Source organism: Lactuca serriola, chromosome 6 (genome assembly GCF_051521515.1).
Source record: "Lactuca serriola cultivar US96UC23 chromosome 6, Lser_US96UC23_V15, whole genome shotgun sequence".
Classification (NCBI taxonomy): Eukaryota; Viridiplantae; Streptophyta; class Magnoliopsida; order Asterales; family Asteraceae; genus Lactuca; species Lactuca serriola.
Window position 1 is genome coordinate 4315329 of NC_136413.1, and position 144179 is coordinate 4459507.

General features: G+C 37.4%; 3 protein-coding genes and 1 non-coding gene across 4 annotated transcripts in view; 2 read left to right on the forward strand and 2 right to left on the reverse strand.

Moving 5' to 3' along the window:
• LOC145059468 (uncharacterized) overlaps nucleotides 1–3341 on the forward strand; it is a 16591-nt gene extending 13250 nt beyond the window's left edge. The window contains exons 2-3 of the mRNA XM_079007318.1: nucleotides 789–855; nucleotides 965–3341. Of these exons, the coding sequence (XP_078863444.1) occupies nucleotides 789–855; nucleotides 965–3341 (2444 nt within the window). The remainder of the gene's footprint in view (nucleotides 1–788; nucleotides 856–964) is intronic.
• A 53161-nt stretch (nucleotides 3342–56502) lies between these two features.
• On the reverse strand, nucleotides 56503–56609 carry LOC145060635 (small nucleolar RNA R71). The gene has a single exon (XR_013686852.1). It is a non-coding gene; the product is annotated as a small nucleolar RNA R71 (small nucleolar RNA).
• Nucleotides 56610–81788: 25179 nt separating this feature from the next.
• LOC145056622 (scarecrow-like protein 6) lies at nucleotides 81789–84794 on the reverse strand. Its single transcript, XM_079004320.1, has 2 exons — nucleotides 84590–84794; nucleotides 81789–84036 (listed from the first exon to the last, which is right to left on the reverse strand). The coding sequence occupies exon 2, from the start codon at nucleotides 84034–84036 to the stop codon at nucleotides 81997–81999; it is 2040 nt and encodes a 679-aa protein (XP_078860446.1). The 5' UTR covers nucleotides 84590–84794; the 3' UTR covers nucleotides 81789–81996.
• A 38790-nt stretch (nucleotides 84795–123584) lies between these two features.
• LOC145059469 (uncharacterized) lies at nucleotides 123585–124151 on the forward strand. The gene has a single exon (XM_079007319.1). The coding sequence runs from the start codon at nucleotides 123585–123587 to the stop codon at nucleotides 124149–124151; it is 567 nt and encodes a 188-aa protein (XP_078863445.1).
• Nucleotides 124152–144179: the final 20028 nt, after the last annotated feature.

The following is a 144179-nucleotide window of genomic DNA, read 5'->3' on the forward strand; positions in this document are numbered from 1 at the left end:
CTTTATATGTTATTGCATGGTATGTGGTAGATTGGGGGAGCTCACTAAGCTTCGTGCTTACGGTTTTCAGTTTTGGTTTCAGGTACTCATTTTTCAAAAGAGGAGCTCGGAAAGATTGCAGTGCACACACCATAGTCAGTTAGCCTGGGAATGTTTGACTCTGATAATGAGATTATGTTTTGAATTAATACTCTAAAAATTATGTTATGACTTATGATACAGTTTTGTAAATATGGTTTTAGTAATGTTTTAAAAGAAATTTTTAGTCGTGATTTTTGGGTCGTTACAATATGTTGTTCCGGCACATCGTTTCTCAAGAAGTATTTTCATTTCATTCAGATTTTGAGATAGTGACTGTGCCAAGTAGAAATATATTTTAGTCGCCAACTCATGTTCTATTTTGTTTAATGATATTAATTTTTTTAGGTTACTTTATCATTTTTTTTATTGTGTCGACTTTTTATAATTTTATATGATTTTTTATACGTTCTTCCGCATTTAACGCGGGTCATAATCTAGTTTTAAAGTCTATATTTAAACTATATTTGGCCTGAAATTGCTAAAATAGTAGAGTTTTGTGGTCCCCACAAGTGTAATCAAAGATAAACAAGAAAATAGACGACTTTAACATCCAAGGACAATGACAACCACATAATATCCAAAAATATTATAATCTGATAATGTTACTTAAAATGTATCAACAAATAATCATGATACAAACGAATCAATAAGAATAAATGTATAATTAAGATTTAATGAATTGAATCCAGATCATATTGGTGTTTAAGTAAGTAAACGTCAGCATGTAACCTGCTCTGGTCAAAGCAAAGAGAAGGCTCCTGAATCTTGGAGTACGTAAGTTCTGACGTTTTCACTTTGAATGGAGTGAAGAAATTTTATCGATCAGTCCAAAAACCCTTGAATGATAATAAATAGAATAATCTAGTTGTCAGTTTTTCCACAGTTTGGAAAGAATAACCGGTGATGAAGGAAAAAAGAAGTCGACCACTTTATTGGAACACAAACCTAGAGTGAACAAGAACAGATTCAATCAAGAAAGAGGGGAAATCAAACTAAACAAGATGTTGAACAGCGGCTGCACGGCGGAGGGTTCCCTGAACAGCTCAAAATTCAATGATCCGATGCCGTGGATAGGCATATATGTAGCAGCAGCATCATTAATATGCGCCGTAGCCATGGCCATGGATGCCCTGCATGGTTTCAGGTACAAAAAATTCTGGTTTCCTTGCAAATTCTTCACCCTCAATGCCACGACTCTTACTGTTATAGCGATCGCCATCAAGTTTTCTGTCGATCTGAATGCCGCCATGCCCCGCCGCCAAGATCAGCTAGCAAAAGTCAGCAGCTCGGCCTTCATATGTATGGTGATGGGTAACTTACTGCCTTCTTTAGGAATCATGGAAGATACTGAACTCATGATGAACATTATAGCTTTGGGGATTCTTGTCATCACTGCGATCACCAACATCTGTATACAAATGGGTACCGGAGTTATCTTTGAATTTTGGATAGAACATGCTGTGATCATGCTTCTTATGCTTATTTTACTTGCAATCTTGTGTTCTTTATCAATAGCCATCCCAACTAAAAAGTATTATTTGGATATAACATACGAAAAGAAAGCCAAAAAAGCCAAAAAAGTTTGTTTCACTCGAAGAAATCTATCAATAGCCGAGAGGCTACCACAAGATTTAGCCAAGTATTGGATGATGGCATATACCTCTAGTCCGCAGTTTGTAATAGGACGTTCTGCACCATGTTCAGCTTCAGGAGCTTTTTGTCTTTTCAACATGGTGATCTTAGTAGAATCCATACTCAGAACTCGCCTCATGCCTTGGTCTTTTACATTTTGCAATGGAGATTCTGACTACAAATGGTCGACTACCCTTGTGCTCATCAGCCAAACAGTCGCAGTTGCAGTAGGAACAATTTCACCAGCTTTTAGATGGTTCATGACTATCAACTTCAGGTGTCCAAAAAAGGCAGAAAAGGCTTGTGTAAGTGAGTTTGTTGTGGAAAGGTATTGGATAAAGAGGCTGGTGATGTGGCAGGTTCAGCCATTGAATTTCAGAATCTGTAATCGGCGTTTAAGAAAACAGCTTCATGGTGCAAAATTTCAAATCTTCGGTTTGTTTATACGTGGTCAAAAGGCACTGGTTTTTTCATGCAAGATGATCAGGTTTATTTCAATTTTCTTTGTCGGGAGGTTCTTGAGGTTATACAAGTTCATTACAAGAGATAATAGTGTGTCTTGTAGTGACTCGGAGATTGAGTTCAGGCATAATGACAATATGGATCTAAGTCATTATGTGATTTATCTTGATGGAGAAGAAGGATTGGTGGATTTGATGACGGAAAACAATAGTGATGCCACTGCTCACTGGATCAGAATGGGAGAGAAGCAGCAGCCAAGAAATCTTATAAAACTTTTAGAGCAGTCAAAATGTTCAAGTCATGTATTCAAAGGAGTCCAAGAGTTTGATAGTGATAAAGTTCCATCGTTGGGCTGTGGAGAACCTCCAAATTGTTGGGCTCTCCCAATTGTGACATTGACAAGCATCGCAATTGCAATCCCAAATATTGATCAACAACAAATCGAGCAATTAGTTTGTGGTGTAGATGAAGGCCTCAAGTATGTCTGCAAGATAGAAAATTACATGGACAACAAAACCGAACTGAAACATGTCAGGAAAACAGCAGAAATAGTCTGGGCGGAAGTTGAACTCTATAACAAGTGGTTAGACGTTGATCTTTGTAAGCTTGCAAATCAAGGAGCGACAGGGGGAGAAACTGAAGTTATCAAATTACTTGCTGATATCGGAAAGGGAAAATTCATGGAATTTGCTGATAAAGGCATGATGTTTATGAACGAGTGTTTAAAGGAGGTCCCATCACGATGGCCCATGAAGGTGTTGGCAGCAAATTCCATGTATAGAATATGTGAAACGCTCTTGTTGGAGAAACATGAAACCAATGAAAGACTATTTGAGAAGATATCTCTCACGATCTGTAATATTTTAACAGCAGCTTTGACTAATCTCCAACATGTTATTATCAGCAAATGCCATCAGAGTCCGATTGAGGAAAGGGAGAAGAGTATCAGAAGTGCAGTTCTCCTTTTCGGGAAAACGAAAAGGATATTACAAGTTATTGATGGAAATAGGCTTGAAGATTCGGATCATGGAAAACTTATACACATCGATGACTGGCATCTAGCGAGCAAGCAGATGGATACACTGTACTCAATGTCTTCTTCTTCAACAGATCAGGATACAGCTGTCTCTAGTCCATCTGATCACATGTATATATTAGTTGAGTAATATAGAAAGATCTATATATGTTTATAAATGTTTGGCTATTAAGTAAACATGATGCTCCAAGAATTTATTTACATGCTTATAGTTAACGGCTTTTCTTGAAGATAACTATAATCTTAGCTTCTTGAAGCACTTCAAGTTATATGTTGCAAAATCATGTTGAACCTTTGTGGGCTTTTTTGGACTATATATAATCTCATGTTGTACAATCAAAATACATGAAGAATTTTGTGTTCCACCCTTGCTTCAGCATATCCATGGAAGTTCCCTCGATAGAAAGTTTGAATTAGAGAACTCCTTAACTAGGTATTTTATGGTTACAGGAAGATTGCAATGACAAAGTGTTAGGATCAAGGACTTTGATAAGCATACTAACACACGATCACACGACAATTAAAAATGTGAAGAAAAAAAAATAAAGAACATAAGAAATTAACTTGTTTTATTAGATTGGAGAAATCGAGGTATGTTCACGAACGAACTAAAGAGAGATTTTATTAATGATAGTCGTTACATGCTTTCTGCATTAGGGTTACACTCATACAAGAGGGAGTCTATATATAAGGACAAGTTGACCTAAAATATATTTGGTATAGGCCTAAGAAAAAGTTGCCAACTAGCAGGCCAAGTATCTAGCACCACACTGCAGTGCCCCTACAGCCATACATGGTAACCACCCTGCAGGCTTACTCTCCACCCTTCCCCTGTGGTCTCACTATGAAGCTTCCGATTTTAGTTAGAGCGAATATATGAGACCAAAGGGAAGATCATATTCCACAAGGTGTTGACTTAATGGAAGCATTTAGTTTGCAACCGTAGCACTATAAAGATTTAGGTAACTCTCTGTGGATGATGTTATATGGTACAATAAAAACCATGAAGGTTATAATGATGAGTAAAAGCACTAGCCCATTGACCTTTCATATTAAACATTTTGTATGTAAAGGTGTAACATGTTGGCGAATTTAGCATAATCAAGCATTTCATTTTGCATTTTGGGTAATTGGACTTTATACAAGTGCCAAGTGGAGTTTAGACTACGATCTTATGTGAGCTAAGTGGTGCATAATGTTAGGTGACAACAAAAACAAGGTAATTAAACGTTTCATATAAATATCAAACATACACACACACACACAGAGAGTTTGTTGACGGTTTCGTTCCAATTGAAGCATTCTTTGGGTCGTATCCCAGTTAGGTAGCGTCTAGTTGATAGATGTAGGCGACTATGGTATCGTATTCAGATGACAATCCACAACCAAGGTGGAGGAACAAGCGATTTTCAGAGACCGGGTCTCTCCACATCTGATAGTTAATCAGCAAGATCTTTTAACTTCGGTAGTCTTCAAGAGAGTTCATGGATTGGAGAGTAAGATTGGTAAACTCATGTTCGAGGGTGGCGGCACGTGATCCCTTATTGTTGAGGAAGATTTTCTTCATGCTTGGTGAGCGGTGTCATCGTCGAGGATGCGTGTGAAAAGGTCATCAGAGATCGACCCATAGATCCATTGAAGAGCTATGGCGTCAATTTCGTTCCACTAGATGTAATCGGCACTGGTTTTCAGAGGCGGAAGAGTGACATCAATGTGCTCAAGAAACTTATAGCCACGAACATGGAGTTTGAAAAGTTTAACCCATTGGCCACTATGAATAGGTAACTTTGGTGCCATCTAGAACACGGACTTTATTTTGAATGTTGCTGACGGTATAAACCAGATGAAGGAATGGCTTTGAGGGGTTTGGAGGACCGGCTTCATCTCCAGCCATGGGGAAGAAGACAAACCGCAGCCGTGACTGTTGAAGAATAGGGCTACGATTAGGCGAATTTTTGCTCTGATACCATAAAGGTTTCCGTAGAATTCTTTGATTCTCATTAATGAAATAAACATATTTATAGTTACAGAGAAGCTAACTTCCAAAAATACAGAAGACTAACAGTAAATAGTAAATAAGATATACAAGAATATACAATAATAATATCGGCTGATAATTACTTGCCAGACAGCTAACATTTATTGCGAAATGCCCGAATTAATCAAATATACAAGTCGGATAGACTAGAGCCGTGTGTTTCCTGATCTACCAAAGAAGACATGGAGCTCAGTGGATCTGTGGATGAATCCGCTTGTTAACCAGTCATCTATTATGTGTATAAGCTTTCCATAATCTGAATCTTCAACTCTTTTTCCTTCAATAACTTCCAAAATCTTTTTGGTTTTCTCAAAGAGGAGAACTGCACTGCGGATACTTTTCTCTCTTTCCTCAATCTTACATTCATGGCATTGAATTTGCTCGTGATAAGACATTACAGGATAATAGTCAAAGATACTGTTAATATATTACAGATGATGAGATGAGATATATCTTTTCAAACACTAGTCTCTCACAGTTTTTTTTTTTTTTTCTGTACATGGAATTGGCTGATGGGCCAACGTGATGGAACCTCCTTCCAATAATCATGTCTGTATCGGAAAATTCCTTTGAGATATCAAATAGTAATTTGATAATTTGACTCCTTTCCTCAATCTTACATTCATGGCATTTATGTCTTTTAACAAATAGGTAATTTAGGGAACTCAAATTTTGCAGCTTGTAATGGAATGGAAGGAAAACAAAATCAAAACAAAAACATGCGATGCACCCAATCACAAGAAATTATCAATAACTTCGAATTTTGATATGCATCAATAACATCCAATGCAATGAATGATGGCATATCATAAAAAAAACAACATTCTTCCTTGACATAAAGCCAAATCCATAAAGATATGTGGAAATTAATTAGCATTGCATGTTTCAGATTTAGAATCAAATAAAAATGGCGAACAAGTGATGAAAGCACAAAAATCACCCGCATTGTCAACGCCATTGATTATCAATGAAAAAGAATGCAATACATCAAAATCAAACATAGTAATAACAATTTGCATTTCATCTTCTCATTATGTAGTTATAATCGAAACAAAAGGTAAAAGGCATACATTCAAATTCCCAAAACTTACAATGAATTAACCCTAAAACAGGCTACCATCATCCCCGCTAACAATCGAGCCCCAAGCTCTGTTAAAAATTAAAGATTTTCGGAGAGAAACCCGGATATTGACGCAATCTTTTTCTTCTTCGTACAAAAATCATCTTCGCCCGGGTTCTAATTAGATTTACGATAACGTTCCTCGACTTGCTTGGCCCTCGTTAGGGTTTGATTTACGAGATTTTTAATATCTGGGACATAGTAATTTTGAGCAACATAGATTCCGAACAAGGTTCCGAACATGAATGAGAAATTTCTTACGATTAAACCCATCTTTAAGCAGTTGATTGGGTCGTTTGGAAGTCAAAAGAAATTGTAAACGTTGTGGGTAGATTCAGAAATCAGAACCTGAAAACAAATTCATGAATAAAGAAATTGAAATTGACGATATTTTACTTTGACTTTTTCCTTTGTCGTCGTGGAAGAAATTTGAAGCTTAAAAATCAAATATCTATTTATCGTAGACAATACGAAGAAAAAGGATGGGGATAATGTTCCTAGCAATTCGTTTTTGGTTTAAAATGTTTTTAATTGTTATATGATTATATCAAGTTTATATAACAATTAAGAAAAAGGACAAAGATTTTTACTTGGTGCAAACTGATTTGAGGTTCCAAACCAAATAAAAAAAAGGCTTTTACAGTAAAAACATATTAATAAATGTAACATCTTCAAAATACTGAGGCAAAATTCAATTTTATTATATACAAAACATTCATTCATCTTTAATTAAAACATTTAAAAATATAAGGGTAAAACAATTATCAGAGTATATTTCCAAAACCACGAATTGTGGAAAACATGGGTGTATGCGACGTGATCAAGTCGAATTCTTTCTTTTGAAAACAGAAATACCTGAAACATAAGCTGAAAACCGTAAGCACAAAACTTAGTGAGTTCCTAAAAAATTCACAAAGCATACAACCACAAATATCATTCATAGAATATCATCCATAGAATACCATGCACAAAATATCATGCAATATATATATATATATATATATATATATATATATATATATATATATATATATATATATATATAGTTGTCATGAGCTTCCCCATGGTCTTTACCAGGATTGTCATGACCATGGTCTTATATCCAAATGTCATACACCCCTATGGTTTTGGTTCCCCCCATGGTCTTATATCCAAATGCTATGGGCTCCCCCCAAGGTCTTTCATGCAAGTATCACAGAGACAACTAGCATTCCACATAACAAGTAATGAGCTGACATTGGTGCCTTTGACCCATGGATATAGTGAGAATACTCACCTCGCATTGTTGAATCATATAGAAAACCCTTAGCTGATGGCTGACAGATCCCTGAACTATCAACATCAAAACAAATTCCAATTAACAATTGGGTTCCAATGCATAACCAAAAATTCATACTTTGGGTAAAAAAAGATTATTTTACCCCTAACCTAGCTTGGTCCAAGACTAAGGCCTAAACTCACACTTTGGAGGCCCAAAAACCAAATGGTCAACCAAAGCCCAATTATGGAAAATTGGGCCCAAACCCCTTACATAGGCCTTACCCTAAATCCCATCCAATTTTTCCTAATCCATACACTTGTTCTCAGATGGGCCAACAAGAACCCAAACAAATCAGCCCAAAAGAAAGGCCCAAGTCAAAGCCCAAACATGATTAGGGTTTTGACATAAAATGACGATTGGGGTTAAGTAAGAACACTTAACCCATTAAGGACTTAATCCATTAAGCCCCAAAATGCATTAAGTTAATTGTAAGGGCATTATTAAGTATTATTTAGAATTTAATTAACGACTTTAACACGGGTCCCGACCAACTCCTAAAAACTAGGGTTTCTTACATTAGGGTTTTCTAAACCCTAATTAGGGTTTCCAACCCCAAACTCGTGCCACTTGGTGTAACACCGTAAAAATTAAAACAATTTTTTTCACATTTTCAAACACATTTTTCATTCACAATTATTAATAAAATCTCATTGTATCATATCTCTGTTCCACAAATCATTTCCCAAGTCGAAATACATAAAACTCCATGTGTGTGTACGAATCATGTCGGCGCCTTCCCGCGCTCCTCACCAGTACCTGAGATACATAACACAAAACACTGTAAGCACGAAGCTTAGTGAGTTCCCCAAAATACCACTCTAACACATATTAGCCACTCAAGGCTATAACTCTGCTGACCCTCGGGTCAGTGTGTCTCAGTGGGACCCTCCAGTCCCAACTCTCTGTGGGCCCTCTAGCCCTAACTCTATGGACCCACTGGTCCTATCTCTGGAAAATCTGAATCATGCATATCACATATCACAATAACACATAAATAGCATACAAATACATTGGCACATAACTCTATTACCACTCTAGGTAAAGTATAGGGAGAATACACACCTCAGATGTCTCGGTAAATCTCTGACTAAGTAGAAATATGGTCTAGCCTCCGCCTAATCACATAAAGAAAATACTCTCATAAATATAACTCTCGAGACTAGACTCAACCCTCTCTTAGCACCCTCTGAAGGATAAAAGACCATTTTACCCCTCACTTGACACAAATACCCCATTGTTGACCAAACCCTCTAAGTCAACGGTCAAACTTTGACCCGACTCGCCGAGTGCACTTAGGCGACTCGGCGAGTCTACGCGTGTCCATTATCCCTCTAGTCTCGCATGACACGTCGAGTCTTTCCCCTGCTCGACGGGTTACACCTGGCATGAATCACGGGGCCACCCCTACTCAACCCGTCGAGTCCCATTATGAACTCGACGAGTTCCGCCTTGAACTCCAGTCCTCTATTTCCCTCTGAATCATCGAGTCATTCCCCCAACTCGGCAAGTTACTCACTGAGTGAACTATGTGAAAACCCTAGCCATACTCGTCGAGTCTATTCTTGGGACTCGGCGAGTTCATGCCATGCTCAAGCTCAAATGACCTCCTGAGGTCAGATCCGTTCCTCTAACCCATGCAAAGACCCAATGGCTCTATTTGAAGAAATGGCCTCAATATGTCACCCTAAGCTCATATTACCCAATGTCACCCCATAAAGATCAAGGATTTATGGTCTCTGGACCTCTTTGGATCCAGATCCAAAGCCTCAACACAAGAAGGGACCAATTGCACCATCATTCACACTCTAAATGGGCTAGAAATCCTAACTCTCAAGTATTAACACCCAAAACTGAAGAAGGATCGAATATATATACCTCAATATGAAGTCCTTAGGATCTGAAATCCACAGAATAACACCCTCTTCAGCTCCCTCTTGCCTTGGTCACCTTCTTTGTAACACCCAAAGTTTTGAAGGCCAAGAAAGGAAAGAAGACCCTAACTTTAAGGGGAGACTCGGCGAGTCCAAGGAGGAACTCGGCGAGTCCGAGCGGGATCCGGGTCGAGGAGTAAGTGACCGACTCGGCGAGTCGACCAAGGAGACTCGGCGAGTCAGGTATGTTCGAGGAAAACCCTAAATTCGGGGCTTAGAGCCTATTTAAGCACCTCATTCTCTTCCCTAGGGTTCCTTTGCTGCCTCTTTAACCCAGAATGCCAAACCCTAGCCGCCATATCCATTGATTGAGCCAATTGTTGCCTTGAAGAGTGCATTAAAGCTTGGAGAAGGAAGAAGGATCTTGAAGGTGCAAGGAGGGGGCTATAGATTTGGGATTGGGAAGATACTTCTGAGCATTTGAAGGTATTAAGTCGTTTCCCTTCCTTTAGATCTATTTTGATTGTGAGTTTTGGGGATTTTTAGCCATGAATAAGTTGTTCATTTGAGTTAGAAGCCGGATCTGGAGTTGCTACTTCAGATCTAAGCATATTTTGGTCTTGGAAAGCATAAAGTATCAGCCCTTGAGTTGATTATGGAGCCTCTTTGCCTTAAACCCTAGTTTATGGTGTATTTTGTCTAGATCTCCTTCCCTACACGTAAAGTTTGCAACTTTACGTGAGGAATAGGCTTGGGAAGGGTAGATCTACAGTTTGGAGCCCATGCATGACTCAAAAGTCCTTTGCATGTATGGAGAGCTGAATGGACTCGGCGAGTCCTTTGAGTGGACTCGGCGAGTGGCATAAAGATTTGGAGGAACTCAACGAGTGGGATGAACAGCTCGACGAGTCAGATGAAGTTGGGCAGGAACTCGGCGAGTTGGATGAACCACTCGGCGAGTCTGTTCTTGGACTCGGCGAGTCAGGTCGTGAAACCCCCAAACCCTTCGAGTTGAGACTCGAATCAGTGGGTCGAATGGAGACTCGGTGAGTTGGACAGGTCAGGACTCGGAAATTGGTAGACTTGGCGAGTCATGGACTGACTCGGCGAGTCGAGTCGCGAATAGAAGAACTCTGAACATATGAACTCGGCGAGTCAATAGGGTGACTTGGCGAGTAGGGTTGACCTGGAAGGTTGACTTTGACCAGGACTTTGACTTTGACCGGAGTTGACTTGGTTGTCTTTCGGGGGTCAGTTAGACTCAGTGTTGCTTTGATATTGGTAGCTCGGGGAGCGAGTGGTGCAGGAGTTCAGAGAGTTGTCGGGCAGCGGCTAGTGGGTTCATCAGCCAGTTCAACCAGTGCAGGTGAGTTTCCCTTTATATGAATGGGTCTACGGCCACAATGTCGGCCCATATAGTTATGAGTAGAAGACCCGGGGGTTAGCCCTAGGCACAGTATGCTAATATGATATTCGGGACGAGGTCCAATGATAGAGGGCGGGTGCCCAAGGAATGGTTTGTGTGATAGTTTATACGTGTTGTCTGTGTGATACTTGTATGTGCCTGGTAAGGAGGTGAGTGTGGGCGAGGTCCCGTATCTCACCAATAGCAGAGTGTGTGTGACAACCCGAAATTTCCATTTGTACGAACAATATCTATTCAATAGAAGTCAGTCCAATTTCAGTGATTTTCAGACTTTTCCGAGCAAGTTAGTGTACCTTAGGGTTTACACTTTAGGAGATATCAGGAGAGTGGATGCTCCTGAGTTTGTGAAATTTGGACATTCCAAGTTTCATAATGTTACAGTCTAAGTTCAAGAATAAAAATATTTTCTGTCAAAATATTTCAGGACTATAAATAGTTTTCTGAATTTATTTAATTCATTATTCACAATTCCAACTAGAGAAAAGCCATTTCCTCTCTGACAGATCTTCGGGTTTTTATCCCAGATTGTGAGTAACTCTTTCTAGTAGTGTTAGATTACATATTTGATGCTTATAACATGATTTAGTGGGCTAAATCATGAGATCTAGGAGTTTACTCCCCAAGGTGTTCTTGGGCGGTAAACTCCCGAAACAAGGCCAAAACCGACATTGATGCTAGAATAAGGCCTTAGGACATTAGGTAAACACATGAGGGACATGAAATCACACACAAAACCACCCAAGATTGGGAGTTTACGGCCCAGAACTCTCTTAGGCCGTAAACTCCATTTCAAAGGGCTAAATGGTGGTTTTTGGACTAAAGGACTTTAAGGCTTGCATCTAGATTAATTCCCCAAGTAGCTTAAGGTCTTAAACACTTCAAATGACACAAAAGAAAGTGAGTTTACGGCCCAGAACTCTCCTAGGCCGTAAACTCCATGAAAATGGTCCCAAAGGGTGTTTTCATGACACCTAATGCCCTAGCCCTTTACAAGAAATTGTACCCACTAAATGGAAGGACCAAACCACTTCAAAATCACAAGTTTATAGGAGTTTACGGCCAAGAACCTCTCTTGGGCCGTAAACCCCTTTTCTAAGGGTAAAATGCACAACAATCACACCATAGGCCTTAAGACAATTTGCCTTGAACACATGGGACTTGAATGGAGAACAAAAGTCATCATAATCACTCCTTAAAAGGAGTTTACGGCCAAGGAACATATCTTGGGCCGTAAACTCCAAGTAATGTCACAAATGTGTGCATCTTGTCCCTATTAGCCTTAGATAAAAATTTGGAAGCTATCCTACACATGCAAGGGCTTCAAAACAATTAAAAGCCATCACCCATAGGAGTTTACGGCCGTAAACTCTAGGGTAAATGGACTTTAGGCCGTAAACTCCCCTATGGAGTACTTCTAGGCCTTAAACCCTTCCAAGAACATAGCCACTAGGTTAGAATAAGTCTAGAAAGCATATTGGACTTCAAAACACACCAAACACACATGTTTGGGAGTTTACGGCCGTAAACTCAAGAGTTTACAACAGTAAACTCCATGTGTGATGGTTTATGGAGAGTAAACTCTCATATGCGGTCCTTTGGAAACCCTAAACTCAAGTACCCTGTCCCACAATAGCTTAGATGAAGTCCTTACCATTTAAAACACTTACATAAAGTGTTATCTATATCTAAGATGTCTTAAACATTATCAATTAGTCTTTGTGTCTAATTGAGTGCATATATGTGTGATTATATGTTCATTAGGATCGTAGTGTGTGCATAAGTCCTCGCTTGACACCTAGCCATCCGATACAGTTCAGTTCATTCCAATCACCAACTACAGGTGAGTTCATACCCGGTAATCAATGTTTTAAAGGATTTTAAATGCTTTAATGGGGGGGGGAATACAAGTAGGAACAAACATGTTATTAAATCAGTTTCATGTATTTTATAACTATGTTTTCACTCAGTAGATTTCACATATTTCAAAGGAAGTCACGTGAAATGGTTTTCTATCTTAAAATACTTAGACAACAGAAGTATTAGTTTTGAATTGTATAATGACTTCAAGTCACTTTATATTATTGTTTCAAAGCTCCTAGATACCTTGCATAAACCTACTTGAACAACAACATACTTTCCAGTTAGCTATCATAAGGATAGTCAGAAGATATCAAACATGAGTCAGTTCATTCATGAGTCTATACTAGCACATTGCCTGATACATGAGTACTTATAGATGTTTACCTGATACATGAGTACCTTTACATATACTTGCTTGATACATGAACACGATTACGTAAACGCATTACCTGAGTACCTTTCCATAGATACACTTATCTGTATACTTTGATAGGATTACTTTTATCTCGCATTACAGGGATGATTTATCAGTACCTTCTGAGTAAATCTTCCTACCTATTCCACTGTACCTCGGAATATTTAAGAAAGGACCCTATCCCACAGTACCTCGGGATACCTAGATGGGCCTATATCCCACAGTACCTCGGGATATACGTACGGGACTAACCATTCCGGAACCCATCTGTTAGCAACAGTGGGTAATGAACATCTACGGATGCCTACGGTTAATACTTATACTAGGAATACCTTTACAGGGACTAACCATTCCTTCCACCTGCTGCTGCTACAGAGGAAGAATTGGACTATCTTCGGATGCCCATTAGGTTATATGTAATATGTTAGCCCCAGTACCTCCGGTCAACATTTACATTCATTTTGTTAGCACCAGTACCTCAGGCTAACACTTATCTGATTATATTTTTCCTGTTTACTTTATTTTGTGATATCTTTCACATAAACGATGAGTTAGACTAAGCACTTTTAGTACTAGTCTACGCAAAGGAAAAATACTTCATACATACAAAACATTCGGGTCTTGGTAGAAGACTACATTTCATACATACAAAACATTTGGGTCTTGGTAGAAGACTACACTTCATACTTATAGAAAATAAGGGTTTTTCTAGGGATTTCATACTTACCTCAACATTTTCACTTAAAGGTTTTCATGGCATTCATAGCAGGTTTTCACAAACAAAGAAATGACACCTATATACTTATGAACTCACCAGCTTTAAAGCTGATACTCTCTTTCAAAATAACTTGTATTCTCTGGTCGCCGGTAGACAGGTACGGAGGACAGGTTTTGAGAAGACGCTGCAGACAAGCCTCGTCTTTTATTTTGATTATATATTTTTGGTGTCTATAACTGTAAAGAACACACATGTATAAAACTTTACTTATAATGCAATTGATGATGTTGTTGCTTGTTTATTATATTACACTGTTGTGATACTGTACATGACGTCCTACGCCCCTGAACATTTCCGCCGTTTGTGGTTTTGGGGTGTGACAGTGTGGATGGTGTTCTACATCTTAGTTGCAGCAGATCAGGGGCGAGGCCCAAGTTTGGGAAAGAGTGAGTGTGGGCTGGGCCCGTATCTCACTACCAGTAGGAGCATGGACGGGGTTCCATGACTCATCAGTAGCAGGTCAGGGGCGGGGCCCAGAGATAGGCGAGGCCTTAGGACAAGATCAGTTAGTATGTGTTTAGCTTATGTGATATGTTTATGTGCTATTATATGTTAGTGGGCGAGGCCCTGTGACAGGCGAGGCCTAAGTGAAACAGATCTGTATCAGAGCGGGGATCGAAGCCAAGCAGGGCCTGGAGTGGCGGGGCCGTTGTAGCGGGTGTGGCCCCAGTATGTGCAGTATGTGGTTATGCATGGTATGTGGTAGGGTGGGGAACTCACTAAGCTTCGTGCTTACGGTTTTCAGTTTTGGTTTCAGGTACTTCCGGTAGCGGAGGGAAGAGCTCGGGGTGATCGCATGGCACACACCATAGATTAGACAGCCTGGGAATGTTTTACTCTGATAATGAACATGTGTTTTGGAATTTAATACTCTGATTATAATTGGATTGATGAATTTGCTTTAAGTAATGTTTTATTAAAAGAAAAATTTTAGTCTTGAATTTTGGGGTGTTACATTCTTCTTGCAAAAACACCTACACAAGGATCAAAAATGGCCTCTTCTTCCTCACAAACGCTCTAGATCGCTTAGGGTTTCACTCAGGGGTCTGGTAGCCGCAATTGGTGGATATAAGCCCCTTTAAATAGGTCTCAATCTCTGGGAATTAGGGCTTCATTAAACAGCGCGGACTTGTTGAGTCCACTACTTGACTCGTCGAGTCCGGTCATTAACCCGGATGGAATTCGCGACTCTACTCGGCGAGTCTAAGCATCAACTCGCCGAGTCCCTCCAAAATCTCCAAAAAAAAGAATAAATAATGTACCTGGGAATCCGGATGTTACACTTGGATTAGGATTAGGTATTTAGATAATTAGTGCTTAATAGGTCGGGCACCACCCACTGCCACCTCAGTCAGTGGTGGTCGGTGATGGTCCATGGTGGCAGGAGGCAATAACCACCATTTTTAATGGTAGTGGTGGTGGGTTTCCATCAATTATTCAGCTAAGAAATGCTCATACAATCTCATTCCATTAAACACACACATAAACACCATAACACACACAACCACCTCTCACGGTGGTTGCTGGCAGTAAAAAATGGCAATAAGGGCGGCAGCCACCATGGTTGGCTGCCATGGTGGTCCGTCACGCTTTCCTGGCAAACAAACACCCACACACGGCTTGCAACAGCCACACACAAACACGAACATGAGATGCAATGTTGAAATAGATTTTTCAATTAGAAGTTCGAGTGGATCCGAAATAGATTTTTCAATTAGAACATGATGGCCTTTCTTTGATTGCTTTCTACATTCACACGCAACGCATAAATGATCGTTTTCAAATTTTAGGAGTGGTAGACCCCGGACCATTTCACCAGACAATAGATCATTCATGCATTGGAAGTTAAGATGAGTAACCCTCCGATGCCATAGCCAAGTTACATCAAGACTGAATTTTGGTAAAAGACAGAGTTGAGGCTTTCTGATGATCATGTTGATATCCAAAGGATACATGTTTTTAACGCGATTTGACATGATGAGACATTCTTTCCGGTCTTCTGTCACAACATAGTTATGCTTCTTGCAGAATTCAACTCTCCAAGTTGCATCATTAAGTTAAGTTATATTGATCAAATTATGCTTAAGATCGGATATGTAGACCACATTGGAGACAGAAAAATTGTCATTGGTCAGGATGCCATAACCTTGAATTTGAGAGTTTGAATTGTTACCATAAGTAACATAACCAACATTTGGAGTAAGTTTGAGATCACGCAGAAAATCTCTCTACCCAATCATGTGCATTGAACAAGCACTACTAATATAGCATATTGTATCTTGTTCCAAAGCACAAAAGCCTGCAAAATTAGTGAGTTTTAGAATTTTTAGACTCCAAGTTAGATTTAGGGACTTTAGCAAGGGCTTTGGACTTGGTTTGAAATTTCTGAACAACTGGTACTCATAATGCTTTTTCGGAGATTCTTTTGGAAATATGCAGAATGTCAGAGTCGTTTCGTTTATCCAAAAGTCATATTAAACCATTGGTTGTTTGGGGACAACTTTCTTCGAAAGAACATTTTTCGAAGATGTTGCTGGAAGAACTATGTTCAGAGGTGTTTCAATTGAGTTTTCAGACTTTTTCACTTTCCATTCAAAATTTTGTTTTGAACCTTTAGAAGGTTTTTGAACATCAGTGTTCCGAACATCTTTTCATTTGTTCATTGCATTCATAAGCACATTTGACTTTGGAAATGGTTTTGGTTTAAAATATTTTCCATCCGAGGCAGCAATAAAAATAGAAGAAGATATTTTTCGAGGAGAGTCGGTTTTCTTAGATAAGGTCCCAATAGTAACATTCTTCACATTATTGACAGATGTATTACGAATGTCCAAGCTAACATGAACAAATGGTCTATTAAGAATCTTAACATTCATGAAGATATTGTGATATCTAGTCATTGTACTAATTGTTTGAGTTTGTTTCTTCTCGGATTTTTCAATGAACCTTGAGTATTGCCTAGACCTAGTTTCTTTTTCAAGAGCTTTCCTAGCTCCGGTTTTTGGATGAACAATGTCCTTCATATTCAACCAAGGTTTCTTTTGAGAGTCAGATGATGTCTTGGAAGTTTATCCAACCGATGGATTTTTTAAATGAGGTTTAATTGGAACTAAAGTCGATTTTGAAATCACATTAGAGTTGGAAACATGGGAATCGGATGAGGTGTCGTTATCACTCTTAAGTTATGCATAACTGTCAAGGGAAGCCCAAAACTAGTTGAATTGGTACGAGTCATGTCCATTTGTCTCAAGAATAATTTCCTGGATAACATAATTGTTCGGTGGACCGAAGTTCGGAACACAAGCTCTAGTACTGCATGTGTTGTGTAAGGGTTCTGAAGACTGATTCAGGTCCAGGGATATCAGAGGTAGAAATTTTGTGGAATCAGGACATGTAATAGTGATTGGTTTGAAATCAGGGATCCATGATTGATATTTTTTTGAGGTCTCATGAAGCGGTACAATGGTGAGATAGGGGTATCCGAATAAGTGTGTTTCAGGATATCTCCCATAAACGTTAAGTTTTACAGTTCCTTTAGGGGACAAACAACTATCTTCGGAAACTCGCTTCCAAGACCAGGTGCTTTGGACCAGGGTTGACAAAAATTATGAGTCATTATTTCATTAGCTTCAAGAAATATCAATCAAATTATGCAAAGCATCAACTTTAGCATTAAGACGTTTATTATCAATAACCAAGATATTACTTTCACTAATCAAAATTTCATATCTGTCATTAAAATAATACCTTCATCCTTAGCCATTAGAAGTTCATTCTCTCTCTCTCTCTCTCTCTCTCTAGCGATTCAATCTAAAGCTTTCGGTCTTGAAAACGTAATATAAGTTTAGTCAAATCACTATCCAACTTCTCACTAACATCTATGGCAGATTCATAGGCTTTACGGATAATTTTCATATATGATTGAAGTTGAGTTAGATAAGGTTCACAAACAGATAGATCAAAATTATTACCAGTAATCATAGATTTTACCTGTTGGATGATGCTTCATCCAGGTGGATCATTTATTGCCACGTAGCAATAGTTTGGCTCAGCATCGTCATCATCAACTTCTGAATCGGAGGACCAGTAACCTTCATCACACTCAATTGATTGTCTAGCCACAAGACACAATTTCCCTATACACTTTCTTCACCTTCATCACCAGATGACCAATACCCATCAACATTTCTTGAAACCGTAGTAACAAATGTTTGTTCACTTTCTGCAAGTTCTTGTGCTTGACGAGCATAATAAGTAGATTCTTTCACCTTTGATTTTTAAGGAACTTCAGCCAAGAAATCCTTAGCATAGTGGTTTTCGAGACCAAATTTGTGACATATAACCTTAGGCTTTACTGAGTTGGAACTTCCTGAGGTTCCGAAGAGCGATTCGGAATGTTGGGTCGATATGTAGGTGGATTTTCAATGGGTTTAGGGTAGGGTTGAGGATTGCTTTGGTGAGGAGCTTGAAATCGGTTTTGAAATGGTTTTTGAGTGGGATTCCATGTGCATATGTACTTCATAGATAAAAGTGCAAACTCTTGTTGGAAACAAAGTTCAGAATCAGCAGAAGGTTTTCTTCAAATAGGTAGTTTGGAACTGGAGAAATTGGTGCAACACGCGGTGTAGGTTGAACAGGTGGAATACTATTGTGATATTTATGGTATTGTGTCAATATTGATCATGCATGTATTTAGTCTTTATTATTATCGGGTTGGGCATGTCCATCCGTCATTATGGTGCTAGGGTTAGACTATAAATATAACATGGATGTATCGTTTTAGGGTCAATCTTTTTGTAGCCCTACGTATCTTTACAGAGAAGTTCTAATCGAACTCTTCTAAGATACTGATAATAAAGCATTCGACACTCTTTCAATCACATTCAATCTTTGATCTTATTGTTTGATTCAACTAAACTGTTTTGAATCTATCGATCATTATTTTATTGTTTCAACAATTGGTATTAGCAAAGGAGATTATGTATTACATACACATATCTTTTGTCGAGCTTACTAGGGGTTTGAGTTTTTATCAGATTTGTTCTAGCCGTCTTCATCGTTTTCATCAATTGTAGACGTTAGATATGGATCACTGTTTTACCCTAAACTTGATTAGTATCTTACACATCTGATTCTTTACAGTTTCAGTTATCTTGTCAAAGATGAATCTAGAAGATCCGCACACCCTTTCTTTCAATCTTGCCAGCAGCATTGGATCGACTACCAAGATCCCAATCCTTTTCCCTCAAGAATATGAAGTTTGGGCTTTACACTTTAAATACTATGTTCTTGGTCTTGAAGAACATGGAACCCTAATATGGGAGGCTATCACAACGCAAACTTTCTCTCACACGGCTATAAGGAAGGTTGTTAAAAAAACGAGCAGATTACAACGCTATTATGATCGATCATAAAGATACTCCTAATGATGAAAAAGGCAAGCTTTTAAGCAATGTTAAGGCAATGAGAATCATCAGGTTCGCTCTTCCTCAAGAATTTTTTTCACATGGTAAGTGCATGTGACACAGCCAAGGAAATATAGGATAGGTTGAAGGAAATTTACTCAAGCGATGCAGATCTAGAATAGTCTATACAAACCTTGCTTTTGTAAGAGTTCGGTGCTTTTGTTCAGAAGCCTGAAGAGAAACTTGATTAGAATTTTAATCACTTCAATCATCTATTAAGCAAGATGCTTAAGCAGAATCTTAAGCGTGAGAAGAATGAGCATAAAGTTACGTTTATGAATGGTTTGAGGTTTGAATGGAAAGCAGTTGTATCAACTGTGAAAGCTCATGAAAAGTTCAAGAACTTTTCTTTGGCACAGCTAGTGGGTATTCTTAGATCTCATGAAGACAAAGTGATGAAGTAGGCGAAAGTTATGTCTAGCATGGGATCCTCGGCCCTAGTTGTGAAGGGAAAAAAGGTTTCAGAAGAAGATTTGGAATCTGACCTCTCAGATTTTGAACTTACCAAGGAAGAACAAGTTGATGGTTTCTAATCTTAAAAGGTTCATCAAAAAGAACTTTAGACGATTCAAAAATAGAAACAAGTCAGGAAACTTTAATTCGGAGAAATCAAGGGATGAAGGCTTTAGAAGCTCCTAAAAGGATGAAGAAAAGCAAGAGACAAAGCTGCTTGGTGATTCGGGTTACGATTGTAACTATGGCCCTGGTAAAAACCATTTTGCCAAAGAATGCATGTTGGAAAGGTTGAATGAGAAGAAGGAAGAAGAGAAGAATGAAACTTACTATATTCAAAAGATAGAAGAACTGAGGAAGAAAAAGAATGTAGAGAATGTGAAACCTGCTTTGATCATGCAGGAGGATGGAGATGAGTTTGGATGAGTTGAGGTATGGTCAACTGATTCAGAAGATGAAGAGATCTGAAAGTCGATGTGTGGTGAATGCTTTGTTGTGAAGGTTGTTGCGCAAGAGTATACTAGGAAATGTCTTATGGAGGAAAGCGAAGTCTCGGAGCAGAAGGAATTCGCAACTGATACATGTTGTCCTATTGAAAGCTATTTCACAGCGAGGCATGTTTCAGAGCAGGTGAAGGAGTGTGAAAATATCATCAACAAGGTACACTCCATACTTCAATCTCTTAATATTCCTGCTACACGCTATGAATCTAAATTAGATGATTTGAATTATACTTTCTCTAGTTTTAGTGATAGTTTAAAGAGAACTTGTTTAAACAATTCTAACCTAACTGATCAAATCAGCATCATAACAAGTAAAAGTGAAGATAGATGTATGTGGAGAGAGAAGTTGGAGATTGAGTTGACTAGGTCTAGGGATAATGTCATTTATTTGAAACGAGACAATTTAGCGCTTTTATAACAACAAAATATTATTGTTTAATTGCGAAGCGGTTGTATTTTAACATTACTCAACTGCATCTTGATTGTGAAATAGGCAAAAAGATTCACAAAATGATTTTACCAGTTGTCGAACTGAAAGAGGATGAAATCAATGAAGAGTGTTATAAATGTGAATACATAGTCTCTTCCGAAGAGGTTTCAGACGCATATATAGTTAGTCTTGACAAAATTGAAGCCTACATACAATCCAAAGACCATAACAACATGTTAAAACAAGTTTTGGATGAAAAAGATCTAGAGAAAATTAAATTTGATACTGTGCAAAATTTTAACTCATTATGCATGAAATTGAGTTCAGAAAACACCTTTGATGCTAACAATGTTTTGCCAATATTGGATCTCTTCCAAAGGCTATGCTCAACTATGCTCCGACTAACAACGAGCTTATCAACGAGTACAGGAAGAAACCTACATCAGGTCCTCGCCCTTTAACACCTGAGATGCAAAAGGCTTCGGAGGAAGCGAACAAGCCTAAAAAGGGAGGTAAGCGAAAGGTGAAGGCTGGTCCTTCTGAACCAGTTCAAACTCTGACAAAGAAAGTTAAGAAGGTCGCTCGTAAGCTGCGATCACCCTCTCCGGTCATTGAAGAGGATTCAAAGTCTCACACCGTTTCAGATGTTCAGAGAACAGAGCAAGTCCAGCACGATACTAAAGATACAGCCGCGAATGTGCAACCCATAGTCTCGGAGCCCACTCCCACTCAGTTCACTGCAAAGGTATCATCTCTTGTTCATACTTTTGTTCCCTTACCGAATGAAACTTTTGATGTTCCTTCTCCTCCACCTTCTCCTACTACAACTTCCATGTAACATCCCAACTCCTAGGTATAATATTTATATATATTTTTATGAGTTGATTAAGCAACTCGACGAGTGGATGCCCCAACTCATTGTGTAGAGACGGATTTGGCCACGTGGGTTTTACGACCAACTCAACGAGTCGGAGGGACCAACTCGACGAGTTGGTGCTGTGAGAGGAAACCCTAATTCTCTGGGGTTGGGTCCTATTTAAAGGACATTAAGCCCTCATTTCCACCTCACCATCCACCTTACTCCCTTGTGTGAAACCCTAATAGTCTATATTGATCTAAGGGAGAAAGAGAGCTAATCTTTGGGCATTTTAGTGCACTATTGGAAGAGAAGAGAAGAGTATCAAAGCAAGGAAAGACAAGGGACTATTGGATCCAATGTTCATCCACTCTTTAGCTTCTGTTGGAAGGTAAAAGTCACCACCTTGCTCATCATTTTGATTAGATCTCGTTTCTAGGGAGTTTTTAGGGCTTTTTCCATCTTCCCTTGAGGCTTTGAGCATTTTGAGCTTGCCAAGAGATTGAGACTTCAGATTTGGACCTTGTGAGGTCCATTAAGCCCAAAGGTCCAAGATTTATGAAGCTAGAGGAGAGTTTTATTGCTTAGCACCCTAAATGGAAGCTGTTTTGGCATTTCAAGCCCTAATTGCCAAGTACGGACGTAAAGCTTGCAGCTTTACGTGGTATCTCAACCTTGGGAGGCTAGATCTTGAGTTCGGGGTTGTAGATCTGCCTTAAAACGTCTAAATGAGAAAAGGGTATGAAGGGACTCGACAAGTCGATGAGCTGACTCGACGAGTTGGATAGGGTTTTTCCCGTCGAGTCTGGACATGAGTAACTCGACGACTTGATGAGACAACTCGACAAGTTAAGTAGGGGTTTTGCGACATTTCTTAAGGAATGAGGGGACTCGATGAGTCACACAGTTGTACTCGATGATTCGGGTCAACATGGACAGTTGACTCGAGTTTTAACTTATATTGACTTTAGGGTTTGGTCAATACAGGGATTATGGAGACCATGGAGAGGTAGAATACTCTTTTACCCGTTCCAAGAGATTAGAGAGAGAAAATAACTTGGTTTATTTGGAGTTAGAGATAATTATCGTATGTGTTAGGCGGAGGCTAGATCGGTGATTCGTGTACGAGGTCTATTTGCTTACTTACTAGGTGAGTCTTCTCACTATACTTACCTTGAGTGGTAATTTTGTGTGACCGGAGGGTCTTTTGTGCTTATATTTAGTATTGTGGTATCCTGCATTATGTCTTTGTGATTTATGTTGTGTATTATGCTGAGCTTCACTGAGTTCGAACCAGAGGGTCCACCCGAATTGTGGGACCGGAGGGTTCCATTGAGACACATCGACCAGAGGATCTTATTTGAGATATAGCCACGAGAGGCTAATGAGTTATGTGTGGTATTTTGGGGAATTCACTAAGTTTCATTCTTACCGCGTTATGTGTTATGTGTTTCAGGTACTTCTCAGGATCATGGGAAGACGCCGGCTTGATTGTACACACGAGATGGAGCTTATGATTATGAGGATCCTGGATTTTATCAAGCAATTTATGAATTTGTGTTTTTGACAATTTAACAATTGTGGTTTTTGGAATGTGATATTGGGAATTATGTGGTTTGAAAATTTACGGTGTTACATTCTACACCTATTTCTACACACATTACCATTGCACCATGTCCGAATATATATATATATATATATATATATATATATATATGTTGGTACTTCGCTACCATAGATCTCCATTGCTCAAACCACTCCTCTCTACACTGAATCCTCCACAACAACCACCACAACCACGAGTTCACCTCTAGTAACTGCCAACGTATATGATATGGGGGCAGGTGCTTCTGGTGTTACGATCGGTCCTGGTTCTCCCCCAATCTCACTTTTACGTAATGATGATCCTGAAATGATTTTTGGTGACGATCGGGATGACTTCCACTACAGCCCATTCAACGTTCAACCATCAAGTGATGACGAAGAAGCACCTACGACGAAAGGGCAATTCAAAGCCCTCAATGGAAAATTGGATACTCTACTTGAGTCTTCCAAAACTTCGTCAAGCACTTAATACTCATACGAGTCTGTTAAAGCATTAATTGAGACTTTCACCAAGGAGCATGCCAAAAGTCTTGATGCCTCTACCAAAGCTGTGGAAAAATCAGAAAACACTGTTCATGAGGAAACCGAAAAAGTCAAAAAACTAGTGAATGATGTAACTGAGTTTATGGTGTACTTTTGTCGTTCGTCGGACAAAAATATTGATGTTGCGAATAAGGTCATTACGAGACTTAGCACGACTCTTCAAACCGAGAAAGCTGCTCTTTCGAAGGTTTGCACTGAAATTCAGGCTGATAATGTTGAGCTGCAAACTTCTATTACTTCTCGGCTTGATAAGCTTCAAGAGGACCTTGTTGATGATAATCCGCTTATGGATAAACTCGCGGTGAAAACCGAGAAGATACAAGTTCTTTCTGTGCAAAACAACAGATTGATGAGCTCCAGTCTGAAAAGGTTGTGATAAAACGCTATGTTAGAGATGTTATTCAATACTTGCTAAATCTCATCGAGACTCGTGATTCTTTACTCACGATCTCCGTTCGCAAACATCTGGCTAATAAACTTAAACCCTTATTCTCAATGCTCAATCGTTTAGAGGGTGTTTCGAAGTCTAGCTCCGAAACACGAGGGAGAATTGAAGAAACCAGCTGATGGTTCTGGTGAACATGAACAGAAACCGAATCCAAATGATCTGAAGGGTAATGAAGCTTCAGGATTGAAAGGCAAAGGAAAGTTGATCGATGGTGATGAAGAAGAAGAAGAGGATGAAAGAGAAAAGCTCAAACGAATGTCTCGTGATAAAGAGCTTGATGAAAATCTGCGAATTGCGAAAGAAGCTAATGCTCATGAAAAAGAGCTTCGTGATGCACAGACTACGACGTCAACCATTCTCTTTTCTATTTCTACCTCAAGCATGGGAAGCCTCGGTATCAAACTTGGAGTTCAATGAAAATTACAACTGTGAAAGTCATCGGTCCGATTGAAATAGAAAGCTTTATCAATGCTCGATTCAAAGTTGTCCGTGGAGCAAAGAGTTCAGTTTTTGAATTTACACTCGTGGACTTGCCGTGCCTTAGCCCATATGATTGGATTTCCTTGTTCCATCACTTATTAAAGGATGAACATAAATTCTAACCCATCGTGGAACATCTAAAAAGGATGTTGATCTCCTACATTCAAGAAGTCGGTAAAATTGACGTGGAGATTGCGACTGTGCTCTGAAAGAAACCCATTGTGCTGCTTAAACAAGCTCTGAATGACATCAGCAAGATGAGGCTGGGAAAATTGAGAAAGATAATTGGAGTGTGGGGTTTCAACAAAGCTCTAGAGGTGGTACGAACGTTCAGAGGTGTTTATTCTGCTTACCAGACAAGCATCTTTATTCCACATCATATCTAAACTATTTATTGGGAATAACTGAACAGTACAAAACGAACGATGTTGCCGCCAAGAAATACATGATAAAGTGGTACATCTCAGTTCGCAACACCTTGCTTAGTTTAATGTCGAAACTTTTCAAGGTTCAGAAGCGTGTTCAACAGTGAAGAATCTTCCTTCATTCTTGACACAAAGGGGGAGATTGTTGGGATATTTATGGTGTTGTTTCAATACTTATTATGCATGTATTTAGTCTTTATTGTTATCGGGTTGGGCTTGTCTATCATTCATTATGGTGCTAGGGTTAGACTATAAATAAAGCATGCATGTATCGTTTTAGGGTCAATGTTTTTGTAGCCCTGCGTATCTTTACAGAGAAGTTCTAATCGAACTCTTCTAAGATACTGATAATAAAGCATTTGGCACTCTTTCAGTCACATTCAATCTTTGTTCTTATTGTTTGATTTAACTAAATTGTTTTGAATCTATCGATCATTATTTTATTGTTTTAACAAATATGTGGGATGACTCCAAAAGGATCTAAAGCAGATAGGTTCGTAATCAGTGGATTGACCGAGATGACTAAAGCGAGAGGACCTTCTGAAAGTTGTCTCAACGTTTAAGCAACGTTGGATTCATGAACTTACAGTTCGTCAAACAAATGATAGAGATTAAGTTTCTTCAAAGATCCATTACTCTGAAGACATGAGTTGACATTTCCCTATCCTTTTCCAAGGCTGTTCATGAACTTGAGTTTGTACTTGAGTGGAATTCAGACTACTCCATGTGTCGTCATGTTGTTCACCACGATCCTATACCGAGGCTACAGTTTCATTAGGATTTGTAGTGAAGGTGTCGAAGTCATTTACAACGGATGTCAAATTCTTATCCTTCATGTTCTCTAAACCTTCAAACAAATCTTATAGTGTATCCCAAATCTGCTTGGCAGATTTGCAACTCTTAATGTGCTCAAAGAGAGATAGAGGTACACCAAAAACCATTTTAGTGAAGGTGATTCGATCCGCATGAAGCTTCTCGGTGTTTGTTGCAGTCAGTGGTGTTGGTTGAGTCTCCTCTTAACCCATGAGAGTGGAAACATCATCTCTAACCACATGTCTTACTGGAGCATGATGACCTTCTTTCATTGACCTCCATATTTCTTCATCTTTTTCTTTACCAAGTGAAAAATTCTCCATTCTAACTTTCCAGTGATCATACTCTTTAACAACTAGCAATGGGGTACGAGTTGGGCAACCCACGCTATTTGATATTTGCATTGGGTACATTCTTTGATATTTATTAGAAACAACCATTGAAGTTTAGATATTAGATTTGAAGTGGTATATATAAGAACTTTTATCTTGAACACGGAAATGATTGAGATACCAAGGTAATCTTCAACCAACTATAATATGTTCTTATGAATTCAAAGGACAACCACTTAGACTTTGATACTAATTGTAAATGCTAAAATGGGTGTGCGGACAAGGTTTGAGAACTCAAACCATTAATTAACTTAATATCAATGTCTCTCCAGTCAAGTCTGGCAAACCAGTCTTGTCTCAGAATTAAGATAATCAATAAAGTGCTCAAAAGTATAAATGGTTAGGTATGAATAATTGTAAAGTGATTCAAGAACAAGAAGAATATGAGAGAGGGTGATTGACTGAATAATTCTTGATAGATGTGAAAAATGTGCACATTCCACACTTAATACAATGATGACTGCTCCTTGAATAGTCAAGGAGTAACAAAAAAACAAAATGGGAAAAACTAAGCATGGACTGCTAGACATCTGAAGATCAGCAGACTGGCACAGTTGTTTCTATTGATCTTTTCTCATGTACTATACTATCAAACAATAGGAACAGAAAAAAAAATATTACTTGGTACAATACATGCACATTAGAGACTTAAAAATACTTTAACACTAAGATGCATCTCGGATTGATCTTTTACTTCAGAATAGTCTGGGTTTCGGAATTCATCACCTTGGACATGCTCCACTTTGGATCGCTTAAGGGTCACTTTTCATTTTCTAACACATTCCTCCTTGAGTGATCTTGATGTGTTATTGGTGTTCTTGAAGTTTCAATCCTTGGATTTCATCTTGGGAAGAAGAAGAAGGTGTGTTTGCTAGTTGGAAGAGTGTATGTACTTGAGATATTGCATCTCCTACATCTTGTAGAACTTTGGAAGGTATAATTATCGTCGTCTTCTCTTATTTCATGCTTTGAAGTTCCTTGAAGGAGTGTTCTTGGATTGTGGGCAGTTCTAGAACCTTAAGCTTGTTTGCTAACCATCTTTTGGTCGTATGTGATGGAAAAAAAAGTGTTAAATCTTGGTCCCTATTGCTCCACACACAAGTTTTGGTAATATTAAGGACTTAATATACTTAGGGTTTACTATCTTGTCTTGTGGTGAGGTCCTAATGGATAAAGTTTGAAACTTTATCCATTAGTTCATTAAAAAGAAATCAGATCTCGATGTACAAGCTTTGATTTGTAAGGATTAAGCTCTTAATGAAAGAATAAGCGATTTGTCAGCAACTACCAATGGCAGAGCCAGTATGGGGTGTTGGGTCAAAATATAGTTTATACTTTGCTTTTCTGGGCAATTATATTTTTCTGTAATATTTTTGGAGTTTACGGCCGTAAACACCTTACGGCCGTAAACCCATTTACGGCCCATGTTATTCGGCCCATGTTCTCCAAGTATAAATATAGGTGTTAGGGTGAGGAGTAGAGATTGATGAACCCTAGAGAATTTACGGCCAAAGAAACAGAAGAACTATTGCATTTTGTGTGTGTGAATCTTTTGTATCTGGAACTTTAATTCTAATCAATTCATACAGAGATTCATATTATTCTTCTTCTCCTTCTCTTCTATTTGATCTGACATCATCCGTTTGATTGGGATTCCGCACCATCAAACGGATCTGATTGACACACATGCAGATTAGGGACTTACAATTGGTATCAGAGCCAAGTTGTATCAGTCGATTTTGTCAGATTTGGGGCATAATTTGATCTTATTTTCGAAATATTCTTGCGTTTTGGGATAGATCTCTGAAAAATAAGGGGGATATTGTTGGGTCAAAATATGGTTTATACTTTGCTTTTCTGGGCAATTATATTTTTCTGTAATATTTTTGGAGTTGAGTTTACGGCCGTAAACCCATTTACGGCCCATGTTATCCGGCCCATGTTCTACAAGTATAAATATAGTTTTTAGGGTGAGGAGTAGAGATTGATGAACCCTAGAGAATTTACGGCCAGAGAGACAGAAGAACTATTGCATTCTGTGTGCACTACTAGAAAAATAGCCTTTTACGACGCGCAAATTACGACAATCATTAATATATGTTACGCAAACGAGAGTGACATTAAAAAAGTGTCATCTCTTCAGAAAATTTAAGGATTTAGGTCACACATTATTGCGTGCCTTTAAATTAGTGTCAAAAGAAAAAAAATTAAAAACACGGAGGGCGCTATACCTTAAATGCGCGCCCTCTATATGTGTCGCTTTATAATTTTAATGAACACGCGTTCCTTAGTTACAAGCGGGAAAAGAAAAGCCAAAAAATTAGAAAAGCCCGCTACCCTCCCTGCCCTAAGCATTTTCACGCATCTTTCATTCTCCTCACACTGTTGTGCAACTTCTCAATCAAAGATCGAAGGTTACGATTTCATCTCCATCTCTCGACTTCATCATCTCAATCAAGAAAAAGGGCTTCTGATTTCCATTCATCTACTTCATCGTTGCTGTAATTTCACCTTCTTCATCTCTCTGCTGTTATTGAGAATACTTGCCAATAGTTTTCTTGCACTATTCCTTGACCTGCTTCTTTGAACACAAAAATCTTCTGTGGTCTTCCTCCGCCTCCCTACATCTAGTGTTACTTGCTTCTTTCTCTTGCACTCCAACCATCACCAGCGATTCTTCCCCATTCATTGACATCGATCAAGGCTCATTTACTTCTACCCACTGGAACCACTATATCTCCCACTCGATGTTGAAATTTTCAGAAAAATCCCTAATTCAGTATTATACTCTCAAGTCTCAATATTAGAATGCAAATATTGATTCTCGTTTGTTTCTTATTCCCCACAGATAAATCGAAAAAGGGGAATTAGAATGACGAAGGTAGCGGGAGTTTTGGTCTGGTGGTCGTGGTTCATCTATTGAGAAAGGAAGATGGGAACGCAAGCAGCCATGGTGGCTCGATGATGGAAATCAATCGAGAAAGGGGAAGCACCTCTGGTACGGGATCGATTTGAGAAAAGGAGAAGGGAGAAGCAGCGACGCTTCTCTTGTCTGCCACAGCTTGGGGGGGAGGTGCTCCGGCGGTCTCCTTGGTTGTTCTTTCTTGAACCTCACAGGTCGTATTCTTTCTTAGATTTAATGCTTTCCATGAATCTTTTTTGGTGATTGAAGGTAAACGGATGAGATCGATTGATCTATATTATCATGTTTCTATTTCCTACTTAGCATCTGAGATTGGTTAATTTCTTTGCTTGAAAGATGGGAGAAATGAAGAAATTAACTGGTGGAAGAAGGGAAGATAAAATACGTAGGATTATCAGAAGCTTTGGCTTCAACCATTATAAGAGCCCATGTTGTGCACCCGATAACTGCTGTTCAACTAGAGTGGTCTTTATGGTCCAGGGATGTGGAAGATGAAATTGTTCCTACTTGCAGGTTATCATTATTCGACTTTTTTTTAGTTTAAAGGCTAAATAATGTAATATTTCAAACACTATATATAATCGTTTTGATCACGAATTGATAAACTAATAAAAGGATTCAAATTTGTATCCCTGCTTTTTATCAGAGAACTTGGCATTGGAATTGTGGCGTACAGTCCTCTAGGACGTCGATTTCTTTCATTGGGTCCGAAGATGGCTGAGAATTTGGCAGAGGGCGATTTTCGTCAGGTCTGCATAAAACAAATTGAATCAGATTCTTTATCAATTATAATATAAAATCATTAAACTGAGTTTGAGCTTGTGTTTATATATATACTTGCTCTTTTTGTAGAATCTACCAAGGTTCCTACCTGAGAATCTTGAGAATAATAAAATGTTGTACGAACGAGTTAGTGCGATTGCAGTAAAGAAAGGGTGCACTCCATCACAACTAGCATTGGCGTGGGTTCACCACCAGGGGAAAGATGTTGTGCCCATACCAGGAACCACTAAAATTGAAAACCTTCAGCAAAACATTGGAGCTTTATCTGTGAAACTAACACCACAAGACATGGCTGAACTTGAATCTTCACTGGGTAATTTCTTGTCCTTCCTAACTCCCAAGTCTTAGTTATGAACATGCTTATGGATGTTTGTTTGGAGATTTTCATTTTCTTATCAACCACAAGTGATAACTTTGCACATACAATGGAATGGATCTATGTCCCTTCTGAAACTATAGAGTTGATTACTTTTATCTTCAATGATTAACAAAAAGATTGTGCTCTATGATTTCCTAGGGATTGTTCATCCCAGCCATAGAAGGACAAGGCACTGAGGAACAAAAACAGAAATGGTTGCCATTGGCCCAAAAGATGCAAATTATTGGTTTTTATGCACAAACATAACTTGGTCATTGATCCAATGTTCAAGGTCTTAAAACAACTGCAACATTTGATCCCCAAACGGACGAGTTTGTCCTTCACAGTCCTACTTTAACTTCAAGCAAAGCAAGTAACATGAAATGGATTGTTCTTATATAAAGATCCCCCCTTTTCTCTTTGTTTTTCCACTTTTTGATATTTTTCGTATTTTCTAATTCAACTTTGTTTCCACTCTCTTAATCATTTCTTTCGTGGTGGCCTGGTGGATTGGGGAAAGTGTCAAGATCTCATCTACAACACCACTAATAATATTCAAAGGCTGACTATCCAATAATATTTTGGCCCTGGTGATAAGTTGCTTGTTCCATCTTTAGCTGCAGCAAGGGCAGGGAAATCAAAGGTAATCTGAAATTCGATTATATAAGTTTTTAATGAGTCTCTATTTAATTGAAACTAATTTTAATTTTTACATTCTTTGGTTGATTTTTGGATTACCAGTTTATTATAGGGGATGGAACAAACATGTATGATTTCACATATGTTGAGAATGTTGCACATGCTCATATATGTGCTGAAAGAGCTCTAGCTTCAGATGGATCTGTCTCAAAGAGAGCTGCAGGAGAGGTAATTTAAATAAACCTTTTCAATTTTACTTGAGACAATATAATATATGGAGTTTTTATTATTTTTTAAATTTCTAGGCTTACTTTATAACGAATATGGAACCAATAAAATTTTGAGAGTTGATGTCACTTATTCTTGTTGGGCTTGGGTTTGAATGGTATATTCTTGATTTTTGGTTTGTTTTCAAGGTAAGATTAAAGCTCCACTTTGTCTTTATTTCTGATTTTATGTAGTTTGTAGGCCAAGAATCAAGATTCCTGCATCTATTGCAATAATCTTTATTTATTTTTATTTTTTAATGTGTTTGGAATTGGATTAGTTATGATGCTTTGACCTAACTCTAACTTATATATTGTTTTGGTAAGCTCTAGATTCCAAAAATGAAAGCTGTCAGTGACACTAAAGACCTTAAAGAAGACCTTAATTATCAAGAAACGTAGGATGATATGACAATCAATGTATGTGTTATAATTCATATGGATAGCGATTTTACTTTTCATGTCATTGTTATTTATTTCTTTTTTTGTTTGCAGTTTCTTGCAAAAACTTTGGATGTTGTTCAAGACATTGATTGGGTCATTTCTCTTGGAAATGCTTTTGCAAAGCAGTATGAGCTTTATACATATGATGATGAGCATTATGCACTACTTCACAGGTATGAACTCATTATCATTATCATTACATTTTTTTAATTAAATTATCTTATTGAGAGTATTCTTCTCCTACAAATGTCTTGGTATACTTCTTCAGAAAGTTGATAACATGACTTATGTTCGTGATAAAATCATCTGGATGTACAAACAAGCAAATAATCTAGATTTCAAGTATTCCAGCACCTTGATAATTATTACATTGCTATGTTTCACATTTAACCCTATTTTCTAATATTGTTTTGGTTGAACATGTTATTCCTCAAATTTTAACAGATTCTTGAATTGTGACTCACCCCTGCAGCTTTCTGAATGCAGGCTTATTTTGGTGCTGGATTAAGTGGAGTTCTGGCTTGGTGTGTGCGAGTGGGAAGGAACCAACCCAATGCCCCCGGAGTTCTGGCACCTTCCATCTTTACTTCCTATGTATCCAGGTTAATCTAATCGTATTAATTCATGTCTCAAAGTGTGTATTCCAATATCAGGTATCATGATTTGTGTATTTATAAAATTTTGAAATAGGGTCTTGTTCAATGCTTTAGCTGTGTTTGCTCTAAGGGAGATCAACTTATCAAAAGTAAGTTACTTTTTCACCCTTTTATTTAATATTTTTGTGATTGAATGAAAGTATTAATGAAAGTAATTGACAACCCTTTCTCTGTAAATGATGTTGTGATTGTGGGAGAGGTGTTGTGTTTTTCTCTGTTGCTAGGTAACCTTCTCAACAACAACATTCTACTTAAGCAGGTGAGTAATCAAGACTAAGGGAGACTTGTAATCATGTTTGACATTCCTTTCCAGTAACAAACAGAGTTGTATGATTATTTTTTAGTTTTATAGGAATGTATAACCCATGTTAGCAATGTATTATTTTTGTTTAACATTTGAATGATTCTTTGTATGACATTATAATTTGTGCAATTTATTTTATTTTTTTAGTATGAAATTTTATTTTATATTATGCAATGGATTGTATTTTTTGTATATGGTATTTTATTTCTATTATGAGAAATTAAATGCAAATTTAATTTAAAAATTAATAAATATATAAATTTATTTTTTTTAAACATTTAAATTTACGATACGCAAAAATGTGTGTCGTCTTCATTTATGACATGGCCTTTCTTGACATGGGCTTTCTTGATACGCATTGCGTGTCATTAACACGCGCGTCGTAAGGTTACGACACGCGAATCCGTGTCGTCTTCCTTTATGACAGGGCCTTCCTTGATACGCATTGCGTGTCGTAAACGCGCATCGTAATTGCGCGTCGTAATTGTGCGTCGTAAATGCGCGTCGTCTCTCTTTATGACAGGGCCTTCCTTGACACGCATTTGCACGTCGTCTGAGCCTTTTACGACGCGCAATGAGCGTCGTAAAAGGCTATTTTTCTAGTAGTGGTGTGTGAATCTTTTGTATCTGGAACTTTAATTCTAATCAATTCATACAGAGATTCATATTATTCTTCTTCTCCTTCTCTTCTATTTGATCTGACATCATCCGTTTGATTGAGATTCTGCACCATCAAACGGATCTGATTGATACATAGACAGATTAGGGACTTACAATTGGTATCAGAGCCAAGTTGTATCAGTAAATTTTGTCAGATTTTGGGCATTATTTGATCTTATTTTCGAAATATTTTGGCGTTTTTGGATAGATCTCTGAAAAATAAGGGGGGTTTGTTCTTCGCGTTTTTCATAAAAAAGGGTTTTTGATCGAGTTTTGGAGCAAAAAGGAATGAAAAACGTCGTTTTTTGAAGGGTTTACGGCCATTGAAGGGTTCTCGGCCGTAAACAGCTTGCGGCAAGGGTTCCGGAGTTTGCGGCCCGAGGTTCACGGTCCGAGCTTGCGGCCCAGCAGTCTCAGTCTTCGCCTCGCACCCCAGTCCTCGTCCTCGCTTCCAGGGAGCTTCACAGTAGCAGCAGGCTTCGCATATAAAAAAATAGCAAGCGAAGGTGGAGGTGCCGGGGATCGAACACTGGTCTCCTCCCTACTAGTCCACGCGTCTAACCAAGTCTTCTATGTTGCATCTTTGTTTATCAATTCCGATTTTAATTCATTAAGACTCCTTTTCGCAGCAAGTTTCGCCAATTTGACACTTTTAACCCAAAAACTAAATTTCTTTTATTTCTAAATTCCTTTTTCATCCAAAATATAAAAAAAAATTATAAAAAATTAAAAAAAAAATTTAATAATAATAATAATAATAATAAAAGTTTTAGTTTTTTTTTTCAAGTTTGACCTTTGACTTTAAACTTTGACTTTCTTGTTTAACTTTTAATTTTTCAAATTTGACTTTTAATTTTGACTTTTTAAGTTTAACTTTTCAAGTTTGACTTTTAAATTTGACTTTTAAGGTTGACTTTTGAGGTTTATAATCAAAGGGTTTGTCTTTTAAGTTTGATTTTGGCTTTTAGTTGTTTTTTTTTTAATTGATGTTAAGGTCTACGAGGGAGTTGAAAACATGAAAGAGAGTCGTCAGGATATGTTAAAACAAAATTTCAACATTTTCGATTATCCCTGGAGAAACCCTCGAAACTCAGTTGCAGTGATTTACTACACTTACTACTGAGATGAATATAGTCGGGATCTTCTTCACTAAGTCCGAGATAAACACAAAGCTACTAAATTCACTTCCGAAATTGTGGGATATGAACGTGGCTATCATCAAGAAGACAAAAGATCTCAATCATCTTAGTCTTGCTGATTTAATTCAAGAACTTGATGCTTTGAAGTGTAGAGAAACAATGAGTTCTGAAAACATTCCGGTCACTAAAGTTACATGTACTCCAGCTTGTAAAGCTACGATTAAATTCCTTCGGGAACAAATTGATTTATTTAAAAGAGAAGTTGAGCACCTGAGATATGAAGGATATCAACTCAGGAAAGGACAGAAACCCCTGAAGGCTGAATTAGAAGCAAAAACCAAGGACTTTAGGAAACTTCAGGAAGAGTATAGCAACAAGTGTGAAAATTATGACTATATTAAGAGACAACTTGCTGCTGTAACTGAAGAACTTGACGCTTTAAAAATTAAATGTGGAAAAACAGACGTTAGGTTCAAAAATTATACTGCGTCAAGTCAGACAGTCGAGTCCTTATATGGAACCCAATTAAATATCAAAGAAAATCAAAGCAAGGGTCTAGGGTGTGATAGTGTTCCTCCTCCTTTCAATCATAACTACACATCCATCCCCATGCCACAGAAAGAAATTGATAGGGAGGCACATCTTTAATATGGAAAACGAGTTGGATTTGTGTCAGGAGGAGTTATTAATATTGAAGATACTAATGTTGCTACTTCTTGTGCAGGCAAAGTAACAGAGGATGAGAACAAGGAGAGTTCTTCTGAACAAACCAACATCTCCTTGAACTCTGAATCTATTGCTTCGAAGTCAATTGCTTCTGATCAACCTGCCGTTGAGAAATGCATGCCTCCAATTCCAGCACAACAGAGTGCTTGTTGCAAGTGTGCATGTGGGAACAATAAGAGTCAAGGCAAGGATACACCACCAGGGGCAGGAAGAAACAACTTCACAGTGAAGAAAAAGACATGTTTTCACTGTGGAACACCTGGACACATTGCCAGAAATTGTCCTAATCATGCATACGTTCCCTACTATGCACAAGGATGGCAAAACGCACCAAGTGGGAGATACTTCAAAAGGAACCCTTCCAGGTCACGTTCAGACAATGGTGACTCGAACGCGCATAATTCCAAGAATCAAACAAACAAGGCAAAGAATCTGAATCCCAAGGGCAAGAAGGAAATGTCGACCAACAAGCCCAATCCAAGAGATGATCCAGTAAAACAAAGACCGGTTAGGTCAAAGTCATCTCGGCAGCCGACTTCAAGTTCCAAATCAAGTGTCGAGGCACCCATCGGATCGGGAAAAAAATGGGTTAAACCCGAATATAGATGGGTACCAAAGGTGAAAACTCCCAAATCTTCTAATGACTCTAATATTTCTTCATCTTCTGTTTGTGATAAACAGGATATGTCATGGGAGAGAGTACCGTGCGAGGATGACAAAGGTCGACCCAATTTTAAAATGGACTGGGTTCCAAAGACCAACTGATTCCGCTCTATGTCGGAGCAGCTATGAAGGCATATTATCAGACTTCGGTTTGTTCGTAGTAGCTGTTCCAGGCACATAATAGGAATCATCTCTCAACTGTACAACACTCAGAACATTGTTTGGGAGTATGTGTCCTTTGCGGGAAAGGAAGAAAAGAAGAGATCACTTATGGGGTTAGTGCTTAACGACATGAAGAATTTTCGGATCTTTTCTGAGATTACACATGCTATTTTCAGACCTTCTGGATGCAAATTAATTCGGTGACTTACGGTTTGAGTTTTCTTCTCTATACTCCTGAGTTTTTCTTAAGATGATTCGCTTTAAAGACTAATTTTGTTTTAGGATAGTTTAAATTTGTGCATTTACTTTCGTTTCTCTCCTATGCACAAATTTAGGGGGAGAAATAAAAACAAAACAAAAATTAAAAAATTAAAAAAAAAATCCAAAAACATTAGAAAGTTATAAACCAATGAAGATTAACAAGAAAAGTCAGCTATCTTTTAGGGGGGGCTTGTTGGGTCAATTAAGAAAAAGAAAGTTATAAACCAAGGGGGAGATTGTTGGGTCAAAATATGGTTTATACTTTGCTTTTCTGGGCAATTATACTTTTCTGTAATATTTATGGAGTTTACGGCCGTAAACCCATTTACGGCCCATGTTCTCCAAGTATAAATATAGGTGTTAGGGTGAGGAGTAGAGATTGATGAACCCTAGAGAATTTACAACCAGAGAGACAGAAGAACTATTGCATTATGTGTGTGTGAATCTTTTGTATCTGGAACTTTAATTCTAATCAATTCATACAGAGATTCATATTATTCTTCTTCTCATTCTCTTCTATTTGATCTGACATCATCCGTTTGATTGGGATTCCGCACCATCAAACGGATCTGATTGATACACAGGCAGATTAGGGACTTACAATTGGTATCAGAGCCAAGTTGTATCAGTCGATTTTGTCAGATTTGGGGCATAATTTGATCTTATTTTCGAAATATTCTTGCGTTTTTGGATAGATCTCTGAAAAATACGGGGGAGATTGTTGGGTCAAAATATGGTTTATACTTTGCTTTTCTGGGCAATTATATTTTTCTGTAATATTTCTAGAGTTTACGGTTGAGTTTACGGCCGTAAACATGTTACGGCCGTAAACCCATTTACGTCCCATGTTATCCGGCTCATGTTCTCCAAGTATAAATATAGGTGTTAAGGTGAGGAGTTGAGATTGATGAACCTTAGAGAATTTACGACCAGAGAGACAGAAGAACTATTGCATTATGTGTGTCTGAATCTTTTGCAACCCCCCCACCCCACCCCCACCACCACCACCACCCCTCCTATATATTTAATTGTCTATATTATTTTTCTGTCGGTCGTCCATGTTATTTGATTTAGGGACATATTGTTGCTTCTCCACTTAAAGCCTTCAAGCCAAGGTAATTTATAAACTTATTACATATTTTAAATATTTTTTAACTTACAATTAATAATATTATTAATCATAATTGATTTCTTATAAATGTAAAGTAAATCATAAGAAAAAAAAAGTATCGATTTGCTTAAACGAAATGATATTAATGGCCTATATTGCGTTTAGTTAGTGGCAGGGACGTATCTAACCTTGTAGAAGGTAGGTCCTAGGACCTACCTTTTATTTTTTAATACAAAAAATATATATAGAAAATATGTAGGAACTATATCATTTTTTGCTAAAAGACCTACCTATTTTTGCTGAAAGACCAACCTATTTTAGTTTTATTTACATAAGGAACCATGTTGTTTTTGATTCTACATTCGCCAGTAGTTAGTGGTGATATTTAAGAAAATGTGCATAATAACGCCCGCAACCTAAAAAAAAATAGTAGTATCAAAGAGCCAGTATTTTAATTATAAATTTATATACCTATGATATTTATATATAAATATATTTAACATTTCTTTTAGGCTAGACGGAGTGGGTGCGGGAAAGGGATGAGGGAAGCTTCCCTCACTCCTGCACACTACTCCGTGGGTGAGGGAAAGACACGCGGGAAAAAGGGTTGGGGGAGGGGGTGCCGCACTCTCTCTCCTCACGCTATTGGTCAGCTTTTTTTCTTTTTAATATTTATAAAATTATACATCTATTATAAAAATATAAAAAATATATCAAAATTCATGGTTTTTAATTCCCTATAAAATGAGTATAATATATGTATAAAATATATTTTAAAAAAAAAGTGAGGGAAGGACTTCCCACCTATTCATTGGCTTTTAGATGAGGGAAAGAAAAGTGAGGGAAAAAGGGGTATGACCAACCAAAAGTGAGGGAAGAGTCTCTCCCACTCCGGTCTTATGATTTTAGACGTTCTTATTCTAAAATCCTCACTCACATTTATATATATATAATATGTTTTACATTTACGATCATGATAGTCCTCATATTGGGCATATTTAATTTACTCCATGGATTTTTAAATACATTTTCTCCAACTAGGATATCGTCTGATTTACATAATTACATTTTCCTGTTAAGGATTAGAAGAACTCATACTTAACGCAACTTTATGAAAAAAAATCCACTTACATCGTTAGACAGAAAGAGAACAATTCTCAAATTTAGAAGTTACTAAAGTCGTCGAAACAAGTGTATGGTGGAGCTAAGGTTCCACTCAAACCACTTACCTTGTTTATAACGATGGTGTAAGTTGACCTTGGTTGAGTGTCTAAATCAACATATTGAAAATGTTTTTTAATTGGTTTCAGTACGGATTATTTGAGAATATTACATTAAGTTTGGAAATTATTGTTTTGAAATAATGAAATTAATAGAAAGAAGTTAAATAGCCTCCTATAGAATTTTAAATGGTGATATGTATCATATAAATATATTAAAATATTACTAATTTTATTAAAGGCGTGTTTGGCAAAAATAGTTGTTAGCTGGAAGCGGGTAGTGGGTAGCTGGTAGCTGCTAGCAGGAAGTTGTAGCTTTTATTTGTTATATGAATGTTTGGCAAAAATAGCTGGAAGCTTTTGAAATATATAAAATTACATAAAAAGACAATTGATTAAAAATAAAAAAGTATATGAATATATTTTTAAGGGTAATTATGGAAATTGATTTCAAAAGCTCCGGAGCGTTTTGTTAAAAGCTACATGAAGTAGCTTTTAGAATCGGAGCGTTTTGATAAAACTAAAAGCTAAACGCTCGTACTGCCAAACGAAGCTTTTCGTTTAAACTATAGTGTTTTGTCAAAAGCTAAAAGCTAGAAGCTCTCAAACGCTTTCAAAAGCTCCGTGCCAAACACGCCCTAAATATGACACATGTTATTATTTAATATAGATAGGAAGATATATATATATAAGAAAATATATAGAAGGATATTTAATTTTTCATTATTAAATATATATTTATGCAATTTTTATTAATTTATGCATTGATATGATCTTTATCATGGTTGTTAAGATATACAAGCAAAAATAAACCCAATCATAGTATGGCCGATCTCAAAGCAAGTTATATAATGAGATGTTAGGATTTCAACTAAGATCTTAAAATTTTATTTTGATTTCGTCGTATAATTTTAGTCTTTATTATATTGTCTAAGTCATTAGTTTTCTAAATCCTTAGAAATTTATGATTTCTCATGCATACCATTTTAGGGATGAGCATATGGACCGGGGAACCGGTCGGAACCGGTACCGGAACCGGAACCGGAACCCGATGGAACCGGTCGGACCGGGACCGGGACGTTATTTTTGTGGATTTTTGAAACCGGTAGGAACCGGAACCGATATAACCGGAACCTGTAGAACCAGCAAAAACCGGTAGAACCGGTAAAAATCGAAACCGTACGATGCTATTTTTCGAGGACCGGTTCCAACATTTGAAGACACGACAAGAACCGGTAGGAACCGGGAACCGGAACCGGTAGAACCGTCGGGCCGGTTCGGTTCTTGATTTTGGCCGAAGCCGGTTCCCGGTTCCGGTCCGGTTCCGGCCGGTTCGGTCCTTTTGCTCATCCCTATACCTTATATATATATATATATATATATATATATATATATATATATATATATATATATATATATATATATATATATATATATATATATACCTTAAGAAGTATTTACAAGATTTTGCTGAATTTTAAGAGGTACAAGCTTTTAAGCATCATATACAATAATTTTATGCATCGGAGAATAATAAATCTTATCCGGTCAAAGACAGATTTTGAATAAGTCTTCTAAGCTTTTTTTCAAATTGAATGGGTTAAATATGAAAAAGTCAAATAAGATGATGATGATAATATTTTGAATGGGTTAAAGTTTGACCAAGTGTTCCTCATATCCAATTGAATCGGTAAATACTAAATTTTATACGGTCAACATTTATGAAAAAGACAAATAAGATGATGATGATAAGATTTTGAATGGGTCAAAGTTTGACCAAGTGTTCCTCATATCCAATTGAATCGGTAAATACTAAATCTTATCCGGTCAACAATTATGAAAAAGTCAAATAAGATGATGATGATAAGATTTTGAATGGTTCAAACTTTGACCAAGTGTTCCTCGTATCCAATTGAATCGGTAAATACTAAATCTTATCCGGTCAACATTTATGAAAAAGTCAAATAAGATGATGATGATAAAATTTTGAATGGGTCAAAGTTTGACCAAGTGTTCTTCATATCCATTTGAATCGGTCTAATACGATGTACAAGTTATAAAACATGTCATATAAACTGGAAGAGGCGTATTGATCTAGCATTCGTCTATCATGAATGTCTTGCCATTGACCGCAAAACCTTGGTTCTCTCTCATGCTCGCTACCTCCTCCTTTGTTTTTCTTTCTATTAAAATATGTCATTCAACTCAAAGTCGAGCATTACAGATTGTAGTAAGCCTCGTAGAACACCACAATTTCACATGTTCATATCGATTTAGACAAAGCATCATGATACACATGTTAATCCTTTTTTTAACTTATGAGTTTTGTTGTACATGGGTATGATGATCAAGTTTCTCTTTTTGCTTAAGATATTCTTTACTAAACTGATGTGTTTTGCATTTACAAGATTTATGATTACCACTTTATAAGTTAAAATTGATTTCATCATACAATATCTTAATCGACATCAAGTTATAATTGGTATTTCATTAACAAAACATTACGTTAAAATTTACATACAATTGCATATTGGTAGGATATTCCTACCTGATTCGATCTTACAACTACAATTTTAAAAAACGTAAAATTATTATAAACAAAATTCTGATTTTGATAACCATGGTATTAATATCGTTTATGCAACAATATCTCAATTTTATATAACTTAAGTGATAAAGTTGATTTGTTATCAATTTATTCATATGCATAAATTGGTACAAGAAAATGATAACAAAAAAGTCATTTTGTTAAATAGTTTGATAATAATAAAAATATTATTTATACAAATATATATATAATCCATATAAAAATCTATATATGTTTTCCATTATATAAAAACACGATTGCGTTGTTGCTACGCTCGCTTTTCATGAGGGATTGAAACACCAAGTAAAGAATAGAATATTATGAACAAAAATTAGGGTGGGAAACGCATCCAAGGATTAGAAAATAATTTTTCCTTCACAATAAGTAATTTTGTATCATCTTATGATAATGTTTATTAGGTGTGAAACTCGTGTATTACACAGTTTGATTTAAAAAAGATTAAACATTAAAATGTAAACAAAAAATATTTTTTAATATGCAAATTTAAAATAAGAAAGAAACATATTTATTACAATTTAATATTACATACATGATATTTAATAATTTACATATATAAGTATATGACTTCAATTTTAAAAATTGAAACAAGCCAAAAATTGATAAATGAATAATATTTATTTCAAAAATACTACAAAATGACAAGTGTCAAAACTCATAAGAGATTGACATGTGGCAAAAAAAAAATAATCATTTATTAAGGAGGATAAACATAACTGATAAATGATAAAATTGGTCATGAAAGTTTTTGTAATGTCAGCATTTAGTCCCTAAACATCAAAACGGGTTAAATTAAACCTAAATTTTTTAATTGTCACGATTTGGCCATTGGAACTATGGTAGTAAACATCAAAATTTAGTTATAGGAATGCAATTCGAATATCCAAAACAGTTGAAAAAAATAACTTACAACGCTATGTTGTGGCTAATGGATTTAGGGGATTGATCCTATGAAAGGAGTCTAAGGGGTCGGTTGATATTACGAAATGTGAGAGCCATAAAATAGTTGAGTGATTGGATCATTTATCTCAGCTAGATTTGGCTCAAAAAGCCAAGGTTAGTGAGGTATTAAAGGCGATGAGAATTTTAGGCTTTTCCATGGGTATATGAATCGTAGTTGATGATGACTTGCTATCAGACGGGTTTTGATTGACAGGATGTGGGTGGACGAGTCGAACTTTGTAAAACACAAGTTCAAGGATATTTTTCATTATGCTTTGCTAGGAATAGTGATTGGTGACCTACTACTAGTCCTTGGTATTTTTGTAGGCTTTCAACCGAACAGGTTCGTGATATTTTAGGCCCCATTTTCTAGGTAGGAGATTAAACGATCAGTTTGGAGTTTTCGTGTTGATAGAGCACCTGGTCCTGATGGTTTTCATTTGCTTTTTTGAAAAGATATTGAGATTTGGTGTCAAATGATATTATTTCTTTTGTAGAGTATTTTTATAAGTACATTTCGATCAAGAAGGGATGTAATGCTTTTTTTTCTTACCGTTATCCTGATGATTCGTGAACTTAAGTGTAGCACCTGGTTACTGGTACGTAAATCTTAATTGAGTATTCTTTTTTTTTGTAGCCTTGGACTCGGCGAGTCATAGGTCCGACTCGCCGAGTAGATATGGCACCCGGGACACGTTTAAGTTGGCGACTCGGCGAGTCCATATCCTGGACTCGGCGAGTCACTGTTGTTGGATGAAACCCTAAGTTTCAGGGGTTTGCACCTTATTTAAACATCATATCCGCCCCAGGCCAGCCCCCATTCACCCTCAGAGCTCCCAACCCTCGTTATAAGCTTGTTCATTGAGAGTTTGAAGCAATTGTTGTGTGTTCTTGAAGGTTTTGAGGCAAAATGGGAGTAGATCAAGAGGAAGGGAAGGAATCCAAGCATCTTTGTGCTCTCTCAGCAATTCCTTTGAGGTATAACCCGCTTTCCCCCTGTTTCTATGCTTATTACTTCATTTAAGTCATTCTTGAGCCAATCCCCAAGCTTGTATGTGCAATATAAGTCGTAATAAGTTGATTGGCCTTTAGACCTAGGCAAGATTGAGCTCCAGGAGCTCAGATCTGTTACCTTTATGGACCCATGTTGCTTGTTCACCCTAGATCTACCCTTTTGAGGCATTTTGAGCCCTAAATCCCTCATTGGTGAGTATCTACACGTAAAGTTGGAAACTTTACGTGTCATTCATGCTCTAGGAACCCAGATCTGTAAATGGCATGGACTGGAATCGAGCGAAATCACGTATATAGTGATTGCATGGCGATGACTCGGCGAGTCGTTCATCAGACTCGGCGAGTCTGCTCGCGAGTCTCCGAGTTGTCTCCTTTTTCGTTGTGTCGAGTGTGTGTAGTGAGTCACGGGGTGTGACTCAGTGAGTTGGAAGCCAAACTCATCCATGGAGGAACTCGGCGAGTCCATGCCCTGAATCGGCGAGTTCAAGGCAATCTCCTTAGATCAAGAACAGACTCGACGAGTTGTTCATACAACTCGGTGAGTCACAGCATAAAGTGTTCTTCGGATGAAGATGAACTCCGCGAGTTGTTCATACAACTCGGCGAGTAGGATGAAGGACTTGAACCTCAGTTTAGAAGAAGAACTCGTCGAGTCAGCGCCTAACTCGACGAGTAGAAACGGGACCCAGGTCTGTTGATTGGACAGGGACTCGACGAGTTGGCGAGCCAACTCGGCGAGTCAGGTCAACTGAAAGTTGACTCTGACTTTGACTTATGTCATGATCACGGGTAAAATGGTCATTTTACCCAATAGACAGTTAGCAGTGATTGATTGAGTATATTGTGGGAATTGCAGTCGGAGGATTTCCGGAGCAGCAGTAGGCAGTCAGTTCTCTACCAGATTAGCAGCTATTTCGATGTGAGTTTCCTTTCCAGTAGGAACGGGTCTAAGGCACCAAGGCCGACCCGTGTAGACGAGATGTTAGTACTAGAGTGTGGGCCGAGCCCGTATCTCTGGGTTTAGTCAAGTATGATATATGTGTCAATATGATAGAGTTGCTTATACTTTTTGTTTGTGTGATACTTGTATATTATTGATTAGCGGTGGAGTGTGGGCAGGGACCGTATCTCTCCGAGGTTGGAGTGTGGGCTAGGCCCGTATCTCCCAGATAGTAGAGTGTGGGCGAGGCCCGTATCTCTGGGCTAGCGAAGTGTGGGCAGGGCCCGTATCTTCACAAGCGTGGGCGAGGCCCGTATCTCCCGGCTAGCGAAGTGTGGGCAGGGCCCGTATCTTCCCGAGTGTGGGCGAGGCCCGTAACTCCTAGCTCAACGTTGTTTGTTATATGCTTGCATGGTATGAGGTATTATCGGGGAACTCACTAAGCTTCGTGCTTACGGTTTTCAGTTTTGGTTTCCGGTACCTCCTCAGCTAGGGGAAAGGAGCCGGCGCGGTAGCAGCACATCACACACACACTCTCTTGTTTCCGCAGTTACGAGTTTATTCTGGGATTGATACTCTGATATTTTGATTGATCGAATGTTGTGGTTTTAATATGGTTTTCGATGAGAAGTGGTTCAACTAAACAATGTTTTAATTGTTAACGTTTTCTATGTAATGTTTTATAAACGAAATTTTTAGACATGAAATTTTGGGTCGTTACATTAAGTCTATTAAGGACTTTCGCCATATTAATCTGATTGGTTGCTAACACAAAATTATTGGAAAACTTTTTACTAACATGTTAGATTTGGTAAATAGCATTGTGATTAGTGTGGAGTTGTCGACTTTTATCAAAGGTCGGTAGATTATGAATGGACATTTCCTGTTGAACAAGGTTGTGGCGTGGTGTAAAGCTCAACAGGGTTGTGTCGTGGTGTAAAGCTCAACAGAAGCGTAAGATGGTTTTCAAGGTGGACTTCGAGAAAGCTTATAATTTGCTTTCTTTGGATTATCTCCTGGAGATTTTGCACATTATGGGGTTTGGGTTAACTTGGTGTGGTTAGATTAGAGCGGTGCTTACTTCGGCTAGAGCTTCAGTTTTATTCAATGGTTTTCCTACTAGTGAGTTCGATATTTAGAGGGGCTTGAGGCATAGAGATCCTCTTTCAACTTTTATTTTTATTATCACGATGGAAGGCCATCACATTGCTTTAGTTTGGGTTCGGTTAGTAGGGGTGTAAGGATTTTTAGCCTTTAGCAGGAGATATGACGGATGTTTATGTTGATAATGTGGTTTTCACGTGTAACTAGGATCTGGAAAATGCTAGGAGGGTTGTTTGTATCTTGTGGTATTTTTATAGCTTCAGGGCTTAAAATCACTTTACTCAAACGTAAGTTAATTGGGGTCGGAATGCCTTTTTTGCAAGTGGAAGTACTTGCTAGGTCGGTAGGTTGTCTAGGTTCCGAATGATCTTGTGAACCCTCTTGGGGATGCATCAATTTAATGAGTGATTTAGAGGAGTCATAAGTAGATATGTAAAGGATTGTCTTCTACAACTTTAGCCAAGGCGGATTTCAAGGACGAAATCCATTTTAAGTGGGGCGGAGGGGGGATTATAACATTTAGTTTCTGTATGTATCTTATTTCGGGATAATTGGACCATAATTTGATCAAGTAAAGGTCTCGGAGTTAAAAGAATGAGGTTTGGAACTTAAAGAAGTGAGATTTTGGGCTAATGGCATAAGGCTTATGATTTAAAGCGGTAGTATTGGAATGGGAACGATTTGGTCATATTCTGATTGGGTCTTGATGGACCAGGCCAGTTGGCGTAACACAAGAAGTGGCACGGCAAGGGCTGGCCCATGGGCCTAGGCAAGCTGGATGACTTCCTCAGGCCCCCAAATGTCAAAGGGTCCCCATTTTATTCTAGATATATTAAGTTATCCCATTATTGTTTAGCTTAGTAGTTCAAGGCCCAATCCTAACATTATCCGACGCCAAAGAAAAACAAGGAAAACGAAAGCTAGAATATGTAGATTCATGTGTTCAATGTGAATTCTGATTTCCAAGGCTCGTGAATGATTTTTATGGAAACTCCAAATGCATTTGAAGCGCTTCCACTATAGACTCCAGCCAACAACGGTAAAATTGATTTCTCTTTTGATGTGATTTGTCGATTTCTTATTCTTCTTCTTCTTCTTTTATTTCTGATCGCAAGATTTCTTTCATCCCATGCTTGTCAAGACCTTATCGCCTTGGCCTCTACACCGATTGAGAGTTGATACCATAATTATTTCCCCTCTGATTTTTTTATCCAATGATTCATATCTCAGTCAATTCTTATTTCTAGTTCTGAAATACCCCTCTGATTTCTTTTCTTTAGGAAAGATTGAATCATTTTGAGAATCAGAGAATTCAAAGACACAAATCATGCAATTACTTTCTGAATCAATGTAAGTTTAAAGCTTCTTTTATCTTAAACTCGATTATTATCTAATCCGATGCAAAATTATTTTTATTCTTACTCTATAAACAAATATTGATATTTTAATTTAGGTTGTTGAATTCAATTTTTTAATCAGGTGCAAGTTATGATTTTTTTTAATTTGATGTTGTAACTCATATTATAATATTCTGTTCTGTTGCATTCTCTAGCTGTCAAACTCGGTTTTTTTAATCTAATGCTTTGACATCAATTATTCTAGTTTCTGTTGTATTCTTCGACTATTAAAGTTTATTTATTTTCATATGTTACTGTGACTTCGATTATTTTTTATTTTTGTTGCATTTAGATTTCTTATTCTAACACAGTTACATTATGAATTTGAAATTTCTTACACAACATTTGTGATATTTGGATTTCTTACACTGTCTCATTATGTTGTTCAAATTTATGATGTGTATTTTGATTGTTGTTGTATCTCATTTTCTTATATAGAAGCTGACAGCAGGTTACAAATACTCTCAGTTCACTTTTTTAATATTTGACTTTTACTACTTCTATATGTTAAAAAAGTTTCCTAGAAAATATATGTCTGGAAGTGCAAAACGAAAAAAAAAAGCCGAAAAAATCATTGAAACTCAAAAGTACGATTTTGAATTTGAATTCATGAGTAAAGAGGTTGTTTATCAGTATATTTAACCTGCTTTATAGATTGGTTCAATTTCATCTTCATGAGTGAACATGTTCTTTATCAAGAGTTGTTTTCACCTGTGAATTTGATTGGTTCGATCTCAATTTGTGACTTGTTATTGATTTGTTTAAGCACTATTTTTGAGTTTTTCTGATTTAGATTTTGATTTTCATTCTTGTTATCGACAGGGAGCAGGGTTGTTGGCAGAAGAAAATGGAGAAACGAGGGTTATCCAAGGTTCGGTGGCGGGAAGAAGTTTAAGGGTGGGTTGTGTAAATGGGATAGTGGGATCCATTGGATTTTTAATAATTATATAATTAATTATATGATATGTAAATTAATAAGGCCATGATAGTCTTTTGATGTTTATCAGAGACAAAAGACGCAACAAAAATATATCATAAGGATCGTCCGAGTTTTAAAAAAAAAAGGTTAGGGACCATACACGTAAATTAACCCAAACTACAAGGACCATATATGAAGGGCCTCGTTTTTTTATTTTTCGTCGGACCTCAATTTGTCTTGGACCAGACATGGCCACAACTCGAGGTTTTAATGATCTTGGAAGCTTTATTTGGTAGACTAAAGAAGAAGAAGGATCGTTTGATGATTAAGAGTTGTTTTCCCTAGAGTCCATCTTCACTCATGCAACTTTTGGACTTTCGTATGATGCAAAGCTTCCACCTTTATGACTATTTGATGCTAGATCTAGGTTTTTAAGTTGTTTTGTGGTGTCTTCTTGGTCTCATTTTGTGGTGTTCTTGGATTTTAGAGAACTCCAAAACCATATGAATGAATTAATCATCTTCTGGACTTTTTGGTGTTAGAAAAATGTTTTTGCATGCTTGTTCATTATCCATGCATTGATTTTTGGCATTATAAGTGGACTCTTGGATTTATGGTTTGAGATCTAGAGTTATCAAGCCTTTGGGATGTAACATCCCAAAAATAGTAATAAAAAAATTCATTTAATTTCAAACCATCAAATGCATACAATATTTGTTCCAAAATCAATCATGGTAAGATGTATCTCAAACATCGGAATGATAGTACTAAACAATGTGTAAAAGTCTTTAGGAGGATGATGTGAAGTCAATCCGGGCCTTCCTTTTGGAACTGGAAGTACCTGATAATGTTTAAACCACAAAACCGTAAGCACAAAACGTAGTGAGTTTCCCAAAACACCATATACCATACATATCAGTGGGCCCAACCCTAGGGGTGTATTTCAACTTTATGAGAATGTTATGATCCAACCATAGTCTTAAAGTCAGTTCTATATTACAGCCTAACCTTAACCTTTCTGCCATGACACAACTATGTTTTTCCATGCAAGTCACAAAGACAAAAAAGTGTTGTGATCCAACCACGGGCTTTCATACAAATGTTGTCATCCAACCATAGTCTGTCAAATAGGTGTTGTGATCCAACCACAGTCTTTCATATAGGTGTTGCGATCCAACCATAATCTTCATGCAAGAGTCGTAGAGACCATCTAGAAAACTACATAGTATAATGAGAAGACTCGCCTCAATTTGTAGATAAAACAATCACACACTCAAGCTATTGATACTAGAAATCCTCATACTAAACATATGCATAATGAAACCCTAATTAATAGATAAGGTAATAACTAACCCTAAACAGTTCTTGGTTCATAACTAAACCTCCAGGGGACAAAAGAAATAAAAATCTTATTAAGAAATCTGCACTCAATGTATCCATCTGCTGTCCAAAAATCTTATTAAGCTCTTAATACAGAAATTTAGCTCCTCAAACTTTCATATATGGATTAAATGAACGTTCTAATGGATAAAATCTATGACTTTATCAATTTGCATGCCAACAAGGAGCAATAAAACCAAACCCTAAGTCCATAAAGTATTCTAATGCTTAAGAACCCATGCATGGATGAATAAGAGTGACCAAGCTCTCATTTCTATGACTCAACAACCAAAAAAACATCTAGAAATGGCATTCAAATGGTATGGAGTAACTCATACTCTCAAAGACCAAGATTATGGGACAAATAGCATATAAGCCCATGACCAAATTAGATCTAGCATGAAAGAACACCAATATGAGAGCTTTATACCTTTTGGAGGTGGATTATGGGATTCAAAATCTGTATCTACAAAGCTTGGAGCTCCCAATGCTTCTCCAACAAACTCCTCCTTCAAAGTTGCACACAAGAACACTTCGCAAGGTGGCTAGGGTTTCGAGAAGACTGATTAAGAGGGTGGAGGCTGAGCATGGAGTGTCCTCAAGGAGTTAGAGCCTTTAAAAAAAAGGCTCACAACCCTAAAAATTAGGGTTTTGGTGCAGCGCACCTACGCTCAACGTAATTCAACTTACGCTCAGTGTAGGTCTTTAAACCCTCGCATGACATCTTCCTCCTACACTCCGTGTAGGGGACTATCATACGCTCAATGTAACAAATAAAAATACAAAAATGACAATTTAAACTTCAAAGAGTAATACCTTAGGATACATGTGCTACAACTCTCCCCATTTGAATCAGAATTCATCCTCGAAGTCTGTTGTTGCAAATAACTTTGGGTAATGTTCTCTTATCTCCTCATCGGGCTCCCATGTTCACTTTGAACCCTTTCGGTGTTGCCATTGCACCTTCACCAAACCAACCACCTTTTTGCACCCTCAATAAAATTAATTGGGTTGGTTGGCTTCAAAACCCAACTTTATCTTTCACTTTTTTATAATGATTTTTTTCCTAATGCCTTTCTAGTTTTAATATAATTATTCATTCTAAAAAAATCCCTTAAGTTTAGCCACTAATGCTCTATATATTTCAACTTAGGTACCCCCATTACAAATGAATTTATTAAAAAACATTTTCAAAGAAATTTCTACCCAACTAGCACATGTCACGAAGGTCATTCAGTAGTGGAGGAAGAATAATTGTGAAATTTCGTTCTTCGTTCCAACTTGAAATTGTAAAGGTTTTGGTGAATAGACAATACTAGATACCCTTGAGAAAACTAAAAGTATATTAATTGAACTCTTGAAGACCGATAATTTTTTTACTTGATGTGTGTAACACCCGTTTTTCCGAAGAAGGTTGGACAAGACTTAAAAAGTCAAAATAAGGTTTCTTGGAGAAAAAACCTCTGCCACGATGTGGGGCATGGATGCCCATGACGTGGCATGGGGTTTAATGAAACACGTGTTTTTAGAGATGCCACTACGTGGCATAAAGTGGCCATCGCGTGGCAGCCGTTGCAACTCAAATCTGGGATTTTTTGGGTTTCCTTAATATATAAACAACTTAAATCTCCTTCTAGGTTATCTTCTTCAACCTCTACCTCCCCCGTCTAGAAATCCTAGCCTCCATGCATGCTTGAGAGTCCATTTCATCAATTTTGAGCCTTGATCTTGGGTTTTTGGTAGTTTTTTAGAAGAGGGAAGTTCACAAGGAACCAAGGGAAACAAGAAGCAAGTTGGATCCAACATTCTCTTCAATTTTATGAGTTGTTGAAGGTATAAAGTTCATACATTGACACCTTTTCTTATATATTCAAGTCACGGGTCATAACTGGGTGGCTTTGTCCATTTCTTGGATATTCTCGGAGTTCTAATAAACTCCAAAATGTGTAGTGACTTTCCTAGGTCCTTGGACTACTGTTGATTGAGAAAAAGGACCATGCTTGGTGTATTTTGTGTCCATGTTCAAGTTACAGCCTCATTAAGGACCTAATGGACATTCAATGCTAGATCTAGACTTGAAATGGAGTCCAAATAAATAAAGTTAAAAAGTTTATCCATTAAGTCGATGTGGAAGAGTAGATCTAGAAATATGAGCTAAGATCCAAAAGGATTAAGCTCTTAATGGGAGAAATGACATTTTTCTATTAGCCACGGTGTGGCAAAGTCAAAAATCGAGATTTCCTTGTTCTAGAATTGTCACGGCATGGCTAAGAAGGACCACAGAGTGGCAATGTCCTTCATGATTGAATGTTTGACTTTTTACTCCCACGACGTGGCCACTGAGGGCCATGACGTGGCGTTGACTTTGACCAAGATTGACCATTGACTTTTTGACCAAGTTGGACTTTAGATCAACTAGAGGATTTGGAAGGTTGATTAATATTCTTCCATGTTTTGGTGTTGAAGGGCTCATTGGAGCAAGTAGTGTTGAAAGCGAAGCGCATCGCAGTGTTTCAAGGTTTTTCATTTTAGGTGAGTTTTCCTCACTGTACCTGTGGGTCGAAGTCACTAGTGAAGACCCACTAGTTTCGGTTATGATTTGTTAGAGGGATGCCCTAGGGGATATATGTAGTTACATAGGATAGATCGAGGACTCTTAATTTATACTTTCATACATGTTACTTGTTTGGTTGTGGCTCTAGAGGAGGATCATCTGTCTGGGTGTCTATCTCACCTTTGGGTACATATGGTTGCGCATTCCTTGCAGATTTAATCATGTATCCTTGTGTATAGGATGTTACTATGTTGAATTATATATATATATATATATATATATATATATATATATATATATATATATATATCCTAGTGAGATAGGATGCAACAGTAGTGGTATGCTAGTTAAAGTACCAGTAGGTTGGTTATCGTCTAGTAGAGTGCTCTAGGGGTTGTATGTAGTCATGTAGCATAGCCTAAGAAATTTTGATCTAGGTTTTCTTGAAAGTTCATTATTTGGTCCTGGTTCTGAAGTAGTATCTTCTGTTCAGGTGGTTATCCCACCTTTGGTTACTTATGGTTATGCATTCCGTGGAGGTTAGCTGGTAGCGGAACAGTGTGTTGTGAGGGGTCTAGTAGGTGGTAGTGAGTTGTATGATTGATAATTGTATGTATTATGTGCCTACTTGATCCTTGATTCTTTATATGTCGACATATGATGGCAGATGAGGTTGAGGTTGTCCCGCTGTGTTGTAGGCCAAGATAACATGTAACGATGTAAATTTCAAAACAATTTTTCACATTTTAAAACACACTTTCATTCATAATTGTTATAAAAATGTCATTGTATCACATAACAATCCATAACATCACATCCCAAGATCATAATATGTGAAACTCTTCATGTGTGTGTACTAATCAAGTCGGCGCCTTCCCGCGATCCTCACTAGTACCTGAAACACATCACACAACACTGTAAGCATAAATGCTTAGTGAGTTCCCCAAAATACCACATACAACACATACGCCTTTCCAGGCCATAACTCTGTGGAACCTTCCGGTCCAAGTGTCTCATGGGACTTCCGGCCCGAATCCCGGTAGACCTTCCGGTCCTACCCGTATCGACCTTCCGGTCCGTAACCTCTTGACCTTCCGGTCCATGTCCTCTTGACCTTCCGGTCCATATCATCTTGACCTTCCGGTCCTTATCATACATAGCATACATAACACATACATATCACATATCAGCATATAACACATATATATCTCATAACATATAAGACCTTCCGGTCACACATAGGTACCCTTCCAGGTACAGTATAGTGAGAAGACTCACCTCGGGTATCTCGGATAATCTTGCACTCGAACACACTGATCTAGCCCCCGCCTAAACACATAACAATACTCTCAACAAATAATGGCTCTCAAAGTCTATATTAAATCCACTCTACAATTTCCACGGAAGGGTAAAAGAACATTTTACCCCTCCCTGACCCAAAAAGTCCAAAGGTTGACCAAAATCCTAAAAGTCAACGAAAGTAAACAGGAGGCAGTACTCGGCGCGTACCTTCTCTGTACGCGGGGTGTACGCCGGAGAACCACAATCGGGGTCTCAACCCCTTACGCTGCGCGTACTGAGAGTTACGCCCAGTGTAAGTCTCAGTTTCAGCCTTTCCTTGGATTTTGGTCTTAAACGGTTAAGACACTTCCTCAACTTCCAGATCTGACTCTCCTTAAGCCTCTTATCCCAATGTCGGAACCTTTAAGCCTTGGCATGGCTGTAAAGGTCCCTACACGCTCTAACACCTTTCCTTTTTCCTCCAAAGGTCTAGATCTCATGCATGGCTCAACATTTACGTCCAAGATTGCATTTTTATGAACATACAACTTTTGTAGTCTTGAACTATGATAGATATAGGCCAATGGAGACCATTTGCTCATAAAGTCTCCATCTTAGGACCAAAAAACCCTAGAAATTGGTCCAAGAAGCACATAACAAGAAGCACATAACACCAAAGACAAGGCAAGTTTTGAGCTTTTTACCTCAGGAAGAAGCTCCAAACTCTGAAAAGCTCGGATATACTCTTTCCCATAAACTTCTATCTTCTAAAATGGACTCTTCTTCTCTTCCACCACCTTGAAATGACACTTGGAAGCTTAGAACACCAGTACACTAGCTAGAAACGAAGGAGGGCTCTCTATTAGGGTTTCACTCTCTGGAATGGAGGCTGAGGTCTAGCCCATAGCATTCCTTTTATAGTGCACAAGCCCCAAATTAGGTTTTACACTTGGGCTCGCTACGCCCAGCGTACTCCTCAGTACGCCCAACGTACTCACAAGCCTAACATTTTACTTAAGGGATTTAACTTGACAACTTGGGAAAAGGAGAAGGGTTTAATAGATTTACCTGAATTTCAGTATGTTACATACCAAGTGCGGGTACAAAGACTCAGGAGGAGCGGTTGGTTTGAGGAGGCAGGTCAATAAACCCCGGGCATTCCATTATGGATACTGTGGGCCGAGCGTATTCTAGTCTGATGACATAGGACCCAATATGCATGCTTGTATGTTTGTTGTGTGGACTATTGATATGTGCATTTTTAGTTCATATTAAGTATAGATTTTTATTCATTTATTAGCTAAATTATTGCATTTTATGGACAAAAGGTACTTAAAAGTGTTTGAATTATGTTTTCAGTCCAAAAGTGAAGCTCGGAAGCAGAAGGAAGCAGGATAAGCGGTTGAGAGCTCGAGAATGGAACAAAGAAGAAAAACACTAAAAATAACACCTACTCGGCGAGTAGGGTCGACTACTCGGCGAGTCCAAGCGAAGATTCGAGAAGATAAAGACTCGGGAACCCAGAGACTTATCACAATACGGGGACTGAGGGATGGACTCGACGAGTCGGCACCAGACTCGACGAGTCGATTCGTATATATAAAGATAACTCCTCAAAACGATGAGAAGGAATTCTGGAACGATTCTGGAGAGTTTAGCTGCAATTAAGAAGTCAGAAAAACCCTAGAAGACGAAGTTATAAGCTAGAATTCAATTCCGAAGGAGAATTGAGGCAAATTTCATCATTCTACATAATCTTTTGTTTTGTCATTATGGTTAAACAATTAGACTCTATTTGTTTGCTGTTATTTACTTCAATTATGAGCTAAAACCGTTAGACTTTTGTTTGGGGATACAAAATTGATAATATGGTTTGATTATTGGTAGGATTAATTCTAAGTTGGTGATTTTTGTTATTTTAGCTTGCTAAAGAACCTTGTGTGTAATAATTAATTTTCTGTTAACAGGAAGATAATTGATTAGCATGAACATCTATTGATTATCAACCTCATATGCTATGTGACCACTTTATCATATGTCTAGGATTAGTGAACATGAAACTAGAGTTAATAAGAAAATTGAGTAAATTCATGTGCAAGCTTGTATGATGACCATCAACAAGAAGTTAATTAAAAGATTAAATTAGTTAACTATTGCAAGTCTAAATTAACCCGAATAATTAATCTAGTGAATTCAATTAAATTAGACAATTGGCCACTGTTTAAGTTAGTTTATTTGCTAAGGATTAGTGTAGTGAATGCGAATCTAGTCACTCGAATCGATAACCAACAAAAGAATTAATCCATTGCACCATTACCTTGAAATCAACCATATGATCAATTGAGCTGAACTAAACAGAAGTTCCTTCCCATTATTGATCTAGTTAATTCTTTGTTTTTCTAAGTTTTAGATTAAGTAATAGTAAGTAAGTTGCTAGTCTTGTAAAACTAGAGAAAACCCCCTACTTATTAATTGATTTAGATAGAATTAGTCTTTAGTTTTAATTTGCCGTTCCCTGTGTTCGATACCCTACTTATTTAACTATACCACAATTGATAGGTTCACTGCCTTTGTGTGTTATTTTATAATTAAAAGTAGGTTTAGAACTAAGTGAGTTTGCACACATCAAGTTTTTGGCGCCGTTGCTGGGGAACGGTTCTAAAATTAACATTAAATTCTAATTTAATCGATCCTTTGTGTGGGGTTTATCTTACACAAAGTTAATTAAAAGGTAATTCAGCAAGTAGTATAAGTTTTAATAAAAATCCGTTTTTAAAGTAACTAGAATTTTTTTTTTCTGTTTTTGCCTTGAACTCGCCGAGTGCACTCGTGCGGACTCGGCGAGTACATCGCTGTTTACAGCTTTAATTTTTTTATTTTATTTTTGTTCTTTTTACGCATTTTCTGTTTTGCTAACAGTTGTTTCATGACCCGAGGATCCGATACACCTCTGGTCCCTCCTCTTGATGACCCGGAATCCGCACTAAGGAGGAGCAAAGGCAAAATTGTTGGAGAAACCGCTTCTTCAAAGAACTCACCACTCAAAAACCTCAAATCCGTTTTCAGCAAGAAGAGGAGCAGCAAAACAGGAGCATCCAGTGCCTCTTTGACAATCGGAGACCCAATTCAAGAAGATATCGAGTACGAGACCGAGGAAGAAGAAGAGCCCACATACGAGCATGAATCCGAGTTTGAAGACGATTTAGCTATAACTATGGCTAATATTAATGAAGTCCTTATGGGGGAATGGAAGAAGAGGATGCACGATGACACCGGCCCGGGACTTGTGCAGCCCGCAATTCCTGCAACTGCTACTTTCGAACTAAAAGGCCATATTCTTGCTCTACTCAAGGAGATTCCTTTTTATGGGAAGGATGACGAAGACACCTACAAGCACTTGGACGAAGTGAATGATGTGGATGACTACTTCAATGTACCGAATGTTCCACGCGAGACCCAGCTTCTTCGCATGCTCCCAGTCACGTTCAAAGGTGCTGCAAAGGATTGGCTAAAGTCACTTCCTCCCGGATCGGTCACCACATGGGACAAGATGAAAGAAGAGTTCATAGACCACTTTTGCCCACCCTCCAAAATAGCCAAGCTAAAGAAAGCCATTGCCAACTTCGAGCAACAACCCGTAGAATCTCTTTATGAAGCTTGGGAAAGGTACAAGAGCTTGCTTAGAAATTGCCCACACCATGACCTTAATAGTCAACAAGAGGTCTCCATTTTCTATGATGGAGTCAATGTCACCACAAGGAAATTGCTCGATTCTCAAGGCCCGCTCACGAAGAAGGCGCCCCCGGTAATTAAGGAGTTAATTGAAGAATTCTCTAAGCACTCTAGAGAATACCACAATCCAAGAAATGAAGTAAGTCGGGGGGTAGTGAACTCGGCAAATGATAGCATGGCGGCGGTGATAGCTAAGCTCGATAGTCTAGATAGAAGAATGACAAAAATGGATCAAACAATCCATGCTATTCGGGTTGGATGTGAAAGTTGTAGAGGGCCCCATCTCACAAAGGATTGTGATTTGGATGAGAATGGAAACAAGAAGGCTCAAGTAGTCTATTCAAGTGGCGATCGATACGACGAGAATTGGCGGAAACCGAAGAAGGAATGGCTCCCATACGAAGAATACAAGAAGTCTAAGGAGGAGAAATACAAGTAGAAAGAGAGGGGATTTTATCAAAAGGAAGAACCGGTGATGGAAAAGAAAGCCGATTTAGAAGAATTGTTCACTAGACTCATAGCCACGTCCGAAAAGAGACACAATGATCACGATGCTGCAATACACGAGACCAGAAATATGCTAAGGAATCAGCAGGCATCCATTCTCAACATTGAGAAACAGCTGGGACAGCTTGCACACCAAGTGAACGAAATAAGACTGGGTCAACTTCCAAGTAACACCGAAACCAATCCGAGAATGGAGAATGTGAGTGCAGTGACTTCCAGCAATGAAGAAATCTTCACACATGCACAGAGGATCTCCAAGAGGAACACAGAAAAGGCAGAAGAGTCGGCTCCAGCTAAACCCGACCAGACTCGTCGGGTCCCTCTAATGGACTCGACGAGTCCATGCGTAAATGACAAAACTGTCATTCCCTTAAAGCCATATAATCCCCCTTTGCCATTCCAAATCAAAGCCATGCCTGTGGAAAAAGTTGAAGCTTATAGAGCCTTTATGAAGCATGTTAAAGCCCTACAAGTCAATGTGTCATTTGTAGAAACAATGCTCAAAACACCCAAGTACTTCAACTTACTAAAAGGTCTCTTTGCTGCTAGGAAAGACTTTGCTGCTAGGAAAGACTTGGCTGAAGTTGCGGAGATAATATTGAGTGAGCTAACCGAAAAGAAGGGCGATCCGGGGAGTATCATAATTCCGTGCCAATTTGGAAACGCATTTGTCACTCAAGCGTTGACCGACTCGGGTGCAAGCATCAATCCGATGCCTTTCTCTTTCTTTAAGAAGCTGAAATTACCGGAGCCAAGGCCGGTAAACATGAAGATCCATTTGGCAGACAAGACGACAATTCATCCACGAGGCGTTTGTGAGGATCTTCTTATTAATGTCGACAAGTTCATATTTCCAGTAGACTTTGTGGTGCTTGACATGGAAGAAGACCCCGAAATTCCGATCATTTTGGGGAGGTCATTTTTAAACACCGCATGTGCTTTAATCGATATATGTGAGTCTACACTAACGTTAAGGGTAGGTGACGAGTCCGCAATGTTTAGACCTGTACCAGAAGCCAAGCAAGAAGAGGAAGGAAAAGAAGAGATCTCATTTATCGGTTTAGATGATGAGATACTACAAAAAGAACTTGCACTTTTGCAAGAAGAAGATCCAACCAAGTTTTTGCTACCTTCTGGAGAGGATGGAGATGTTAACAAGGACTTGGAGGAAATAGAAAAGCTACTGGAAGGAGCCGACTCAGAAAACACATCAGAATTGGTGAAATACGATACAACTCGCCGAGTCACTTTCCTGGACTTGACGAGTCCAGTCGAAATTGCCAACAACTTGGATGACTTAGATCTGCTTGTTGCTAGTTCTCTGAATATGCTGGACTTGGATATTTTTCATCATTCTGTAGAAGAACAAACAGCAGAAGGAGAAATGGACACGGAAGTTCAACACGTCCATATAGCATGTCTTGATGCAATTCCGCTTGAAGATGAAGTAAGCACAGAAAAAGAGGAGAAGGCAAATGATAGGAGAGTTGATGCTGGTCAACCTTTCATTACCAAACCTAGAGCACGAACTTTCACAAGCTTTGAAGTAATTAAGTTTAAGGAAAAGGAGGTGCAAGAGAAGGTGAAAAAGAGTGGGGTGAAGAAGAAAAAGAGGAGAAGGGAAGCCCAAGCAGCTGAGGACGATGTTGTAAAGAAGAAAAGGGAGGAATTAAAACGGGCTTACAAAAAGAAGATTCACGCTTACAAGACAAAGTACAAACCACAAAAGATTAGGCGTGCATTCCCGGTGCTGGAAGATGACGAGACGTAGATGAGAAGGAGTCCAGCTAACGACTCCTTAAAAAGAAGCGCTTGGCGGGAGGCAACCCGTTATTTAGAGTTTGCTTTCTTTTATCTTTTTACGTTTTTTTAATTTTACTTTTTTAGAATTTTAATCTTCCAATTCGTCAGACATGTCTACTTGAGAGTGCGTATGGACTAAGTGTGGGGTGGAGTAAATTTTCTTTTCTAAATAAAGGGAAAAAATTTATAATTTTTAAATTGTTTGCAATAGACTCGCCGAGTCTGACCATAACTCGACGAGTCAATTCAGATTTCAGAAGAATGATAAAATCGCGACCAGACTCGCCGAGTCTGACCATGACTCGACGAGTCAGTTTTATTTACAGAAAAAAAATTGAAATTACTTTTACAACCGGTAACTAGGGTTTTAACCCTAATGAAATCAGTTTTTCATACTTCACTCGTCGTGCGCCTCCCTCTCAACTTTTTCTCTCAAGCATTCATCATCTTCTTCAATTATTCTTCAAGTTTTTCAATTTCCATCACAAAAGGTACTGAATTTCTTCCTAATTTCTGTTAAAAGCATGGTTTATAGATGATCTAGGGTAACAATTTCATATAATACCTGATTTTGAAGTTTAGTGAATTTCTAGGGTTTCGATTTTTCATGAATTATGTTGTTTGGCATGGTTATTCTTACCCTAATACCTTATAAACATGTCCATGGACAAAACCCTTAAGTTAATTTTGAGTTTTCATGGCCGGATTTTGACCGACTCATAGACTGACTCGCGCAGTTCTTGCGACTCGCCGAGTCGTTCATGGACTCGACGAGTCGAGTCGGGGACCCAAGTGTGATCTGTTTTGATAATTTTCTGTGTTTTCTGGGTTTTGTGTTCTTTGTGTTGCAGGAAAATGTTTCACAGGGGGCAAGGTTCCAGTGGACGCCAAGGAGAATTTCCTTGGTTAAATTTCCCTCAAATCGAATCCCCTTCAACCATGACGAGGTGGAAGAAGAAATTAGCCGAAGTCAGAAAGAAAGAAATTTACGTGCCCAACATAATTGATTGGGGTTGGTTGCAAAGTGTGCGTTATGAAGAGGAGTTGGCTCCCTATCTTTTAAAGGAGTTTACTTATGAGGGAGAGACGATGGTTTGTGATGGGTGGAGCCGGATCTTTCGTATTCAAGAGTCGGTGTACCGGGAACTTTGCCTGGAATTTTTCTCCACGGTATCTTTTCGTGGGGGAGATGACTGCTATCACCCGACGAGCAAGGTTATGAAAACCGGACCGGACGTCGAACCGGCCGTCTTACCGGGTCGATGGTTCAAGTGGTCCAACCGGTTGGACCGGTCCCGAAAACCGGAAAAACCGGATATATATATATATATATATATATATATATATATATATATATATATATATATATATATAAACTTTTGTTGTGTTATGTGTAAAAGAATAGTATATATATATATATATATATATATATATATATATATATAAACTTTTGTTGTGTTATGTGTAAAAGAATAGATTATATATATACGTATGTGTTTTATATATGTATATAGGTATATTAATTAAATATGCACTGTGTGTTTTTGTTTTGTATTTGTATATTAAATATATGAAGTGCGATATTTAGATATACCTATGTAAAAAATAAATAGTTTAAATAAGAAAATATATGTAATAGGTGTATGTTGCGTAGAAAATAGTTCGTTTAAATGAGATTTAATATGAGTTGTAAATTGTTAATGAAATAGAAGTGTAAAGGTGAGGAAATGCATCCCACATCGGTGGGTGAAAAGGAACTGAGGGTAAATTAAAACTATAAAAGTGAACATTATCAACCCTTTAAGGAACAAAAATAAAGCTTTCAATCGGCTAGCTCTTTTGAGCTGGCTTGCTCCTTTGAGCTAAATATGAGAGCCAAATTTGTTCATTAAACCGGTTTTATTTCCGGTTTAACCAGATCGGTTTTTTACGGTTCTAAGGAAAACCGGTGGTTTTTAACGGTTTGGTTCACAAGCGGTTTTGGGTGTTTTAAAACCGGTAACCTTGCCGGTTCCCGGTTGAATCGGTCCAACCGGCTGGTCTGGTCCGGTTTTCAAAACGCTGCCGACGAGTGTCAGTTTCTACCTTGGGGGCGAGTTTCATCAGTGCTCCGTTGTTGATCTGGCTTGTCGGATGGGTATTTATGACCGGTCATTGGTCTCGACCGCTATTTTCCGCGCATTTATGGAACGCTCTCACAAAGTGTTCCCCGATGGAGTGACGAGCACGGGTTGGTGGAATACGATTGCCAACAAAGCGTACATTCCGAAGTCAGCCCATGAGGGAAGCATTCGGTCGCCTACACACTGCCTTATTCATCGCCTTATTTCCACCACCATTAACCAAAGAAAGGATGATGACAAGGTTTCTAACCTTGATGTCTTTTACTTATGGAGCATTATCACACCGGACATTTTTTGTAATATTCCTTGGTGTTTAGCTTCATATTTGGCGGAGGGTACGGTCAAGGACCGCAAGACATCGAAGATTAATGGTGGAATCTTTGTCACACGGCTCGCCAATTCGTTTGGGTTAATGACCCGGGGCGCGTGGAATTTAATGACTATGATTCCTACCCCTCCATTCAATCCCATTCTTTTTAGGAGGGCTAGGATCATTGAGGACTATGGTGGAGGTCATTATGCTATCCTGCATGATGATCCTGTTGTTGGTCCCGAGGCGCTGGGAAGGAGGGTCCGATCAAGGCGTGAGCGAGATGTAGAGGAGGAACCGCCGGTGATTCCGGTAGACAATGATGAAGTACCAATGGATTGGTACAATGTTGAGATGAGGCGGTTACAAGATCAAATGGCGCGGGGTATAAACTTTAGCAATCAATCCCACCTTCGACTTTTTGACCACTTCAACATTCCGCATATTGATGGTGGTAACTTCCCGTATATTCTGTCTTGGGAAGAGGTGATCAATGCAAGAAGGAGCGGCGCAAGTGGAAGTGGAGCGGCGCAGGATCATGACGATGAGGATGAGGATTAGTTCTTTGTGTTTTTATTAAACAATTTTTTTTTTTGTTTTTGTTCTTATTTGGTGTGTTTTGGAATTTGTTAAGACTTTTACTGTTATGCTTGATGTTTGATTGCCTTGATGATTTTCAGAATTGGATTAGGAGTGCTTACATAGAAGGGTTTAGAGTTGTAGAGGAAAGAGAGTAATAACAAGTGAAAGAGAGTCAAGAAAGGGAAGCGTTAGACTCAAAGTGTCGAGTCCGATCCCTAGGGACATGAGCGAGTGAATCTAGAAGCGATGAGAAATTTTGAAGATTTATTAGAAGTTGGAACCAATGCAGAATATCACTTTTTTCGTCCAGCGGTCTACTCGTCGAGTGCATTAAACTGACTCGACGAGTCGCCTTGTATTCTCGCCTATTCAAAGATGTACGCGCTTACACTCGACGATTCGCTTATATGACTCGACGAGCCGTTCATTTTTATACCAAAAGGACTACTGATTTGATGCTGCTAAGTGTGCCACTTGACCACTTATTCTTCCATGTCGATTCTTGAAGATCTTACACTGTTTTCCCTGCATATTTGGAGCTGCCACACGAGATTTTGATACCCAAGTCATGGATGAGTTGTTCCCATGGCTAAAGTCAACTGAAGTTGGAGCTGGAGAGAATAGTATCAACCTATCGACTGCTACCCCAGGGGAGTTTGTTCCAATTCTCTCTATATTTGCATTTTTATTTTTGCATAATATGCAATGAGGGCATTGCATAAAATAAGTGTGGGGTAGGGGGTTGGTCACATATTAGAAAATTTAGAATCTTAATTTAGGCTAGTTTTAAAAAAAATTGCATACCAAAAATATTACTTAGGGACTTAATTTAGAAAATTCTGGTAAAAGCAAATTAGGATTCCATGTTAGAATTGTGTTGATAATTGCATGAAAACCCAAATGTTTAGTTGAGCCTATATACGTTCTAGTGCATTTGCGGCTTCCTTATTCCAGTGAAATCATGGGACAAAAACACGACCCCGCTCAGCCTGAGGGATGCAAGAGGTACAAGTAAAGACAGAGAGAGAGAGAGTGAGAGAGAGTGAGAGAGAGAGAGAGAGAATTGCAAGAAAAGTTGTAAGAATTTTGGAGCAAATAAAGTGAAGATCAAAAGATCAAAATTCCAAGAAATTCAAAAAGTTGAAGATACCAAAAATCAAACAACAAGGTGGTGAATTCAAAGAGATCAAAGATCAAATTATCAAGGAAGTGAAGAATTCAAAAGAGCTCCATAGTGGTATCATAAATTGTAATTCTAGATTATGTATGCTTGGGTTGCTCAACTAAAAATACCTTGAGGGTAAGAGGTTTTCTGCGGATGGATTCGAAGGGTTGCATAAAATGAGCATAGTTCGGGGTGAGTGGGCGAATGTTTATGAGGATTGTGAGTATTTGGAGTATGGGGGTACTTAGGACAATTTTAGACACAAATGCATGCGTTGCGGTCTTGGGATAATGGCTGGGTTAGATTGGAGTTGTCATATATGATTCTAAAGTTTAAAATTCAGTTTTGCTTGGGGGCAAGCAAAAGTCAAGTGTGGGGTATTTTGATATGTGCATTTTTAGTTCATATTAAGTATAGATTTTTATTCATTTATTAGCTAAATTATTGCATTTTATGGACAAAAGGTACTTAAAAGTGTTTGAATTATGTTTTCAGTCCAAAAGTGAAGCTCGGAAGCAGAAGGAAGCAGGAGAAGAGGTTGAGAGCTCGAGAATGGAACAAAGAAGAAAAACACTAAAAATAACACCTACTCGGCGAGTAGGGTCGACTACTCGGCGAGTCCAAGCGAAGATTCGAGAAGATAAAGACTCGGGAACCCAGAGACTTATCACAATACGGGGACTGAGGGATGGACTCGACGAGTCAATTCGTATATATAAAGATAACTCCTCAAAACGATGAGAAGGAATTCTGGAACGATTCTGGAGAGTTTAGCTGCAATTAAGAAGTCAGAAAAACCCTAGAAGACGAAGTTATAAGCTAGAATTCAATTCCGAAGGAGAATTGAGGCAAATTTCATCATTCTACTTAATCTTTTGTTTTGTCATTATGGTTAAACAATTAGACTCTATTTGTTTGCTGTTATTTACTTCAATTATGAGCTAAAACAGTTAGACTTCTGTTTGGGGATACAAAATTGATAATATGGTTTGATTATTGGTAGGATTAATTCTAAGTTGGTGATTTTTGTTATTTTAGCTTGCTAAAGAACCTTGTGTGTAATAATTAATTTTCTGTTAACAGGAAGATAATTGATTAGCATGAACATCTATTGATTATCAACCTCATATGCTATGTGACCACTTTATCATATGTCTAGGATTAGTGAACATGAAACTAGAGTTAATAAGAAAATTGAGTAAATTCATGTGCAAGCTTGTATGATGACCATCAACAAGAAGTTAATTAAAAGATTAAATTAGTTAACTATTGCAAGTCTAAATTAACCCGAATAATTAATCTAGTGAATTCAATTAAATTAGACAATTGGCCACTGTTTAAGTTAGTTTATTTGCTAAGGATTAGTGTAGTGAATGCGAATCTAGTCACTCGAATCGATAACCAACAAAAGAATTAATCCATTGCACCATTACCTTGAAATCAACCATATGATCAATTGAGCTGAACTAAACAGAAGTTCCTTCCCATTATTGATCTAGTTAATTCTTTGTTTTTCTAAGTTTTAGATTAAGTAATAGTAAGTAAGTTGCTAGTCTTGTAAAACTAGAGAAAACCCCCTACTTATTAATTGATTTAGATAGAATTAGTCTTTAGTTTTAATTTGCCGTTCCCTGTGTTCGATACCCTACTTATTTAACTATACCACAATTGATAGGTTCACTGCCTTTGTGTGTTATTTTATAATTGAAAGTAGGTTTAAAACTAAGTGAGTTTGCACACATCAACTATTTTGTGGAAAACTTCATTGAGCTTCATGCTTACCCAACTATTGTTGGTTTCAGGTATTTTTGCTCATCGTAGGAAAGTGAAGGCGTTACTGTACATATTAATCCGCAGCAATGAAGATTCTGCATTATAATATTACTCTGGTTTTCAACAAATGTAATTTGGGACAAATTTTTTCTTAATATCGATTTTATTAATGTGGTGCTTTACCTTAACAAAAATGAAAAATTTTTATTGTGAAAATGGGATATTACAAGTTTGTATCAGAGTCCTGGTTTGAGGGATTTGGAGGAACACTTGTGTGAGTCAAACTCAAACTAGGGTCCAAGAATTTTCACAAGACGTTTCTAGAAAAAAATTCATAAGAAAAGGGTTGGGTTATAGACATTGGCTCGGTCTCTTGTCATGTTCTTCTTTGATTATTGGCTTGGGATTGGGAACATGGACCTTTGACTTAACCATTGGTTTTACAGGGAGATGCAGTGTGTATACTCGGTTGGAGCTCGAACAGAAGAATGGCTCCCAAAATACCCATACTTGTGATATGTGCTAAATTTGAACTTGCAGATATGTGAATTTTTAGAAAAACATGCTAGTGGATAAGCTAAGTTCTTTTAGAATTGTTCGATAGAAGTGCCTGATTTCTATTACACCTTATTATATAGGGAATTGCTTGTTATATGTTATTTGATTGTGTGGTTTCTAAGTGTATGTTGTATAGTTGTATACGGTCGGGATTAAATAGCCTTAGAATGATTGACTTAGTCTTATTTCCCGTTTCTTGTTTGGTTGTGGACTTAGGGTAGAGTTGATTATTTGAAAGTCTATTTGACCCCATATTGTATACAACAAGCATGCATAAAGCAACCAGCGGTGTAGGAGTGAGGACGATCCGAGGAGGAGTTCCTAGGAAGTTAGTTGTAACTCGTAGGAGCATGTGGGTGTTAGCACACTTAGGTATGGTCTAGTCCAGTGACTTAGGACCTTCGGATGAATTCTGAATCGATTATGGATAGGTATGGAAGGTAGTATGGACTCGTACTACTGAAAGCACAAGATCTGTATGAGAGTCAGAAGAAATCTCGATGCTACTAAGGAACTAATAGGTGGGGGCCTGGTGTGTTGAGCATTGTGTTTTGATGTCTAATCTTTTCGTTGTATAGTTTCAGTATAGCGACTATTGGAGGTTTAGGATCAGGTGTCAGTGGCACTGTGAGGGAAGGTCCGTGTGACATGGAGATCTACACGACCATTGATGCCAAAGTGGTTGGGGCGATAAGGGAGGCAATTCTAGAATAGTTTTGGTTGGTCAATACCGCATTGATCGAGGAGATTAACAAATGTTATGTCATCATCGCACAGGCAGCTGCTGTTGCAGCCACAACAGTCGTCACCATTGTAGGATCTCAGAGAGGCGAGGCGATGTAGTATCGGGAGTTCAGTTATATGAAGCCCCCAAAGTTTAGGGGCAATAGGGACCTGATTATTGCTCTGATATGGATATTTGACATAGAGGGATGCTTCTACACGAGTTCGTGTCCCAAAGACCAAAAAATGAAATTTGCATTAAACCTTCTTCGTTGGGGTGCGAAAGATTGGTGGGAGTTTGTGACCCAGAGCTTTTCGCCTCCAGAGCGAGTCGCGATGACTTGGGAGCAGTTTCGGATATGTTTCGCATAGAGTATGTTCCTCTTGTAGAGTGAAAGCGACTTGCAGAGGAGTACCTATCGCTCAACTAAATGACTGAGTCGGTGACAGAGATCATCAGAATGTTTATGGAGACAGCTATTTTCTGCCCAGAGTATGCCACTTTAGAGCAAGTGCAGATGTCGTGATACTTGAGTATGCTCAAGAAGGAGATTCATGAGTTAGTGTCCACTAAGCCATATCAAACCTTGATCAAGTTGCAGTGAAGTGTCAGGAGGAGGGAAATTGACTTAGAGACCCAGAGAAAGAAGGAGAAGGCAACTTCAAGACAGCATCAATCGGCAGCCAAGCGGTTCAAGTCCACCGACCCGAGTTTAGGATCGAATGAGGGAGTAGTTCCGAGAGTGGAAGGTGCGGGAAGTTTCAAGATGGGAGGTGCCTATATTTTACTTGTCGTAAGTGTCGCAAGGAGGGGTATTTTGGTAGGGACTGCAGGCAGAATACACGGGTATGTTTCCATTGCGTCCAGAAGGGCTACATCAGAGCTCATTTTCCTCTTCTTAATTTCAGAAAGGTTAAGAACCATGCATCCCTAGCTTGGTAGCTACCTGACGGATGTTATGGGACGGCCGAAATCCCGGAGACCGGGGTTTGAGTTATCAGTTCTTCGAATTGGTCGGGTACTACATTGTTGATATCCTTGTATTTATGTTTATGTTCTAGAAGTATAGTTATAAACTTAAAAAATAATTTAAATGATATTATCTTATTTAGCTCAAGTTTTATGTAGTTTCTTATTATGAAGAAATCTATTATTGTCCTTGGAATTCTTTGCTTACATGTTGGAATTTGTGAATGTTGTTGTGGGTGCAGATTTTCCTGAGCATCTAAATGTTAAAGGTAGGGATCTAGTAGTAAAGTTCAAGTTGATATGATATTGAAGGACTGTGAAGTTGCTAGAGTCTACCCAACTCCAAGTGGGTGAGAGTGAAGTCCTCGTAGCAGGAAGACGTTATGACAAGGTTTAGTTCTCAGCCAAATTTCTCCAGTTCAACATTTTTGCGGAATTTTTTGATCTTCTGATTTTATGTCGGGTTCATCATCAACTTCTTGGTAGCATCCCGACTCCCAGGTATGAGATTTATTCCTTCATGCATGATTTTCCTTGGGAACACGGCGTAGTGGAAGCCTCACCACAGCGTGTTGAAGGACTTTTGGGTCGTGTGATTTTATGGACCAACACGGGGTGTTGGTGAGGGGAAACCCGGCGTGTTGGCGGCTGGATGAGAAACCCTAAATTTTAGGGTTTTGCACCCTATATAATCTCCTTAAGTCCCTGGGGCTGATCTTTTATCAGGCACCAAACCCCCCATATCGGCCCTTGTGAACCCTAATCATCCTTCCCTTTCATTTGTGAGCTAGTGTGGTATTTTAGAGCAAAAGAAGAAGAAAGTTGGAAGAAGGAAGCAAGGATGTAGCATGCAAAGCTCTCATCTTTAGTTTGACACTCTTCTAGACCTTTATAAGTGTCCAAGATCCGATTTTTATTCCTCTATGTAGATAGATCTTGATTTTTGTCCCTTTTTCTCCTTATTCATGGATGTTGCAATGGATGGATCTCATAAAGTTTGCAACTTTATGAATCTCCAGGTCAAGGTGACCTTGTAGTGGCTTTGTATCTGGTCTTTAGCCAAGTTTTGATACCATGCATGGAGTTTAGGTTATAGTTTCCCTTTTTAACCCATTTTGGGTTCAAGACATGCATTGGACATGCATGTCTATAAAGCACCAACCTTTGGGTTGATTTTTATGCTAAAATCTCTTCTGGAAAGGATGGGTTTCAAATCTCAAGGATTTTGTGCTTATTGGTTATGCCCTTGAATCTTCAAGCCTTGTGGATGGGTTTTTAAACTCTTTGAGTAGCCCCAAATGATAAATTTGGAAACTTTATCCTTTTATATAGCAGTTGAGTTTAGATCTGAGTCTTGGAGTCCTTGGAATCATAGGAACGGCTGAATGTATTAAGCTCGGGTAAACACGACGTGTTGGCTAGAGTTTTTCCGACCATCTTATTACTATAGAAACACGATGTGTTTATTAGTACACACTGTGTGTTGGGTCAACATGGACTGTTGACCTTGACCGTTGACTTTGACTTTGACCATGTGATATGTGCATAATTAGATCATATTAAGTATACATTTTTATTCATTTATTAGCTTAATTATCGCATATTATGGAAAAAAGGTACTTAAAAGTGTTAAATTATGTTTTTCAGTCCAAAGATGAAGCTCGGAAGCTAAAGGAAGCGGGAGAAACAGTTAGAAGATCGAGAATGGAATAAAGAAGAAAAACACTAAAAAAGGCACCTACTCGGCGAGTCAGATCGGCTACTCAGCGAGTCCAATCGAAGAATCGAGAAGATAATGAATCGGGATCCCAGAGAGTTATCGCAATACGAGGAATGTGAGAGGGACTCGACGAGTCACCACTTGACTCGACGAGTCGATTCGTATATTTAAAGATAATTCCACAGATCGATTGGAGAGAGTTCTGGGACGATTCAGAAGTGCTTTGCTACGATTGAGAAGCCAGAAAAACCCTAGAAGACGACGAAGGAAGCTAGAATTCAATTCCGGAGAGTAATTAAGGCAAAATTTCATCATTCCACTTATTCTTTTGTTTTATCATTATGATTAAGCAACTTGACTTTGTTTGTTTGCTGTTATTTACTTTAATTATGAGCTAAAACCTTTAGACTTCTGTTTGGGGATACAAAGTTGACAATATGGTTTAATTGATTGGTAGGATTAATTCCAAGTTGGTGAATTTTTGTTATTTTAGCTTGCTAAAGAACCTTGTGTGTGAATAATAATTAATTTTCTGTTAATAGGAAGATAATTGATTAGCATGAACATCTATTGATTATTGACCTCATATGCTATGTGATCACTATGCTATATGTCTAGGATTAATGAATATGAAACTAGAATTAATAAGAAAATTGAGTAAATTCATGTGCAAGCTTGTAAGATGACCATCAAACAAGAAGTTAATTAAAAGAATAAATTAGTTAACTATTGCAAGTCTAACTTAACCCGAATAATTAATCTAGTGAATATAATTAAATTAGACAATTGGCCACTGTTTAAGTTAGTTTATTTGCTAAGGATTAGGGTAGTGAATACGAATCTAATCACTTGAATCGGTAACCAACGAAAGAATTAATCCATTGCACTATTCCCTTGAAATCAACCATAGAGTTAACCAAGTTGAACTAAACAGAAGTTCCTTTCCAATTATTGAATCTAGTTAAATCGTTATTTTCTAGTCTTAAATTAGTAATAGTTAATAAGTTTCTAGTCTTGTAAAACTAGAGAAAAATCCCTACTTCTTAATTAACTTAGATTAAATTAGTTTTTAGTTTAATTTGTCGTTCCCTGTGCTCGATACCCTGCTTATTTAGCTATACCACAATTGATAGGTTCACTGCCTTTTGTGTGTTATTTGATAATTAAAAGTAGGTTTAAAACTAAGTGAGTTTGCACACATCACCATGGTTGACCAAGTTTGACTTTTAAAAGTATTTTGGGTATATTTGGGCTTTGATGGAATTGGTCACATGGTGTTCGTAGGCATTTGAGTCGGGAGCTAAGATTTGGAGTCAGACCTTGGCAGTTTTGTGCTGCTTGTGAGGTGAGTCTTCCTCACTGTACTTGCAGGTCGAAGGCATCAAGGCTGGCCCTTTGGATTTGATATCCTGTTATTTATGCTATAGTGTTGTAGTGATCTGTTAGATCGGTATCCTGGTATTTAGGACGTTGTTATGCTTAGTAATCTGTAAGATTTATCTATCTGGTTGTTGACTGGTTAATAGTATGTTTATCTGTATTATGTGCACATGATTGGTTGGTAGCTGAGGCTTAACTGCTTTGTGTGTAAGCCAACATGTCGGGGAATTCCAACCTGATGATTGAGGGCCTAGGGTATTCTATCCCAAGGATGATTGGACCCATAGTATGTTGGTATTCCAACCCGATGGTTGAGGGGCTTGGAGTATTCCAACCCGATGGTTGATTGGACCCATAGTATGTTGGCATTCCAACCCGATGGTTGAAGGGTCTGGGTATTCCAACCTGATGGTTGATTGGGCCCATAGTATGTTGTTATTATATTTGTGTTGTTTGTTATGTATTGGTATTTTGGGGGAACTCACTAATATTTGGCTTACAGTTTTGGGTTTTGGATTATGTTTCAGGTACTTCAGAGGATCACAGGAAGGCGAAGGCGTGATCGTGCACCTCCTCATGTTTTATTTCACGATTTTGGGATTTCTCTGATGTTGAACTTATTTTGAAAACAATTTGTAAACGATCATGGTTTTTTTAGTATATTTTAAAATTTTAAAATATTTGAGAATTTTATGAGTGTTACATGTTGAATTTCCTTTCAAGTCATTTTACTTTTAGTTGTGATAGTAATCTATAGGGCGTCCTTGAGTTTTAGACTCTAGGATGTTAAGGGCACAGGCTGAGGGTTGTGAGGAGGAATTCATTGTCTATTTTTGTTAGATTAGGGCTTGAAAGTTTGAGTGACCGCCCAAAAGCATGGTAACGTTAGACAAGTCTTATCGGGGTTGATGCGTGTTATGTTAGGCTGGGAGTGATGTTATTGGTTAGTATATTAGGGGCAAACATGAGTGTTGTTAGTGGTTAGTAGATCAGGGGTAAGCTCGAGTGTTATCAGTGGATAGTAGAGCAGGGTTGTTAAAGCCGAGTAGGAGTATGGTCTAGTTTAGTATGTGATTGTTGGGTTTCTTTGTGTTGATTCGTTTATATCCAGGGTTAGCATAGTGGTGATCGTTTGAGAGTTCCAAGATCCATTGCTCGGAAGGATGGCGTATGGTCGAGAAGGTCTAGGATCGATCAAATATGCGGATTTTAGTCAGTTTAGTTGATAGAAGGGTGGTTTAGGCCTAGTCTGTTGGATTTTGTAAGGATTACTTATTGATGTGTCGGTGTGTGAGGTTGGCGGCTATGGCGTAGGAGGTAGTTCCTATCTCGAATGTTCGATGAGTGGTGCAAGGCCAGGAGACCTTGGACGGATCATGTTGGGAGTTTTGATTAGTGTGGGTGAAAAATGGGATGATTCAGTCTACCTAAAGGTTGTACATGATTTCGGAATCTACAGGTCCTATATTAAGAAGTGAATTCCACTCTTGTAGGTTAAGGATGTTATGTAGAGTACTACTTTTCGTCAGGTTTCTTGTTCTCATTGAAGTCGGAAATGGTGTCGAGAGGTGGTTGAATGATCAAGGGATGTTGTATTAGTTATGTTTTAGACCGCTGGAGTCTCTGCTCGATTTGGATCATGGGCCTGGTTTTGGAACCTTGGTTGTTGATGATTGTAGGTTCTAGCATTCAAGTGATCTCAGCTTGCTTGGAAGGAGTCGAGTTTGAAAGACCCACAAGGGGTTACTCTGAGAGTGGTATAAAGTGGCCATGTTGTGGAAGACGTTGCAGCTCAAATCCGGGATTTTTATGTATTCCATTATATATAAACACCTTAACTCTCATTCTAGGTTATCTTCTTCAACCACCACTTCCCCATCTTAAAACGCTAGCCTTTATGCACGCTTGAGAGTCCATTTCAACAATTTTCAACCTTGACCTTGGATTTTTGGTATAGTTTTGGAATAGGGAAGTTCACAAGGGAGCAAGGGAAACAAGAAGCAAGTTGGATCTAGCGTTCTCTTCGGTTTTCTAAGTTGTTGAAGGTATAAAGTTCATACCTTGAAACTTTTTCTTATAGATTCAAGTTCTAGGTCATAATTTGGTGGTTTTATCCCTTTCTTGGATATTCTTGGAGTTTGAAGAAACTCTAGAACGTGTATTGGCTTTCCTAAGTCTGTGGACTGTTGTTGATTAAGAAAAAGGACCATGCTTGATGTATTTTTTGCCCATGTTCAAGTTACAACCTCATTAAGGACCCAATGGACATTAAATGCTAGATCTAGCCCTAAAATGGAGTCCAAATAGACAAAGTTGGAAACTTTATCCATTAACTTGGTGTGGAAGAGTAAATTTGGAAGTATGAGCTTAAATTTGAAAGGATTAAGCTCTTAATGACAGAAATGACATTTTTCTAGTAGCCATGATGTAGCGAAAGGAAGCCACGGTGTGGCAAAGTCAAAAATGTGACTGCCTTGTTTTGGCATTGCCACGGCGTGGCCAAGGAGGACCACAACATGACAATGTCCTTCATGATTGATTGTTTGACTTTTTACTGCCACGACGTGGCCAGGGAGGGCCACAACGTGGTGTTGACTTTGAGCAAGATTGACCAATGACTTTTTGACCAAGTTGGACTTTAGGTCAACTTGAGGGTAGGGACGATTGTTTAAGATTCTTCCATGTTTTGGTATTGAAGGGCTCGTGGGAGCAAGCAATGCAGAAAGGGAAGCGCATGATAGTGTTTCGTGGTTCTTCATTTCAGGTGAGTTTTACTCACTGTACCCATGGATCGAATGCACCAGTCCCGACCCACTAGTTGTAGTTATCATTTATTAGAATGGTGCCCTAGGTATTGTATGTAGTCACGTAGAATAGACTGCGAATTATTGATCTAGGCTATCTTGTTTGTTCCTTGTTTGGTTGTGGCTCTAAAGTAGGATCATTTGTTCGGGTATCTATCTTACTTCTGGGTACATATGGTTGCACATTCCTTGCAGAGTTGGTCATGTATCCTTGTATATAGGATGTTGCTATGCTGATATATATATATATATATATATATATATATATATATATTCTGGTGTGATAGGTTGCAACAATAGTGGTATGATGGTTAGAGTACCAGTAGGTTGGTTACCATGTAGTGGAGTGCCCTATGGGTCGTATGTAGTCATGTAGGATAGCTTAAGAACTCTTGATCTAGGCTTTCTTGTATGTTCCTTGTTTGGTTGTGATTCTAGAGTAGGATCATCTATTCGGGTGGTTATCTCACCTCTGGTTAGTTATAGGCACGCATTTCATGGAGGTTAATTGGTAGCGGAGTTGTGTGTTGTGAGTGGTCTACTAAGCGGTATTGAGTGGTATGATTGATAAATGCATGTATTATGTGCCTACTTGATCCTTGATTGTTTATATATTGACAACGACATATGGTGGCGGATGAGGTGGAGGCGGTCCTGTTGTGTGTTGTAGGCCAAGATACCAGGGGCGGGCCGGCTGTAAGTCGTAGGCATAAAGGCTCGGGATGAGCGTTTGGGTTGAGGCGGCAAGCTAACAAACCCAAGGCATTCCATTCGGGATATTGTGGGTCGGGGGTATTCCAGTCCGATGACTGAGGACCCGATATGCATGTTTGTATGTTTGTTGTGTGGGGTATTTTGGGGAAAACTAACTAAGTTTCATGATTACCCAGTTGTTATTGTTTTTAGGTATCTTCGGTCATCATGGGAATGCAAAGACGTAATTGTTCACATTCATCCGCAGCAATGAAGATTTTGCGTTATTATATTACTTGGATTTTCAACAAAATGTAATTTGGGACAAATTATTTTCTTAATATGGATTTTAATAATGTGGTGTTTTACATTAATAAAAATGAAAAGTTTTTTTGTTATGAAAAGTTTTTTTGTTATGAAAAGAAGACATTACAAAGTCACTTAATATTTACTTGGTCATGTTTACTTCTGTGTGGGTGTTCCGTGTTCGAGTGAGTTGACTACTCGAATTCTTGAATTTTCTAAGATACATCTCGATGTCTATATTCTCCCATGCATGATTGTTACAGTAGACATTTCTTTTATTTAAGGAATGCTATTTAAATATTAACTAAAATTTGATTCATTTTATATTTCATTAATAATACTTTATGCAAAGCACAATAATTATGTAATCTTAATGTTATAAATATGTGGGGTTACCGGGACGACAATCTGTCACAAATTCACTTCGTGTGTAATCAATCATAGAGATAGAGGTGGCCCGTTAGAAATTTTCATTTAAATGGCCTATCATAAATCCATCCACAAAATTGACCCGTCAAATATTAGTCACAAACAACGTATAATTTTTGTAGGTAACAATAATTAGCCATATGCTTTGACGAAGGATTTTCTTCGTCACAAATCTGTCGAAAGGGTTTTTCGATGTTTTAGCTTTTGGAAATTATCTATTTATAGTAATGTTATGGAAAATTTTATATTTTCTAGTCGCTTGGTTTATAAATTATAATAAAATTTGGTTGTTACAAGAATACGAACAACGAAATACACAAAAGCAGCCAAGAGAATTGCCATGTCACACCAATTATTTAATTATTTTGTCCACTTTATTCTACATTAATAAATAATAATCAAACAACTATATTTGAATGTAATAATATAACGATATAATTATTATCTAATCCTTTCTAATAAATGAAAATGATTTTGCCACATGTCATCTTCTAATACACTCTTGCCACATATCATTATGTAAGATATTTAAATTACTTAAATTCCACATGTCACTATGTGGATTTTTATTTCTTTATTAATCAAAAATTATAATTCCATTAATTAATACTTCTATTATTATATATGTAAAGTATTCATTGTATTAAATGTGTAAATCAATACTATAATTATTAAATATATTTTATTTCTGTAAATTTCATTTTTTTTCAAATTCAAATAAACTTATTGTTTAATCATTTATAACATTTTGTTTTAATCGACTCGTATAATATACGGGTTACACAACTAGTCTAATCTAATAAATGAAAATGATTTCTGACATATGTCATGTTTTCCTTTCATTTACCACATGTAATTTTTTTAGATATTATGGATTTTTTATTTTCCACATGTCATTTTCTACTTTTTTTCATATTTCTTAAATTAAAAATTTTGGAATTAAATACATAGTTTATATATGTAAGGTATTTAATTATATTAAACTCTAAGAATAATTGTTATACAAACTTTAATTTCCTTCCTTTTTAATTCTCTGATAATATGCATATGTTAGTCAATATCACAGCTAAACTTTATTAACAATTCCAAAATTATATAATATTGAAGGAAAGAATTTCACAAGATCATCATACAAATTTCAATATTTCTGATATTGCAAAAAATACTTATGTTTACAATTTTTTATATTAATTTTTTTAAACCCGTGTAATACACGGGTCTCACACCTAGTAGAAATATAAACATATAACTATACTCTATTTACTAAAATATACGATCGGGAAAATATACAAATACATACTAGTAATTTTCTTTATTTAAAAAATTGATTAGTGAATATTAATTACTAGTTTCTTCTTTTGTTTTCCAAAGCATCAAAGTAGTTCTTTAATAAGAGATTGATCACATTGACCCACTTAGCCAGTTTTACTTTTTAACTTTACCACAAATGATTGAAAGATTTTGGAGTCTTAGTCGTCGAGTCTTGTTGGTCACAAAAGCACTACTTGACCAGCCCCACTTCAACACATAAAAAGGGGCTACCAAGTTGGCTTATTGAGAAATATATTTCAGAATTTTATTGTATGAATTCTTAATTCTTAATGCATGATATAAAAGTATTATAATAATACTATTTTAGATGTAAATATTTCAGATTTTCAGTCACGTGAGAATTACATACAAAATCTTTTAGTTGGTTGTTATTTGTGGCTTTTTGTGTTTAAAGTTGTCCAATAACCGAATGTAGGAGCTTGTGTTTTGAAAATAATTTACATGGAAGAGGGATTTGCTTCAACCGTGACGCCGGCCACTCCCCCATCACGTCTGTAGAAAATTCAAAATTTGGACTAAAACTGAAGATATGTATAAACCATAAGGACCAAAAAAGTAATTTAACTTTTTTCCTGAATAACAGTTCTATCTTTTTCATATGATCATATCTATCTTTTTTATGAAATAAAAAAGTTATGCTTGTAATGTATTATCGAAATTTATAGTTTTTTATTTTACATGAAATAAAACAAAGCTAAAATTTACTTTATTTTATAATAAAAACTATAATCCAAGAAAGTAATATTTAAATATTTGAAAAAGTCAAAAACTATCCCACGAAAATTATTACTATGAAAAAAAAACTATCCCAACATATTAGAAGCTTTTAGTAAAATCGTTGGATGAAAATTTATGTAACATAATGCTCTAAGAAAAATATGGAACTACTTGTAAAACTTAAACAAAATGACAAAAATACATAGATTCATTATTCCGTTAAATATTTTATTTAGACACTTTATTTGACATCTTTTTTGTTTGTTACTGTATATCATATATAATTCTTATTCTATATGTTATTAGGCCGATTATAATTTTCTAAATACAAAATAAATTAAACTATTTTTTATGATTTATATTAAACCGCCTAGTTTTAAATTGCTATATGAATTTGTTTTCACATTCTAAATATGCATGCGTTTTTTAATTATTATATAATAATCAAATACTAGTAGTCATATAATACATTTTGTTATATTTGTATTTTTTAATTTATTCATTGTTTGATCAGTTATTACGTAATTTTAATTAGGAAAAAAAACATTAGTTAATATGTATTATTCAATTGATATAACTACATAAATTGAATTAGTTTCAGTTTTTAAATGAAATTGTTTTCATAGTCTATAGATATTATTTGTTTGATAGTTTTAACAGATAAAAATAAAAAGATAATATGTGAATTTGTAGAGGGAAATTTTTGAATGAAATGTTTGGAATTTTTTGAGTTTGCATGTGAAATTTGATAAGATTTCAAATAGGACACGTAATATGCAAATTTAATGAGACAAGCCATTTCAATGATTCCGAAATATTTTAAATTTACATGTGAAATTGGCAATGACACTATACCATTAGCACCTTTCTATTTTGGTGTAGCTCAATTTTAAGCATGTTTAAGTTTCCTCCATGTTTTGTTTTACTGTATGAAGCTTCATTTTATCTTGAATATATTTGTATATTAATAAATCATGTATCGATTTGACTTAATGTTGACGGTGGTAGGTTCTTCTTTTATTATATTGTATAGAGAGTAAATTACAGCGTCGTCGATGTGGTTTGAAGTATCACCTTTAAGTAAAGAAGATTAATTTGGTGCAATTTTTCGTCTCTATTTCATTGTTTGGTTGAGTCTTTGGTTCCTTGACCTAACGAACGTTATGTTGCAGCCCGTTAATCTTCTTAACGTGACTTGCACATGAAGGTATTTTAGTCTTTTCCAGATATCTCTCTCTCTCTCTCTCTCTCTCTCTCCACAATACTTAGGACTGTAGGATCATACGATCCTACGATCAAGATCACGATTTTGACAATCTTGATTTGAACATGCCATAATGCAACTACAATAAAATTTAGGTTCTTTAGAGCCAGCAAACTTGTTTGTTACGGTAAACACGAGGAAGAATTTTTTCACATTATTTCAAAACATCAATTAACATATTTGTATGAGTGATAACTAAGATGGTGGATTCTTATGAATCAAGTTAAGTGAAATGATTTATGAGGTAACTAGGTAAGGATAACAAAAATTGAGCTTAAAGGAATAAGTGATGAGAAAGAAGCGTTGAAAACACATCCAAAAACTTATAGGATAGTTCAAATATGTTAACGAAACAATTTGAAAATATTTTAAGTTCTCAAGTAAAACAAGAGCAACACTAAAATTACTTTTCAACAAAAACGTTTACAACACAGAAGACAAACATATAAACTTGATGAAAGGTATAATTAAAATATCTACACAAATTTGTAAGAAACAATAATGACACCATAATGCCTAATAACCTAGATGTTAATAAACCTTAAAGGAATAATTGGTAATGGCATCATAGATCCTTGTGACCTAAGGGAGGATGGAGTCATTTCCTCCCAACCCATTGAACCCACTGTCACTATCACTTTTTCTCTTTTATTTTTTTTATCTTTTTCAACCCACAACACACGGAAACCCTATCTTTTTGAACTCATTCAACTCATTCAATTAAAAAAAATATAAAACAATCAAAGGTAAAATCTTAATTAGTAATAGAGTTATCGGTGGTACCACTCCCGCTTCAATAAGTTGGTTAATTGGTTTCACTAACCCACTTCATCATCTCTCTCTACTTCTTTTCTCTCATTTTCTCTTGTACCATGTATTTTAAAACTTATACATTAGTTGTTTTGTATTTTTTTTTTAATTGAGTGGGTTGAGAAAGATAAGACTTATGTGTGTTATGGGTTGGGAAAGATGAAAAAAAGAAAAGACAAAAATTTATGTGACAGTGGGTCCAGTGGGTTGGGAGGGAACGACTCCCTCCTCCCTAAAGGTTAAGAGTGGAGCGGAGTACGGTTTCAGCCTAAGCAAGACTAGAGGAAGCAACAGTAAGACCAGAGGGAGTGAAGTGCGGTTGCAGCCTATGTGGCATGTGAAACCGCAGTAAACACCGCCCCTATGCGGTTTGAGGTGTGCTGCCAAAAATAAAGTGCTCATTTCTCTCTCACTCTTCCTCCCTCTCTCTATCTCTCTCTTCTTTCTCTTTTCTCTTTTTATGGAATACCACTCCTTGAGTGTGGTAAGAAAGTCTGGCAAAAAAGGGAGTGTGGTACCACTCCCTCCGGCCTAATGCACCATAGTTCTAAATTATCCAAAGGTTAATGTACCATAAGTGAAGAATCGGTAAAACATCATAGTTCTTAGTGACCAAAACGATAATATACCTTAAGTGAAGAATCGGTAATGACATAATAGTGCCTAATGATCCAAAGGTTAATAGACCTTAAGGGGAGAATTGACAATGATATCATAATGTCTAATGGACCAAAATAGATTTGAAGGGAAGAATCAGTAATTGCATCATAGTTTATAATGACCCACATTTAAATACACTTGAAGGAGAGAATCGGTAATGACATTATAGTGCCTAGTGACCTAAATGTTAATAGACTTGAAGGGAATAATTGGTAATGACATCATAATGCCTAATGATCCAAAGGTTAATAGACCTGAAGAAAAGAATCGATAATTTCATCATAATGCCTAGTGACCCAAAGGATAAATGAAAAAGGAACAATTGATAATGACATCATAGTGCCTAATTATCCAAAGGTTGATAGACCAGAAGGGTAGAATTGGTAATGACATCATATTAACTAATGACTTTATGCTTCATAAACCTACAAGGAAGAAATTAGTAATAACCAGTTCTATAGGTATGAGCTCCCTAAACTTTGGTTTGCTTGATTTCATGCATCCTATTGCACAACATAACTCATTATGTATAGCCATCTCCATCCCTGAAACCATTGGCGCACATATGTAGTGCCCGAGGGGTCCAAGGTTACTACTCCTCTGATTCAGCCACATAGTGCAAAAAAAAATTATCTATTTGGTGTCACACCTTCAAAATATGAGTGTCATTATTATTATGTTTTTGTGCCACCACTAGTCAAATGTTTTGCGTCCTCACTGTCCGAAACCTCATTCAAATCCCCTTACTCATCTCGATTCTCATCAGGGATTATAAATAAATCTCTATCCTGCCTTCAACAGGTATCGGGGATCCGTTGGAGGGAATCACGGATTTCCTTTTCTATTTTAATATAAATACTTTTATGTAAATAAAAACACTAAAATTTAATTTAACAACATTTAAAAAATTTACAAAACATAAAAACATTCATAAATTTCATAAAAACTATAAACAACTTTTATATTCAAATGTCAATACATACATAGAAAATTAGAAAATTAAGTAACTTTAGCTATGATATGATTGAATTTATTATAGCATGCACGTAGTATCGAATGGGAAGTTTCAAAGATAAAGAGACGTTTTTATTATATGTGTTACAACATAAACGTATGACTTATGTGAGATTGACTCTTTGGTATTTCTTTTTAAAAGCAAAATTTTGGTCAAATCAATACGAACCGAACTTTTAGCATTAACAAAATAAATATGTAAATGAATAACAATAAACAACATATATAATATCATAGTAATATTTGAAGTATAAATAAATAAACTAATCATAAGAAAATGAAAAAAAAAATAGAAAAGAGAAACTAATGTAATAATTGGTTTGAGATGGGTGGGAGGGATGGATCTCCTCTACCCTAATCATTATTTAAAAGTCAAAAACAAATTCAATTACAGATAATTAGTAATTAAATATAGAGTTAGTCCAAATCTATAACGATTATCAAGGTTGTTTGGCAAGGATTTATATAAATGTTTGTTTTCAACGACAACGATGTCATGTAATGTATTTTATTAGATTAAAATGTACATAAATTATCGTCCCATGTTCCTATCATTTATATTATAATCTATATTGTTTATTTAATAATAGATAGTAATTTTTTATGTTTATATAATAATCTGATGAAAACCACCACCATCCACATAAAATACTCTAAATTAAATAAATTAAACACGTTAACGTGTCTGGTTTAATACAAGCAAAAAAGATAAATCCAATTTTAAATACGTCATTACACAAAAAAATGTGTTGTATAATGAGCAATTGGGTATTTGAATAATAATGTTGTGTGAGAAGACGAGATTACCCTTCACGTCCTACCAAAGGCTACGTTGATTTTTTCAACCTGCCCTATTTTTATATAATAATAAAAAAAAATTAGATAAACAAGTAAGACCCTATTAACCTATTTGTTCTTTCCATTAAAGACTATGAAAATAACAACACAGTTCAAGAAATAAAAGAAAAACATAAATAAAGCCAAATTGATAAGAATTTATAACTTATATAATTTAGATTTTATTTATATTTAGTTTTTTATTTTATTTTTTTTCAAATAATTGAACTTGTTTTTCAGATGATCGGTTGGTGTGTATATAAAGAAGGTTTATCTTATGTTTTTTTTTTTCAAATATTACCATTGAACAACTAAAACCTACATCAACCATCGATCTAATGTAAACATTCCAAACAATTTCAATAGTAACATATGAAGGAAAAATAAAAGTTAATAAGACTAAATATGAACAAAACTTAAATTATCTTTACCTTATAACTTGTAAGTCATTAACCCAAAAAAATGTTATTTTTTGGGTTTCTTTGATAAAAAAAATGTATGTATCCAGTAAAAAAAAACTAACATCGAAACACCAAAAAAAAAAAGGTAGAAAAACGAACAAATAATCTCATCTTCAAACATTCAAATTGACGATTTTTAGCGCCATCACCATCAAACATCAAACACAAATACCAAACATCAAACACAAATATCAACATCAAAAAACAGATAAAAGCAGCGAAATCAACAAGTTTCATGTTAAAAAAACACAATTACTAGTCAATAAACAGTCTACACGATCATTAGAAGAGAGGCACAGAACAACATTAATTCAAATATTTATTCAGAGTTGATGATGATGAGGATGATCAAAAGAGCTGAAAGTTGTTGTCGCTAAAACCTCTCTAGATCTTTATATATCTTCCATTAAAATCCAATTTCAGCACTTCCAAGCTGACGCAGTCATCAGTTCTCGATTCTGCCAACAAAGAACAAGCGATGCCTGTTTCTTTTCAATATGAAATCCCTGAATTTGCATCCTCTTCACCACGCAATCTGCTTGAGTTTCTGCAAAATTACTTAGAAGAACAGGGGAGTATCCTCCAGCTGTAAAAAGTGACCTCCAATGGGGCATTGGTTCAGGGATTTGAAGTTTTCCCAACACCATGCTTTCGATTTGAGGCTGGAAAAGGAACCTTTCGATCTTGTTTGATATCTCTGAAACAACATTCCCACCATCAATGGAGTCTAAGAGAACTTCGTAGTATTGGAGACCCTGGAGAAGATAATGTGGGAAGGGTAGATCCGTCCTTTCACACCCACGATCTAGTGAAACCACGATTCTTGGGGAGAGTTGCTTCACGAAATGGAGAATGGAAGGAATGGCGGATAAGTGAGTGGAAGCTGACCAGATTGGGAAATTAACAGCAATGGCTTCATTCCCAGATACTGAAAACGACCTTGGATCGAACGAATCAAAGTTGACAACTTCAAGCTCGAATGAAATCCCGATTTCATGAGCGAAATGTGATAAGTTTTCGTGCATGAGTCCAAGTTCGATTGGATGATGGGTTGAAGGTGACGCGAAAGCAGTGATTTTCAAAGAACAGGGACCACCGCCGCCATTGTTGTTTTTTGATGGAAGCTCTTGTATGAAGGAAGCCCATTGTGCACCGAATCCGATATCAAAATCAATGATGTGAACGTTTTTAGCATCACCAAGAGCCTCGAGAATTGTTTGATTTGAAGTGAAGTTTATGAACTGAATGATCGGAGAAACTTCTGAAAACAATTTATAAGCTCCCATCTTGAAGACGCCATTAAAGGGTTGAGTGATTTTGTTGGGATTTGAATTTGAGATTAGAGATCCCATTGCTTCCTTGAAATAAAAAGCCGCCCTTTGTAAAGGCTTATGTGGTGCCGGAGCCGAGGAGAACTGGTGATTGAGCCGCGCCAATATCCCTTGCGCGTGTGTGAAGTTCCCAGATAGGATTAGCTCAGCCGCGGTGAATAGCTGGTCACAGATAAGCTGGTTTTGCTGCTGCTGCTGGGGGTGGTGGTGCTGCTGGTGGGTCGGTGGTCCTTGTTTTGTTCCGGGGACCATTAATGGTTTCTTGAGCTGTAACTCGTGACCCGGATTCGAAATCGCAACTTTCTGAAAACCCTGATTAACCGAAGCCTTCTGAAGCCCCAGATCGGAAGCAGGAGTTTTCTGAACATTTTGATGGAACACCGGAGATTTCTGAAGGCCCTGGTGAAAGACCGGAGCTTTTACGAGACCCTGATGATGGTGGAACTGTATCTGCGGCGGTGGCGTTAGATGTGGAGGAGGGTTTTGATCAGGGTTAGAGAAGGGGAAGAACAGTGGGTTTTGTGGGTGAAAATTTGGAGGGGCCGGTGTTTCAGAAACGGTGGTGGCGGGAGGGGCATTTTGGTCAATTTGGTTGCTCTGCAAGAGCTGTTGAAGACTCAAAGATGTGTCATCAAAGTCGCCGGAGATCCACCGAAGAGACTGGTCTTGTGCCGGAGAAGCCGCAGATTCAGATAACAAGCTTTCCCAATCTTCCAATCCAACTCCGAATCTTCGTTGTTGAAGCTCAAACTCCGCCGGGATGGGTTGTAGCTCCGACCACTCATCTTTCCGGCCACCTTCACCGCTAATATTTGCCAGAGACCCAGACATACACATTTCCTGCGGAACAGAATCCGGCCATTTTTGTTGAAGGTGATGGTGGTTGTTAATGTCAGGGTCAGGGACACCTAGCGATGGAGCAGTGGTGGTGGTGCAGCCATTACCACCGCCGCCGAAGGAGGAGGATAAGGTGGAGGTTGAGGTGGAAGGGCTTGGACTCCGCCGTGTATCGAGAACAGAGATGGGTTCATTACTGTTGTTGCTGCCAAAACTGCCTTCTTTAAACTTATTATTAGATCCTGTTAAAGCTTGAAAAGCTGCAACTTCAAATGGCATACCTCTCATCATCTGTTCATCGAGAAAACAAAAAATTATTTACACAAAAACAAAATAACAACACATTTTTTTTTGGGTTATCAAGATTTTTTAGCTTTCAGATGGTTTCAAATCTTGATTATTTTCCGTTCCAAAAAAGGGAAATTTCATTAAACACATAAAGAAAATGAGAAATTTACAAACATAATAAGAACAAGAACAGCTTTCGAGTAATCAAGATTGCTTTTATTTCAAAAATAATAATAAATATTTATGGGTTCGTGAGATTTGGAGCTTTGAGATGTGTTCAAAATGAGCTTTAAATTGACCAAAAAAAAAAAGAAAAATAAATAAATTAACAAGAATGAGAACAGTTTTCAAGAAATCTTGATGATGATGTTTAAAGATTTGGAGCTCAATAAATAAGCAAGAGAGAAAACAATCAAATCCCACCGAAAAGAAAGAAATTAAAAGCATAATAATAAGAACCAGATTTTTTTTTTTTTTTTAAATTGTGGGTGTTGTGATTTGTTTGAGATTTGAAGTCATGAAGAAACGAAAGAGTTGGTGAAAAAAAAAAACAAGCCTTTTATCTTCATATCATCATTTGAGCTCCATCTTTGAAGAATGAATTTGCTTCTGCTTCCAAATAAAAACTTTCTCTCTCTACTGTATTTGTTTCTCTCTCTAGAAATTAGAGAGAAAGTGTGGGTCTTTTCAGTTCTTGGCCTTTCACTTGGTCTCTCCTTCTATCCTGTTGTAGGAGTCCTGTGGTGTCCCGTCTTGTTTCCTGTCATGGATGGATGTGTACATCAAGAAATAATAAGTACTAAAAATAAAAACTCCTTGGAAAATGACATGGTTAAATGTTTGAATGTTTTTTTTTTCTTTTTCTTAAATACAACAAATTTTGTATAACTAATCCATATCATTCATGTAAAATATTGTCTTTTTATATTGTTTCAAGTAAAAGCTTTAAATCAATTTTTCAAGTATATGAGCATGTTTCGCACGAAATTTTTGAATGTGTTTGGAAGTTTCGTTAGTTTAAACAAAAAATTTCGTTTGTCGGTACGATCGTTTAGCTTTTAGTTTAAACAAAATGTTCCAAATATAAAAACTATTTCATGTAGCGTTTAACAAAACGCTACTGAACTTTTGAAATCAATTTCCATAATTATCCTTAAAAATATATTTATATATTTATTTATTTTTAATCAATTGTCCTTTTATATATTTCAAAAGCTTCCAGCTACTTTTGCCAAAAACTCATATAACAAATAAAAGTTACAGCTTACCGCTACCAGCTACCCGCTATATGTTACCCGTTACCCACTACCAGCTAACAGTTACTTTTGTCAAACACGCCTTATGTCTTTAACATCGCCTATTGAAGCTTGGATTGTCCGATAAGAACTCTCAAATAAAATGTGATATCTAGTCTTATAATACTTAGTTAATAAATAGAAAAATACAGTATTATATTATATAGTTAATTTTTAAAGAAATTAAGTAATTTAACCACTTTTTAATGGTATTTTAAAAACAATAACTGTTTTTTCTGAAAAAATTACCATAAAGTCTAGAACAGGCATTTTGAACTCGAACAAAATGGTCTAAGCCAAATATTGTAGTCTAATATTATATATATGGACTCCTCACACAAAAAAAGTTTCAGAATAAATGTTCCGAATTTTGCAACCCTGAAGATTGTTTTACTCGCATTTCGAACAGAGTTTGAACATGTATTCGTCAAATCAAGTAACTTCTACTCTTTAAGTTACTTGCATTTGTGTTTACACACTATTATATGTATTTTGAAATGCGTAGAACAACTCCAGAATACAAAGAACGAGTCTGAAATATCTATTTTTTGTATGCTTTTTTTTGTTTTACACATATGAGACCCATATAAGTATCTTATATTGTGTTTAGGACTAGTTTTTTAGTCCGGAAATCAGTTTTGTAGGAAATTTGGAATGGTAGTGAACATCTAAAATACGAAGAACTTAGTCTAAAACACGATGATCAATTCCAAAATGATGTTCTGGATTGACACTCTGGAATAAATATTCATTATTACTTTTTTGTGTATGATATTGTTTAATAACGTGCATTAGTCCAAAGACGAATTTGCAGGAATGTTAAAAAAGTGGGTTTTATGGATGAAAATGTTGTATTCCATTTAGAGGAGCTGTCAAAATTATATATGATAGAGGTAAAATCGAATTACAAACATTTGTAATAAGTTTTTTATTTTATTTTTATGGTAATGTATTAAAATGTTGTTGGAATTTTGGGATGAGTCAGAAAATAAAATAAAGAGCCAAAGACACCTAGAAAATTAAGAAAGAAATCGGAAAAGATGTTAAATCTTAATTTAAAAGCAGATATAACTCCGAAAGATGAGACCAGAGTAAGTTCAGACAAACCAATTATTATAGACTAATTGCAAATAATTTTCTTATAAGGATATGTTTCAGCAAGTTAGTTTTATTTTTTTATACGGTTATGCAAGTTGGTTTTTAATGTGCATATTAACATATATATATATATATATATATATATATATATATATATATATATATTATTTTCAGTCTCAAACATCCAGTGACTCGATCGATGTGGATTAGATGCCAATATAATATTAAATACTAGGCTTTGAAGACAACAACGATGCCTAGTTAAATGATTCATGATTATCAATGTGCGAAACAACAAATGATAATACTTGAAATCCTATTGCCGCATTTTGTGACCGAGGAGCGGAGAAAACTAGCATTGTATAATATGCAAATGTTCCTCATCACGATGTCTAAAGATATACGACAGTTTGTGAACACAATGGACATCATCCGAGAAGCACGTTAGACAACTTCAACAATAGAAGATCGAGTCCAAATGACTTATAATGGATTTAGCCAAATTGAGACTTACATGGAATTGTTTGAAAATCATGTAGACATGGCTAGTTTGCATCAAATGCAAGTTCCTGGTTATCCTAGAAATGTACTCTAGCTTTAAATATAGTACTGTCTTTTGAAACTCAAATATGTAAAAACAAGGTTATCTAAAATGGTAATGCTTTTCATCGACATCAGTATAAAAGGTCATTACAAATCATAATACATGATTATATTAGTTTCCACAAATTAGGAAATTGAAAGGGATACATATTTTGTTCGCGACCGATAAAATCTTCTCTACTTCTAACAACATATGTTAGATGATCCTGTTCTACACAAAGCTTATCAATCTCTGCATTTGCATCTTGAATCCACTTTACGCCTTCTTTGGGTTTTTTTCATAGCTTCAACATCCCATTTTTTTGTAACAATTGGCAAATCAGGTCAACTATTGATGGTTAATCATTGTGATCATTACTATAATTTAGACCTATGGTATGATAAGTCAATGTTTATAAAGCAATTTTACGTGGTATTATACTTAATTGCTACCTATTTTGAACTCGAAGACTTATGATTCTCATCCGAATCCATTTTAAATGACAGTATATTCCAATGATGACGGTTTCGTGAAAATAATGGAATTTCGCCAAATTGAACATGAAACCTTAAATAACTGATCTCTATATGGTTTCTATTATTGGCAATACACTCCAGGAATAATATGTATAAATCCAATCTGATAGATAAAAACTTTAAAGATGGATATGATATGATATTTCAAATTTTGTGTACAACTATATATATATATATATATATATATATATATATATATATATAGTAGGTGTAAGACCCGAATACTATACGGGTTTATTAAAAATACAAATTTAATATCAATATTTAAACATTAAATTTAATATCAATATTAATTTTAGAGCTCTCATTAATTATGACATTTATTTCATTATAAATATATCAATTCTTTTTCAAGGAAGCATTTATTTCTCTCAATATTATAACCGAAATAAGTTATGATATGTGAACAAATCAGAAAATTACATGTGGAAATAAATAAATTCTAAAAATCTATTAAAATGCCATGTGTCCAAATCAATGAGGACATGACATGTGGTAGAAAATGAGTTTTATTTATTAGTATATATATATATATATGTGTGTGTGTGTGTGTGTGTGGATATGGGACATAATTCATAACCAATTATAGGTGTTATTACTATAGTTTTATAAGATAGACAACATGTTATCAAATGGACATCAAAGAATCACAATATATATGTGTTAAGTAATAAACAACTAATATATATATATATATATATATATATATAACACCCGTGTTCCTGATTGGTTTACCTTTATATTTTTTAGGGGATAAATAAGGAGTTTGGGGGAAAAACTCTGTGTCACAGAGTGGTGCAAAGATGCCCATGACATGGCATAAAGTAATTAGACACATGTTATATTAAGTCGGCACAGTGTAGCCATGGGTTGCCACGGCGTGGCAGATGTTATAACCTAAGCTCATGATTCTTTTAGGGTTAATTTCTTCCGTATTTAAACCTCTCTACCTTGAACCATAAAAGAAAGAAGAACTCATCTTCTTTCTTTTTTGATTACCTTCCTCGGGTATGTATAAGATTGGATCCTCACCTTTCCAAGCCCAGAAACCCTAACCCTAGCCTCCCTTGTTGAGTGTTGAGCTCTTTAAGGTGTTTTGTTGTATTTTGAGGGAAGAAGAAGAAGGTGCTAGTCCAAGGATCAAGCAAAAACTCCTCCCCATCTTTGGAATCACTCTCTAGAACAATTGTAAGTCCTTGAGTTTCTATCTTGATGATCCTTTGGTTGTAGATCTAGTTTATTAGCAGATTTTGGTCCATAAGGAAATGGTTGGTGGGTTTGAAGTGATAAAGGTTGCAATTTTATGACTATGTTGAATCCCATGAACAACATATCTTGTAGATCTATACTTTGGTTGGGGTTATTGACCTTACATGAGTTTTTTGTCACTTTTAGCTTATTTTGACCTAAAATGGATTCTAGACATGTATTGGACATATATGTCTATAAAGCAATCACCTTTATGCTAGATTTGGTATTAGAAACTCTTATGGAGTGCTTAGGTTAAGGACATTATCTGATAAAGGGATTAATGGTTAAGTCATAGTCGTCTCTTGTCTTGTTTAGACCTAGGGTTTGAGATATTGATCTCTTTGAGTGTCTTAATGGATAAAATTGGAAACTTTATCCATTAGACCATAAAATGGACCAGATCTGAGCTTTGGAGCTCTTGGAATCGAAGAAAATGGCTTAACGCATTAAGTTATTGGAAACCCAGTGCCCATGGTGTGGCCTTAGGTCGCCACGGTGTGGTGACTGAGAAATGCCCGACTGTATCGTTATATGGGGGCCACGACGTGGTAATTGACTAAAGTCAACATTGACCGTTGACTTTTTTACTTTTAGTTGAATTTTGATCAAACTCCTAGTATTTTGAAGAAGTGCTAAAGGTTTACCTTGTGTGACTATATAGGTGGTGCATAGCACAGGATATTTCTAGTAGTGAGAGTAGTAGCAATTGAGTATCGACTGAGAGGTGAGTCTTCTCACTATACTTTTAGGTCAAAGGCATCAATTTCTACCCATTAGATTGAGTTATGTAGGATGTTAGTTGTCTTTGTGACTCTTGCACGTATAATTGGGTTGAAATATACCCCAAGGATGAGCTCATGATCGTATGTTTGGGTTAAGATAAAAACAAGGGCTGGGCCCATGATTGTATGTTTGGGTTGAAATAAACCCCAAAGTTGGGCCCATTATTGCATGTTCAGGTTTAAACATACACCCAAGGCTGGGTTCATGATTGTATGTTAGGTTGGAATATACCACAGGGTTGGGCCTAACTATATGTATGATATGTGGTATTTTGGGGGACTCGCTAAGCTTTGTGCTTACGGTTTTGTGGTTTAAACATGTTCAAATACTTCCAGTTTCAAACGGAAAGCATGGCTTGATCGCACTACATCCCCTAGAGATTTATTCTACAATGATTGTTTATGATTTTACTCTTATGTTTTGAGAATACTTTTACTCTGATCCTCTTTTAGGATGATGAATGAATGGCTTGGACTTATTTAATATGAAATTTTTTTACTCGGTGTTTTTGGGATGTTACAAGTTGGTATCAAAGCCTTTGTTTAAGGGATTCAAGCACACTCTCAGGTCTGTCTGAACTCAACCTGAGGATTTCTAAAATCTTTAAAAAGAAAATGGTTTTCTAATAAGTTTTTATAAAGGAAAGGGGTGTGATGCATGGTGTTAGGAATAAAATCCTCTTTGATCAATTGATTCTAACAAGTAATAACACGGTATAAAAACAATAACACAATATGGATCGAATATGCCGAATGATTAAAAACCACAACCTCAAAAGAACTCTATAAATAATTGCTACTGTAGATGCGTGCTATGGTTACAAGGAAAAGATTAATTCAACTTTAACAACTAAGGTTTCATACATGCACTACTTATACTATAATCCTAATAATAAATGCGGCTGGACATGCCCAAACTGTGAACATAATGGACATAATCAAAATCAGCCCAATGACGCAATTTAATAAACTCTACACATGGAATATGTTGAGCTCAATTAAGTGGCTTCCAAAATACCCATACTTGTTGATATGTTGAATGTGTTATTGCATGATATGCATACTAGAATTTAGAATAAGGATATGATGAGGATTGCATGCTAGAATGTCTTCTTAGGAGAGATGCATTTCATGCCTGATAGTGAGTATGATAAGGATACCTTCAAGAACTAAGTGATAGAATGAACTAATATATGATGCTTTGTAACCTATGGGGAATTGGATGTTATGTCATATTTGAAATATGTGTTGGTGGAATTGAATGCTAAGTGTATGCTTTAAAAATTGATACGAATGGGAACATATAGCCCTAAAAGCCTTGATTTGGCCTTATTTCTTATTCCTTGTTTGGTTATTGGCTTAAGGTAGAATCATTCATTCGACAGTCTATGTGATCCCTTTTTGTGTATAAATTGCATGCATAAGGCAATCAACAATGTTGGTAGAAGTTCGTATCATCGTAAAAGCAAGTTATTTAGAGGATGCCTTTTTATGTTTTGTGGCCTATAGAGTGTTACTACCCAAATACCACTTGTTTTGTGCTTTGTGGGACCCATATTGATGTGAGCTAACAATTAAATGACTATGTTAAGTTACATGTTATAAAGGTCAAATAGTTCTAGAATTATTGATATGGCCTTATTGCACAACTCTCGTGTGAGTCTAGTCGGTGTAGGGTAGGTGTTGGATTAAGTGTCCAAGCCCATAACTGTAATTGGTATATATTTGAATTGATAGTAATACAGTCCTTTTTGGTTGCCTTCACTCTTGCAACTTGACAATATGTCCTTTGGAGAGAGAAGTTGGATTTATTATTTGGAATAATAAATTGATATAAATGATTTATTAATATGTTATGAAAATAATATATTAATTAGAAATCATGTTGTTTAATTAATATTTAATCAAAAATTAATTTGGAATTAATTTTGGGATTAAAGGAATTAATTAAAAGTATAAGGAGAGCTGTTTTTCAATTTATTGATAGTTGTGAAATTGGGCTAATGGACTCCATGGAAGGAGTGGACGAAAATTATAGGGAGTCCCTATAAGTTTTCCTCCAAGTCATTTTAAATGGAAGTCCATGGGTTGCTTAGGCCTCAAGCTAGAAATTAGGGTTTCCTCTAACAAACCCTAGTTTCGGCCACATACTTCCTAACCCTAGTAGAGCTGAAATTATGGTGTTATCTCCTCCTCTCTCCTCTTATCCTATTGCAAAGAGTGTTTGTAAGCCATTATATGTGTCATATTTGAGGCACATGCTCTCAAGAGTTCAAGATTATCAAGGTTTCATAGTTATTACTACATAACAAAAAATGTATGCATCTAAACCCTAGTATTGTATAGATTTCGAAATTTGTATTAGCTTCCTAGGGTTTCTCTTTTGTATTCAAGTTTGCATGTTCAACTAGTGAAAACTTACATCCAAAGCATTAGGGTTGCATGAACACATATGATTTGTTGTTATGCTCAAAACTCATCAGTGGTATCAGAGCCTAGGATTAGTTTTCTGTAGAATATGATGCAATTGTGAATTGTCCAAAGGAGAAGGGAACAAAATCGTCATTATGTTCATCGAACTCGACGAGTTTATATTGTAACTCGACGAGTGCATTACCCAGACTCGACAAGTTAAGCTGTCAGATCCTAGATTTTCGGCTTTGACAAATATTTCACGGATTGATTAGGATAATTACCTTAAATTCGTTTTAATAATTTAAAAAGGGATAAATTAATCAGTAATCTTATATCCTTATCATGAATTCATGATTGGGTTAAATTATTTTTAGATAAAGATAAAATTAATTTGTTAAATTTACTTATTAAAAACATTAAACCAAATATTTTTGAAAGGTTTTAAAAAATACATCCTTGGTTTCTAAATTTAAAATTTAAATTGAATGGTTTAATTTTGGAATTTTAAATTTAAGAACGTTAGTATTTTAAAATGTTAAAATACACCCTTATATATTGTAAAAATAAAAGTTAATATATATATATATATATATATATATATATATATATATATATATATATATATATATATATATATATATATATCCCTATCCCTATACTAATAAAAGAGTAGCTCTTTTGCCATGTGTCATCATATTATACATTTTAATTAAAGTGTTGCCACTTGTCAATCTATTAGTTTTCCATTTTAAATTTATTAGACCTCCTTATTAATGTGATTCTATTTTAAATTTTAAAATTTAAATTATTGTTTTCATTAATTCACAAATAAAAAATATGTAATATATATTAAAAATTAATTTTATATATTTATTTGAATCAATGATTATAATTTCATATAACTAATAAAAATATCTCTTAAATTAATAATTTATTTAAAATAATTTATTAATAATTTTGAGTTTTTACTATAAAAGTTTGATTAATTTTATAACCGTGGTTCCACGGGTTATAAACTAGTACATATATATATATATATATATATATATATATATATATATTCCTACTCTAATTAAAGAATAGTTTTATTCTCTTTTTGACATGTGTCATCCTATTAAACCTCATAATTAATGCATATTTTATTGTCCTTTTGCCATTTGTCACCTTATTATGTCTCCTAATTAATGTATGATACTTATTAACTCCATTTCAAAATTCAAAATTTAAAATTTCAACTTTAATTACATTAAATTAATAACATTAGAATAAAAATAAAAATAAAAATAAAAAAATGATATAAGTTCACATATTTATTTAAATCAATGATTAAAATTTATATAACTAAAAAAAACTCTTAATTAATAATTTATTTAAAATAATTAATTAATAATTTTGAGTTTTTTTACCATAAAAATTTAATTAATTTTATAACCGTGGTTCCCACGGGTTATAAACTAGTATATATATATATATATATATATATATATATATATATATATATATATATATATATATCAAGGTTGTAAAAATCGTTCGACGTTAGCTAGTCGGTGAACTGGGGTTAAAGGATTAATCGGCTAGGCGGAGATTAATCGGAGACCATTAATTACTAATTTTGTTAGATTTAAAAAAATTAAACAGGACTAATTTAATTCGTCATTAATGTCAATAATAATATTCTTTCAGAATGAATTCATATATAAAATAATAAGAGTGTATTCTAGGAGAACTAGAGTATATTCTACTAGAATACACCTTCATTCTTCATATTCCATACAACTTTATTGTATTTTAAAGGAGGGAATCCTGAAATAATGTTATTGCTGCCATAAAACCTAGATACGAATTCATTTTGAAAGAATGTTATTGCTAACATTAATGACAAATTTAATTAATTTCCATAAAGAGAAAAATTATAATTATGGATATCATTTAATATACATACAATTATGGAAACCATTTAATATCTATCATTATTTAATTAAATAATAATATAATTTTACTAAATTCCTATTGGTGCATTTTAGCACACAATAAATGTAAAAAACACTTTAACCTAACCATATATATATATATATATATATATATATATATATATATATATATATATATATATATATATAAAAGAAAATGTCAGTCTTACCGTTAGTAGGCCTCATTCACGAAGCTAATCTATAAGGGGGTATAAGAAAATTGCCTATAAATGGCGGTTAAATGAGTGTCCGCTCTTACCCACCGCTTCCTTGATTGGTGGAGGGTCGTTTTCCGAACGGGTTTGATAGAACACTAAATTCTCATTAATAAGTATAATTAAATAAATAAAGTAACTAAATGTTTATATAAAACTCTCAATCTTAGATACTCTAGGAAAATGTGAATTTGATGCTAATCCATGAAATTCCACATTGCACTTTATAAAAGTCGTTAGTAGAGCGTGTTTGATTAACCGACACACTAATATGGACTAATAAAGGGTAGTAATGGGTAGCTCATAAATTATCATAGATTAATGGAGTGTGTGTGGTTAATCGACACATTAATTAGGTGATAAATGACATCGAGAGTACCAAACTAATTTGCATGGTTATTCACACCTTGTTTGTGATCCTCGGTATCCCAGTCACAAATAGAAAGGACATAATAGAGATTAAACATGCTATTTAATAGTTCAATGAATCTCAAATTATCTAGGAATTTCATTTAAAACCGAATTCATTTAAATTTTGTTTTTCGGTGTGAAATTGGTAAATCGTCATTTACCTAACCTTTAAATAATTTTCAATTAGATTACAACATCTCTTTTCTGAATTGTGAATTATTTAGTTGGATCCAAGCCTTAATATTTCATTTGGGTGTTATATTAAGTATTTCCTTATCTAATCAAAACTTGCATTTCTTCTTTTGTAGATGTCAACTTCCAACAACGCTTTTGGCTCCTCCAACAACAACTCCAATCATTTCTCGCTCTCGAGCGTCTGCTCAAAAGTCACCTTTGATTGATCTAATTATAATGATTGGATTCGCAGCATCAAGATGTCTTTGAGATTCGAGGACAAGGAATATGTTCTGTAACGCCCCGTTTATTTAAATAAATTAATAAATGTAAGTACCAGGCTAATGTGTGAAGAATTTTGATAGTTAGGGGTTGTTTAGTAAATTACAGAGTTTATTTGAGAAGAATTTTAGAAGTAAGGGTATGCTTGGTAATTATTAGGATTTAAATTGTAAGGATTTTGAATTAATGGGGGGCTAATGGGTAAATTTCGGATTTAGTTGGAAATGAATTTGGTGGGGAGGGACTAATCTTGGATAAAGGAACGGAAGTTTGAATGGACACGGCATATACCCGTATTCCTTATCTCCCCCACATCGCATCTTCAACCCTAACCTAAGAAACCATTTCCAGCCGCCATGCGTGAGTTGCTACCCGCCGCTTCCCCTCCTCGTTCATTTTTCGATCAAATGAAGCCACCTCGCCCCTGGAACGCCATCGCGACGCTGCTGCTGGTCGGAGGCGTCGTTGACAGCCGGAAGAGCCACCGAGACCGGCGACTACAGCTACGTCATTGTTGCGTGGATTCTGCGTGACCGGGAGGTTCTTGGTAAGGTCTTATGCCGCTTATTTTCTCATGTCGTCATCTATTTTGGTGTTTTGACGCCGTGTTTGGAAGCTGTGAACACCGGCGGCCCTTGAACCGCCAATTCTGCACACTCCGACGACCCTAGCCTCCTAGTCGGTGGTAGGGAGTCTTAGTCTTGTGTTGTCTTTGGGCATGGATTGCTGCCATGAGTTGTATGCATAAGCTGGATATTATTTGGCTTGAAATCCACCGCCACCACCTCATGGTGGTGGCTGCCACCGTTTTCTGCCCCATTTGCCGCCACTAGCCACCGTAGGAGGTGGCTGTGTGTGTGCTTATTAATTATGTTGTAGTATGCGTGATTTTGGGCAGGAACCACCACCGCCACCGTTAGAAATGGTGGCTGTCGTCGCTGTGCCGCTGTTTGATGACCGGAAAATGGAGGAAGAACCCACCATGGCCGCCAGCCATGGTGGCTGCCGCCAAGCTCAGCTACCTGCCGCCATGGTGTGTGGGTGTGATTAGTTTGTGTGTGTTTAGATTAGTTTAGTGTGTGTGTGTGACAACCCGAAATTTTCCATTCAAATCAAACCACATCAATCCAATGGAAGTAGAGCAGTTTCAGTGAAAATTCAAACTTTTGGAATAAGTTTGGCAGTTTTAGGGTTTTACACCTAAGGAGTTATTAGGAGAGTGGGTGCACTAGGATTTTGTGCAACACTGTAATTCCATTACTCTAGGTCATTAGAATCCATTTCGAGAATAGAAATATTTTCTGCCAAAAATCTCTGGACTATAAATAGAATTCTGAACCAAATTGGTTCATTATTTGATTTCCAATTAGAGAAAAGCCAAATACTCTCTCACGGATCTTCGGGTTTTCATCCCAGATTGTGAGTCTACTTCCCTAAATGTGTTTTAATACTTGTTATATGCTTTATAACATTGTTTACATGTCCAAAACACAAGATCCGGGAGTTTACCACCCAAGAACGTTCTTGGGGAGTAAACTCCAAAATCAAGCCTAAAGGCCACATAGTCCCATTTCCGTGTTAGGCATCTAACTAAGGACTTAGTGTATGATCATTAGAGGCTAGAAACAAATCAAAAGCAAGTAGTTTGAGGAGTTTACGGCCAAGGAACCACCTCTTGGGCCGTAAACTCCAAGTAAAGGGCACAAATGAGTGCCTAGTGATCCTTTAGCCTTAGAACAAGAACCTAGAAGCCTTAAGCAAGTGTTTTAGACCAACAAAACAATTAGAAACCAACATTGGAAGGGAGTTTACGGCCAAGATGCTCCTTAGGCCGTAAACTCCAAGTTTTAGGTTCCAAAATGCCTTCAAACTCTTCCTAAGGCTTAGTCTTCATTTTTGGCAAGTACCTTAATGTGTTTAGGACCTAGATAACACATGAAAAGCATAAGTGTTGAAGAGTTTACGGCCAAGAGTATTTCTTGGTCCGTAAACTCCTTTAATGGGGTCAAAGGACACCCTAGACACTTCCTTAGGCCAAGAAACTTTTAGGGCAAGTACCTAGATGAGATATGGACTAGTTAAAATTCTTAGGACCTCATGTGTGAGGGAGTTTACGGCCCAAAGAGTTCTATGGCCGTAAACTCCATCAAATGGTCCCATTTAGTGCCATAAACCTCTCTTAATCCAAGTATTGAAGCCTAGACTTGTTCCTAGAAATATTAGAGACTTGAAAGGACAATAAGAACCCTCCCAAGGGAGTTTACGGCTGTAAACTCCAAGGGAAAAGGGTCTTTGGGCCGTAAACTCCCCTTAGGAGTCAATATGGTACCTTAAACACTTGTATAGCCTTGAAACAATTCCCCTCTAAGGATGTAGTACTTCCAAACTCCATTCCAAGCCTTGATTGAGAGTTTACGGCCAGGAGCTTACTCCCCTGGGCCGTAAACTCTAATGAATATGGTCTTTTGACCTTAAACTTCCATTAGGGGCATTGCACTTCTTTGTTGCAACCCATTAGCCTCCTAGCACTTGACCAAAAGTGTTGTCCTCGCGCTTAAATGTTTATACTTGTATAATTAGTGATTTAATCTCTAATTATTTATATACATATGTCTTCATATGTAATTAGGGTCATTGTGTGTGTCTAAGTCTTCACTTGACACCAAGCACTTGTCCGATCCTTCCATACGATAACAACCGTTCAATTCCAGTCACATACTGCAGGTGAGTTCATACCCCTTAACTAATGTTTTAAACTATTTTAAATGTTTTATGGGGGGGATACAAGTAGAATCATGCTACTTATTATGTCAATCACATGTGATTAGTAAGTAGGACATTATTACTTATTACGTCAATCACATGTGATTAATATACAACATTCAAAAGATTTGGCTACTCATTAGCCGTTTTACCGAATAGTTTCCTTCAAATGGTTTTTATAAACATTTTATATGATTTAAACTACTTATTACACTGTACTTCTTACTCTGTCATCATATTTCAAACTTATTTACAACTGTGTTTTCAAACAAATGTTCCTTGTACTTATATTGTTTTATCAAACAAATGTTCCTTGTACTTATATTGTTTTATTAGACTTATGCCTTAAAATTGTTTTATAGATTGACATCAAGTCGATCTTTCCTTAGACTAATATTTATATTTCAAATGTTACTAAACTTATTTATGCTTTGATATTATAAATTGCATGCCTCTATATGTATAGTTATATAAGAAATGTTTAAAAGACTTAGGAAGGCTATCCACCCTATTTCCTTTTCGCGCTTGAGATGTGGTCTGGTGGGATATCGGATACTCGTCCGAAGGTCGTTTAAATATTAGTTATATATCATGTGTACATATAAAGTCATAAAAGGGTCCTTCCAGTTCATCTTATGCCCTTAGGTAGCAAGGGTATACATCCACGTCCATACGTAACACTTCGTTTACTAGCAAGCTACCATACGAGTAGTTCAGGAAGATACTAGAACCATTACTAGAACGCGATATCATACAATGAGTCAGTTCATTCATGAGTCAATACTTTCTAGAACATTACTGTACATTACATATACATCTATACTAGGACGAGAACGTATACAAGAATACTAGAACGTTTACATTACTATACTTGCTAGATAGAGAGAGCACACATTATAGCTAGCACACATAGAACATTACAGTTCATACATTGCTATACTTGGTACAATAGTTCATTACATTTCAGCTAGCACACATAGAACATTACAGTTCATTACATTGCTATACTTGGTAGAACAGTTCCTTAATATACTTGCTAGAACAGTACATTCCATTACATATACGAGAATACGTTAATTACTGTGATTTAAATCGGAGCATGACTTAAAACCTCATGACTTGAGTTGCGGCCAGAGTCTCTTGAAGGGGGAGCGTTGAGTTTGCGTATAGATTCTATAAAGGATTGACTATCCTACGCCTTACTGCTAGCTACAGCCGGACCTGCAGGTCTGCGGGTGCCAAACGTCATACCTTATTTCGACCATTCTTATGTCGATAAACCAGTCCATAGTATGAGTTTGTGTATAGATCTATGCTGGATTGACAATCCTACACCTTGATGCTAGCTACAGCCGGACCTGCAGGTCTGCGGGTGCCAAACGTCATTTCTTTATTACGACCATTCATTATGTCGTTGTTACTAGTCGATAGTATGGCGCAATTTATCACATAGTGCCTTTGCCCAAAATCCGGCCTGAGGTAGTTAGTACGGTAGTAGTCCTTTTAGAGCTACGTTTAGTACTACGTTAATTTTTCCAGTACATATTTTTAGTGATAACCTCACTTAAACATAAATGTACAAACTATATTTTTGGATAATGATAGTTATACTTTGGAAAAACACATACTCTTACAAGAGACACACACAGAGAACAGTTAGGTCTTGGTAGAAGACACCTTCACATACTAGAAGGAATCATAGGGATTCTAGGGTTTTTCAAACTCTTACAATAAATAGACTTACAAATGCTTACATACAAATTAAGACACTAAATGCTTATGATCTCACCAGCTTTAAAGCTGATACTCGTTTTCAAAATTACTTGTATCCTCAGGTTATCATAGACAGGTATCGATGCAAGGAGAAAGGAAGATGGAGCTTGTTCAAGACTTATCTTTCATTTTGATTTATGCTTTAGTGTTTATCAAAATTTGACAGAATACAATTGTATAATAATTATTTTATTAATGCAATGGACGATGTTGTTGCTTGTTTACTACTTTACATTGTTGTTGATATTATACATGACGTCCTCCGCCCCAGAACGTTTCCGCCGTTCTTGGTTTTGGGGTGTGACAGTGTGGGGGGGGGTATTGAGATTTAGCATTGTAAAATGTAATTTGAATTTGGAATAATGAAAATGAAATAAACCACCACCGTAAGGTGGTGGCCGCCGCCTTGAACCGCCATTGACCACCACTACCCGAGGTGGTAGTGGGTGGTGCCCCACAAGCAAAAACCCTAATGGGCCTAGAGATTAGTTTTGGGCTTATTGGGCCATGTTTGAGTGAAAACCCTAATTAGGGTTTAGAAAACCCTAATTGTGAGTAATTGGGCCTTAGACTTATTGGGCCCACTTATGGGCCATTGGGATTGGATTGTGAATTAAGCCCAAAATATTCCATGCTATTTATCTACTAGAGTAAATGAATTAATTGATTAAGTCCTTAATGGGTTAAGTGAGAAACCCCTAAACTTGAGAAGTTATGGGGACACACACACACGAGAATTATTTAATAAGTGAAACATTAAATAATAATCATTGACAGAAATTAACCTAAGCAATAATGGACTCAATGGATTAAGTCCTTAGTGGATTAAGCCCTTAATGGGTTAAGTGAGAAACACTTAACCCTAGTTATCATTTGATGTGAAACCCTAATTTCACTTGGGCTTTGTGTTGGGCCATCCGAGAATAATCAAATGGACTAGAGTAATTAGTTGGGCTTTAGGGTAAGGCCCATATAAATGATTGGGCCCAATTTGGAAAATTGGGCCATAGATGGGCCATAGTTGGGGCTGAGAGGATTGTATGATATTGGGCCCTTAGAATGGGACATGTTGGACTAGACTGGACATTTGGGCCTTAAGGGAAGTCCATGTAGAGGTTTGGGCCCAATTTGGAAAATTGGGCCATATGTTGGGCTTTGATCCCTAGTTGACTTTGGGCCTATGGATTGGGCCTTGGGCTTAGGTAAGCCAAGCTAGGGGTAATGTAGTAATTATCCAAAGCATGTATTTATAGTTATGTGTTAGAACCCAATTATTAATTGGGTGTTATTTGGTGTTGACAGTTCGGGAATCTGTCAACCAACAGCTGGGGTGGAGTCTGCGGGACTTCAGCAGTGTGGGATTGTGTCTACGGGACTTCAGCAGTGTGAGGTGAGTTTCCTTCCAGTAGGAACGGGTCTAAGGCCACAATGCCGGCCCGTTCAGTTAGCAGTAGTTTCTGGACTTCGGTCCAATGCAGTAGTTAGTATGTTTGACGCCTCCGTGGCTCAGACAGGATTTATGTGTTTATGCTAGTTGATATGTTATGCTATGATTCGTTCAGTCAGTTTCGGACTTCGGTCCGATGCAGGGGACGGGGTCCCAGTCAGTTTCGGACTTCAGTCCGATGTAGGGGACGGGGTCCCAGTCAGCTTCGGACTTCGGTCCGATGTAGGGGACGGGGTCCCAGTCAGCTTCGGACTTTGATCCGATGTAGGGGACGGGGTCCCAGTCAGCTTCAGACTTTGGTCCGATGTAGGGGACGGGGTCCCAGTCAGTGGGCAAGGCCCAGTATGTGCTTTATATGTATTGTATGGTACGTGGTAGTTTGGGGGAGCTCACTAAGCTTCGTGCTTACGGTTTTTAGTTTTGGTTTCAGGTACTCAGTTTTCAAAAGAGGAGCTCGGAAAGATTGCAGTGCACACACCATTTGTTCAGCCTGGGATGTTTATACTCTGATATATTTGACAATTGTTAAGATATTTTGAGATACATTCTTTATGATTCTTATATGACGATTGATGAACATGGTTTTATTACTATTTTAAAACGAAATTTTCAGACTGTATTTTTGGGATGTTACAATGTTCTCAAAAAATAGTTGAACGAGATCGATGAAACTAAAGCTAATCCTGAAGAAATTGTTGAGTATATGAGACATTGCAACGATGCGACCAAAGTGGCGTTCATCATGGTTGCCACTATAACTCCAGAGCTTTAGAGGTTCTATGAGGACTATTGGCCATATGAGATGAACAAGGACTTAATGGAAAAGTACCTTCAACAGTCTCATCAAGAGAGGTATGAAATTGTGAAGTCCCTCATAACCAGCAACATAAAGGACGGAGAGTCCGTCACGAGCCACTTGCAACGCATGTAATGATATGCGGATCGTCTCTTAAAGCTCAATGTGAACTTTGATGAGGAATTGGCTATTAACATAGTCTTGAACTCATTGCCTTCTTGTTATGACATATCATTCGAACAAGGAGGAAGTCACATTGAGTCAACTCTAAAGTTTGTTGAGAACCGCTGAGAGTGGAATGAAGGGAAAAAGTATTTCCTCCGCTCCTCCTGATATTGCTACTGTTGCTGCTCTCGTCTTGGCCATTGGGTAAGGGAAGGGGAAAAGAGTAAAGCTTCCTCAAAACAGAACTGGAAGGGCAAGTCTCAAGCCGGGTTGTCAAGCCATGGCCCTAAAGGAAAATCCAGTTCTGAAGTTCCCCTGCCTCTGATCCTAAAGAGACTCCTTGTTTTTACTGCCATGAAAAGGGGAATTGGAAGAGAAGTTGCCCCAAGTACTTGCAAGACATAACGGATGGCAAGGTTAAGCTAACCTCGACAGGTATTTACACTATTCAATCTAAAACTAATCACATTCTAATTATTGAGGCCTTGATACAGGATGTGGTCTTCATATTTGTTCTGACTTTTAGGGGCTAAAAAGAAGTGGGGATGTGGAGCATGGGAGGATGAACCTGATTATGGGAAACAGGAGATCGTCGCATGTTACCAAGATTGGGATTTACTCTTTAGTGCTCAGTAGTGGGTTAAGTTTAGATTTGAACAATTGTTGATGTTCGTCAGAAATGACGAAGAATATTATTTCTTTTCATGGTTTGTACAAACAAGGTTTTATATATTCTTTTAATAAAGAGAATGGTTCTATCAATGCTTATTATAATGGTGTATTTTATTTTGAAGCATTACCTTACGATGGCATGTATGAAACTATGATGTTTGTAGGCAATTTAGGTAATAATGTTTTGTAAATTTAGTCGTCTAATGGTTTAGGCAAGGCATGCTTGTGGCATTGTCGTCTTGGACATGTCAACAAGAAACACATTGCTCAACTCCAAATGGATGGAGTGTTGGAATCATTTGACTTAAAGTCAGATGATACGTGAAAATCTTGTTTGCTTGGAAAGATGACTAAATCACCTTTCATTGGTTCTTGTGAAAGAGGTGAACGTTTGTTGGATCTCATACACACAGATGTATGTGGGCCTTTCAGATCCAGCATAAGGGATGGAAATCGATTTTATATGACTTTTACTGATGATTATAACAGATATGGATATATCTACTTGATCAAGCAGAAGTCAAAAACTTTTGAAAGGGTCAAAGAGTTCAAACATGAAGTAGAAAATCAATTGGGCAGGAAGACCAAGATGCTCAGTTCTGATAGGGGTGGTAAATATCTTAGCATCGAGTTCCATGACTACCTCAAGAAATGTGGAATTGTTTCATAATTGACACATCCTAGGACACCACAACTTAATGGTGTGGTTCAGAGGCGTAATCGAACCTTATTGGACATGGTTCGTTCCATGATGAGTTGAGCTTCACTACCAATCTCATTCTGGGGGTATGCTTTAGAGATTGTTGCCCATATTCTTAATCTAGTCTCAACAAAGAAGATTGTCAAAACACCTCATGAGATGTGGACAGGGAAGGTTCCCTCGTTGGCACGTATCAAGGTTTGGGGTTGTGAATATTTCATTAGACGAGAGACTCACAACAAGATTGAACCGTGAAGTGAGTGGTGTATTTTCATCGGCTATCCACAAAAGTCCTTTGGATACTTGTTCTACATACCTAGTGAGAACGTGGTCTTCATAGAACGAAAATGAGTCTTTTTCAAGAGAGAACTCATATGCAAGGAGGACAGTGGGAGTACAGTTGATCTTGAAGAAATTCAAGAGTAAAGCGATGAAGGAACCTCAAACACTAACACTCAACATGAGGAAGAAATTCTTGTTGAACCTATTGACGAGTCATTACCTCTTAGGCGTTCCACTCGAGTTAGAATGACACCTGACTTTTATGGTTTCCATATAACTACAGATGATGATACGTTTATCAGTGATAGTACACTGGTAAATTTGGATGGGCCTTCTAACTACAAGGAATCTATGGCGGGCCCTGAGTCTGCTAAGTGGAAAGACGCAATGGACACCGAGATCAAGTCCATGTATGACAATCACGTTTGGAACTTGGTTGAAAATGTACTAGGTCGTAAGACAGTTAGTTGCAAATCGATCTTCAAGAAGAAGACAATTCACGTAGCCAAAAATTACACTTTAAGAATTTGGCATAAATCTTTTCCATTCTTAGTGTCTCCAATACCTCCCTCAGATGTTGCTCAAGTTGCTCCGTGGTCTTAGAATAGCCAGGATGTCATCAATGAAAACGATCACCGACCGATCGAGCATCGGTTTACTCACTCTGTTCATGAGGTCCATGAACGCTGCTGGGGCATTGGTGAACCCAAATAGCATCACCACAAACTCATAGTGCTCATACCGAGTCTTGAAGGTTTTCTTTGGTATATCCTAATCCCGAATCCTCATATGATGGTACCCCGACCGGAGATCAATCTTGAAAAACCAAGATGCACCCTACAGCTGATCGAACAAATCATCGATCCTTTGTAGTGGATAATGGTTTTTCATCGTTAGTTTTTTCAGCTCTCGGTAATCAATACACATACTGTAGGACACGTCCTTCTCTTTTACGAACAGGAACGGAGCTCCCCACAGGGAACTGCTTGGACAGATAAACCCCTGGTCTAGCAGCTCCTGAAGCTGCATAGATAGCTCCTGCATCTCAGGTGGAGCTAGTAGGTACGGTTCCTTGGCTATCGGAGCGGCACCCAGTACCAAATCAATGCGAAACTCCACCTGCCTCACCAGAGGCACTCCAGGTAACTCCTTGGGAAAGACATCCTGAAACTCCTGTACAACCGGTACATTATCCAAATCCCTCAGGGTCTCCACCCTCGTATCCGTGATATAAGCCAAAAATCTCGTACAACCTGCTGCAGAAATCTTCTGACCCTCACAGCTAAACAGATGGTCGGCCCCCGCGAGGCCCTCTCTCCATGAATAACCAATTCTCCCCCACTTGGGTTTCGAACCCTGACCAACTGACACTCGCAAAAGTATCATGGCCTCGTTGGTTCCCAACTAGTCCATCCCGACAATCACCTTCATCCCTCGCAACGGTATCGGGACTAGATCAACACGAAACCTATCCCCAAGCACATTCAGGACACAATCCCGGTACACCCTCGCAACACTCACAGTGCGGTCATCCATAATCTCGACCTCTAGCGGGGAATCCAGAGTCCCCGGCGCATCCCGGAACTTCTTGCTAAACGTAAGAGATATGAATGATCGGGTAGCTACCGAATCGAACAAAACATGGGCAGACATACCACTAACCAAAAAGGTGAAGGGTTTTGAGCATTCTAACACTCTTACGGTTTACAAGGTATTACCCTAACTAGCATACAATCATTGATACTTGGGTAATATAAACAAGTTAGAAGATATACCTTTTCATGTAGCTTGATTCCATAGAGCTTAAGAGCCTAGTGCCTCAAGTGTGACACCTCAAATGGTTCACACAACATCACCAACAACTTGGAATAACTTGAGCGAAAAGGTTCATGTGCTCAAATTGGCTAGCCCTCATGTGTACACACACTAGTGCCAATTTCTTGAGCCATGGGGTCCTTATATATAGTGGCTATTAGGGTTACACCATGTAACTCATGTCTTTCCCTATTCTTCATGCTCCATGGGTTAAAACCTCCATGGAGTATCCATGGGTTTAGCCCAAGATGAAGAACTATGGATCATAAGCCCACATATATAAGAATGAATGATTTGCACAATCAATCCCCATATATTTAGTTAGTCTCCTTTTGATCACAAAAATAATTCCAAATTAATTCTTGATCAATACTAATTAAATAATATGATTTCATATTCATATATATTAGAACTTATAATATATTAACAAATCATAAATATCCTTTTTCTCACAAAAGTCTATCCAAATTGTTCTGATGCCATGCAACCCAAATGGACCATGTTAGTCGGGTCAAGTACATACCAATTATAGTTATATACTTAGACACTAATCCAACAAAAGGTCCCTATAGATAAGCACAATGTACACATAAGCAATGCAATAAGTATAGAATAGGAAGATAAAATACGTATCAGCCACAACGTATGGCGCTGCCCGAGCCCCCTCGGTGGTCAACTGAAACACGCGGCTTTTCACCGCTGGAGTATCCGCCTTAGCAGGGCGACCATCGGTGATCCTCATCGTGACGGGATTAGGCGCCGCCACTACTCCTCCCCCTCCTTGCAACCTCAGACAATCGGCCCATTTGTAACCGGTCTGGTTGCAGTGAAAACAAGTCAAACCCTTTTTAGGGCAATCCCTGCTCAAGTGACCCGGCTGGCCACATGCATAACATCTCGAGCCCGCTATTCGACAAGCCTCACTATGTGATTTACAGCACTTGGCACACTGGCCACGACCCTGCTTTGCCCTATTAGAAGAATCTGAGGTCTTAGGCTTTTTAGCCTGACCTTTTGCTATCTGTGCCTGTTTCGGCTTCCGTTTTGTGCGAAATTTCAACTGCATCTCCCGCTAATGGGCCTTCTGCACCATCTCATTCAGGCTTTACACCTTGTAAAACTCACAAACTTACGAATATCATCCCTCAGCATGGAATGATACCTCGTCCAACTCATGTCCTCATCGGTAGCATACTGTGGAATCAACAATGCCCGTTCCCGAAACTTCGCGGTGATCTCCGCCACAGTCTCGGTGGTCTGCTGAAGCTCATGAAACTCCCTCACTAGTCGTTGCACTTCAATAGGTGGTGCAAGCTCCAAATCAAATCGCCTAACAAACTCGACCCATGTCATCTCAGCCATACCGACTGCTCCCACCCGACTAGTCACCTCTTCCCACTAATCTCGGGCTCGATCCCTCACTATACAGGAAACAAACCTCACCTTCACCTCATCATGACATGAACTCGTGCGCTAGGCATTTTCTTTGTCCGCCAAACGATGGGGTCCCTGACCCCGAAAAACTCTAGTGCCCCGCATGCCTTGAACTCCCGGAACGAGGGAGTTCGGGCCCCGAACTGGCCTACAACAATCTCGGCTCTAAATGACTTGAGCCTCTCCTCCATGATCACCATCATACCCTCCTTGACCGTCCCAAAGATGACTAGGGTAGCATCAAGGATGCCACTCATAACCTCGACTACGATGAGCTCTCGTAGCCTCTCGTCAATGGGCTTGGTACCATCACCCGACCCAGATCCAGCTCCTGATCCTGATCCCCCAGCTCGGTGTCATGTCACCACCATACTGTACTGCAATACCATAAAACATAATGATCAGGATAGCTGTAGATGGGATCCTCCCATACCGGTCCTCCTTAGAGCTTCCAGGTCTAACATTGGTTCGGGTATAGGTCATGTGCTTTCAGTAGTACGGGTCCAATACTACCTTCCACACCTACCTGTACCTTCCCCAAGGTCCTACCTGATAACTCTAATTAGTCCCAAAACAAATCATATCTCACAGCTACCGCATATCTCAAATCCTAGGCTAACCTAATATTCCCTCAATCCATATCAAACAATAACTCAATCATAACAGGTTGCCTTATGCATGCAAATTATACACAGAACAGGATCAAATATACTTTCGAATAATAGACTCTACCCTAAGACCACAACTAAACAAGGAACAAGAAATAAGGCTAAATCAATCATTTTGAGGCTATAAGACCCTAACCGTATACAATTTTGAAAGCATACATATAACAAGACTCATACGACTATCATAACTCACATATCAATATAACATGGCTAACACATTGGGGAACTACTTACTTGGCTCGGCCGATCATGTGCATTGCACTCTCATATTTTCCAATTTAAGAAGCTTTTAACTTTTATATTTTGAAAACAATTTTACCCTTTCCTTAGTTTGAGTCCTGACACACCCGGAAGTGTGCCTGAATCCCTCAACCAAGGCTCTAATACCAACTTGTAATGACCCAAAATTTTCAAATAAAATTTTCATTTTTATTTAGCCAAACATTCCCATAAAACATGAAGTAACGTTAACCATTGTTTTCAAAATTCATAACGTTAACATTGTATTTAAAACATCAAAGTGTCGCATTAAAACAAATGTCGGAGAGTGCACGTCGCGCCATCAAGCCTTTCCCTTGCCCTTAGGCTTAGAAGTACCTGAAACAAATCAACAAACTGTAAGCTAATGCTTAGTGAGTTCCCCAGAGCATACCCCACACACAATCCACATAAACACATATCATATTAGCTACAATACCTACATATACCACATAATTCATGCATACAAACATATAAGGATGTCGTGGGCTCCTCCCAATGTCTTACACCAGGATGCCATGGGCTCATCCACATGGTCTTACACCTAAGTGTCATGGGCTCCCCCATGGCCTTTAACTGGAAAGCCATGGGCTCCCCTACATGGTCTTAGATCCAAGTGTCATGGGGTCCTCCCATGGTCTTTACTTGAAAAGCCATGGGCTCCCCACATGGTTTTACATCCAAGTGTCATGGGCTCCCCCCACGGTCTTCCATGCAAGTATCATATATATAACTAGCATAACACTAAGCATAACTAACTATCATACCACATGTCTCTACAACAACAAGTGTACCACATATCACAAAATGAGCCGACCTTGGTGCCTTAGACCCATTGGTATGGTGAGGAGACTCACCTCTCGTGAACGTGAACTGACAAGCTAAGATCAGATAAATCCCACGTGCTGCTCCAAATCAATAGCCTATAATCATCATATAATTGACTTGTCATAATCCCAAATTACCATAATTACCCTCAAAGTTAACCCTATTCAACCTTGGTAAAAGTCAAGGTCAACAGTCAATGTTAACCTCAACTCGTCGAGTGCATCCAGCAACTCGTCGAGTTACCCGGGTAACTCTTCAACTCGTCAAGTTACCTATGTAACTCGTTGAGTTCCTTAATATCCAGAAGACCAAAAACCCCAATCCTTCACAAAAATCACTCGTAAATCTTGAAAATGGGTAAACCCTACTCGACATGCCGAGTTGTCTAAAGGACTCGACGAATTCCTTCAGTCCTTTTTGTGTTCAGTCCTTTCCAATGAGATCTAAGGTCCCAAAATTCAGATCCAACTTCTCCTAGTGTAGTTACCACATAAAGTTGTAAACTTTACGTGCATGCAAGGCCTCACAAGGCTAAAACACCAAAACTAAGGTTCCTACAAGGTCTTAATGCATGGAAAGGGCCTAAGCTAATAAAGTGAGCAACTTTATGTCATTGAAGACCTAGAGGGGTCCAGATCTGGAACCATATCCTTGTGACAAGTCCAGATCCAAAGATGACACCCTTTTGGCACCAAAAGTGACCATTTACATCCAATAAAAGAGATCTAAGCAACTAAAGATCAAGATAGTGACTTTATACCTCAATATGGTCACCAATACATGGTGGATGTCGGATCTACTGCTTCCCTCTTTGCTCCTTATTCTTCAAGCTCCAAAATCTTCACAAGCACACCAAAAATCACTCTCAAAATCTCTCTTTCTCTCTCTCTCAAGAAGGTGCAAGGCTCAATCAAGGGTTTCTCAGGCTGTAGGAATAATAGAAGAGGCTGCAAATGAGCCATAAGTTCTTTAAATAGGGTACAAACCCCTGAAAATTAGGGTTTCTCGTTACAGTGCCTACTCGTCGAGTTGGGGCCTTCCGACTCGTCGAGTAGGATCTGAATCTCGCATCCTCATAAATGACTCTACTCGACGAGTTGGAGCTCCCCAACTCGCCGAGTCCAAGCACAAAACCCTAAAAGTTCGATAAATTAAATGATACCTAAAATAAGTGTTACACACATAACAATACTATCAAAATAACCAATGTTTCACTAATTTCATAACAACACCTTTGGGGATTCTACGTCCAAATTAAGTGTCTCACATTCATTTTTTGTTCCATAAACCAACTATCACATAAGTTCATTTCATCAGACTACAACATTTTATCACACCAACAATACATGATGTAACAATATCATAGTATATTTAATCCTCATATTCGTGTAACAATACACATTAATAAACATTTAGTGTTAGAGTATAGTTACTCTCGAGGTTAGTTAGTGAAGACTAACTATGATTCCGAGCTCAAGCTCTTTACCTCTTTCCCATCCATCACTTATCCAGACCTAATCGGACAATATATCAAGTTCATTAGAGCTTGTCTGAGCTTACCACTATATCAACCAAAATGATCATTTTTCTAATCACTAACAAAAACTCGGTAACCATTTGTTACCAAACTAATCAAATTTCCGATTATAATCACCTAACTACTTAACTTTGTAAACTGTTAGCCAAATATACAAATTTTCAATAACCTAGGGTATACAACCCTCAACGGTCACATTAAATATTCAAGAAGTGGTTAAGAAGATTAAGATCGAGCTACAAAAGAGGTTAGTAATTCCTTATTTATTTAGTTGATTTACAATTATAAAGTAGGTTGCTATAATTAGTAAAACCTAGATCCTAGGGTGCATGTACACATATGTATTCTATTTTTGTTTCTGCTGCCTTGATTGTGTGTATAGATGCATAGAAAATTTAACATAAATGAAATTGGACGAGATAAATACATATGCTGCTTATCAAGAATAATCATGGGTTAGGTCACGAAAAAACATGGGAAACAAGGACAAGTGTCAAATGATATTCACAACATAGCCAAAAGTGATGGCATGTCATTGATCTAGTAAATGACTAGGTGTTTGTCCGACACGGATGTGTTGGAGTCGAGGTTCTCAAGGACGTCGGTGATTCCATTGATCTTTGAGTAATACATCGTGAACGAGAGGTCTCCCATGGATATGTTATGTAGCTCGTTGTCAAGTTGCATAACTTTAGCGTCTTTGTTGTCATGTAAGACTAGTTCGATATTGAACAAATCAGTCGAACGAAAAATTTCTTTTTGTAGTACCATTTGAAGAAGTGGTTGAAAAATGGTACCTTATAATCACATCTTGATAATGGAGTCGACTTTCATCCATTAGGGTTCCATATGTTTCACAACAGTTGGATCATATATGATGTCAATATTACCAAGAACGTAATAGTTTCAAAATAGATGGCAAATATATCCCTCTATAAGTTATAGTTTAGAATTTCGAGGATGGATGATGCTTGGGTCAATGGAGGAAGATGATGCATCGTAGATAGAGGATGAAAGCATGTTCTTTTGCCAGGGAAAAAAGTGGAAACTAGAAAAAAATATATTTAGATGAATGCTATTGATATTGCTATATTTATACACATATTTTGCATTATTAAAATACAGTTTAGCTACATTTTGGTTAATTATTAAGATATTGGTGCTTATAAAGTGTAAAATCTATTTTGTAGCCAAATAAGGACATTCTTAAAGGAAAAGGACGAATATTGGACAAAGATAGAAACTTGAAGGCTGGAGCATGCATCAAGGGGAAAAAAGAGAAGAAACATGCATAAAGAATGTAACACCGTAAATTTCAAAACAATTTTTCTCATTTTATAAAAACATTATTCATATATTATTCATAATAACATCATTGTTTGAAACTCAAATTCATAGTGTATAACAATCCCAAGATCTCATGATATAAAAATTCCGTGTGTGTACTGATCAGGCCGACGCCTTCCCGCGATCCTCACTAGTACCTGAAACAAATAACACCAAACACTGTAAGCACAAAGCTTAGTGAGTTTCCCAAAATACCACATATAACACATATTAGCCACTCGAGGTTATAACTCTATGGGTCCGTGCACCCAAACTCTGTGAACCCTCAGGTTCTAACTCTGTAAACATGCACAGCATACAGTGCAACACATATCACATATATAGCATACAAACACTGTATCACATAACTCTAATTACCTACTCAAGGTAAAGTATAGTGAGAAGACTCACCTCGCGTATCTCGATAACTCGTAAATCCCTGAAATCACTAGTGCTCGATCTCCCGAGCTATAGTCCTCCTATAACACAAATACATCTCTAATTAACACTTTCCCAACTAGGGTTGACTAACCCTATCAAGTCAACACCGGTCAACTATGGTCAATGGTCAACGGTCAGCCCAACTTGCCGAGTCTGGCGTGGACTCGCTGAGTCCCTACGGGGACCCGATTCCTCTGAATCCCTTCCGACTCACCGAGTCACTCACCCAACTCGGTTACTTAACCCCTTGTTCGAAAACATTGAACAACCCGCACCAACTCGTCGAGTCTGCCAATGAACTCGACGAGTGCATTCCATGCACAACCCCAAACGACCTTCTGAGGTCATATCTGTTCCACTAACTCATAGATCTAGTCCTTCCAAGCTTATTTATCACGTAAAGTTTATGTCTTGGCGCTCATATCACACCTATTGACTCATAAATGGTGTTTTAACCTCAAGCACAAAGATCTCAAACCAAAACCTCCGTAGAGTCATATAAAGCTTGGACAAAGGGACACTCTGGACCTCCAAGGGTCCAGATCTAGAACCTAACTCGCTCAAGGGACCAAGGAAGCACTAGATCTAGTCACAAAAGGGCTCAATAAGCCCTAAATCAACATGAACATCACCTCAACAGAAAATGGTTCGAAAGTAGTACCTCAAACGTGATGTTCTGGACCTCAGACCTTCAGGAAGTTAACCCTCTTGCTTCCTCTAGGCTATAGCTTCCTTTCCCTTACTAGACAACACCTCCAAGGTCAACAATGGCTCCTTCTCTCACTCCAAACGCTCAAGCTCACTAGGGTTTCGCTCTGGGAGCTGGTGAGCACAAATGACGGCCATAAGGCCCTTTAAATAGGCCCCAAACCCGAGAAATTAGGGTTTCATTAAACAGCGCGGACTCGCCGAGTCCATCAATGTGACTCGTCGAGTCCGGTCATTAACCCGGATGAGAAATCGCGTCTCTACTCGGCGAGTCTACGCACCAACTCGCCGAGTTCTTCCACAAAACTCAAAATAAAAAGAATATTTATAATACCTGAAATTCCGGATGTTACAAAGAAGGTCCCACGACGTGACGTGCATTGGTCCACGACGTGAAGACGTAGAACCTTCCCGATCATCTGCGAAGAGTCTTGGGGCATACGAGTATAAAGTGTCTCCCAAGTCGTGGTGAGCCTTTTTCTTACGACGTGGAAGCTAATATATGGTAACTATGTATATCGACTTTTAGGTCGAATTTGAGAGAGAGCTTCAAAGAGCTGCGACTTAAAGCTACTATACACTTTTGAGAAACCCTTGGAAGTTTGAGTTTCAATTACAGAGTAAGGTTTAGAGAGAATTAGAGTGAAGAAGATCATTGATCATTCTGTTTGCTTAGTTTTTACCATATTTAACTTAGTTTGCTCTTTGATTATGTATTTCTGATTTAACCATGGGCTAATACCATTTACTCTCTTTTGGTGATGTTGAACCCTAATATTATTAGTTGATTTCGTTATTTATGGATTTAATTATGTTGGTTTAACTTGTGTTTGGTAAATCGATTATCATAGCATGTTAAAGTTATAATCTTTATTGCTTTTTCCTACAAGTTTCGTGTAGTTAGAAGATCAATTTGACTGCATGAACTTGATATCTAGTTGTTTATGAACATTGAATTGCTAGATCTAGTGATTGAATAAACCCTATAGTTAGGTAGTAAAGATAGTATCTTTGATTGTGTTAGAGAGCATTATCGATTCATAATATTTACTAGATTTGCTTGTCTTGATCATAGATGTGTAATTGTTAGATTTATCATTCATAGTCCAAATAATCTTTAAGATCAATTTAGTGTTTGCTTGTGCTAGATCATTACATAGTAGTTCATGAATTGGTAACTACTAGGAATCGAAACATAATAACTAATAAGTCAATAATTTAGTAACCAACATATATAATCCATTAGAAATCAACGGTAGGAAAAATGAGAACACAAAACTAAAAGAAAGTACTTTTTATCCTTGATTAAAAATCGTTTTCTAATTACTCGTTTTAGTTTAAAGTATTAAAAGTTGATTGCTTAATTTAAGTTTTTCTGAACTTGCAAAATCAGAAATCTAGGATTCGGTACCGTCAGTACCCATGCTAGTACCAAAAATCGGTAATGTTAGTTTGGTGCGTTGCTCAGTATCATTTTTTTCACGATTTCGGCACTCTATAGTTTCGGCAGTACCAGTTCGTTATGAGTTTGGTACCATGTTCATCCATAATTAAGAGACCCACTTAATCGTTGGTAGATGTTTTTTATTTTATCAAATATACCGAGTGCCTAAAAGTTAAGAAATTGCCTTCTTAATTGAAAGATTAAGAGGTGAAGCAAATAACCCTAACAGTTACTTGTTGCAGACCGCAGCATACAAAAGTTTCAAAACATGGATTAGAACTACATGAAAGTGCCAACAACAGGGGCTAAAACTGTAACTTACTCTATTTGTTATTTACCTTGTCGTGTGGGGTCATGGCAGTCAAAATGTGTTGTCAACATATTTACCTGGGACATGTATCAGACCAATGGCGCGTGGGTCAAGGCAAAGTCGTTGTGAAAAGCAAGGACGAGGGACCAAAAACTCCGTTAATCTCGTTTGCTTTTTACTATAATACTTGCAACATCTTTATATATATACATTTTTTGATTTTAACATAATAGTATTACTTAATTTATAATCTATATCGGACTTGCAGTTCGATTTATGTTTTAAACTTCTTTTAAAATATGCAATTTCGTACGTAACTAAAAAAAGTTATCTGGTATAAAATATCTGAAAATCCCCTAATAAATTAAGATCGCCTATTTATAACTTTAAACATGTAATATTAATAGGAAAACGTGTCTCATATCCTCATTCCTCAATCTCTAAAAAACTTCAATATATTTTAATATAAGTTTTCGATTGTAACCAAATAATTAAAATGCATTTTCATAGAAACAAACTTAATATAAGTCAAAATTTAAATGATATTATACATCTTGTCTATAAATCTAATGTAGATTATTTGTGGGGTAGGGTAACTACATTTTTTTTGTGTTATAGTCACCATTGTCCAATAAACTAGTTGTTTTTGTTTTATTTGGTCATCAAACATATTTTTGAGTGTTATGAGATTTTAAACTCTGTTTTTACCCGTTAAAACGTGATGTGGGGACTTTTATACCCGATTCCCCCGATGAATTGATGTGTGGACTACGTGGCTAGGAAGGGCCTAGTAGACAAAACCCCACATTAGTTTTTTTAGTGGTTTTCATATTTATTAAAGTGAAAAATAAAATCTTAAATTTAGATGCAAACACCATCGTCATTTGCTCAGTGAATCAACATGTTTAGCTTCATAGTTGCTTCATCATGTCACCTCTCATCCCATAGACTTGCGTTGTAACTATCTTCTAGTGTGTATATGTTGAAAAATGTAAGATTTAGGGGTTTTTCTTTATAGATCTAGATGAAGAAGGTGGTGGTGGTGGTGAGAAGCGAACAATGTCTTCTTCGAGCATGTGACAATAACTATTCTTGTATTTAAAGGTTAATTGTTATTTTTCTAAATTAATAATATCAATAATTAGAATTTTAGATTTTCATAAATAATAATATTTTAATTTTTAAAAGAAAAAGTCACGTTGACAACATGTTAGAGCACTAGATGGCATGTTTTGATATTTAAAATGACATGTGTCATGCCATGTAGGAATGTTAACCAAATGACCTCTTTTAATTGATCCAAATAACGTTTTAAAGTCAGTTTTGAAAATTTAAATACTCATAATACTTCAAAATATGTCTGATGATCAAATGATGACAATAGCAAAAGTTAACATTAACCCTTTTATCATATTTAGAGAAATTTATAAAAATAGTCAAAATCCTTAATGAGTTAGTATTTTTATTCAACAATTAAGGGATTATTAATTTTTGCCATCAAAATCGCAATGATAAAATCACCTATGATTTTACTATATTACCAAAGAATTCAACATAGTGGGCTATGGAACCTGTCCATTTTCGAACCATGTTAAAAATAGGGGTGTTCGATTTTTTTTAAGGAAATCGTACACAATAGAGGTCAAATCATATATAACATATATTAAATCCTAGGTTTTGTAATCTCAATTTTAAATGTACAAGTCACTATGCATGCATCTTGTACAAATGAAATTCCAGTGAAGGAAGAGAAAATCACAAGTGACTTTAGTTATTTGCATTTTCATTAAAAAAAAATCTAAAATATGGTATATTTTATACTTACAAATTATTGGGTTGGATATAGACTGGTTTCATAAAGGAAAATCGCAAGTGGTCTAACTAAATTCGCAAGCGACCTAAATCACATACTATTTGAATGATTATTTTTAAAAAACCAAAACTTTTTAACAAAAATTAATTAAATTCTTAAGATTTTGACTATTTCTATAATTTTCTTTTTTATTTAAGTTTTTCAATTTCCTAAATCACTTTTTTCTGTAAAGGTTTTGGGACAGTGAAAAGTAAAAAAATAAAAATAAAAATAATAACCACACAAAAGTACACTGTCTCTTGATGATTTAGTGGGGACCTTTTGTCATTTACATAAAGCTAGCACTGTGTTCACAGGCTTTTCCCCCAATTGTTTATTCTTAAGGGGCTTTTGGTCATTTACCTATTTGCATACACGATACATAAACGCAATAAATAACTAAATAACTCACCATTGATCATTCTACCATATTAGATTATTGAGTAAATTACAGTTTTGGTCTGTGGTTGTTATTCTCATACAGTTTTTTGTTCAAGTTTTTAAAAATTGTCTTTTCTATTTATAAAAATATCTTAACTGTATTTATTTTAATGTAATATTTTATATTATAATTTATGATTTTAATGTTTTTATTTAAGTTATTGTAAATTAGTAAAAGTTATGCAATTAATGTACTATCCTTCTTGATTGTATTCTTCAGTTTTGGAAACTTTGACACTCTGTTGACATGATCTGAACAAAAATATATGACTGTTTTAACAATCTATGAAATCTTTTTTTATAATGATACAAAATATCAAGTGACCTTAATAATATTTTGGGCAAATATCATGCAATTTTTTTAGTTGTTTTTTTATATTCGGAAACATATTTACAAAGTCAATATTTAAGAATTTATATGATAACTTTACGATCATATAAATTCTAAATAAGTTTTTATATCGATAACTTGAACATATATTATTAACTCTACTCCAAATTAACTAAAAAGTAGTTTTATTTTATACTATAATTTCTTGTATTAAAAAGTAAAAAATATACCCAGAAAGTTGGATGTATTTACATAGCCAGTTGTAAGCTGTAGGTTGCCTTTGAATTGGAGTTTCCAATGGCCTTTTTCACTATAAATCTGTTAACCAAAGTAAAAAAGTTAAAGTACAGATAAAACACATCATTTTATTAGAAACGTACAAGTTACAAAAGCATTACTATTATTATGGATCTAAATTTTAAAATTGTGGAAAAGTAAAAAAAGAATTAGCTGTAATAAGTTCGTTAAAAAGTAAACATTTTGTCTGAACTCTGAACATTCGTTTTTTCACTTTCTCCCCTTTGTAAATTTTCAAATCACGATATGGCCCTTTATTTTCGTTTACACTGCCGAATGTCTCTTAAAACTTTTGCGCACTTTTTCTTAAAAAATCTTCCTTTTCTTTCTATCACAAATAGCATCTTCATACTTGTTGGTTAAGTTTACGAGATCTGAAACAAGTGAAGTACATATTATAATATATTAATCTTTAATCAATTTTTAATATCTGAAATCAACTTTTACACATTTCTAAAATAAGCAACATCTTGTTTTGTAGAAGACTAATGTGACATGCAACATAGATTAATAATGTCAAAATTAAATACTTTTCTTTTCAGTTACTCCAACTATATATCATTTTCATTTTTACCAATAAAATGGTGTTGGTGAAATAATGAATATGATACTTTATTTTCAAAATAAATTTTAGAAAAAAATTATACAAAGTAGGTCATTGTAAAAATCTAAGTGAAGGCATTAAATGAAAATAAGTGCAATATTGAATATTATACTTAAATCATTAATATAATTTTAAATTTATCAATTTTAAGAAACTAGTAATTGTGTAACATAACTGTTATGTTTTAAAAAGATAATATAAACCTAACAAGAATATTATACTGTATTATTAAAATGTTAGAATTAATTTTAGAATTTGGTTGGATTTGAAAAAAAAAAAATATTTGGTGCTAAAACATGATTTTTTTTTTTTTTTGCATTACTTGTGATGTTAAGATTTGATGATTCATTTTTACGATGATTTTGTTGTTATTCACTAAAATTGTTCGTAAAATAAATTTTTTCTTGATTTACTAAAAAATAAATATTTTTTCGGGAATTCTTTTTTGTGAATCATATTACTTTTAATTTATCTAATGATTAATTTTGTTGGTTCGTTAAAAAAATATGCATCTAAAAATTTCTTATATTTATACCAATTTTTTTTTATTTCATGTGGATTATATATATATATATATATATATATATAATAATAATAATAATAATAATAATAATAATAATAATAATAATAAACTGTAGCAATAATTTTGTAATATCAAAAAAATCAAAATAATTGAAATTCTTTAGATTTCACTAAATTTCATGACTAGAAAAACTGGTCATTCTTTGGGTTAGATGATCCGTTACTTAAGCATGCGCAAGACAGATATCGAACAGTTTGTTTCCACCCAGTGATATGATTCTTTGTTGGGGATGTAGGAGGCTGCCAGGCGGCATGATATTGAGATAGAGTTGCAGACGAGAGAGTAGAGACCGGCCCCGACGCAGTCGCAGCCAGCGCCGATGAGGTTCAAGGCCGCTGATTCTAGATCTGGGGGTCAGAGAGGCCGTACATGTGGGAAGTGTAGTAATGTTCATGACAGCGCTTGTCGATCAAGAGGTGGATGCCACAAATGTGGCAAGGAGGGGCATTATGCGAGGGATTATCGTCATCTAACCTCATTTTTTAGTACCAGGATTTGTTATCATTGTGATCACGTTGGTCATGTGAAGGTCAATTGTCCATTGCTTGCCGCCAAGTCGATGCAGGCCCCAGCGCCAGCTACTTTGAGGATCACAGACAAATGCCAGGGGAGGGCAGAGCCCCCGAGGGCTCGAGTTTTCGCTTTTTAGCTCACCGACGAGGAGGCCAGAGCAGCTCCAAATGTTGTGATTGGTACATTCCTAGTGAACTCTTTGCCTGCTCTTGTGTTGTTTGACTCGGGTGCGAGTCTTTCCTTTGTATCTCGTTCATTCAGTAGAGAGTTTGATATGCTTATTGGGGAATTAGAGTGCCCATTGCGGGTATCTATTGCCAACGAACACAGGGTTTTTACATCATCCGTGTATCAGGGTTGCGTGCTGAAGATCTTCTAGGTGCCGTACCCGATCGATTTAATCCCTATTCCCATGGGGGATGTTGGCGTTATTTTGGGCATAGATTGGCTGATCCGGTTTGGTGCTATGATTAATTTTGAGGGTCAGGGAATGGTAGTTCGGACCCCAAGTGGGGGAGAACTGGTTATCTATGGAGATGACACCAATATGGGTTCAGGGTTCTGTTCAGTGGCCAGGGATCGTCAGTATATTCAGCATGGGTGTGAGGGCTACTTGGATTATGTTGTGGATACGCGTATTGGGCATAATATTTCAGTTTTAGAGGTTCCGGTTGTCAGGGAGTTTGCATATGTGTTTCCGGAGGAGTTACCCAGAGTGCCACCCAAGAGACAGGTCGAGTTCAGGATTGACCTTGTGTCAGGTGTTGCCCTTATTGCCAAGGCGTCGTATCGCTTGGCACCGTCTGAGATGCAAGATTTGTCATGTCAGTTACAGGAGGTGCTAGGCAAGAAGTTCATTAGACCGAGCAGTTCTCCGTGGGGAGCGCCGATTCTAATTGTCAAGAAGAAGGATGGTTCACACCGGATGTGCATTGATTACCGAGATTTGAACAATTTAACGGCGAAGAAAAGTTATCTCCTCTCGCGGATTGATGACCTTTTCGATTAGTTACAAGGTGCATCTTCGTTCTCCAAGATAGATATGAGGTATGGGTATCATCATGTTAGATTGAGGGAGGAGGACGTGGAGAAGACCGCGTTCCGGCCTCATTATGGGCATTACGAGTTCGTGGTGATGTCATTTGGGCTCACCAATGCGCCTGTGGTGTTAATGGATTTAATGAATCCAGTATGCAGGTCGATGCTCGATATTTCAGTTATTATGTTTATCGATGATATCCTGGTGTATTCCAAGACCATAAAGCAGCATGAGGAGCATCTTCGCGAGCTTCTGGGGTTTTTGAGACGAGAAAAACTCTATGCCAAGTTCTTGAAGTGTAAGTACTGGTTATGAGAGGTTTAGTTCCTTGGGCACCTCATTAACTAGGAAGGGATTTTGGTCGATCCGGCCAAGATTGAGGCCGTGATGCAGTCGGAGGTTCTAGGGTTTGGCATGGTACAATCAGAGATTCATTCTCGATTTCTCCAAGATTGCGGTACCCCTCACTCGTCCAGGGCCGGCCCATGGGCCTGGGTAAGCTAGGCGACCGCCCCGGGCCCCCAAATGCCATAGGGCCCCCATTTTATATCTCTTATATTAATTGTATAGCATTAGCCCATTAGGTTTAAGCTTATTGTACTGATTATTATTGAAGCCCAATACAACAATACTCCGTCTCTTAGTCTCTTATTGCGTGCGTCGTCAAAAGAAAGCGGGAGGAAGAGGAATTAGGAACGACAGGGCGTGCGAGAGTACCGACTACCAAGGCGCAAATAAATCTTCAACGATCGGCTATGGAAAATCGAAACGTTTTCTCCGGATTCTAAGGTAAGCAACGGTCTCAATAATCAGATTCTTCTATTTCTTCTTCAATTTCAATTGAATCGATCTCTTATTTCTTCCCCAATTCTCCCTTTTCTAATTTCCGATTTGGCGATTTAGCACATCTGATTGCTTCTCTTTTACCGATTTCTTCCCCAATTCTCCCTTTTCAAGTTTAATTTTTTTTTTCTGCTATAGAACTAGACTATTGAGAATCTGTGAAGACCACTGAGTCGTCACAGTCTCACAGACGAAGACAAGATCACTGGAAGAAAACATTAATCCCATAGAATCGATGTCTGTTGTCTTCTCGGTTGTGAATCTTTTTTTTTTATCTGTAAGTTCTAATTTCTAGCATTCATATTTCTTATTTTTCTGTGATTTTCTATTTTTTTTATGAATATGATATTCATAATTTTATGCTATGTAGAATCAATCCAGGAAAATGACCTTTTGATTGTGTGATTGTGATGTGTGAATCCCTGTAACTCACTAACTCTTATTCTATAACTGTAAGTAGCCTTCTCGGTTTGTTTTAGAGATAATTTATTATTCATTAGCTTAATTTCAGTTGTTTAATGTTAATATTTTCTATTTGATTTTTTTTAAACTTTAGAATTTTCTATTGTAGTTGTGGGGCTTTTTCAATTGGCATTTGGCAATTGCTTAGAGGGTATTTAAAGGCTTACAACATCAACAATTTACCAATTACCATCAAGGCATCACTGGCAATAGGTACAAAGTACAAGAACCCTTCTTTTATTATTTGTTATCTGTTTGCTTGTTGTTTGCCCGATTGCCTCTTATCACTTTATTGAATATGCATCCTAGAAAGTATATGTATGGAAGTGGAAAAAGAAAGAAAAAACAAAAAATTGAACAAGATAATGAAACTCAAAAAGGGTCTATGCATAAGTTTAAAAAAATAGTTATGCTGATGTACAAGTAAATGAACAAGATAATCTCACACATGAAACTGTTTTTAATGAGTAAGATAATGTCTTGAATGAAAATGTTTCTACAGAAAAAGTTTCAAATGAAAATGTTGATTTTGATGATGAAAATATTAATAATGAAGATGTTAATGTCAACAATGAAAATGTTAACATTTCAAATGAGAATGAGAATGAAAATGAAAATGAAAATGTCATGAATGATAACAATGAACAATTTATTCCACCTTTAGATATATATGATCCTAGTAATTAGGAAAATCTTGACAATAACTTAAGAGATATTTTGATTGAAAAAGGGCCAATAAGAGAATCAAATTTTGTATATCCTAAAGATAATCTATCTAGACACTTTTCTTATGTTTCTTATACTAGAAAGTTAAGTAATGGTGAGACGAGTGATCGAAAATGGTTAATTTACTCAAAAAAAGTTGATAAAGTGTTTTGTTTTAGTTGTAAGTTGTTTAAACAATTAAACCTAATAATTATGTTACTAAAATTTCTTTAGCAAATGATGGATTTAATGATTGGAAACATTTATTTGATAGACTTAAAGAACATGAAAATAGTTCCCAACATCTTTTTTTTATGGATTCTAGGGATGAACTAATAGCAAGATTGGATAAGAATAAAACAATTGATAAAGATTTACAAAATAAAGTCTTAACTGAAAAAGAACGTTGGAGGCAAGTTTTAAAAAGAATAATTATTGTCATTAAATATTTGGCAAAATATAATTTGGCTTTTCGAGGTTGTAACGAAAAACTTTTTCAAGAATCTAATGGTAATTTTTTGGGAGCAATTCAAATGATGACAAAATTTGATGTTATAACGTTAGACACATAGAAAATCATCAAACTCAACTTCATTATTTAGGACAAAAAATTCAAAATGAAATAATTTCTATTTTAGCTAATAATGTAGAAATTCTATAATTAATATTATAAAAGAATCAAAATATTTTTCTGTTATCCTTGATTGCACCCCCGATGTTAGTCATCAAGAACAAATGACTCTTGTTATTCGATGTGTGAACATGTCTAATAATAAAATAAAAGTTTAAGAATTTTTTTTTATAAATTTTAAAGGTAGAAAATACATCGGGTTTAGGACTTTTTAATGAGTTATTAAATGCAATTAATTCTTATGGTCTTAATATTGATGATGTAAGAGGACAAGGTTATGATAATGGTTCTAACATGAAAGGAAAACACCAAGGTGTTCAAAAACGATTACTTGAAATTAATCCAAAAGCATTGTTTATGCCATGTGCTTGTCATAGTCCTAACCTCACGGTTAGTGATATGGATCATTCTTGTGCTAAAGCCATTTCTTTTTTTGGAGTTTTGCAACGCATTTTTGTATTATTTCCAAGTTCAACCAAAAGATGGTCAATATTACTTGATAAAGTCCCTAACTTAACAGTAAAATCTTTATCTAATACACGTTGGGAGAGTAAAATAAAAAGTGTCAAAACCATTAGGTTTCAAGCTCCTCATATAAGGGATGCCTTGATAGAATTAAGTTCATCATGTGATGATGCAAAGTCTAAAAGTGAAGCTGAAAGTTTAGTTCATGCTATTGAAAGTTATGATTTTTTACTTGGTATGATATTTTATTTGCTATAAATAAATTTAGTAAAAAAATGCAAACCAAAAATATGTGTATTGATGCAACAATTGATCTATTAAAAAATATGATGACATTTTTTAAAAATTATAGAAATGAAGGTTATGCCGTTAGTATCGATAACTTAAGGCCATTGCATCGGATATGGAAGTTGAACCTATATTCCCAAAAAAACGCCAAAATACCAGAAAAAAACAATTTGATGAAATTAATTGTGAAGATGAATCACTATCACCCGAAGAATCATTTAGAATTGAGTATTTTATATATATTGTTGATGTGGCAATTGCTTCACTAGAGAGTAGATTTGAGAAATTAGCAAACTTTGTAAACAGTTTTGGATTTTTATATGATTCAAAAAGGTTAAAGTCATTGGATGATATTGAACTTAAAAAAAGTTGTGCTATTATTGTAAATAAGTTTACTTATAATAACTTATGTGATGTGGATTTAAATGATTTTTTTACGGAACTTAAAGTATTACAAAAAACTTTGCCAAATGTTGTTATGTCATCGGTTGAAATTTTAGAGTTTGTCAAAGGTAAAGATTGTTATCCAAATGTTTGTATTGCATATAGAATCTTATTAACCAAACCTGTTACTGTAGCATCAGCAGAAAGAAACTTTTCAAAACTAAACTTATTAAAAAAATTATTTGAGATCATCAATGTCACAAGAAAGATTAAATGGTTTGGCTATGTTATGCATTGAAAAGGATTTGTTGGATAATATTAAACTTGATTCTATAATTGATGACTTTGCATCTAAAAAAGCTAGTAAATGTAAATATCTTTAGTTTTTCTTTGATATGTTTATGTATTAGGGTTTAGAGCATGTTTTGGCTTTTTTATTTTATTGCTTTGTATTAATAGTTGATAGGTTGTTTGCCTTACGAGTCCTGTCCTGAAGTCTTTTCTTTCTATAGGTGGGGAGTCCCCAGCCTTCAATTGTAATATTTTTTTTAATTAATAAAATTTCTGGAGGTGCCGCCCTCTTTTTTTTTAAGGAAAAAAAACTATATGAGGGCCCCAATTTTGTTTTTCGCCCCGGGCCCCGTTTTGTCTAGGACCGGCCCTGCACTCGTCAAACGAGGAAGGGGGTGGATTTCTGATGGGGCCTTGAGCAGCAGTCAGCATCTGAGACCCTTCAAAATAGGTTATGTAAGACCCCGATATTGACCCTCCCGTAGGGAATTGAGGACTTTGTGGTGTTCTGTGATGCATCTATCATCAGTTTGGGGGCAGTCCTCATGCAGAGAGTATGGGTGATAGCTTATGCTTCGCGGCAGCTGAAGCCGCACAGGTGATAGCTTATGCTTCACGGCAGTTGAAGCCTCACATAATTTCTCTCTCAGTGTCTCGAACGCAGCCTACTGCTTAGGCCTCGAGCGAAAATCCACGCTTTTCCTCATTAAACGAGTGAGAGATACAACAAATTTGGAGAAATCTTGAATAAACCTCCGATAATACCCTTCTAAACCCAGAAAACTCCTGATCTCCGGAGGAGATTTCGGGACCTCCCACTGTATAATTGCCTCAATCTTGGGCGGGTCGACAAGAATCTTGTTTTGAGTAATGAGGTGTCCCAAGAATTGGACCTCCTGTAACCATAACTCACACTTTCGAGATCTTGGCATAAAGCCTCTCTCTCCTCAAAACTCCCAACAGCTCTCGAAGGTGCTCTTCATGCTGCTCCCTAGTCTTAGAATAGACCAAAATATCATCGATAAAAACAATAACCGAACGATCGAGCATAGGCATGTATAACCAATTCATCAAATCCATAAATGACATCGACACATTGGTGAGCCCAAATGGCATCACCATGAAGTCGTAATGACAATAATGAGTTAGGAATATTGTCTTCTCCACGTCCTCCTCCCTAAATCCCATATGATGATACCCTGACCTCAAATCGATCTTAGAGAACCAATATGCACCCTGCAGTTAAATGAAGAGGTCTTTAATTTGCGGAAGTGGGTAACGGTTCTTCGTCGTCAACTTGTTCAACTCTCAATAGTCAATGTGCATCCAGTGTGAACCATCCTTCTTCTTAACAAACAAAATCGACGCTCACCAAGGAGAACTGCTCAATCAAATAATATGCTTTCCCAACAGCTCTTGAAGCTGAGAGGATAACTCCTGCATCTTTGGTGGGGAAAATTAGTACGACACCTTAGCAATTGGCACTGCACCAGGGATCAGATGAATCATGAACTCCACTTGCCTTGCGGGAGGCATGTCGGGTAATTCCTACGAAAATACATATGGAAACTCTCTGACTACAGGCACATCCGAAAATGAAACCCCTTTCTCTACCCAAATTTCAAGCACATACGTGAGATAACTCATACACCCATGTTGTAGATACTGTTGAGTCCTAGCAGCAGAAAAAAAAGGTTGAACCAACCCTTATACCCTCACCAAAAAATAATCAGTTACCCCCCACTTGGGGTTCAAACCACCACCTGATGCCCCTAACAATCTATCATGGCACCGAACCTACTTGACCAGTCCATCTCCGCTATCACACATACGTCCCCCATAGGGATAGGGATCAAATCGATGAGGTAAGACACCCCGAAAATATCCAAGGTACAATCCCAAAAAAATGATCGATGTAGAAACCACATGCTCGTTGGAGATGGAAACTCACAACGAGCACTCCTACTCTCCAAGAAGCATATTAAAACTCCTACTAGGATTGATACACAAAGGACCGAGTCGCACCCAAGTAAAAAAAAAACACAAAATCAGGCAAGAAGTTCACTAAGAAAGTACCTAACATAAATACAATCATAAGCATTCAATAAAATAACTCGACATAATCATAAATGAAAACATAATAACGACATCTGGTGTCGCGCTGGCCTCCTCCGCTGCGAACTGAACAACACGACCCTTGGCCTTTAGGGCCTCAGGCCTCCCTTGTTGTACATCTGTAATCCTCAATGTAGTCGGGGCTTGTGCCTGCACCGAACTTGTAGTAAGCAAAGGACATTGCGACTTTACGTGGACCAGCTGATCACAATGGTAACAAATCCTGGTGCTCGGTACTGGGGCCTGCTGACGAATATCCCTTGCAAAGGGCCCCTCCTTGCCACATTTTTGGCACCTAGTAGCTGTAACACTCTAAAAATTTAAGCCAATTTAAACTTTTCAAAAACAACCCGGTTTCACAAAGTTATTACAAAAAGGTTTTCAATACAATTATTATCAGAGTCTTCCCAGAAACATATCATAAAACATAATCATGAGGAGCGGTACGATCACGCCTTTGCCTTCCTACGGTCTCCTGAAGAACCTGAAAAACATTAAACCACAACTGTAAGCCCGAAAGCTTAGTGAGATACCCCCAAAATACCAACCACATATACCATACACGCACAACATGCCATAACATAACAGAACACAGAACAACCATGCACTTCGGGTCTACTGTGTGACTGGTCCGCCGCACTGGGCCTTCAGTACACCTAGTCCACCCTCCGAGTCTAGCCATATCCATCGAGTCTGCAGTGTGGTTGGTACGCTCACACCGGACCTTCAATCCACCTGGTCCACTCTCTGAGTCTATAGTATGACTGGTCCGTCGCACTGGGCCTTCAGTCGGCCTGGTCCACTCTCCGAGCTCGGCACGTTTGGTCTGCCCTCATGGGGCTTACAGCCTATCCGGACCGCTCGCTGGGCCTTCGGGATAACCGGTCCGCCCTAGGTGTGTTGGCCTATAGCACAAAGCAGGACCCACCTCAACCCAATCCCAGTCCAACAACCATGTGCACATAAACATACAATCATATACAATGCATATCCAATCAAACCAATCTAACAGATCACATAGCATGACATACTCTAAACAGGATACCGACCTAACCGGTCACTACCGTAGCATCATCCTATATACCAGGATACCGACCTTAACCAAGTCTATAACAATTACCATCCTAATTACCAGGGTGCAAACATAGTAAAGCAATAATATAACAACGATACCCGGATTACAATCCGATAAAGGCCGACCTTGGTGCCGTAGACCCTGTCGATATAGTGAGGATAACTCACCTCAATACGCCGATCTGAACCAAAGAAGCAGATTCCCGAACCACCGTCTCACCGATAATCCCGAAATATCCAGAAAAGCAAATAACCATTAGCTCAAGCACAACATCCCTCTAAGGGTAAATTGACCAATTTACCCTTAACTCAATCTGGTCCATGACAAAGGCCCAAAACCAAAATATGAAAGGCCCAATCACCCGATAAGCTCTTAAGCCCACCAATGGCCTATTAATGGCCCAATTTGCTACATTGGGCCCATTCTCTTAATTGGGCCTTACTCTAGGCCCAACATACATACTTGGCTCTTATCCCTTACTCTTGATGGCCCACGAAGGCCCAATGATCCAGAATTCGAAGCAAATCCCAATATTGGCCCAATTTACCAAATTGGGCCCATCTCTCTAAATGGGCCTAGATCCCAGGTCCATACAATTATAGAGTCTAGAACACTACATCCATAATGTCCAGCCACGGCCCAAACTCTAATGGCCCAATAACAACCCAAACTCTAAAGGCCTAAAACGAAGAACTCAACAGAGGGAGTACGCTGGGCATAACTAAAAGTTCACGGGTTGGAATCGGGAGTCATAATCACTACGCGGGGCGTACACAAGATTACGTGGGGCGTAATCTCGCTGAATTCAAATCCTCATGGGTTCTTAATGGCTTAATCTCTTAAGTCCAAACTTCAGATCCATAGGCCAAATATACCTAGGATTCATAAAGTCTTAAACTTTATTACTTGGGACGTCTATAAAGCTCTTAACCCAAGGTCTTAATCCATTAAGACCAACTTATCTCACACATGGGACAACCACAGCCCTTGGGACCTCATTTTTCTCACTCAAGACCTCTCCTAAGGTCTGAAAGGACAGATAATCTCGACCAACTCGAAACATGCATCAAGATGAGGACTTTTGGGACATGAGTGGTGTCAATACTTCACAACACATAGATCTATTCAATATGAATGTCAAGCAAGAAGCTTTATACCTCAGATAGGCTCTAAAGGATGATGTCTTTCCAGATCTATAAGTTCCAGCCGCTCCACTCCTTCCTTGACAACTTCTCCTTTCTTCCTTTATGCTTTCCTTTGCTAATCCAAGCTTTCCAAGACCAACCACACCCAAGAATGGAGGTAAGACGGATATCTAGGGTTCCTGAGGGTAAGAGAGTGTCTATGGAGGCTGAGGAGGGAACCATTATGTTCCTTATATAGTGGTTTCCCTTAAAATTAGGGTTTTAAGACTCTGAGAGTACGCTGGGCGTACCTCTAGTACATTGGGCGTACTCGACCTTGCACCCGCGTCCATTTACTCATTACGCTGAGTGTAACCCAGCCTACGCTGGGCGTACCCACGCGTGTATCATGCATGCATGGCTTACATTGTCAACCTTTTCCATTAAGGGCCATAAATGCCATTATCTTCAAAGTGTCATAACTCCCTCATTCTAGCTCCATTTTCGATGAACTTTATATCCACGAAGAGGTGGCGAGAAGCCCTACGCTTCTAGATACATACCCTGGTCCGAAACCTTCTCGGATGAAACCCATTTCCCATAAAAGGACCAAAATACCCTTCCTCTTAAATCCCGGGGATTCATAAATAAGTACTTTAATAACGGGGCGTTACAGTAGCTGATCGACAAAGGCCATCATGTGCCTTCCCGTACTTGCCACAAGTGCAACGCTTCTGACCTCCAAATCGTGAAATAACAGACTTGAACCATTTTGTTGTAGGTTGTGGCTACACCAAAGCTTGCCTCTCCTCCCTCGTCTAGATCTCAATCCCGATATCTAATCTCTACACGACATCCTGAAGCGCGGAGAGGGTATTGTAACGTTGGGTAGATACAAACTGCCGAATCTCAGGCTTGAGCTTGCTCACATATCATGCCATCTGGGATTGCTCCGAGGCAGAATACTTAGGATAGAAAAGAGTTCTCTCGGTAAGCATCTTTGTGATCACATTCATGGAATGTGAGGTATGCCTCAATGCCATATACTCCTGAGCCAACCTCTCTCTCTCTCTCTCTCTCTCTTTCTCTCTCTCTCTCTCTCTCTCTCTCTGCCAAGGGAAAATACTTCATGAAAAACATCCCCGAAACTGCCCCCAAGTAACAGAAACCCTCTGCTCCGGAGTATAAGAACTAATCACCAGGTTCCACCAATCCTTCATGACCAGATGAAGAAGGTTCGGGGTGCACATGACCTTCCCGTCCTCCGGACAGGAACAAGCGAAAATCAACCCTCCACATCAGAAATCCATCTTATAGCCACGATTAGGTCCTTGACCCCGTCGAACTCCAGGGGCTTCGTGTTGCTGCTGATGTCCTAATGCTGGATTAAACCTCTCCCCTGAACCCCCGCATCAACAATAGTTGCGGTAGCTATAGTCGTAGCAGCCTCAGACACAAAGGCATACTGCTCATCAAACGACTTAATCATCACAGTCTTAATAGACCCAAAAACCTATGGGATAGCACCCTGGATAGCCGCATATACCTTTGTAGCGATTAACTTGCAAATATCATCATCCGTTAAACATGGCCTCTCTGGGCTGCCAACTCTTGAACCAAAACCTCTTGTGTACACCATACTGCAAAGGAACTAGAATATATTAGAAACGCCACAATTCATGCTATTACAACCATTACGGAAAACTAAACCCTTGGGGATTGTGACTTCCTTGCTATGCGTACGGGTCATGTGCTTCCAGTAGTACGGGCCCATACTACCTTCCACACCTACCTGTATTTATCTCCATGGATTGTCACAAACCACCCAAATACAAAACACCACAATTAGGATACGCATACATCCTATACTCACTCTTTCGAGAGTGACTAATCATCCCTCAAGTTGGCATGTTACCATCACACTCACTCATGAAACTTCCACCAACCTTGCAGCCTCTTGTACATGCTAATCATACATAACACTAGATTTCGTAAACATTCAAATACATGATTCTACCCTAAGCCCATAACCATACAAGAAATAGGAAATAAGGCTAAATCAAACATTCTCATGCTATAAAGTCTTATTTATGTACAGTTATGATGCACACACTAAGAAACTACAGTAATGATGTTAATTCCATCTAACATCCAATATATTCTCCTAGGCTATCAGACATCATACATCAAAAAAATTATATCATGTAATTCTTGAAGATCTCTAGCCTACTACTACCATGTTGTTCTATCATAATCATCATAAACAAATAACAGTGTGGGTATCTTGGGGTATATTTTCTTGCTCCGACTGATTGTACACATGTTATCCTTGGTTACTTTTGAAAAAAATTAGAAAGCAATTTGAAAACTTTTACAGATCCTTAGTTTGAGCCTGGATTTACACGAATGCTCATGCAATGCTCATAAACCAAGGATCTGATATCAAATTGTAACATCCCAAAAATCACGATAAAATTTTCGTTTTTCAGTTAAGGTAAAATCATTGTTTCAATCAAAACCCAAGTCATAAAACCAAGTATCAGATACTATTATCCAAAAACCAAAGTATCATAAAATCTCCAAAACATATCACTGAAGGATATGTATGATCATGCCTTCGCCTTGCCTCATAAAATCAAATTGTAAGCCAAAGGTTAGTGAGTTTCCCCAAAGTACCGCACACACACAACCAAACTGATAACATCATGCATATATGAGCCTTCAACATGACTGGACCGCCTCTTAGTGTCTACAACCTATCTGGACGTCTCTTCGAGCCTTCCGCCTGACTAGACCGCCTCGTAGGGTCTACAGCCTAGCTAGACTGCCCTCTAGGTCTTCGGCCTGACTAGACCACCTATTAGGGCCTACATACTATCCAAACCACCCCGATTATCTTGTCCTTCAGCACAAAGCAGGCCCACCTCAACCCAACAAGCCATAACATGTCGACAATAACAATCAACAACCAACAAGTACTTGTAATCATACATATATACCAGTCTAACACATATATAGTGAACACAGGTAATCACATAGATCTACCAGTCTATCATATAACCAACATAACATCTTCTAGTATACCAGGATACATAATCCAGTGGACTAGCATTGATGCCTTCAACCCACTAGTATAGTGATGAAAACTCACCTCGTAGTCTGAAAAATAGTTGAAATGAATGCTGCTGCAAAAACTGACACTATAGGTCACCTATACAACAAACAAGGACCTAATCTCAAACTACTGCTCAAATTACCCAAAATTCCCCTAAATCAAACTTGGTCAAATCCCTGGTCAAATTCAAAGTCAAAAAGTCAAAGGGTCAATACAGATTGAGTACGTCATGCGTACTCAGTCACTACGTTCGGCGTAGCAATGTGTTTCCTTGTTACGAGGCTCCAAATTGGTACGCGCAACATACCTCCAGGTACGCCCGACGGAATAGTATTGAACCCAAAACTTCTTGTTAAGTCCTTAATATAGAAAGCTAACGCATTAAACTTCAGATCCATGCAAAAAGGACGTCTTAATGGATAAAGTCTCTGACTTTATCCATTTGCATGCATACAAAAAGGATATAAATCAAACCCTAGGTCCAAAAGTCCTCAAAGGCCCCAAAACTCATGCATGGCTTAAAGAGAGTGACCAAGCTTACATTTTTATGAATCCATGAGCTCAGTACTACAGAAAACTACACCTTAAGGACCCGTAGTAGCTCATACTCCACTAGAAGAAGACTATGGGACCAAAAATGTACATACACTCTAGAACTAGCAAGATCTAAGCAAATAACTCATTAAGTTCCAAGCTTTATACCTTTTGGGGATGCTTGAGGGTGAGATACTTCTTGATCTAAGATGCATTGAACTTCTAAGCTACTCTACCACCTTCTTTCTCCTTCACAAGCACAAGAACACACATTTTAAAGCTCAAAAACATTCACCAAGGGAGTAGATTTTGCAAGGGGTCATTTTGGGAGGATGGAGGCTGATGGAGGGAAGGGATTTGAGGGTTAGGGTTGCTTAACTAGTGATCAAACCCTAAAAATTAGGGTTTGCATATCTGCTGAGTACACCTTGCGTACCTTCTCAATACGTTCGACGTATTCACATGTACCAACGACCTTTTTAATGAACTACGTCATGCGAATTCCCCAAGTATGTAATGCCCGTTTTTCTAGGCTAAGCATTAGTATGATGATGTAATAGTTAGCGTCAACAAATGTAACTTATTTTTCGAGTTATAATAAAGAAGTTATGACATGTCGAAGTTTTACGGTCAAACCGGCACAGCACAGCGTAACGTAAAGAGTGAACTTTTGACAAATTACATTTTAGCCTTATCGATCTAAACGAAAGTCATAGTATATGTTAAACTGAGAGCGTGCATAAAAAGAACGTCCAAATCTGACTTCGTATGAGGAAGTTATGAATTTTCTAAGATTTGGCATAACAGTATGCAGTCCGTAGTTCGAATTTTAGATCGATCGATTTTTAGCTAACCCAACCCAAACGAGAATCAAAGATCTTGTCAATAGGAGCCGAACGATAAAAAGACAGATGAAAACGGACATCAGATGACAAAGTTATGAATTTTTAACGGCCTTTTCCTGTCCATACTTGTTAAAAATATAACTTTAAAAATAAAGTCAAAATTAGCTGACGGAGTCTAAACGATAGTTTAAGAGTACGTTCCCACCTATGTGTGGATATAAATAAGGTCAAAAACGGAGCTCGTATGCGAATGTTACGGAATTTAAAAGTCGGAAGGGTGTTGTTGCGAAGGGGGTGACGTGACACAATATAGGCCACTACTTGCCTCCACAAGAATGGTGACAAGTGGCACCAACTCGACGAGTTGAGTAGAAAACTCGACAAGTTGGACCTTTTTCCAGCTTATAAAAACCATCCGAGAGAGCTTTCATTCTTCACACCAAAAACCCTTTCTTTCTCTCTTTACACTCTCTCTAAACCTCTCAAACACCCCCCAAGCATAGGAAACTTACCTAGCACTAGAAGAAATCCCCGGATCACCCGAAGGCTCCAAGAAAAACAGTTTTTTGGCTCGAAACTCTGCCCCGCAGAGCTCGATTTTCAAGCAAACCTCCCGGTTTCATCGAAGCGAAGCCCCGTATCCCCCCTCCATGGTTTCCTTATTTGACATGTATTTATGAGGAAACTCCTAAGAAATGTTGTCCATCTCGATGAAAAATCCTTAGGCTAGGTTCCTTATAATAGATGTTTTAGGGACGTAAAGTGAGGATAACGGGAACGGGTTATCGGGTCGAATGATTTGATGAAAATAATTAAATTTATTTATTGTGGGTTGAAAACCCTATGTGCTCACCAGACTCCCAAGCCTGACCCACTCAGTTTCTTGTATTACATGTACTAACACAAGAGCATAGATGCAAAGATCTGATGAGAGATTATGGATTATAGGCCAGTAGAAATAAATGGAATATTTGTGAGGCCTATGTTTTTGTATATGCTTTTGATTTGTATTGACAATGACTTCCCGAGATTTGTAATTTGATGAAAATACATTTCTTCGGAAATGCTTTGATAAATTCTATATCATGTTTATGGAAACAAAATCCACAACATTTTTCTTTAAAAGTATACTCTGATTTTAAAATAAGCATAAATAGATCGGTCTTTTCTGGACGTGAAATTGGGGATGTCACAGTTGGTATCAGAGCATTAGTTTACGTGAACTAGGAATTTGTAGGATTTCTAGACTTAAAATTAGAATGCTAAGCGATGATTGTGAGATGAGTGTCTGCTACATTTTAGACACGAGCACTAGTTTATTTTAGGAAAGATGCCTAAAATGCTTTTATGTGCTTAATGCTTTATGTTTGCCTTATATGCTACTATTTGTTCGAATCTATGGTCTATTGCCGAACGGATCTGGAAACCTTATGTGTTCAGGATTTTAAGCGCTCGACTACTTTATTAGAGCTAGCATGTAATGTTTTAGAGTGATAAGGAGGATTTAAACGTCTATCGTAAATAAATATCTAAATTCACCTACTTTGGTGTATAGATCGAAATGGTAATTTCCCAAAGCGAACTCGGAGATGCAAATGAGTACAGGAATCAGCAACCCCAAGGGATTGAGCAAGTGCCGATAGTATAAGTTGCACATAAGCCAGTCAAAATGGTTGGAGTACAAGCCATGATTCGGGCTATGATGGCCGAACAAAGGGAAGAGATAAGACAAATGTTGCTGAATAATTGGGATGAACCTTCGATGCCTGTGAACAACCAGAACTGAATGACGAGCATTCAGAAGAACGAAGCTGCAGTAGGACCGTCGGTCAATGTTACACCCCCAAACCAGAACAGCGGAATCGTTCGAGGGCGGATGACTTCATGTAGTATCATAACAATTGAGTAAATAGTAAAGAATGCAAACACAACCACTATAAATATAATTTAAAAAGTTACATTTTTGCTTTTAATACATGTTTCAAAATAAATTACATTATGATGATATAATAAGTTTTGAAATTGACGCCTTAACGCCCCTTCCGCAAAATCTGTTGTTTACCTGTATTACTAAATCCCTGAGAAATACAAGTAGTTTTGAAAATGTGTCAACAATTTAGTTGGTGAGTTCATAAGTGTTTTATATAAGAATTGTATGCCTTTTTGTATAAAGTAACTGAGTTTGTTTCTAGAAAATCAAATATTTTCCATAAAAGGATGGTAGTTTTAAAAGTTCAAAAAACCGGAGTGCATAAATATTTTCCATACCTAATTTAGTGTAAGTAGATTTATATATGCATATATAACCACTAAGGCGTTTGATAGCCCCGTAAATCAAAATGTTTTAATACTTCATGTGAGTTTTATAACCGGATTATTAACTCAGACTGCCTGTAAAAATGTTCTTCAGGCGTTGGAGTGTTATGACGTTTGTCACCCCATACCTGCCAGTCTAACTGTAGCTAACAGTTTAGATACGGGATTGTCAATCCCGTATAGATCTATACACAAGTATCACACTCTCCTTACAAGAGATTATAGTTTATAACACAGGACTTGAAATGCGTACTTGAAAGTACGTGAAGTCAAATGTCTCACAAAAGTTAGTATCAAATAGATTTACGTATGAAAAGTCCATTTTTCTTGTAAATGTAAGTATTTCCTTTTTATAGTGTTTATAGTGTGTAAAATATCATGAATATCTCGTAAACTATACCTATTATAGTTTTTTAAAAGTGTGTTTCATTTGAATGATAAACCTTGGTGTATTACCAACTTTGCATGTAAAGTATAGCATTTGTAATAACGTTATTTTACTTATTTAACATTTATACACAAAATGTAGATAAAGAGTTAGAAACGGTATGTAACGAATTGCATTTTAACATAAGTTTTTCTTGCGTTTCACTTGTATTTTTTCCGCTAACATATAGTAAAGACGTGAAAATATAAGGGTATGAACTCACCTGGTAAGTGTGATGATTTGAAGAAAACGAGACTTTACTTGGGCAGCACCTCGACCGGAAAATGATGAGTTTCTCGGGAATTTCGTAGCTTCGGGCTTTCATCGGAGTTTGGATACGTAACTGGAGTGTCGGGTAGTTTCGGAGGCTCGAGAGTGAGAAAATACGAGAGAGAAGTTGGAAATTGGCAAAGAAGTTCGGAAGCCTCGCATCTTATTTATAGGGGTGAGTACTGCCCTCGTACGATGGGCGTACTCTAAAGTACGTGGGGTGTTCTTCGTATGCTACGTGTTCGCAGGCGTGACACCTTCCATCAGTGACCGGACTTCGGATGGGACGACTAGAAGGGTATAGGGGAAACGTGGCTGATCCGAGGCCCCATATGGCGTACGCTGGGCGTACCCTTTTGGTTTGTGTGCCCCAATCTTCTAAAATGCCTAACTTTCGCGTACGAGCTCTATTTTTGACGTTCTTTATATCCACGCGTATGTGAGAATATACTCTACAACTTTCATCTAGACCTCGTTGGCAAATTTTGACTTTATTTTTAATTATATCAAGAGTAGATTACAATCCTTGACTTTTCAGTCATTACGTTGACTTGAAATATCGGGTTGTCACATCATCCCTCCGTTAGAGAGAATTTCGTCCTGAAATTTATTCTAAGATAAGTATTTACGGATTAGGGAAGAGATGTGGGTATTTTTATTTCATCTGATCTTCGCGCTCCCAGGTGTATTCAGGTCCTCGCTTTGTATTCCAGCGAACCTTCACAATGGGTATGCGACTTTGTTTTGTTCTTTTAATTTTCCTATCCATGATTTCTACTGGTTCTTCTATGAAGTGGAGACTCTTGTTGATTTCAATTTCGTCCAGAGGGACGACGAGGGTCTCATCGGATAAGCACTTCCTTAAGTTTGACACATGAAAGGTAGGATGTACGTTATTGAGTTCCTGCACTAATCGAAGCTTGTATGCTACCGGGCCGATCCTGGCAAGGATCTCGAATGGTCCGATATACCTTGCATTTAGTTTCCCATATTTTCCAAAACGTATTAATCCATTCCAAGGTGAGACCTTCAATAGTACCCGGTCCCCAACCTGAAATTCCAAGGGCTTCCATCTTTTGTCCGCATAACTCTTTCGTCTGTCTCTTGAAGCTTTTAGTCGTTCCCGGATTTGGACAATCCTCTCGGTCGTTTCTCTTATGATTTCCAGGTCCGTGAGAGTGTTGTCAGGTACTTGTCCTCTAGATAGTTGCGTGTCACCTACTTCATCCCAGCACAGAGGTGATCTGCCCTTTCGGCCATAAAGGGCTACGCATGGAGCAACTTTGATGCTAGTGTGATAGCTATTGCTGTACTAGAACTCAACTAGTGGTAAATGGGTATCCCACGCCTTACCAAATTCAATCACACAAGCTCTTAGCATATTTTCCAAGGTTTGAATGGTCCTCTCACTCTGACCGTGGGTTTGTGGATGGTAAGCGTTACTCATGTCTAGTCTCGTCCCTAGGGATTTTTGTAGTGACTGCCAGAACCGTGAGGTGAATCTACTATCTCTGTTTGAGATAATGGATATTGGTACACCATGCAGTCGCACAATCTCCCTAATGTAAGTTCGTGCTAGTTTCTCCATCTTGTCAATTTCCTTTATTGGTAGGAAGTGCGCAGATTTGGTTAATCTGTCGACGATCACCTAGATGGTGTCAAGTCCACCCGCTGTTTTGGGTAACTTGGTTATGAAATCCATGGTTATCCGCTCTCACTTCCACTCGGTTATTTTAGGTTGTTGTAACAATCCCGAGGGTTTTTGGTACTCTACCTTGACTTTGGCTCAATTCAGACACTTGCCTACATAGACAACAATTTCGGATTTCATGTCCAGCCACCAATACAATTTCTTGAGGTCTGGATACATCTTGTCAGAACCGGGATGCACAGAGTATCGAGTCTCATGAGTCTCATTCATGAAAACGTCTCTGAATCCACCAAACTTCGGTGTCCAGATCCGATTCATGAAGTAACGAACTCCGTCACCCTTGACTTCTAGATTCTTATACATTCCTCATAAGGCTTCACCAATCACGTTTTTAGTTTTCAAGGCTTCTATTTGAGCTTCCTTGATATGCGTGGACTGGTGTTAATGGGCCTTCATTGTTAAGGATTTCACTCGGTGGCCCGAGTAATCCTTTCGACTGAGAGCATCAGCTACTACATTAGCCTTTCCCGGATGATAATGAATTTTGCATTCGTAATTGCTCAGTAGTTCAAGCCATTGTCTCTGTCTCATGTTAAGTTATTTTTGGTTGAGAACGTGCTGAAGGCTCTTATGATCGGTGAAGATTGTGTATTTCGTGTCGTAGAGATAGTGTCTCCAGATCTTTAGAGCGAAAACAACTGCTCCCAGTTCGAGGTCGTGGGTAGTGTAGTTGAATTCAACATCTTAAGTTGTCTCGAGGCGTATGTGATGACTTTTCCTCGTTGCATTAGAACACATCCAAGACCTTGGTTTGACGCGTCGCAGTAGACCAGAAAGTCTTTTGTTCCTTCTGGCAAAGATAATATAGGTGCGCTGCATGGTGCTTGTTTCAGTGTTTGGAACGCAACATCTTGTCTTTCTTCCCAGCTGAAGGTTACACCCTTTCGAGTTAGGGTGGTAAGTGGTTTAGCAATCTTCGAGAAATTTTCTATGAATCTTCGGTAATAGCCAGCAAGGCCCAAGAATTTTTTCGATTTCTGTTGGTGTTCTTGGAGCTGGCCAGTTCTCGATTGCCTTGATTTTGGAAGGACCCGCATGTATCCGTTTTTGCTGACTACATGACCTAGGAAATCTAGTTTCCGAATCCAAAATTCGCACTTTGATAATTATGTGTATAACTTCTCTTCCCTTAATGTTTCCAAGACCTGTCGGAGGTGTTGACTATGTTCTTCTTTACTCTTTGAATATATGAGTATATCATCTATGAACACGATCACAAATTTGTCTAGGAAAGAACGACATACTCGGTTCATTAAGTCCATGAACACCGCTAGTGCCTTTGTTAAACCAAAGGGCATCACTACAAACTCGTAGTGACCATAACGAGTTCGGAATGCCGTTTTGGGAACATCTCCTTCCAGGACTCGCAGCTGGTGATACCCGGATCTTAAATCGACCATTGAGAAGTAGCTTGCTCCTTGGAGTTGCTCGAACAGATCGTCTATGCATGGTAGAGGATATCGGTTCTTGATTGTGAGCTTGTTTAGTTTCTGGTAATCGATGCACACGCGAAAAGATCCATCCTTCTTCTTTACGAATAGGATTGATGCTCCCCAAGGTGAGAATCTAGACCTGATGAATCCTTTGCTGAGTATCTCGTTTAGTTGGTTGGATAACTCCCGCATCTTTGCCGGTTCCAGACGGTATGGTGATTTTGCCACTGGGGTAGCTCCGGGAATCAAGTCGATTCTGAACTCGACTTGACGTTCTGGTGGAACTCCTGGAAGATCTTCAGGGAAGACATCAGGGAAATCGTAGACTTTTGGAATGTCTTTGATATCTTTCGTTTCTTTTTCCTTATTTACTACGTGGGCTAGGAAAGCATGGTATTCCTTGCGCAGGTGGGCTTTGACGCAAGAGATGATTTGTAAATTGGTACCGGGTTTGTCACCATAAATGATAAGAGTTTCTCCATTTGGCAGATTAAGGCGAACGACCCTTTCGTGACAAAGTATATCGGCATGGTGAAGGCTTAACCAATCCATACTGATGATGAAATCAAAGCTTCAGATAGTGATCGACATTAGATCGATTTGGAATGAGTGTTCATTTAAATCTAGCGTGCAGCCTACATACATATTGTTTGTGCTTGATGTTTTACCGTTTTCCATTTCTACTGTAAATATCTTATTAAGTGATTGGGGTTTTGTTTAAGTAAGTGTTTGAATTCATGGTTCATGAAACCCCTCTCCGCACCACAATCAAGGAGTATGCATGCATAAGCGCTATTGAGGAGAAACGTACCCATAACCACCGTGGGATCAGCTATTGCTTCGTTTTGCCCTATTTCCAGCACTCTTCCTATGCCACCAACATTCCTTTCCTTAGGGCAATCTCTCTTGTAGTGTCCAGCTTCACCACACCCATAACACGCCTGGCTCACACCGACTCCAGGAACTTGGGTGATTGGTCATGTTGGTGCCTTACAGAAACGGGCAGTGTGCCCTTTCCTATTGCAGTTATTACAGTGTATCTCCCGGTAATTTCCGTTGTGATGGAAATTGCATTTGCCGCACGTTGGTAGGTTTCCAACATATTGCTTTGCTGGTGTAGGGTAACCAGAACATCGGTGGGAGTAGTAGTGGCATGGATTGGTACTATCTGTTGTTTCTTGGAAGGTTCCTGTGAAAATTGGCCCTTCCTCTTGTTCCAAAACATCTTGTTGTTGTTGTTGTTGTTGTTGGTATTGTTGTTGTTGTTGTTGCTTCCTATGGGTTGCTTCGAAACAGCAATCATGAATCCTTGGCAGACACCATGGTCAATGAGGGCCTGTGCCAACTGTTTGGCGCTATCAAAAGTAACTGGCTTGGAAGCTAGTACACTTCCTTGAATCTAGGGTGACAGTCCCCAGATATACCTCTCGATCTTCTTGCTCTCTAGAGAAACCATTCCTGGGCAAAGTATTGCTAAGTCACTGAACCTATTTGTATAGGTCGTGATGTACGAGCCTACCATAGTAAGGCCCCAAAGCTCTTGCTCGAGCTTCTGTACCTCGCCTCTTGGACAATACTCTTGCATTACCATTTGTTTCAGGTTTTCCCAACTCATGGAGTTAGCTACTACCAGTGTTAGTGACTTAACATGGTCATTCCACCATGTTAGGGCTCGTTCGGAGAAAGTACAAGCAACAAATTTTACTTTGCTCCCTTCTTGGCATGAGCAGATCTCAAATACTGCTTCCGTTTTCTCTATCCATTGGGATAGATCCATTACTCCTCCAGTCACATTAAAGGATATGGGTTTGCTGTTGGTGAAGTCCTTGTAATTGCATTCCCCGGAACGACCCTGGTGTTGGCCATTTGTTGAGCTATTTATTCCTCATCCTAACCCGTTGTTACTAATTTGTGCCATCGCTGCTGTCACTGCAGCTGCTACAATAGCTTGAAAAACAACATTTTCCGTCGATGGAGGAGGTAGTGGTGGTGTTCCTGTAGTATTGATGCGTTGGGGATTCCTTCTTGGCGGCATGATTCTGCCATAAGTTAAAATACGAATTCTTGATAAGTCTTCAGAAATGGTTATGGAAAGTCTTAGTATTATATGCTTTACATTCCGAACATTATCGAATTTGGAAGTTAACTGCGAAATGGGAAATTACAACAATAAGCACATGATTTCCTTAGTATTTTAAGAACTTGATGACATACCCAATGAAGTAAGAAATGTATGTCAATCTCATTGATATTAATATTCGATACATTGATCAGGAAAATTTGACCTTAACACCGGTCTAGAGTACATCAATGAAAATGGGAAAATTTCATAGCATTCAAACCCCCAAATTGTGTACTCACAATCTGTTGGGTTTACATACATAAAGGAAAGAGTAGCACCAACACTCACTCGATAAGTCTATACATAGCGCAAGAAGTACACGCTCTACTCCGAGCGGGTGGTACGATGCGGACCATGGTATGTGGTCGTGGAAGTCTGAGCTCGAGCTACTTGACGTTCAGCCTTGATGACTCCATTGAGGCTTAGTTTTTCCGGAACTCCCTCACCTCAGCTCTAGCAGCGGTAATGTCGTTATGAAGGGAAAAGGTGTGCTCTATTGTTCGTTCATGTTCTTCGTCCAGGCGACGAAGACGTACCGCCGTGATTTGGGCGGGGGCACCAACGTCCATGATCTGGTTGGCATTCACCGTTGTTTGATCGCCTTGGTTGGCGACGCGACGAATCATGACAGGGAGTGCCCTGTCAGCCAAACCTCCGTTACTGAGGTTATCAAAACCTTGTCCCATGCCGTAGGGCGGACATTGTCCTTGTTCCCTGCTCCATCGTTTCAGATCTATAGCCCAGTAGGGCGTCAGGCCCTGAAAGTTCCGTCGGAGATTTGGTACTACCTGGGGAGGATTGTAGATCTCAGGTTCTGAGTCAGTGCCCTCATCATCTGCTTCCTCTTCTTCTTCCTCTTCCTCCTCTTCGGGATCCTCTTCTGGATCTTCCTCGACCCAGCCTCCATTGCCCTAGTTAAGGTAGTAGGGATCCCTGGGGATATGAAATCCTGCCAATTCGTCTGATCGAGAATCGGGATAAGATAATTATATATAAAAAAAGATAATTCTTTGATAAGACCTACACCGAGTCCTCCTATACTTACCTAGTGTATACAAATTACATACAATTGAGATCGAATGGGCCGTAGGATAAGTAGCTTCACTCTAAGCCCACATCCAAACAAGGAAAAGGACCTAAAGCAAAATCATAAATCCTAAGCCTATGGAACCTCAATCATGTGTAACCTTAAAGTATGCACTTTGCAATTATAGACCTGTCAGTGAAGGTTTTTAGTTTTTTTATAAGCATAATTCTATTTAACTGACGATTCCTAGTTCTAATGAAATGTCGAGCTTTACTCGTTTATTACAATTTTTAAAGTGTCATAAATACTCCTAAAGTATTTAAATTTGTAAGTTTGATTCCAGTGTTACTTTGGTAAGTTTTTGACTTGTTGCTCACTACGGCCAGTCCCCGACATACGTTGGTCATATCTCAGATAAATATTGTTGATCATGCTATATTCATCCTAGATCTGATTACATATTCCGAGGCCTATTCATTGTGTCCAACTTGTCTTAATACTTTTGTATACTTCTAACTATGACATTTAACCATTGCATGCATGTATTTGTACCTTTATTAAACTAACATTTTAATTTAATGAAGCATGGTTGGTGTGAAAGCATTATCTCAAAGAGTTTTAGTCCGTTTGCATTTATAGTTTGTATATCTTATGTGGTTCGATATACTTAGTTCACTATAAACAGTGCTCTGATACCAATCTGTCACACCCCCAAACCAGAATGGCGGAATCGTTCGAGGGGGGATGACTTCATGTAGTATCATAACAGTTGAGTAAATAGTAAAGGAAGCAAACACAACCACCATAAATATAATTTAAAAAGTTACATTGTTGCTTGTAATACATGTTACAAAATAAATTACATTATGATGATATAATAAGTTTTGAAATTGACGCCTTAACGTCCCTTCCATAAAAGTTGTTGTTTACCTGTATAACTGAATCCTTTAGAAATACAAGTAGTTTTCAAAAAGTGTCAACAATTAAGTTGGCAAGTTCATAAGCGTTTTGTATAAGAATTGTATGCCTTTTTGTTTAATGTAATTGGGTTTGTTTCTAGAAAATCCAATATTTTCCATAAAAGGATGGTAGTTTTAAAAGTTCAAAAAACCGGAGTGCATAAATATTTTTCATACCTAACTTAGTGTAAGTAGATTTATATATGCATATATAACCACTAAGGCGTTTGATAGCCCCGTAAACCAAAATTTTTTAATACTTCATGTGAGTTTTATAACCGGATTATTAACTCAGACTGCCTGTAAAAATGTTCTTCAGGCGTTGGAGTGTTATGACGTTTGTCACCCCATACCTGCCAGTCTAACTGTAGCTAACAGTTTAGGTACGGGATTGTCAATCCCGTATAGATCTATACACAAGTATCACGCTCTCCTTACAAGAGATTATAGTTTATAACACAGGACTTGAAATACGTACTTGAAAGTACGTGAAGTCAAATGTCTCACAAAAGTTAGTATCAAATAGATTTATGTATGAAAAGTCCATTTTTCTTGTAAATATAAGTATATCCTTTTTATAATGTTTATAGTGTGTAAAATATCATGAATATCTCGTAAACTATACCTATTATAGTTTTTCAAAAGTGTGTTTCATTTGAATGATAAACCTTGGTGTATTACCAACTTTGCATGTATAGTATAGCATTTGTAATAATGTTATTTTACTTATTTAACATTTATACACAAAATGTAGATAAAGCTTTAGAAACGGTATGTAACGATTTGCATTTTAACATAAGTTTTTCTTGCGTTTCACTTGTATTTTCCCCACTAAAATATAGTAAAGACGTGAAAATATAGGGGTATGAACTCACCTGGTAAGTGATGATTTGAAGAAAATAAGACTTTACTCGGGCAGCACCTCGACCGGAAAGTGATGAGTTTCTCAGGAATTTCGGAGC

Bases quoted from the DNA above. Each gene is read 5' to 3' on its own strand.
- LOC145056622 (XM_079004320.1), bottom strand. From the start codon at position 84,036: ATGATGAGAGGTATGCCATTTGAAGTTGCAGCTTTTCAAGCTTTAACA.
- LOC145059469 (XM_079007319.1), top strand. From the start codon at position 123,585: ATGGAAGTTGAACCTATATTCCCAAAAAAACGCCAAAATACCAGAAAA.